Raw genomic sequence first — 141,920 nt, 5'->3', positions numbered from 1 at the left:
TGATTATTGGTTTTTGCTTTAGGAATGATGTTGACAATACCTGTGTTTCTCCTTCTGCTAAACGCAAAGCGTGGGAATAAGATGAACCCTCCGTGTGATCAAATATCAACAGAAAAGTTGTTTGTAAGCCCGAGCAAATTTGGAGAGGAGGTTTTGTTTGTTTAAATATTGGGCTGCCTTTCTGAAGGATTCAGTATTGATTTATTCTCTTTAAAGCTATGAAAATTAATTAAAGATGCGATTTGGATTACGAAATTACTGCGTTTAATTATAACGAAACGAATCAAATCGCAATAAATTATAACCAACCGCCGCTGTGACGTCCAAAAAGTTTATGTTATCTTCTGTACCGTTGGCATGAGATGTGTTCTGCAGTTGAGTAAATTAACCAGGACAGTGTTCTCCCTCTTCAGCTCACCGTGCTGGAACACAGAACATGGACTCAGATACGAGCCGCGTTTCGAGCAGACCCTCATCTCCGGAGGTGGACGACATCTTCCTGGCCACCCTCAAGAAGTCGGTGCACGGCTTCTCCGGCGCCGTGTCCTCCACCCAGAGCGATCATCTGGCGGAGCTCGCCAGCCTGCACGGCCTCTCCGCGGAAGACGAGGAGTCCCTCGCCATCCGGCTGGCCAAGAAGGACCACAAGCTGCTGTCGGAGAACGAGCTGCAGACCATCCGCCTCAAGATCAACAGCCGCGAGAGGAAAAGGATGCACGACCTCAACGTGGCCATGGACGGGCTGCGGGAGGTCATGCCCTACGCGCACGGACCATCGGTGCGCAAGCTCTCCAAAATCGCCACCTTGCTGCTGGCGAGAAACTACATCCTGATGCTGAGCAACTCGCTGGAGGAGATGAAGCGGCTGGTGAGCGAGATCTACGGCAGCGGCGGGCACCACGGCGGCTTCCACCCGGCGGCCTGCGGGACTATGGCACACGCGGGTCCCGTGCCGGGTCACCCGGTCGTTTCCCACGCCGCGCACCCGGCGGTGCACCACCCGCTCCTGCCGCCGGCCGTCTCCACCGCGTCTCTGTCCGCGTCCGGCATCTCCGCCGTCGCTTCCGTCAGACCCCACCACGGACTCCTCAAAGCGCCCGGAGCCGGCGCAGGGCCGCTGGGCAGCAGCTTCCAGCACTGGGGCGTCGGCACCGGGATGCCGTGCCCGTGCAGCATGTGCCAAGTCCCGCCTCCGCACGTGACCGGCATGAGCGCGGTCACCATGCCGAGGCTGGCCAGCGACTCCAAGTGACTCGAGGCTCCAAAGCGGAGACGAACTTTAGATGGGGGGGTTGTTGCTGACTCCCCGTTCTATTACTCCTTTTTTTTATTTATCTCTGTCGCCGATTCCGTTGCGTCGACGGAGCCAGTAAAGAATCCATTTTTATTTTCCCGAATGGGTCTTTGGGGTTTTGTAACTAACTTTAGTGTTTTATGGTAATTAACCTCAACTGTAACAGGTGTGTCTTATTACTGGACGTCTCTGTCGGCCCGGGCACGTGTGTGTCTCTGCAGTTATTTAAAAGATCAAATTGATTTTTGTTTCTGTGGGCCTAGAGGAGGGGGGGTGGGAGGGAGGGAGGGGAGGGGGGGGGGTGTAGAGTGTAAATATGTAGATGGTTTATTCATATATTAGAGTCTTGTTAATGTGCGGGAAGACTCCCCCGCCCCTCACATGTTGCACCTGCTTCATTCTATCCGTCTTATTCAACGCTTGTCTCTTCTTTATTTCCTCCCTGTTATTTTCTGTCCCGACGAGAACAATGGCCACTTGTTTATTTTTTTATTAAAAAAAAAAATGAAAACGATATTTATTTACTTATTTTCGACGGGAATTTCAGATGAATCTCTGATTGTGTTGGGGTTTGAAATGTGAAATAAAGACAATTAATTGAAAAATGAAAAATAACTTGGTTAGCTTGATTTTTTGTTGTTTTGTTTAAAAAAAAAAAATGTTTTCACAATCAAGAGGGTTAGGGGGGGGGGGGGGGTGCACGTATAATTGAGCTTTACAACAGCACTGATTCATCCAGCAGGCCAACACTGAAACACTGAAAAAGTCCGCTTTATCAACACAAAACTCCAAACATTTAACTTAATTGAGTCTTTGTCTAAAAGGAAAATTACATTTTTTCATTTTTTTAACTCAAATGGACTTTTGATACCACAATTAGCCTACAATAATTTACAAGCGTACTCTATTACAACATTGATGTAATACAAATATTATTTTAGTGAGGTAATCAAAATCTTATTTTGAAAGGCTTTATTATTACAATAAGATATGAAACCTATGACATTTCAAAAGCGGCTTAATTTCTGGATAGGGACAATCCAAAGGCTTTTCGTTCAAAATAAAGAAAGAAAGAACATAAACAAAAATCCACCTCATTGGTTCTTATTGAATAAGAATGTTTAATAATTCTAATAATTAAAAATTTAATAGTCATGCATTATTTCCATCTAATATTTGTTGTGTATTTCTTGAATTAAATGAAATGATTGAGTTTGAAACTGCACCTTGTTTTAGATCGTTGACATTCGTATTTCAAAACAGTTTTAGTGAATTGAAATATTTAGATTTTTTGTGCCCTTATGACACAAACTAACTTCTCAGCTTGGACGCAGCAGAACGTTGATCCGCTTCGTTTCAAACCAACCGGTCGTGATGTGCGCGCTCTATGCGTCCCACTGCGCAGCGCATCTGCTGCAAAACCAAAAGATTCATACATTCATTCACAGATATTTATTTTGTAACTTGTGCAACAAGAACCTGAGAAAACGGCATTTAGAATCGCGCAGCTTTGCTCAATAAAATTGCGTTCACTCCCGCCGAAAACGCGCACAAACACGCCAGCGGTGCGTATGGAGGCCGCTGCACTTCAGGAGGCAGCAGCTGCATAGCAGATTGTGCTTGCTGTTACAATGTTTTCCAAAGGCTTTTGAAGATGGAACGATATGAACTAAATCTCTGAATATTCATGCACGCATTTGTTTATTCGTCTCATTACTGGGATTGAATTATTCAAAGTCCTTCAGCGTCTTGTAGGACGTTTCAGAGAGAGAGGGGTCATTTGGTGCAATACGGCAAAAGCAGTTTATTTACAGGGACGAACGTCACCGCATGTGGAAACACCCTTTGCTCCCCAATTCATCTTTCATTCTTTGAGTTTTACTTTCATCACCGCATCTGCACGACGTCTCCTGCAGAAGGACATCCGTATCATTGCGACACATTAAACAGGTCAACCACCACACGAAAAGATCAATTTATATCCACTTTTCTGGGTGTTTCAAGTTGTGTTACAGAAGGTTGAAGAGCAGAAATGCATCAACATTGTGAGGATGGACGAATCAAAATCAGTAGCCAGAAATGTTCACCTTTATTTTTTTCAAAGGCTGAACAGACCAAAGAGTGCAGATACTATTAAAACAATTAAGTATTACGTTTTTTTCTTGATTTGAAAAAGTGTCTTAGCGTCTCTCAGACAGGTGTTTGCTTAATTTGATTTGACAAGTGATGTGGGGTTCACGTGTGTAATAAATGTATCCTTTTGTGGCTCTTCAAGTGTTTTGTCATGTCAGTCCGTGGTATTTGGTAAATAATAACCATGTGTGAATAGAGACTCAAAGGCTTCCCGCTGTCACACAATTAAAATTGTTGAAGAGAGTAAAGAATTTTTCCAATGGACAAAAAAACTCTCACATCTTTTGTCTTGTAAAGTTCACAATCAACATTCATTACTGGCTGGCTTTTAGGTCAACAAATGCTATGTGACGTTAAAAAAAAAATAACAACAGAGGTTTGGACAATTAATTATTGACATGCAAAAGAAACAAAAGTCTCCTCAATGTCGAGTAATTTTAGGTCGTAAACCTCACTTTGTTCAAAAGCAACAGAAAAGATATCAAACCCACTAATTATTCACCAACAATGCTTAGGTCGAAACAGACTGCAGAGCTATTTTTTTTAAGGAGAAACTTTTACCGTTGTTAGTTTTTTCACTGTGCTGAAAGTTTTCAAATGAAAACACCGTCCTATCGGTATCGCTATCAGTGCAATAAGTCAAAGACAAATGACCTGATGTGTTAATGTACAATAAGGGTTTACCGGGACTTTATTCATCAAATGACGTCTTCATCATCATTTATTATAAGACTTTTTCAAAGCAGCCATTTGTGCAAAAAGCACAGAGGTTTTACTAATATCGGTGGCTCTGTTCTCTTCTGACTGACTGAAATGGAGAGGTCTTCAGGGATTTATTTTAAATGAAGTTGACAAGTTGTTGTAGTTTCTTACTGTCATTCAGCATTCACACATCATGGGGATATAAGAAAACATCAATAGAAGATAAAGCTGCTAAGTAATTTGCATCAAATATTTATATTTAATTGATATTTGAATGAATAGTGGAACCCGTTGTCCTCTGGAGAAAAGGGCTCACGATAACCCCTGTGACAGTTCCCCATTTCAATCCATCTGCTGCCAACTGGTTACTAACATGCGTTACCCATCATCCAACCACCCTCCGACAACTGCTGTGTTTGGGTAAACATTCATCAAACACCTTCTTTTTCCTCGTGTGTGTATTTAACACTAGTGCATTTGAAATATATGTGTTGTCTTCTGTTGTTGGAGACATTTTTTAATTTAGTTGATGCAAAGTCACAGCTCTCATGACCGTTTTCTATCATAAACCCAGATAAACACGCTGCTAAAGTTGAAAGAGAATCTGCATCTTTCCAACCTCATCACTCCGGCCAATAGCAGCTGGGCTTCACATCCCACAGACCGGATTTGAATAAACAGCTTCTCATCCACTGTTGGTGGCAGGCTGACTTACCCATTGATGCCGGGAGTGCGCGGTTGATTCGGTGACAGTTTAAATATTCATAACTTTGAACAGAAGGGGAGCATCAGTCGTACACTGCTGCAAACTGGACTTAAACCTTCTTGAAAACACAGCACAGATGCACACCCTTTCGGCTGTGCGCATCGTGTTGTGTTAGCTGAAAGGATTAGAGATCGCTGGGATGCATCAAAGGTGGTGGAAAACCAACCGCAGTCCATGATGTAGCAAAGGAAGAATACAAGAGAGAAGATAAACACACAGAGAAGCTGTCACAGACAAAGGCGGGTGGATTTAACACTTACAAGGCGATCGCTGGAGCTCTGGGGTGAATATGAGCCCTCAGAGGTCACTCTTTCCCATGGGACAGATGTTTACTCCGAATCAGTCTCATCTGCTCATCCTAAACCACTGTGCGTTGTGGTGGACTCTGACACACAGGAGGCGACAGGAGGGAGATGCTCATGTTAGTCTCCCCTGTAGAAGGGCTGAGCCCCTCTTGGACCGAAATCATACTGAACCCACATCCCTAGACATTACAATTAGAAAAAAAGCCCATAATAACATAGCTTTGTATCACTATTATAGACAAACACCTAACGTGGACTTTCTCAGGTAACGTTATGTCACAAGTGTAAAATCAACATTTGCTTTTGGTTTGAAGGTCGCGTGTTTGTTCGAGCCTTCCACCACGAGCCTCGTAACTTGCGATAATGTTTTCTCGATAAACGCCACGTGTGGTACGCACAAATACCTTTGTATTGTACCGAACAGAAAGATTCATTTGTCCAAACTTACAATGGCAACATATTTTCCAGGTGACTGGCAGGATCCTCTTTTCTTTTGATTGATAATGGGTCATTTCTGTTGATCTCAGATGACAGCGTTGGTGATAATGGCTCAGCAATGGATTTGCATGCTGGACTCATGAACCTGCAGCCTTGCCACCAAAGTGTGTAGCGGAGCAGTTCCATCAGAAGCTGCATTTCTTCACATGAGCCTCCTGGCGTGCTTAATCTATTTCAACAAAGTAAAAGTTTCTGGTTTTGATCACACCCAACTTTACCATTTGATATCTCTTTCACGATTAAAAAAACTCAGAGAAGCTGGTACTTCATTCCATTTATACATTCATCAGGACGCTAGATACTTAAGAACTTAACAACACCAGTGCGTGTGTGTCTTCAATAATCTGTGAACAGCAGCAGATGAACTCCTTGATCGGTTGGATCAATGTGTTTAAGTAAAAGCCCAGAGGGACACAGACAGAAGGGAGTGAGAGTAAAGGAAAGCCAGAGAAACAAAGCGAATGAGCAGAAGATCCATTGAGTGTGTTTTTTTGTGGCTGAAGAATCGTCCCCAGTGGCTTTGAAAAGAGGGATAATCCTGTCAAGTAAGCGGACCTTTGGATATTCATGACTGGCCGAGCGGCTCCACTGACTGAAGGAGGACACAGTCAGGATGGGATTAAACATCAAAGTAAATGTGAGGAGTGCAGGACTGAGACAGGAATCAGCCAATGCAGAAACACAGAGGTCTCCGAGGGGTGTGCTGGGGGCCAGTTGGGACCAGTTGCCTGATGGGTGGACAGCACTTTGAATGACTCCCGGATGAGGGCCTTCTAAAGGCTTTTCAGGAGAGTGATATGCTGTGGTGTGTGCACCTGCCCCCCAAGAAACATTGGACCCAGTCACAAAATAAGTTCTCATTAATGTCACCCTTCAGTCTGGATAGCAGCTGATCGATTGGTTCGACAATGCTGCATCTCAGAAAGAAATGGGATTCTCGCAATGTCACCAAGATCACACAGCAAATCCATCTTGCCAGTCTTCTAGTAATGCTACCCCCCCCACCCCCCCGACCCTCTGCCTCCCATCCAACACCAGACTGTTGGCCAGGCCTTCAACCAAACAGTGCACCTCATTAATCCTCTTGAATGAGATCCAATCCCTGCAGACAGGTGCAAAATCTGGTGGAGGGCCTGAAAGACAAGTGTAATGTTGAGGCATCTGCATTCTTCTGGTCAGAAGAACCAGACCCTAACCCTAGCCTTTTCACCATTTTCTTGTCCAATTTGATAAGGGGTATGCAAATCAGGATTGCATGGCAATTTGAGGCAGCAATAACCTATTTTGGTCATTATTTTTTGCAACTACATTTTTTCAAACTGACATTTGGTCAAAGAAATTCAACTTGAAAGGATCCATGGAAGTTAAATGATGTTGTGAAACACACACGTATACACACAGGGTGTTCAACTCGAGGCGAATCTGACATTCTCTGACATCTGACACACGTTTTAGATTAAGAGATTAAACCAATCAGAAGTATTTACACTGAATAATACCACAGGCAAAATCAACTTCTTGTCTTTAACACATTTAAAAAGTCAGTGAGAGGGTAATGGAAAGTACGTAAGGTCAAGGCAACAATGAAATGTAGTTAGGTTCAGCGTGGTCGACTAGCTGGACTCACTCACGTCACATATTGGACACATTACACGTGAATTACGTGACGTCTGTAAAAAATTTGATTTGGACATGCACAGCGGCCTGTTTATGTTTCATCCACCCCTCCCTACTTGCTCTGGATTATCTTGCATGTTAAACTCCGACCATCCAATGACAATTACATTGCAGTTAGTAGAAAGCGTTATCTGACGCAGAGAGGGACTGACCAAGTGAGACTGGGTTGTGGTCTTTGGTGTGACATGCCCGTGTGATCATTTCAGCCTCCACACCAGCCGTGCCACCACGGTGTGTTTTAATGACGACAACCCCAATTTGTCAAGTTAGTGAAGCATGCTATCACGTTGCAGTGCAACATATGTCAGCTCTCTGAGTTTTCACCTCCCCGGGGTCCCCCGCTTCATGAATCAAATTAGCACCACAGTCCACATGGCTGTCATCTCATTTACAAATAAGCAGGACGGAAGTATATCTAAATTATGCTTTCTTGTTTTGATTTTACTGCATCTGCATTTAAGCATTGAATTAATAATGAAGTATTACGCCAGTCACCTGCTATCACACTCTCAGCAGTTAGCGGTCCTCAATAGGGGGCCAGTCATGAGTTGGGGCAACATCTGTGGGAAACCTGCTGCAGTACAACCAGTGGTGGCTGAACAGAAAGCGAGAGCGGCTTCACTCTGGTGCTTCAGCCTGATCTCTCAGGTCTTAGTGGGGATTTAAAGTGCTGTGAGGAGCAGGAGCACAGTGGGAGGCGAATGAGCTGCTGCAGGAGGTAGAACGTGGAGGGATTCTGGCCTGTCTCGAGGGGAGGAAGGGGGGAGTTGTGTCAGTGTGTGTGTGTGTGTGTGTGTGTGTGTGTGAGTGTATAGGCCAACAGATGTGTCCATCAACGCCTGAAAGAATCATCTTACATCGACTTGCATCCATCTGCCAGCCTGGCGTGGCAAGGTTTTTTGAAGTCGGAACAATGTCTTAAAATGCAAAATAACCTTCCTTGTTCGAGAAACATGGGGGGAGAACAGATCTCTTCAACCTTTTAAACTCTGAGAGGGTGCTAACTCTGGTTCTGCAACAAAGCACAGAATATATTAGCAAATATTAGCTGCAAAAGACACCATTAAAAACGAAAACACCTCGCCTTTTAATTTGGTATCACGTGGTTTCCTATGGCGACATATTAGCCAGACAAAACTACGTTCTCTTCTCCAAACAAATTTTGTAAACGTGCCTTGTTTTCACGTATTTTTTCAAAAGTATCATTTCAAAGGCTTAAAATTTGCTGGATGATCAAAGGGTGTTAGAGAGGTTTAAGTTGCACCAAACTGTTTGTAGTTCACCATAAAGGTTCTGGTACAAAGAGTGTGCTCAGTGTGTGGATGGGTTGGTAAAGCATGCTCTGACAACCCCAAAGTTTCCCGCCTTCTGCAAATTTTGCATTCATCTATTGATCCCATTAGCGCCCATCCATTCACGGCGTAGCAAATTAGAAGAATTAGCACCATAGACGTCTTTTCTTCCCAGCAGCATCCTTCTCTCAGCGGCTGCCGGTCAGCTGGGAGGTGTGATCCCTGCAGCGTATCCTGGTTCTGCCTTGTGGTGTCCTCCCAGCCGGCCAAGCATGAAAGGCGTCCAAAGGGAGGCACACGGAGACACCTCCAACCAGGCCACATCCAGAAAGAATCCGGCTGACTCATTGAAACATACAAGATGTATCCTTAAAAATTAGAATGGGAATGCTTTCGGACTTGTGGTAGATGTTGTTGGATTTCTATTTGATCCAATATTTGGAAAATGTATCCCAATCGATCACTCCGTACAGATTGGGATAACCTCTGAAAACCCACCCTTGGCCTTGCACTGCTAATAACCCCCCCCCCCCCCAAAAGAAACCTCTCAACCCGCCCCACTAAACATTTAGAATTGAACTAGGGGAGCTCCTGACCTGAGAAGAAGAAGAGGCTATGTGTTTGACTTGGGAAAAGGATTCCTGTGGAAGTTTAGCGACTGTGAATCCATCATTGTCACGGTTAAATGGGATTGGGGGGTTTTAAGGAGACTTTGTGGGGGACGGGATAACTAACACTTTCCTATTAGCAACCACCCTGCAAATCCCCGGTGGCGTTGTTTCAGAGAGGAACATCTGCTCTGACAATAGACCATCATTGAGTTGGATTGGGTTTGGTGTAATTCCAAATGACTCCAACGAAAAGCATTTTTTTCAGTTGGAAACAAATCTGTGTAAATATTTAGAAAGAAACACAAGTCACAGTAGATTTTTGTGCAATTTAATTTGAAAATAACAACACCTTTGGACCACGCAAAATAAATGCAACCAAACAAGCAAGCAAATCAGCAATGAAGGTCAAGACAGGAAACTGTCAGCGGAGCAATTAGCAACTCAAAATCTGAATGTGGCAAACGTCCATCTGTATTTAAACAACCGTGACCAACTGAGCGTGTGCAGCTATTGAGAGCGAAGCATTTAGGCTCTCTTTCACAAAGGGCCGCGGGCTGAAACCTTACACCCCTCCCACCTTCATTATCCCCGGCACACTATGATCAGCAGCAAATGCCGACTATCCCAGAGCAGCGCTCACAAAGCATGCTGGGAAGGACAAAAGCAGACCTTCAACCGATTGGTTCCACCTTATTAACAGCTTGTAATCTTCTCATGTCTTTGGCCGGGCCTCACAGAGCAGGAGTTAGGGCCAATAGACGAGTGCGTCCTCCGTTCTTGCTTTGATGCCGAGCAGCCTTTTCCCCTCAGAAAGAAAAGTCCCGTTCTGTTATGTTTCCATTGTTGCTGCCGCACCTGTTTGCCCACAGGGACACATGGAGAGACTCAGTCACTGGCAACTGTTAATTTCTCATTAGACTCTCTGGGCGCATTGTAAACAGGAGACAGTTTTTGTATATAAAGCCCGTGGCAGGTGCTCCGCCTCGTTCCAACCTTTCTGTCAAAAACCATGAAAAGAATCAGCATCGCGGTCACAGTTTACAGATCATGAATTAATTTAAGGTCTAATTCGGGCTACAGCGGTGGTTAGATTGTAGTTTTCAAATTGAAAAGGGATCAATTTCAAAACATTCTAACGTTATTTATCTATTACTTATAGCAGAAGTGACAAAAATAAATTAGTAGAATTTCCATTTGCTGTTTTATTTTTCCGTTTTAGTATTTTTCCGTTTTAGAGTCTATGAAGACAATAGGAATAGTTGCTAAGAAGAAAACCTGAAATGCATCCATGCAGGAACAATGCAGTTACCTGCGTGACGCAAGGCTGCATTAACCAGGTGCGAGGCCTCGTGGGCTCCGTATCGTCCTCTCAAGGAACCGCAAGCCAATCGAACTCACGTATTTTGATTTAAATCATGAGCTTTCAAGACACCAGAGACACAGACAGTCACATTAGGGCAAAGAAAATAGCTCTCTAAACGTTGCAATTTGTTGAGCGTCCTTCAGACTGTAACAAAATAAGTCCACACCGTTAAGTGATACACAAAAGGGTCTCCATCAGACACCTGATGTAAATTGACTCCATTAAGTCAAGCAGTCAGCAGCCAGCCTGTGGCTCAACTGTCTCTTTGTATCCGGTGATGTAGGTTTATAATTATGCCCATTTTTACTCAATTAAAGAGCCAGTAGAGGTTGTTTACGTTTTGATCTGTATTCATTTAGACTGTGAATTATTTCGATTTTCCACAATTGTTGCTTTCATTCCAACCCAAGTAAGAAAATATTAACCCAATTTATTGTATAAAACGTACATTTTGGTTTAAATAAATATTTTCATTGTCCTAATGTCAACGTGTCATTGAGGGAGACATTGAACCCCAAGTTGTTCCCTATGAGCAGATCACTGCTTTTAATGATTAAGATGGTTAAATTCTGCGGGTAATATATGAACCTGTCTGTATGTGAAAATGTAGATAATAAATACACTTCACTCATGAATGAATTAAAGCGTATATCGTGTCCTTTTAATGAATGCTTAAAAAAGAACAGATCTCATCAGCATTATTTTCCGTGGTGTCACTTTGGGTGTATTTTTCATCCCGTATTGGGGAATAGACCGACCCAGGAGTTTGGCCGAGGTGTCTTCCTGTCTGTCAGCCCCAGGAAATGGCTCCAAACAGACGAAGCATTTAGCTCCCAGGTGCAGACCCACCATTGGAGGGCCTTGCCCAGATGGATGGTCCTCCTTCCACCATAAAGACACTAGTCTTCTCCTGCCCTGAAGCCACCGGTGCTCCTGCCTTGGTCCAGCCTCATCAAAAGGAGCCTGGAAGCTGGAGGCGGATACGCTGGGCTGCCGCCCCAAATCAAGCTCACTTTTCTTTTCCCTTGTAAGAGGGGGCGAAAAAAAAAAAAAACAGACATGGGGGGGTTGCGCGGGGGTTAGAGAGGGGAAGGGGGAGGCGGAGGGAGGGGGGAGGGTTCTGGTAGACACCAGCTTCTTTCTTTCTCCTCTTTTCTGACTTCTGCATGTGGGGCTCCTTGCAGGTGTCCCGCACCTCCCCCGACCCCCCGCACCAGATCCCAGAACACGAAAACCACCACAGCTTGTTTTCTTTCACTGCTCCGTTTATTACCCCTCATTGTCAGACAGGCACTAGAAATCAAATTGAGCTCACAGGCACGCATGCACACACACACACACACACACACACACACACGTGCACACATTCATCCTGGCTGCCTGCACTCTGTTCCCCTGCAGGTGCGAGGGTCATCCGCCTGGCTCTTTTCATGGGGCCCTCCCTTTCCTGTCCGTCTGCAGCCGTCCATTCAGCTTCAATCGCAGCACCAGCCGGACGCCACCGCGGCGCTGGCGCGGCGGGGGAAGCGCCTCCGCACACATCTTTCACTTGTTGAGCGACAAGCGAGGAGCGGCTGGGGGGGGGGGAAGACAGAGGGTCTTCCTCCCCTGCGTCTCCTTCTGCTTTCATCGTGAACAACTTGCTTTCTGTTTGTGACGCTGCTGTCCTTCCCCTTCTCTCCCCTGCCTTCCTTTTCTCCCGCTCAGACGGGCTTTTACAAGGAGTAGCGCTTGGGGGGGGGGGGGGGGGGGGGGGAGAGGGGGTTCGGGGTGGTTGCAAAGGAGGAGGACGGCCAGGCTCCCCGTGCGACCGAGTGATGCTGAGGTCTTTTTTTTTGTGGCCCATGAATGGCACGTTTGAGGTTTCCAGCCTTGCTCGGTGCCCCGAGCCGGCTTCACCTGTGCTCGGAGTCAATCGGGCTGTTGTCTGGCGGCCTGGAACCGCGCCAGCTCTCCGCCAGCCAATTCTGCTAGCGTGGCCCACTCAGAACCCGGCAAACAATGACCTCCACCTCAAAACCGCCAATTAACTCCCACCGCACAATGAGGCATCCATTCACCGTTTGCCAAAACTGTTCTCTGACACGATTAACAGCCATGCTAATGCCGCTAATACCTGCCCTCCGCCACACAACAACACGCTAATCATTTTAATGGCTTCCAAGTTGTTGCATGGCTGTAGAGGTGCGATCCTTAGAGACCACGGTGCTGTGTTTCTTGTGTTCCCTTTTAATTATCTTCACAAAAAGAAGAAGTAAAACGCAGCGTTGCTCATGTTGTCGGGTGCTACAGCTGTGCCGGAGACAAACGCTATGTTAGCGGAGCGCTACAAAGCATTTTAGATCTGAAAGCACAATACTTTAAAAAAATATTTAGCTAACATTGGTAATTGCTATTTTTGTAATTGTGATTTTGTGTTGGAGTAAACATTGTGATCTTCCGATCACATAAAGCGCTATGGATGCAACATTTAGAACTCATCACAAAGTACGTTTGCACGAATTCAGTAATTTGTGGTCAATCGTTCTCTTCTTTCCTTATATTTTGAAAACTGTACATCATCTAAATGTTCCGTATGATGTTATTAATATCACCAGGAAATGCAATTCTGACAAAACAATTTCAACCTGGAAATTGAAATATTTATATTATATTTTTACTTGAAGAGATCAGATCATTTTCCTTTGAATGCTTTTTGTAATTGCAGCTTGTGATGTGTTTGAATTTGTCCTGTTTTTGTACACAAGACAAATTGTGTACAACTCCTCTAGCCAGATGTTCGGTGGGATAAATAAATATTGGTTCATGTGAGTTTCTCTCTGTCCTTCTGAGATTGAAAAACGTTTTTGTAGTGACATTTTTTCAACACAAGTTCAACACAGACTTAAATGTAAACCCCATGAACAATTGAGTGTTTGAACGTTGCTTCTAGTGCCAGAGTTTCACTTCAAACTACAGGAGATACTGAATAATCCCAAACAAAATGCTTTTCGAATATGTTGCGTTGAATCGTCCCAATTTGCAATGGGTCGATTCAATGGTCGCCTCTTTCCTGCTGTTCATCATTTAGTTGACAAACACAATCAAAGTCACACATGAATATGTATGTTTCCTGAGTCTGGGAGGAGTTGAGCTGAGTTGGGGGGCGTTCAGCTCACTTTTCCTCCGTGTGAGCTGTCGTTTTCAGCAGACGCAGCTGTGGAATTGAGATAAAACTGAGCTGCCACTTTAGGGAAGCTCTCATTCATTCACTTTTGCGGCCACAAACCTCTGAAGCCTCAAGTCAAAAACGCCTGGGGTCTTTTTAACTGTGCTGGATGGCAGCTGTAAGAAGTGCAGCAATCAGGTGGAGGTAATGAGGTTTGGATTTTTTGCAGTTTGCACATTCTTTTTTTTTAAGTATATTTTTTCTGAAACTTGAATCCTTTTTTCACTAAGGAGAGTTGCTTGAGCTACAACCCTGAACATAACACAGCTCTGAACAGACTATGAATGTGCTGTCGAACCCGGTGATCAGGGCCCAGGAGCCGCCCCTACCTCACCGGGTCTCCGGGTCAGTCCAGGACTTCCCCCACCGCCCTGCGGGGTTCAACCTGAGCTCCCGCCTGAACCCCGTGGTGCCCGTGCTCGGCCTCCAGGGCGGCCAAAGACCAACCAAACCTCAGAGGGAGCTGAGCGCCGAGGAGCAGCAGGAGCTCAGGAGGAAGATCAACAGCAGGGAGAGGAAGCGGATGCAGGACCTGAACATCGCCATGGACGCCCTGAGGGAGGTCATGGTGCCTTACGCGTCCTCGCCGTCGTCCGCCTCCTCCCCTCCGACCCACCAGCACGGAGCTCCTCCGGGCCGCAGGCTCTCCAAGATCTCCACCCTTGTTCTGGCCCGGAACTACATCCTCCTCCTGAGTTCATCGCTGCAGGAGATGCGGCGGCTGCTGGGGGAGGTGAGCGTCGGGATGGGGGTGAATGCGGGGCCGGTGCCCCGGCTGCTGCTCACCGGAGGGTGGCCCCTCATATCTGGCCCCAGTCAGCTACTCCTTACCCAGGAGTCGCTCCTCAACTCAGCAGCCTCCTCCTCTTCATCCGCTCCATCGTCGTCTGCTGCCAAATGTCCCCTGCTGTCTCCGGGCCCCATGGAGGCGGCACTGGCTCCTGTGCATTGGGGCTCTGCAGGGGCCTCGGGGGGGCCCCTGTGCCCCTGCGGAGTCTGTAGACTGCCCAGATTCAGCCACTCCACTCCTGCTCCGAGATTCCCAAAGTGACACATTTAAATTTAAGAAAAGACTCATTTTCTTTTATACATGAATTGTTATTTTCTAACTATCTATCTATTGTTTTTTCTTCATAACATTTTGCCCTTTGAGCTTAACCTAATGGATCTACTCTGTATTTAGGAAGCCAGATTCTGTTATAAATAATAGCCTTTGTGGTTCGGAGACAACTTAGCAAGTAATAATCCTCTTGTTTCATAAGCAGAGATCTATTGGTTACTTTAATGATTCTTGTTGAAAGTGTGATCTGTGATGATTGTGTTGATGATGCGTTTGATTGAGGTGAAGCAGCTTGTTGGTTGAAAAGAAGGTCACAACATCAGGGGCCCACAAACGGAATAATAGTTATAATATAATATTGGAAAGCAGTGAAAAGCAGATCTGAGTTCCTGGTTTCCCACATGGACTCATCCTCAGCTGTTTTGTTTATTTCACATTGGGAGATTTCTGTATCAGTGTTTTTTCTGTGCTCTTCTCACTGGTTTAAAATGGCTCGCGTAATAAAAGTCACACTTAATCTGCAGGAAATACTTCAGCTTGCTCTTTGCTTGGTGTAATTAAGCAATCTTTTTTCACATACAATTATGAAGATGAAAAGTGATATAACATCACACTTCTTTCCCAGGAACTACAACCCTGTCATGGAAATGATGCTCGATGATAATTGTTGTTTCCATATTCTGTACATGTCTTCCATGTGCAACATTTCATCGATTAAGTGAAGCTCAAAACATATTTATTTACGTTTCATGAATCCTTTGAAAACAGAAGTCGTTTGGTCGAGGTAATCAAATAGTTAACAGGCCATGTGTTGTCATTGACCATAACCGTGTGCTGTGAATGCACTTTGCAAGTGAATATTTTACTGACATTCAGTGTCAATAATTTTGTAAATTGGCAGATATGTTAATAACGTGTATGTCAATTCAGTCATTATATAAAATGTTCCATTACACCCGTTCTAATTTGTACTATTGCAAAGTCCTTTCTTTATAGTTTGTCAAGATTAAGCCACCGCTTGTTGGCGCCGTCACTGTCATATTGTCCTCATTCGATTGACTATGAGACTTCATAGAGAGATCGATTGACTATGAGCAGGATCGGCTGCTTCAGAGGGTCTTCAGAAAGGATCCACTTCTAGAAACGGTGACGAAATCTTTGCATTCGTTTGGTCTTCTACGTTGACGCTGCCAAAGCGCCGGCGCTTAAAAGCCCCTTCCACCCCTCTGCGCCACCCCAAAATACTGAAACAGTCCTCATCTCCCCCCCCATTCATCACCCCAACAAGCAAAAGATCAAAACCCACCCGTGTAATTACTGCCCCGCGGAAAGGAGGCCTTTTGATTATCAGTCCCCTCTCTCTCCTCTCGTCCTCAAATTCTTGATGTTTCTCTGTTGAGAGGAGCCCGGACGGGTGATTCGGTGCTCCCCATTACGCTCACTCCACAATATGTTCAAACGCCCAGAAAATGTGTCCCGCTGAATGGAGGCTCACTCCTGCGGACTGGCCACCCCAGTGGAACGAAGCGGGCAGCCTCATTCTGGGCGAGAATAAGAGGCGCCGGCAGGAGGGAGGACGTCCTCAGCCGCAACCCGGCCCTTAGAGCGGCCTGCATGAATAATAATAATGGGAATAATCATAATCATAATGCTGATAAAATACTCAAAATAATTGCCATCCCGGAATAAGAGGATTACAGAGGGTGAATATGTGAATGGTGGCGCGTGAAAGGACGGGAATCTATTAGCGTCCGTGAGGACAAAAGAGGAGCTCGATGCCATTAAGTGAGATTAAGCTAAATAAGGCTTGATTTTCTTACAAGGAACAAGGAGCAAGGAGAAGAGGGTGGGAGTGAAGGAGGAGAGGAGGGGGGAGGCAGGGAGGTGTAGCCTGATTCATAGATCAAAGTGAGATGGCCCAACTCCACGTATTTCATTAACATATAGCTGCTTTATCTCTGGAGGGATTAGCTACCTTGCTATTTTCTCCATTCGGCCACCTTTTGCCCAACAACCCATTTCCTCCTGCTCTCAGGATGGTTCAGCTCTTTTTTCTCCCTTTTTTTTTTCTTTTTTTTTCTTGAGTTTGGCTCCTTAATTTCTCCCCCCTCTCGTTCTTTGCCCTTTTCTCTCGGTTCCTCCAAGGGGCTCTCACTTTCTCCAGTTTGGCGGTGTCATTGTGGCGGCGACGCAGGGGTCTGGTCAGTCTTTGTGTTGGCACTTTAACTCATCTCCATTTCATCACCGTTGTTCAATGGGGCGAGGAGGGCTTGTGAGACAATGCGCACACACACACACACACACACACACACACACAGCTCAGCACTGAAGGCTTCTCACTCCTGTAATACGTACAGCGCATCCAAAACAAAAGAGTATTACGAGTTATAAACAGGTGTTTAATGTAAATGAATACTGAGTAAAGCTAAAGCAAACACAAAGACTTTTACCAGATTTCCCCAATAATCAGCTCACTCTTATTCATACTCAGAGCTAGTATTGCTTATTTTGTAAATTATGTTTAGTTAATAAGTTGGCAAGTAGAATCCAGTTGTGGTTTGTTGGGCTCGCCATTGATTTGCCGCTACGTTTATTCATTTATTTTCGGTTTGGTGCTATTTTAGTTGTTTCCTCTTCAATGCAGACCAACAATTTGATACTTTCTCAAAGAGGAAACATCCCAAGTAGGCAGAATAAGAAAGTAGCGAGGACGGGCGTCTCTCTGCAGTTACAGACACGGTACTAAACTGACGCTGTTGAGCAGGAATATTTTGGTATGACTCAAGGTTGTTTATTGGTCATTGTGTGTTTAACTCTGCACAAACTCTTTCTCTCTGGGAGTCATATGGAAATTCATCATTTCAGTTAGGAAATAAATCCCCAACAAAAGAATCTTTTTTTTTTGGCAACAATTTAGTGTGTAAATGATTATGTAAATGGTTCTGCTTGTCGTCTTGAAAAGCCTCTTCACGGAGGGACAAAGTACTTTGCATTACATTACAATGAAACGACTATTCAACCTTATTGCCGGACTGTAACAGACCACCTTAATAGCCAAACCAGCATTTTCAAATCCGCGCGCCTGCTGTACAGTGAGCATGGCACCGTAGGCCGCTGGTTACCATAGCAACTGTACACGCTATAGCGATTCAGCCTGCCACTTCTGGTGAAATTTAACATAACAATGGATTAAACTGGCCACAAAAAAAGGCACTTTCCGTGGTACGATTTTTCTTTATATGTTAACCACATAATCGTGAAGGAGGAACAGCAAATTTCAACCCACCTAAACTTATTTACATTTTTAAGACCTTTTCCGAAACCTTCCCAAGTAGTTTTGTTGCCTAAATGTTTCATGTGAAGTTTACTTTGAAAACACTGTATGCATTTGTTGAGCAGAAATTGACCCACGGGGCCATAATGGCACGAGGAGTAGACTTTTCGTAAGATGCCATGAGGATGCAGGAGGATACGACGCCTGATGTCACTGCGTTAAACTGCCATGGAAATACCTGCAGGCGCCTCCACAAGAAGAACGTGATGTAGATGTTCATAGTGGATAATAATATTAGTTTTTTTATTAAACATAATAACAATATGTGGTTAATTTCCCTAAACTTAGTTACTGTTGTTGATGAACGTAACTCAGATATGTAGAATCGTCTTTTATCCACGTTCATTCTCTTCTGGGCTTTGGAAGCACGTTAACGCACACTGCAGTGTTCTGATGACGAAAACGAATGAACAACGCAAAGAAAGTCAGGACACTTGTTTACTAATGTAACATATGAAAGAAGAAACCGTTTGTGTGTCACGCAGACGTGACATTTACATTTCTATCCATAATCAACTGTAAATAATGATTGTGGGAGGAGCTTTGTTCTAACACTCGATGTGAAGACACAAACATTTGCCAGCTAAAAGTCTTATAAACTTTGTATACATTTGGGGATTTCTGCCCTTGTTGTGTGTATCCACGCAATGACTTTATATTCCAACATGTGTCTCTAATGTGGACGGTTGACATTGTCTCCCACTGTCTCCTACCCTGCAGCCTCTCATCTCAGAGTGTTGTTTGCCTGCGGCCTTTGTCGGGCAGTTTCATTGCACTTAACCAGTCAACGTGGGGAGTCCTTGGCTTAGGAAGTCCTGAGCCATAAATTTCATCTCCACAATGAGCGGAGCAAAGGGGCTGGTCAGGACCCCCATTTACTTTCTAACCCAGCTTTTATTCATTCCCTCCCTAAATAACATCAGGCCCTCCTGTGCCGTCCCACCCCGAAATTCCGGCTCCCCTCTGTCACCCCTTCTTTCTCCTACCGAGCCGATACAACGGGGTTACCGCCGAGCCCGCCGGCCCGCTCATTAAGCATCGTGTTCTCTCCCACCCATCCCTGCCCTCTGTCCTATTCACGCCGCGCTCCTCATTACAACTTTACAGGCCGCCATCAACCGTCACCTCATTACCCCGATCGGCCGGCTAAAGGACGCGCTGGTGTGTGGTCACAGGGGACACTTTGTCTTTGCGAAAATCTGACGTTATCCCTCAGTCGTTTTTAGGAGCCGGGTTTCAGGGGAATTTTAGGGTGGGATTGAATAAAGGAAGATGCAGTCGCCGTATCACCGAGAATGTGTCATCATAACAGAATGCGTCACGGTGCTCATCACATTTTCTCCCAACACACAACAATTTTGGAGATTTAAGGCAATTTAGCACTTAAACACAATGATGAATTTATTTTGTGGCCTCTGGTGCTGAGATCAGAGCAGACGTGTTCAGTATTATTATTATTATTATTATTATTATGGTAACGCACACATACAGATGCACGGCATCGTCATCCACATACATTCTCATGATTATGCACTCATTTGCAATGCAAAGAATAGGAGGTATATCAGATAACTACCTGTCTACCGCACATCCAGATTCAAACGATTTCTAATATAAAATGATCAAATCAGATATCCGAGGCAAAAATAGAATATAAAAGACGGACTTCTATTGGAATACTCCATCTCCACTTTGAACCTGTGAACATGAATCAAGGTGCATCCATGTTCGAAAGAGGTTCTCCACTTGCACACAGTGCACAGGACATTAAAACGTACGCATCCATGTGCCAGAACACATTGAGCACAACACGTGTTGCAGGTGTGCATGTTGTGAGAAAAGAAAAATCTCCGATCATAGAAACCTGACACCACACAGCGGTGACCAGATATAATTATATATATTTGGTGCAGTTTGAAAATGAGTGCAAACGAGGCTCTGGTCTCATCTGAATGTGTGTGTGTGTGTGTGTGTGTGCGCGAGTGTGTGTCGCTCTGGTAATGAACCCCCCGGCCCTCGGTTTGCCCTCTGAACCCCCGGTGGCCTTGGAAGCAGGAATTCCAGTTAACACATCACAGATCTGTTGTCTTTTCTTCTCGGTTTTGTGTTTTCTGCCGCCGCTGCGGCCAAACGGCGGCTGGGTGTGTCGACGAGGCCTGACAGCCACCAGAGCCTCTCCCTCCTCCGTTTTCCTGTCCTCTTTCTTCCCTTCCTTTCTATCGGCCCTGTGTTTGGGCTCCTCTTTCTTGCCTCCTTTTCTGCTTAATTGAGTTGTTTGGCAGGCGGGCTTGTCAGACAGCGGCGTCTATGTGGGGAGTCTGAGGGGCAGGGGGGCACCGGCCATTGTGCTCCCAGAGACGGGTTAGTTTTTCACCGTTAATGCCGCATGAGTGAACATGGCCCAGATTAGGACGAGGGGGAGCGGGAGTGGGATTTAGAAAACATAGTGGGTCTGTTTTTCTTTAATATTTGGTCATTTGGAAGAATATATGTGTCCCTTTCAGTCTTGTCTGGCGGAAATGCATTTATTGGCTTAGAAAAAAAAATGAAAAACTCTGAAAATACAAAGGAAAGTCGTTGTTAACCATGATTTACAAATGAGATGAAACACATTTTCTATACTGAAACGTATCAAAGCTACAAGTTGGATAAAGTGTCATTAGTTTTGAATACAATAAGTCAGCATCAATCAAGGAGCTTCTGCATGAGGAGAAGACAGAGTCCTCTCAGTTTTAAGTGTTGAGCAAACCCATAAATATCTTCTCCACACCAGAGACTAGAGGGGTCTGAAGCAGGCAAACACGGCCTGTGTGTGGGGTCATCAATCATCTGGAGCGGCCGAGAACGATCTTCATTTCACATCTCACGCTTTGTCAGCGCTGAGTATGGAAGTCATTTGGTCCTGTAATTGTATCTTTGATGTGAGACTGAGAAAGTATAAAGTGAATGATGTCATTTATATTTATGCTGTATTATAATTTACAAAGGCCACATTGTATGTTTTGTAAAGAAGTTTCGACTTATAAAAAAGGCTAATTTCAATTCTAATGCTGTTATATGAGATTAATTAAGTACGTCAATTAAGGGAACGAGATCCTCAGTGTGCAGATTGGCTTTTTCTCAGTACTTATTCTACTGCTCGTCATCTGTGCCACACAGTTGGATTATGAAAATGAAATAACTAAGTCAAGCAGATCCACCAGTATCTCCAGAGGCAGCGACCGACCCGAAGCCAGCAGGCCGAGTTCTGCCTCTGACCTGCGGTTGGAGCTCAGGTTGGAGGTGCGCAGCTCCACGGCACGCAGCAGTGGCTTCACCTTCACCTGGCGGCTCCAGCGGGAACCCTCAGCGACACCACGCTGCCGGAGAGCCGGGACTGAGAGCAGAGACTGTTTGACCGTAATAAAGAAACCTTTTAACGGGAACTCTGGAGCTCGGAAACAATCCCGTTTTTGATCCCAGTGGTCACTAAAATCACCACAAAATGAACCTTGAAGTGTATCTAAATATTTAAATGATAATGACTTTTAATGCTTTTAATGCTTTGAATACGTAGCCCAGGTTTCTCTGTCTTCAAATTATTAGTAAAAATGTCACAAAAAAAACACAGATTAGCAGTTTTAAAACATCTGTAAAACCAATTATTAGAATAGTTTATTCTTTCAATTTCATCTATAAATTGAGATCAAATGTATTTATATGTATGTGTATTTGCATTACTCATCATAACATTCACTCCCTGTAAAGACTACAAGTTCCGGCACGACTCTGAAACTAATCTCTGAGACGCCAAAGTACAGCTTCTATTCTATCAGAACGCTTTCTATTGTGTTTTTATTCTTTTATCGTCTTGCTGTGTGTCCGGGTTGGGTTGCCTTTTTTTTTTTTTACTGTAGGAGAAGCGTAGTCTTTTCTCTTCCCTCAGGGTCCATGAACCTGTCCATCTGCTCTCACACACACCACAACAGACAGCCAAGGGTGAAGGGGAGACTCTTTGTTTGTGCGTGTGTGTGTGTGTGTGTGTGCGTGTGTGTGTGTGTGTGTGTTTTAAACATAAGGGTTGGGAATGCAGTCAGTTTACACGGAACAAGGTCTGGACCAGAGCCACTAAACTTCAGCTCCCTCCCAGAGGCGGCCCCGCCTCCCCTTACTTTTAAATCACACACAAACACACCCTGAGGGCTTCTCTGACAGCTATACCCGCCTCCACCCCCCCCCAGCCCTCCAACACACACACCTACACACACTCGTGCCATCACACAGCCGTTCTCTTTCTGCTGACCAGCAGAAACCCTGGACACCTCAACCCAAGGACAGTATGTGTGTGTGTGTGTGTGTGTGTGTGTGTGTGCAGAGGGGTTGCCGGGGGCCGCAGCTCACTCCTCCTCTTCTCCAGCCTGCTGGAATGCCAAAACCAGGCGACGGGGTCAGCGCAGGAGTCACCACACTTCAGAGGAACGAGGAGAGGCCAAGCGGCGCCGTGCATTTTTTATCGCACGGGCACATGGATTTGACCCGTAGAACAATAAACCCAAATGACTCGGCTTTGAAGCCTCGAAAAACAAAAGCTCTGCCGTAAGTTAAAAGGTGGAGAACGTGTGTTGGCTGCGCCGCCTCAGAGGTCAACAGGGAGAACTCGATCGGGATGCAGCCAACATCTTAGAACGGCTGCAGGTTAACGGAATTTCCAACAACTCCGTCACTGAAAGTCTTTAACCACCAGTGATCCACTTAGAACTTTATAGTAAGTATATTATTGAGAATAACGGCCCTTAAATTACAAAAGCTAGTGAGGACTGTGATTTATTTACCTATAGTGAGCGTCGGTCCGTTTACAATAATGCTGAAAACAATTGAGGTGTGGACATAGTAAGAAGACGAATTACTGTCAATCAATTACATTAAGACATTAAGACATCTCAAGCACTGGTTACATTTATTTTATTCTACACGGGATGCTGACTTCACAGGTCAAAGATAAAGAAACTCCAATAAGTTCATGCCGGGTTAACTCCTAAAACTCTTTTTACATTTCTATACTACCTTTATTTCACCGGGACGCTCCAGTGGGATTACGGAGCTCTTTAACAGGAGGCATCGTACCTTTGAATGTTGCGTTTGAGCAACGAAACTACTTGGTAAACGTTATAACATTTCTCTTGAGAGCTGCCTCGTGTTAAAATGTGTATTATAAAGTTTTACGCAGCTCGACCGGTTTTAACTGCTGGATTTAACGGGTCCTGAGGATTGCAGCATGTGTGCGTTTATAAGCGCGTGTGTGTGTGTGTGTGTGTGTGTGTGTTAAGTAGTGTACCCACCATCCTGAGTCCTCTGTTGGGAAGGGCATGGTCCATTCCTCCTGTGTGCAGGTGTCATGGCTGGACCTCTTCATTTGCATACATTTGCATGCTGTCAAACGGAGCCGCCGCTGACAGCTTCCAGAGCCGACTGTCTTCCTGGACCGCGGCCCAATCCTGTCGGCATGGTTACGCGGCACGGTTAAAGGGTGCCGCGGCAGGCTCGCGGCCAGGACCATCATGCTCGCCGAGAGCTTTGGGGAGACGCACGCTGGCGGACGGACTTCAACTCACACCGACGACCTCCAAATGTCACGGAGCGAGGTCATGGAGAACGGGAGGACATGTTTGTTGGCATTCAGTGATACTAAATGAATCCAATCCATTGCGTTTGCAAACTAAACTTAAAAAACATCTTCGTATGTATAAACTGTTATTTCTTGACAAATGTGTAAATTGCGGCATTTCCCGGCTGAAAATGCTGTTATTGATGATCTGATCTGTTGTAAGATGTTTTGCCATTAAGCGCCTGGCTGGTTTACATGATCTCACTTATTCCATCGTGTTTTCATGCTTACGTTAAACCCCTTGCAGAATAATCAGTGGGCTCGCATCCTTTTCCACAATGATGCAGCTCGGGTGGAGAATCGGGTCTGAGGGGAATGGATTGTGTACATATGTTGGCTTCAATGGAGCGCACCCTTGCTAACACTCAGATAAAGTCGTTTTCACTATAGCTTTTAAAAAAATTAAATAATATATTTAATTAAACCAAGCCTCAAAAAACAGACGTAGAATTGAATCTTAATTTCACCAAACAGTTCTCTTCAGCAGCGTAAAAATCAAAATGAAGAGTCAACTTTCTGCTCTCTCTATGTCGAATGAACTGTCCTTTACCCCCCTCCTTCACTGCCCTTCTGCCGGCATCCATCCTGCCTGGCGCAGTTGTGCAGAGACCTTTCAGAATGACTTGTTTGGCCCCAGACTTCTGGACATTCGGTGCCAGGAGACACCGAAGCCAAAGAGTCCAAAACGAGCTGCCTCCTCAGTTCCTGGTGCCCTCTCATCCCTGCCTCCTCGGCGGGTGTTTGTCATCCCCCGCTGGGCCAAACAGACGTGTGTTTACCAGTTTACTGTAGCTGGCCGGGGAGGCTTGTCGGTGCGCAGGCCAGCGCTTTGTCTCTCACACTGTGAAACACAACAGCAGTTAGACTTCTCCCTGACAGCATGCTAATCGTCTGATTTAACTCTCCCATGTTTAATCATGAGGGGAAAGGAAGGGAGAGAGGACCACAGATTATGATAATTGCTTTAAAGTTCTTTTGTGTGTGATCCCATCTGTACACTTTAAGAGTAAGGTGTCACTTTCCACGTGTCTGTTTCTTCTCGGTGCAAACAAAAAGACGGAAGACTGTGAATGTTTTTGACTCTTACAGTTCTCCTCGCAACCTTAAAGTAAATCTGCAGAAATGAAGGTATGAAGTATCCCAATCAATCAAACACATGTGCATGCAGACATGTCAATCACTACAAGGTCAGATTGAGCTATTTTCGGTCCATTCAATGACAATCAAAAGAAGGAGGATGAATCGACTGGCGCCGTTCGACTTGGGCCAACAATGGGGGTCGGACTGGTTGTGCAGCTACGCTGATGCTTGTTATCATTAACATATTGAATATCGTACTTTATAGTTGAATCAGAAACCCAGTGAAAGGGTGGAGACATCTGGCGTCATATGATTGAGTATTTCTAAGAACCCAATTCCAAGTTCCACTTGATTGAAATGTCTCTTTGTTTGATGGTCAACCCTTGAAAACAATGCATGCAGAGAGAGAGGTGGACAGAACTAAACTGTGTGGATGTTGCAATGATGTCACAATGTGCAATAAAGTTCTAGTTCAACGTCATTCTAAAAACGTCACATGGACACGACCAGTCATGTTCTACCACACCAACCTGGAAACAAGGGAATTATCTTATAGGGATAAAAAAGCTATTGCCACAAAGATGGAAGAGCTCTTTTAATAAAACAAATGATAGTTTGGGCAAAGTTTAAATCAGTTGGTTTAGCATTCAGTTATCAGCTGATGGTGTAATGTTCCAGTGTTGGTTTAGCATGTTCAGATGTTTGGTCAGGACCTGTCAAAAGTTGGCACAAAATCTCTCAATTCAGGGTGTCCAATTTGTTGACTAGTCCCGTGTTTACATACAATGTAAAATATGCTGTTCATAATTTTACAAGTCACAACCAGTTGCCAACTCGTCAAATCCCACCGCTCGTAAAAAATGAAGTAAAAAGTAACAACTTGTGTAGAAAGGCCTGAATTCAATTCATTCAAGGTGTCACAGTATGACAGCTTTAGCATTGGAATACTTAAAGAACAAAAAGTATGCAGAATGACCTGTTTTTAGGAGAAGAATTACACTGATATCATTTAATATAATTGGACAAAAAAGTAAGGGTTAAAAATGAAGGTCAGGTTAGGAGATAATATCGTTGCCCTGGTTGGTTGGGAGGCCGCAGCATGAGGGGGAATTATGGTGCTCAGAACATGAGAGATTTACAGACACTACAGTGTGACGGGCCGCCACAACAATCTGCTCCACAAAGACAATGGTGGGACTGTTCAACCACAGACGTACAAGTGTCCCGGCCATCTGTCTGCATGCCCCCACAGTACAAACATTGTGCTGCACACACACTGAAACACGGCTGCCAGCCCCCCCAAAAACACACACAGCATGCTCACTGTCACATGTGTGCTAACTCATACGGGACATCACATGTTTCTATTTTAAATTTCAGTAGGTTTTGTTGTTTGAATATGTCACCTTCACCCTCAACAATGTCTTGATATTTATATAAGTTAAAAAACGTCAAAAGATCAGTGAAAACGAGCCGAGAGGATTAATAGTTAAAACAATAAGTTGAACTCCCTGCATCCCTGTGTTATACTGACACACACACACAGACACACAAACAGGGCTTTGCATCTAAACAGTCTATACGAGTATAGACAAAGGGTGTGTGTGTTTGTGTGTGCGTGCATGTGTGTACCAGCAGAATAAGATCGGGTCACCATACAGTCTTGGTGACAGTTGAGTATTGAAAGGCTGCAGCAGAAGAGAGATGCCTCTGTGTGAGTGGGGTTGTTGTGATTGTGTGTGTGTGTGTGTGTGTGTGTGTGTGTGTGTGTGTGTGTGTGTGTGTGTGTGTGTGTGTGTGTGCGCGTGTGTGTGTGCGTGTGTGAGAAAGAGAACACAGAAAGAGATAAAGAACATATAAAGAGAGTCTGCAGACAGATGACGGATGAAGAAGAAAGAAAGTCTGCAAACAGATTATCTTTCTCTGTCTGAGTCAACACAGCGTGTGTGTGTGTGTGTGTGTGTGTGTGTGTGTGTGTGTGTGTGTGTGTGTGTGTGTGTTTGATTCTGTAAAAAGTAATCTGCAATATTCCCTAAATCAGCAATCATGTCCGTCACAATAGCATGAAGCATAGTATCGTATTCGTATCCGTTGCTACGGTGACTGCATCCCCTTTCTAAACCTTTGTTGTAAACATTCCACAAAACTGGAGCCTGTAACTAAAGATATTACGCTGGGCGAAATGCTGGATAAAAATTCACCAAAATCACGTTATGTATTTATTAACAATTCTGAGAAACCTTATATTATTTCTGCCTCTCATTTTTGGTCTGAAATATAAGCCAAAGTCTGTAGTTCCCTCTGTGTCGCCAGGTCAATCTTCATCATTTATGAAGGGAAACATTCTTTACGTCTTTTGTATTCAAATAATAATTTGAAACAAAAGCACTTGCAGTATACGTTCCCCCGGTCATTTAGAGTGGCCGGGCTGATAATTGTTTGGGTCTTTCCCTTTTAGGACTAACAATTCATCACCACTCGTAACAATCCTGTGCCATCTTTGATTCAGCATGGATTCTCCTACGGGTGGAAATGTGCAAACATATTCAATTCAAATGCTTGACTTGAGCAATCAAACGGATGAGGGAAAAAGGCCCTTTACACCCCACAACATACCTTCTTGGCTTCTGTGGACGTCCACTGACGTCACGCATGCATTCAAATCAGAGTCTTCAAACAGAAACTGTGTTCATGCTCATGTTTAACCAGCGGACAGAGCCTGGTTTTGTTTGCGTGTGTTTTGTCCTCATTCACTGTGTCACACAAAGACAACACAGGCTGGGAGACGAAACACACACCTGCATCCAAAACCCACAGAGGAGACACTCATGTGACGGCCTGAATGGTGTCACTTCTTTCATTCTGTCTCTTTCTTTGCTTTCTTTCTTCATTTCCGTCTTTCTGTGAGCGACTATAATCTGTGTACCATCAGCATACTGTATACAGAGACGTCCCTGTTTGCAGCACGGGAGACAGTTGGCGCGAACAGTGCAAATCACAGTGAGTGCCGTCGGAGTGAAGGAAGCAGAGACACATTCACTGTCTAGCAGATGGCTGCGACGCTGCTGAGGCTGAAAACCTTCTATTCTCACACTCAGACTCTTCGAGGAGCTGCAACTGTTTCAATGCTTGCTTGTTTGAGGCAGAAAAGAAAGAGCCGCTTCGATGGCTGCACATTGACTTTCAGATGAAGGTGGAGGAATAGTTTTTAAATGGACTTTTTGCGCGCTCCTTCGGCGCCTTCTGAAAAATACACCATTCATTAAACATTTAAGCAGTGGTTTGTTTGCTTTCTGCTAACTGAGAAACAAAATCGGTCAAACATATGGAACCAAAAAGCATGAGACCATGTTTCAGAAACTTGGGCCCTGACGTCAAAAGACAAAATCAGGTTAATTTGATCCCCTCGACTTGTAGATGGCAGGTCAGCACTTCTGTACAAGACAGCCGAAAACCTCAGAGAGTCATGTCTGGATATTGTTTCCCAATTAGCCAGAACGCCAATGATTTCTGCAGAGACTGTTGCCAACATCTGAAACAACAGCCAGGGCATTTAGCAATTAGCCGCAGTGTGGCCTGATGGGGGTGGGAGTGTCCTGGCAGAGAGAGAAAACATCGGGGACGGACCTGGAGACGGAGCAGGGTAGAGACGACTAATTTCCCTCAGGAGGACTCCGATATACACACAAGCGCAAACGCATGAATACAAAATGAATACGCACATACAGACATATGCACACAGACTTGCATTCAGCCACAAACACACACACACACACACACACACACACAGCACCTCTTTCCATCTTTGATAAAAGCTCAGGGGAGTTCCGGGTTGTAGCCAGTAGCTGCAAACTGAGTTGCGACCAGTGTGATGTTTTCTCACCGCGCATCTCGTGTCTAATGAGGAGGTGCCGGTCCCACCAGTTAATTTAGGAAAAGACAATCACACCCGGACTTACACTGACATTTATAGGCCATTAGGACATGTCTGAGAGAGCTGTGGGTGTGTTTGTGTGCACGTCAATGATTTGGTGTGTGTGCGTGTTCTGTCAATATTTTTATTGAAACTGTCCAAACAGCTCTGTAGCTAATTTTTCTTGCACACAGATAATGAGCAGACAACATTTTAATTGCATCATGACATTAAATTCAGCTGATTTTGTGTATTTTATAAGGCCTGTAACAGGTACACGTATTTATGGGGGCAGATTTTCCGCTCACACAGATGCAGTAATAGGTGGTGAGTTGTTTTGGATATTCTGATCACATGGTGGATATGAACCCCGGTTAGGCTCATTCTCTCTGGTCAGTTTATTCCCTCTTAGCTCATAACATGTAGCTGTGTAGGTTTTAAAATAATTCAAATTCACAATACTCATAGGACACAATGTGTCCTTATGATTTGCTAAAGGTAAACTCCTCCAATAAAACAGACCAAAATAAACCCTGCAAGTAAATGGGATAAAAAAACATGAAGGCAATGGGTTTTTTGCAAGATTTGCAAACATTTGCAGAAGATATGATAATATGCCATTTGCTTTGGATGAAGCATTCTTCGAAGTTGTCGTATAATTGTGTTGACATATTAGTATTAATAAAACCAGAAAATATCAAGAATAATTTGTCTCCATGTTATCAGGAATAAAGTAATAACACTTTGAATGATGTATAAAAAAGAAACACTTAGAAAGAAACTTAGAGTAGAAAATAACGAAACTGGAAGGTTAGATACATATAAATGCTGCTGAAGTGGAGATTTCTAATTCCTTAAAAAAAACCTAAAGACAAAAGATATGTACTTTAAAGCAACGTACATATTTAAGACACTTTGTGTAAGTAGCTTGAAAGTTCCAGTTTGCTGATTGTCATCATTCATGCTTTTGCTGAATATTACACAAATGTACAGAACACACTAGTGGACACGTTGTCACACATTATAATATGAATTCTGACTCAACAATACGTAGGGATGGGTTTGTATTTTCTGTCCTCCGATGAACCCGTAGCATCTCTTACAGCCAGTCAAAGGTCACCGCACAGTGCCGAGCGGCGTAGAAGCTGTGGCCCGGAGGGTCGCGTGTGATGTAATGCTGCCTGCATCATACTGTACCTCCTCCAGCTGATGACAGTCAGGCCTGTTTCCCTTGCCAGCAGATCCCAGCTGCTATGAGGCAACGTAGTCTGCCAGGCACAATGCGGCGTGTCAGCCCTCAACAATGGAGGACTTGTGCTGCCTGGATGGCATCATTGTAACAGTTTTCTCTTTCTTTCTTTTTCTGCCAGGGGAGACTTTGTGAGTTGTTGTTGTTTGTTGATGTTGTTTTAGCTACATGTCTCTCTGGGTTAGCCAGCTATTAACCCTTGCATTGTTGGATGGGAGACAATGGATGCAGTGAGTGGTGATGCCTGCGGCTCCTATGCAGACTGGATGTGGGTCATGGGAAGACATAAGGGGTACGGTGGTGCCGTGGGATCGCAGTGAATCTATACTTTTAGGTTTTAAGGACTCGAAACCAGGTCAGACTGCGTTGCAAACCTAGAAGTTTTTGACACGTGGCTTTTAAAAGAAGAAATAAACTAATCTTCTCACAAAAATGAACCTTGATTTGGATTTTCATCCCCTGAACTAAAACTTTTTTTTCATACGATTTATTTTTGGGGAAAATATTTTATTTTGAAAAACCACCAGATTCTTTCTTACGTGCGCTTGTGCCTCTTGACACATTTCCCAAGTCACCCAAGAGTCTTTTTGCCGTCCGCAGCGACTACCACTAGACTAGATGTCTCTCTCTCTCTCTCTCTCTCTCTAAATATATATATATATATATATATATATATATATATATATATATATATATATATATATATATACATGTATATGTATATATATATGTATGTATAGCGGTTCCCTGGTGTAGAGTTAAGAATCGAGTCATGAGCGTTAGGTTAAGGTCAGGGTTAAAGTAAAGTCACGCTGCTTGGATTATGGGGACAATCTATACCAAAATAAATCTCTGAAAATATCAAGGACAGGAGTATTATATTCAATACTACTTTCATTTGTTCGAGAATGTAATGTAATTTCTTCATAATTGCCACCTTTTACATTTTACATTGTGTAAAGCAGAACTATGCTGACTTTGGTTCATTGTTTGCACAATAGCAAATATTTGTTTTTTCCAAGATGGCGTCTGCCAAATGCCCCTCTTAAATACAGTCTGAGGTCAGTGGCCTTAAGGATTCTCTTCGGTTTTGGACTTGTGGCGACGGCATGCTAGTTTCCACTTGTTGAATGGGTAGTGACTTTTCAAAATAAAAGTCGATCTTGACAGGAAGTGTCTGTTTGTGCACAAACATCAGCGTCCTTGGCAAAAGTTCAATGACTGTTTGACCCAGCCAAGCTGCCTCTCGCACGTCACCTGAGACCATTGCTGTGACCCCATAATAACGCCGCGGGGGGGTCGAGGGGCCTCGGACCGAGCATCGGTATTTGACTGGTCGACATATCGGGTCTCCACCACGAGCCAAACCTGTGAAGACCCGTAAACAGGAGCCCTTCTTCTTGTTGTCACAAAGTAACTCCTGCTCCTCTGCTCCCCCCCCCCCTCACCCTCCTCCTCCTCCTCCTTCTCCTCCCCTAATGTAGAGTTAAAGTAATAATCCCCCCCTCCTCCCTCACCCCTCCATCTCACTACGTCCCCCTGAGCTTTGCCCGTCCTCATTAGCGGGTATTTTTCCCATGTTTGTTAATTGTGTCCCGCTTTCCGCGCCACCTGCCCCTCCCTCACCCTTCTCTCTTCCTTCTCCCACCCTTCCACCACCGCCCCCCCCCCCCCCCCCCCCCCTTCTCTCCTTATCTCTCTCCCTCTCCCCTGCTCATCTGTGCTCTCTAACAGCCACTAATTGTCATCATAAGGATGCGTCCGCTGTCACAACTGGAGAACAGACTGCAGACCGACAGTGTGCAGGCTGGCTGCTCTGGCCCCTGGAGGCCTCTGCACCGGTGCCTGGGGGGCCCGGAGGACCTTGGCAGGCAGCAAACCTCCCTCTGCAAGTGTAGCTAATGAAGACAGGATTAGAATTCTCTACCTGGCTGAGGAGGGAAGGCAGTGAGCTCAGCAGACTGGGAATTCACTGTAAATGAGAGGGAGGATAGAAAGGAGGCTGCTTCACGAGCGGACAATGGATAGAATAACATGCTGTGGATGACGACCTGTCTCGAGGATCTTATCACTTAAATTATTCTTGAAAATGAAAAACAATCAGAATGTCCAGTCAGCAGGACCTAAATCAATTTTTATATTAAATATCATGATGTTATGTATGTGTGTAGGTCTGAAAGATTATTTTTTAATTCAAGCATTAGAAAAGCTTTGGAAAATGTTGTTTTGGCTGAGGGGACTGAGCAGCTACGAGGTACTTCCATTTAAAAAATAGTTCATTGTAGTTTGAGCAAAGTTAATCAACTTTGCACAGAAGAGGTTTCTTTACTCTCCAGACTGGTGTTTGTGTTGCTGCATTCATGTTTGTGTCTCCATCTGCAGCCAAGCATGTGTCTCCATACATGCACATGTTAGTGTGTGCGTTCGTGTCCGTGTGCCAGTGGGAATTTGTGCTTTGCGGCATGTGTGCCCTCAGCATGGGGCCATGGCGGCCCCGTGCCGGCCAGCTGGAGGCTCAATCTGTTGAGGGGGCGCGCTGCTCAGTGGTGGGAGGTCGGCCGGACCCACAACGACGCCCCGACCATTTGCCCCGGCCTCCCCTTCTGACCGGGACGTGCAGCTTGGCAGGCCCAGCCAGGGACTGACAGCACCGCACAACCCAATCCACAAGAGTCCAGGAGGAGGAGGAGGAAGGAGGAGGGTGGGGATGTGGATATGGACGTGGTGGCAACTTTGGGGAGGGAGGGAGGAAGGGAGGGGGAGACTGCTCACAGCGAGGCAGCGAAGACAGCAGCGGAGCAAAGTCCAGGCACACTGCCAACTGCAGACAAAACAGTGGAGCGGGCCGACGAAGGAGGGAGGGGAAGAGCAAAAGGGGAGAGAAGGAGATAGCAAGAGAAAGGGTCTACATTTGGAGAGAGATACAGGGAAAAAAAGATTGAGGAAAGATGTGGGATTGGATATGAATTAATTTTTTTTGTGAATTTGAAAGACCTCCATGTATTATATTGTCACGGTTTAGAGTGCATAAGAAAATTATGGCTGATGTATTTGATGCCATTCACATGCTCACATGTCTGCTCAGTTGTTGCAGTACGTTTTGGGTTCAAGCCATCGCTTACATAAAGAAACAGAATTGTGAAAACTTGAAACTGCCTTTTACCATATGACCTGGGGACCGGGGTCCGGGGTCCGGGGCATTACATGTGATGCACAATACGGCATGAAGTAGTTTAGAGCAGCAAACAGGAAATCAGTAAGTGGGTGTGGTTTGTGGAGGCATGAAGATTCCGGTTGCGGTCTCAGACAATCCTTCGTCGTACGGCAGCAGTACACAAAAATATAAATTCTGGACTCTTTTTTTGGGAGACCCTCTGGAGGGAAATTGGGCAGCTAAACTGGCAAACGCCTGACCGTCAGGTTCGACCACGTGGAGGCTCTAATCAATTGAATATTTTTGTTTCTAAATAACAGCGGGACCACACTTAGTTTTGTTTCAGTTATTGTTATAGAATGAACCACTTTTGGTTCTATTTGAAGATTTGAATCATCTCCAATCTTGTCTTCCTGTCCAAGGTGGTAGAAGGTAGTTGCTTCTCAACTTCAAGACCACTTTAGCTTGGTTGAAAAATTTCAGTCAGGATTCCATTCAGCTCACAGTGTGGAAACAGCTTTGCTCAGAGTGACGAAGGACCTGCTGATAACAGCTGATGCTGGATCACCCTCACTCCTCATCCTCCTGGAACTTACTGCACACTATCCTGCTGCAGCGCCTGCACATCACCATTGGACCATCAGAGTCAGCACTCAAGGGGTTTCAGTCCTACCTTTGTGGCAAAACTGAATATGTTTCATTGGGAAGTCCAGACTGCTCCCTGTCTCCTGTGGTGTTCCGCAAGGGTCGGTCCTCGGCCCCATACTCTTTATCATTTACAGTACATGCTCCCCCTCGGTCGTGTCTTCAGCAAACATGGAATGTCCTTCCATTGTTATGCTGACGACACACAGGTCTACGTCAAGACTGCCCCAAGCCCCTCTGCAGCCATGCCATGTCTCACTGCCTCGAAATGAAGGCATGGATGAACAACAACTTTGTCCAGCTAAACCGAAGCCCTGTTGGCACTCCATACCAGGTTCAGTCATCCTGGATAACACATCTCACTCTTAACAGTCAGGTCCTACCCCTCTCCTCCACAGTTACCAATCTGGTAGATTTTCCACTTGATCTTTTCTGACCACATCAAAAACCTCCATCTCAAAAACTCTGCCCCACTTTGACCCCGTCAGATGCAGAGAATCTCGTCCACATCTTTATCTTCTCAAGACTGGACTATTGTAAGTCACTTTTTACTGGAATCACTGGCAAGAATATCTACAATAAACTACATCCAAAACACCGCGGCCAGGATCCAGATGACAGTCCGCACGTCACACCCATCCTACACGCACTACACTGGCTCCCTGTCTCATTCTACTACCCACCCATGGATGCATAAATGGACATGCGCCTCTCTATCTGCAAGAACTACTTACTCCCCAAACCTGCAAGCAGCTCGGTCCTCCGGGTCTCCACTAAGCTTCGCACCATGGGTGAAATCGCCTTTTGCTCGGCAGCGCCTCGCCAACTAACAGTCTCCCTGACCAAGTTCAGCACAATCAGAGAGATATGCATGTAATCCATATGGATCACAAAATATTGATGAAGAAAACATTCTACACCTCTTTGAAAGGTCACAACTCAAATACAACTGGCTCAATGGGCCTTTCACCTTAACTTTATCAACATGCTTTGGTTGTGTCGGTACGTGTGTTTAGTTTCTTTCTTTACCAGACTGGTCCACTGCGCTCTCTGACAGTTTGATACAGGGCACCGGGGTTACATCTCAGGGAGTGTTTTTAGCGGTCACCAGTCTACAGAGGAGACGCTAGCTGGCACCATCTGGTCATGATATCCAACGTTTATCTGGCACAGTCTTGGCCAATGTCCATACCTGCTTGTACTGCACACACACACACACACACACACACACACACTTACCGGGGGTCAAGCTACCCTAAACGACAGGCTGAGAGCAGATGTCCGTCAACCCTCCCAGTCCAGTTAATTAAGCAGAATTACAAACAGCAAGGACACACATGCATACTGTACACACACACACACAAGCTTCCAGAGCTGTAGATGCAGATGGATAATCCAACGTCTGGTCATCCTTAATGCAGAACTTAAGAGAAGAGGTGTCCACAAAGTCAGTAACTGTGTGTTTGTGTGTGAGGCGGGGAGGTGCATTGTGTGTGTTTGCGTTTGTTTGATTTTTTTTTATTTGATGTTTCATCATTTGAAACACAGACGAGATTTGTCAGGTCCCTTATGTCCTCTGAAATACTCTCTTATAAAAGTAAACAGAACAAACACACACACACACACACGGATGAAGGACAAATTTCATTTATGGAGTAAAACGTGTGAAAGGAAATGGTCAAACAACCCCTTGTTTCATATTTAATTTGATACATTCAATAACATTTGACACAATATTTGCACGGAGACAAGCTATTCTCTCATTAACTGTGTGTGTTGTTGGGCTGGTCGCCTCTGCGGTCGACTGTGGCATCATATCAGTGCCGATGAAGAGCCTCAGTGTTTCTCCCTCCATTGTCATCCCAGCAGCCGGTGGGGTGAAGTAAAGGATTGTGCGATCCAATGAAGCGTGCTGTAACCAGAGACTTCAGCCCCGGACATGAAGCTGACATCACCCCATTGCCTCAGTTTAAAGCTGCGTGATGCACAGCAGGTTACTGCGGGACGGGAGGGAGAGCCCCCGAAATCAGTGCAAAGTCATGTGGATCAACTGCATCATCTGTTTAGCAGGCCTTGTTCTGCAGGAAGGCATTCTCTGCACCCAAAACAGGGCCTCACACCAAACCACAGAAGGTTTATCGGACATTCCTAATCAGACTTAAGTTGCAAAAAAAGAGGATCGACGGCTCTGAGGCTTCATTTACTTTGGACTTGACCCTCTAAAGATTTGACTTTAATCAAGTGCTTTGGCTCTGGAAAATCCTAAAATAATATTCATATATTATTAAATGTGAATTTTAAGACAGCAGCAGGCAGTCGTGCAGAGCCACTGAACTGGAATATTTATTATAAATACTTTTTTTTTTTCCAGAAAGCGGTTTCCATTCAGAGACCTGGAATTATTAACTGTCAACCTTGTGTATCTTAAACTCAAAAACACATTTCATCAAGACACACTGAGATGTGTGGGTTTGAACAAGGATCTTCCTGCACAATGAGAAAATATTGGTTGCTCTGGTTAATGAGACACAATTCACCAGAAAGAGAAGCAAGTTTCTGGTCCGTGGAGGGGGGGCAGTCAGAGGTCATATAAGGAGAACTGACACTATCTACATTGATTGTTGTTTACTCGACTCTCCTCCTCAGCGGAACAAGATGATGTCACACCTGCACAGAAAACAAGAGACTGCAGACCGACGCGTCCCCGGTGAGGAATCCGGCTGCCTCATCAAGTGGAGCTCTTGTTCCCTCTACTGGTGGAAAGAGAGAACTTGTGCTCATTCTGGCATTTCTTACGAAATACAGGACACAACATTTAACAATAAGAATATTCTAATAACAATAATCTTGTTGAAACGTCATGCAGTGAAAGAGGACGTGGTGGGATTTGAAAGGAAGCGGTCACTTGATGCTCTGACATCTTCCCACATGTGTTTAAGAGTGATTTATTATGAAGATGCAAAGGCCTCGATTCACATTGTAAACATATCAGGAGATCAATCCTACCCATAAACCCTTCACATGACGGGATGTATCCTTGGGAAAAATATGGGACTAACATAAAAATGACATTTGAAATGTTATCATTTGTGATGAGAAATGTCTCCCCAGAGAGAATGTCAAAATGAGTTTGAATGCTCTCCGTCAACTCTCCTGATGCGTGGGCTTCCTGCTGCGAAAATGACTGTAATTCCTTATTGCAGAACAGAACCATTTTGGATGTAAGATGCCATTCATGAACAGCAGTCAAGTTTCAAAGCACTTTCGCCAGATTATAGTTTGAGAGTTTAAAAGCATACGACTGAAATTCTGAAGACAGAAAATAACAGCTTGGATTCTTATTTCCCTCTTACCTTGCACTCAAGGATGCAAGCTGTCAACTGTTCAAACCCAAGATGTCTTGATTCTAAGGCTCCATTATTACATTACTCCACACGTATACGCTCCTCGTGCAAAAATGTCAGCTTGATCAAAAATCTACTCCTGCGGGCTGAAAGCTCATCGACTGAGCCTGTAATGGTGGGTCTCGCTGATTTTAGGGCCTTAAAACCCTCACCCCATTAATATTGACAATCACATTCATTTGGACCCATTTCCAAAGTCAGCACACCTCCGTGAAGTCAGGAAACCCTTCAGGGGTTTGAAGTCTTGCTCGAGATCAGTCGTGTATTTTCTGTTAAGTAAAGTTGCAAGTCATCATAAAAGTGGGGACCAAGTCACAGTGATTCCAAAGCCAATATCTGTTTGTTTCTGTGTAATGATGCATTAGAGACTATTTCAATGGAATGTTTAAAATCTGCAGGTTGAGTGCAAGAATGCATATAACATACCTGAGAGAGGGCCGGTGGGGGGGGGGGGGGGGGGGGGGGGGCAGTGGTCTGGTCCAGCAGAGACCAGAGAGGCCTGTAAAAGTAGGATGGCAGGAGAAATCAATGACATTATATTTGGCATGCCCCAGAATGCTCTGCACCTCACACGGCTCAAACCGGCCTCCAGGAAAGCGAGTGAGTCAGAATCACTGAGATTAAAAAAAGCTTCCCTTTCACCAAAATAATCTATTTGAAACCCTTAAAAGAAAATAATCAGGCAGCTGTTTGATCAGCATCAGGTTCCGTTGTGAACTGAGTTGTGTCACACTTTGAAAGATTTAGGCGTGAGTTTCTTTTGCATCTGTAAAGTTGTTGTAATGTACTAAGTGTTATTATTCAGGTGTTCTGTTATTTATGTGAACCATGTGAATAAATGGATTCATCAAAAAAAAAGAAAGAAAATCATTGTATTGCATTTCGCCTCCACTCCCCGATGAGATGATGGAAAGAGCCTTTGTTGAAAGTCATAAAATATTCAGCGTTACAAAAAAAAATGTTTTGAAGCACAATGAGACTACAGCAGAGAGGAGGAGCAGGAGAAAGCTCAAGTTTAGTTATGGAGACAAATGAAGCTGCATGCAGAATGTGATTGATAAAAGTAATTATACGGGTCATTGGCCTACATTAACCTGGACATCATTTGCTGAGGACCAAAACTGAGGAAATACTTCATTATATTAACAATCATTTTTTGGGCAATTAGGTTTTAATATGGTGAAATTTGTTAAGAGTGTGTGTGTGCAAGATAAAACTGCAACAATCATTGACTTTGATTTGATAATATCTCTTTGGGACCAAAAGGAAATGACGATACCGACAGTCTGAGTAAACGATGAAGGTAATTATGACGTGTTTGGGCAAAAAATCTATTCACTAAAAAAATATTGGATTTTGACTTGCCTGTAAATTTTGTTTTCAGACCAAAATTCATTTTTAGCAACAAATTTGAACAAAGTATAACTTCAAACTCTTTATTAAACGTTGTATTCTGTGAAAGTTAATGAAAAAGAAACGTGACCCAACTTCAGCTCAACAGCTTTGACCGAAGTCTGTTGTTATTCAGGCCAGTAGAGGGCTCCCCTGTAAACAGAGAGGACTGACTGACCTCCACGCTGGACACATATTATCATCATGAGAGAGGAGCTCCACTCATGACATCATCATGCAATTTGCATGCTGTTGACAAAAGTCCTTATTTTCAGAGCAGACATTTTTGGTGTTTGTATGAGCATGTCAGAATGTGGAGTATTGGCTGACGGGTGAAGAGGTCATTTCTCAGTTCACTGTGAGGTCAGTCGTGATCGTAAGACGGTTTAAAGTTCCCATGCAAAGCAGAATTTGAAGCACGGTTTATCAAGTTGGGATATAAAAAAGGAAAAAATTCCTTGGAGTCAGCAGGACATTCTGCTGCAATTGTTGGAAGAACAATTTAGGAAGAACTCAGGGCGTCTTACTGGGACCACCCACAAAAGACCGAATTGGTCACAGTCCTTTATCCAAACTATGTACAAAAGGCATTCACATCTTTTTGAGCAGTTACATTTTTAATTACAGTGTGTAGTAAATACATCAGTCAAAACTGCAGAGAATACTATTTTAAGTTGAATTTGAATTTAGAATTTAGACACAATTTCATATTCATACATTCTGACATACGACTAACTACGCATGAGGACAAATCAAATCACTATATCACATTTGCAACGTAAAAATAAAAGATCCTGAAACCGAATCTTAGATAAGATCATCTATTTTTTCTACTTTACTGTATTTCATCATTTTGACTTTAAAACCTCCTCCTACTTTTGAAGGTTTAAAGACAAGAATCAAGACCCCGTGTAGTCAGTGAGAGAGAGACCGCGAGGCTCCTTTCACTTTTGTTCTTCCTCTCTCGATAGAACATCCTTTTTAACAGAACGCACGGAAGCAGCGCGCGCGCGAGGGAGAGAGAGAGAGAGGGAGGGAGAGAGAGAGAGAGAGAGAGAGAGAGAGAGAGACGCCCTGCCTCCCCACGAGAGAAGGAAGACGGAGAAGGACACCGCTGCACTAAAGCAGGACCTCCGCACTGCTTCACCTCCCACCTGATGGTGCGGAGGGCCGTGGACACGCGCGGCGAGAATCCGGCGGAGCGGCGCGTGCGTGTGAGGTAAAGCGCGTCCGCGCGGTCCGATGAGCGGCCACGGTGGACTCTTTGCGTCGCGTGTGTTTGTGCGTGTTTGTTCTGTTCACAGCGGCGTCGACAACTTGCGCGTGATTAACGGGCTGTCGGTCCGACACGCAGCTGTACGGTGGGTTTGTTTGTGACGTCACAGCCGGGGGGGGGAAGCGTGATCTCATCGTTGAGGAAGAACGCACCTGTTGAGCCCGAGCAGAGACGGATCACAGGGAACTTAATACTTAATACGCGGGGCTCAATGCAAATGTGAAACAGGAAAAGACCCAGTTTATCGCTATAGTGAAAAACTCCTTTGCACATACATGTATTGATTTACGATTTGGCTGACGTGGAACACATTATTGAATACGGTGTTTAATCTCTCGAATATTAGAGTCATTGATGTCTTATTGTCACCCAATGGCGCGTTTCGATGTGTGGAGCAATTCAAGTCTTCAGGAAGAGGGAGTTTCAGATCGTGGTCAAACCGTTGCGTTACTTCGGGGCCCATCACGTGATGCCATTGGGTCCACACCCGCTTCCCATTGACCTGCTTGGGGCAAGAGACCTCTGCCAATCAGTGAGCGACTTTAGTCATTAGGTAAATTATCTTTCTCGTGCTAACCGTTGAGTCGGCCCAGCTAAAATAATTGAAGTGGAAAAATGCACTAAATTCTTAAGTTATTTTTCCTTGCTCCGTTCATGTGACCAAGACCAAGACCTGGACCGACTGCGGGGGGTACAGGGTCAGCGGGGTCGCGAGGTTCAGGTAGCGAGCTCGCTCTTTGGGCAACATCTCTTGGAGATGAATAAGGCATAGTTCATATTTTATTGAAATGCTTTAGATGGACTAGAGGATGAATTCCATTAGGGCTAGCCCCCCCCCCTCTCCGTTTTCAGTGTTTATGCTAAGCTAAGCTAACCAGCTTCAGACTCCAGCATCATATTCTCACCACAGAGAGGAGAGTGCTATCAATCTCAATCAAACCCCCCATGTCCTCGTTCTAGGCAGTTACCGTTTCTTAATTGAAAACAGTGTATCCATCCTCCTTGGTAGTACTTGTACATTGTCTTCACTGGTTGCTTAGCAACATCCTTCGGCAAATTTAGATGCGGTTAAGTAACCAGGTTACAGTCGGCATTCTTTATTAAGCTTTTCTCATAAATGTCATGTGTCGTGAACAAGAAGCCAGGGTTTCCATAAATAGTGGAGGAGTGTAACAGAGACCTCATTCTTCCATCTAGATGTGTCCTGCAGAAAGCCTTTTTCTTCATGGAATAGAGCTTTCTCATTGGCTGTTTAGTGTGTGCATGGGCCCTGCTGCAGAATAAAAAAAAACTCAATGGAAACAAACACAAAGTAGCATTTAGAAGTCAACTGTTTTTCTTCCAGTGAACTCCTTTGTTAAAATTGCCTTTTAACTGCGTCGGTTCGGAGAGCTCTGTAAATACCACAAGTAATGCCAAGAACGACTCGACGGCTCGGCGTCGTCTTTAGTGCCCCCGGCTCAAACGGCTCATTGTCCAAGTCACTGTCCGCATATCGCCATCCGCCGGCTACGTGTTCAACACATGTCGTCTACATGTTGCAGGCTATCGCGCGGCCGAGTGTCTCTCTGACTCCTGTCGTCACCAGGCTACTGATTACAGTGAGGCTTTGTTTCTGCTCACTTCCGTCAAGTGTGAAATTACCGTTTAAACCGGACAGATTCCGTTCAGCGGGTCATTGAGTTTGAATGCAGAGCACTATTTTAGTCTTTACCATTCCCGTGATCTTCAAAGGTTTATTTTATCTTTCCTCCACTTTAACAAAAAGTATGCTGTTGGAAATGGTGTTGACAGACATTACCTAATGCTAGAAATTGCTCACAGCTAATTAAACAGTGGCGAGGAAGGTGTGACAGCATATCAAATTAGAAAATGACTTCCTTAAACATGTAACTAATTTCTCCAACATCGGGATTGATTTTGGAAGGAACTTTTCAACGAGATTTCTGTTTACCTTGCATTATTTTCCTTTTTAGTACAAAATGACGTAGTGGTATTAATGTGGCTTAGTGAGCTTTTGTCAGTTTGGGCGGATTATAACAAAAGCTTTTAATCGACTGACTTGAAGAAGCAACATGGATTTTGACATTTGAGAGGGTGGAATATCCACCTTTCAAGTGAGTCTTATTTAATACTTTAGATTGATCAGAATTAAATCAAATTAATGTCAAGAACAGTGGTGGGACGACTGGCGCATGAGAAGATTAAAAAGGGATTTTCATGAAACAAAACATTAATACTTTGCTCTAAGTTATGGTATCCCTGACAACAAACCCTGCCTCTTGAAATTAGCGAAGACCTGCAGACTTTTAGCAGCCAGCACCCTCAATTATGGAACGTTTCCAATGGCCATTTGTGGAACTCGGCGATTCCATTTTCCAGCGGCTGCCGTTTGGCCTTGCCCTGTGGCTGAACCTTGACCTCAGGTAACCCCTCCCACCTGCACACTGCGGGCTCGCTCGTGGCCACATGGCTTCTCTCTCTCTCTCTCTCTCCCTCCTGTGCATGTCCTGACATACCAAGAAACACCAGGGGAGGGAGGAGACAAATAAACCTCAAACAGGAAAAACCAGAGCGCACCAGAGACGGGTAGACACACAGAGGGAGGTTGTGCGAGTTGTAGAAGGGCTGAAGGCACGAGGAAGGAAAAGCGAATTTCATGCCACGGTTGCAGTTTAGGATCGATGCTCAAATTCTTAAGCGAAGCGAGATAGAAACTGCGAGGAGGGAAGACTGTAGCTTTCGTTAAAAAAAGATGGAGGCGGCCTCCATCATCAGAGGAGGGGTGAGACACGGCGTCGTGTCTGTAAAAGAAACCTGCTGTCAGTTCCTCTTTCGACTCACTGCTTTTCCCTCTCTCTGATTTGTGATTGAGCAGCTCCACGAAATCCCGGAGAGCAAGGCGGAGCGCTGACAGCCACGGACCGAGCCGCTGAAGAGGTGAGCCATTAGCTGACTCAACCTTTCCCGCACTCGTCTCCTTGTCAGAATAACGCCTTGAGGCCTGCAGGGGGGAGGACAGCCAGCGGTAATGATCGCCTGATGCAACGCTTTCAGAAACTCCGTTCCTCTGTGTGAGGAAACACCACGAGCTGTAACAAAACCAGAGGCGTCACCTGCTGCAGCTGCGCCTAAGGGTCAGGATCGGGGGGGGGGGGGTCACCGGAGGAGCATGGGATGCGGGGAGCCGAGCCGCGAGCCGTCCCCCGGAGTCCAGGCGCCCTGGAACAAATGAGTAGCGGCGGATTTCCCAGCTTGCTCCAGGGCCGGCGTTTCTACTGCCGGGAATGGGCCCTGGACAAGCTGCGGCGCAGCCTGGACAGCCGCTCGGTGCCGGGGCAGCCCCCGGGGCTGCTGGTGACGGGGGGCCCCGGCGCCGGGAAGAGCGCCTTGTGCGCAGAGGTGGTGTGGCCCACCTCCAAGGGAGGGCTGGCGGCGGGGCTGGCGCCGCGCTGCCTGGCCTTCCACTTCTGCCAGCGGGAGGACCAGAGGAGTTCTTCGCTGTGGAGGTTCGTCCTGGGCCTGGTGGAGCAGCTGAGGGCCTCGCCTCTCCTCCATCCTGCGTACAAAGAGATCCTCAGCAGCCCTCCCATGACCTCTTGTTTGGAGCCAGCCGCCTGTCAGAGAGACCCCGACGACACCTTCAAGAGGTTTGAATTCTTTCGTATTCTTTGCAATGTAACAGTCACACGCAAGAGGTGTGATCTTTATCAGAAAAGGTGCGAGGGGAAAGTTCAAGGCCGCTAAATGAAAGGGAAAGCGTTAACATGCCTGAAACCCGGAATGCATGTGTGCGCTTGTTTTGAAGAGCGCGGCTCGTTCCCGGCCCGACGAACGCGATGCACGTGTGATATCGCGTTCTGTAAATGGTGATAGTCGAGTAAAGGCGGGAGCGGCTGAACGAGGGTTACATCCGACACAAGTCAGCAGGCCGCCAAGCGCTTTTATTGGTGAAAACAACAAGGTGAAAACCTGCGTCACAAGTCCATGTTTTTATGTTTGGTAAACCGAGTGTTTTTCCTCCAGTTGTTTTGACTCAAAACATCAAATGTCTGGAGTCATTGTGGAACGTGAACTTGATTTGTTCAACAGATTAAAGGAGCCATATTGTGGCAGTTTGCCACACGGTGATGTGTGAGTGAGAGCACGGTCGCCCTGCCGTCAGAGGGTTGGCGGTTCGATCACCCGCGTGTCCTTGGGCAGGAACCTTAAACCCCGACATCGCTCCTGTACCTGTGACTACTGCGTGTGTGTGTGTGTGTGTTGCTGATGGGCAGGTGGGACGGTGCATGGTAGCTGTCACACACACCGTCATCAGTGTGTGTGACAAAGTGAATGATCACTTTGAGCAGAACTACATAAGCGCTACACAAGTGCAGTCCATCGTTGGTGTTCTCTGTGGTCCGAGCGGACGGGGAAATGTCTGTGTCCAATCTGTCATTTCAGACAGAAAACTGTGACATTAAGTTGGACTCTGTCAGTCATTGAAAAGCAAAAGTGTGCTTAGTAGCAGAGAAGCGATGAGGCTAGCTGATGATGTGATGACGGCTCTCCCCACGTTCGCTCCGCAAGGCTTTGCAAAGAAGCGCAACAACAAGTCCATCTCCCTCCCCGATTCTCAGGGTAACGTGTGTCACTATTGCACAACGTTTAACCCCCATTTAAATCCTCCTGAACTGACTGCAGCCGCGTCTCTGGAGCCCAGCCGGATAGGCGTCGTTGCCACGCTGGGACCGGCCCGTCCACCGGTGGCGAGACCAAGTGTCAATTCTGATATGTTACAATTCCACTGCAACTTGTGAAGACTATTTTGGAATTATCAGCACTCATTGCAATATTGCCGTGCCTGTAACACAACAAGCTGATACAAGTCAAAATCGTTGCGTTCGCTCCGAGACAAAAAAAAGGAATTTAGGCTCAAACCCGGTGGCAGCTCATGTTGTGAGGAGGAGATCCGTGAAAGCTTTAAAGCTGCGACCCAAGCGAGGCGTTTTCTACAGGTGTTTGTAAATGTAAAAAGCCGTTCGGCCATCACAAGAGAGGCCTCTGCAGCCACAGGAAAATCGGCGGCAGCAGCTATTCTTCTTCGTCTTATATTTATTCCTCCTCATAATGTGGCCCATTCACGGCCCTCACAATGGGGCCCCACTGTGAATGGACGCTACGCTGTTATTTACGACACCACTTCCCTTTTCAGCGAAGAAGGGGGGGAAAAAAAATGGAACAAAGGGGTGAAAAATGCCTCCAGTACCCCAGTGACCGTCTCAGCGGCGGTCTGCGAGGTCACCCGCCCCTCCGGGACGTCTCGCTCTCTTTTTTTTTTCCACCCCCTCGCCGCGTGTTTGCTCTGCAGTGAGTCGGGGCCCTTTTGCGCTCCTCCTGCGTTTGCCGGCCCCCGGTGTGTGAAGGACCGGGACGGATTCCTCGCTGCCCTCGGACTGGCTCGCAGCCAGGCGCCGTTTGTGTTCAGAGCGCCGATGAGAGAGAGAGAGAGAGAGAGGGGCTGCGGGCGAAAACGTGCCTCGTGAGAACAGCCGTTGCAACGCGGGGCTCGAGGGTGCACTTCTTGCCCTCGGCCCTTTTCATGTGGTGCCAACGCTCTCTGCTCGAAACCGTTTGACCTAACTCGCTCGTTCGCGTGACAGTTTCACACCTGTCGTTAACGCGGGGGGGAAATAAATCAAATGCCATGTTGCCGTCTCTGGTTCAGGGTTCACACTGTTGTATTACAGACACACACAGAGGAAAGGCTTTAGCTCCGGGACCGTTAAAGTGCCGCGGTCTGAGAATCATGAAACATTCTAAAAGTATTACGAGTAAAATGGCTGATTGCACAAGAGCAATGCTGTAGTCCGTCAACGTGGAGACAATTTGAGATAGATTGACCATTAGCATAGAAGCTATCAGCCATAGGGAGAGTTTGCTGCTGCTGGTTTACAGTGAGAACCGGGAGGAAAGTGGGATTTGTTACAATTCTGCATCAGCCCAAATGTTTCTTCTTTTTGCCAGAATATTTGATTTATTGATAAAAAAAAAAAAGAAAATGTGGTCCATAAAGAAATGTATTTAAATGTACTTTGTTACATTCTACCACTGCTACGTGACCAAACCCCTCATGTGAACCATGTGACTCATTCATTCTACACAAGTCTTGGTTTAGTGTCACAGAGCCCTCTGATTACTGTTGGCGCAGACAGCTCCTGGACTGCATAAGGCATAAATAATAATGAACAGGTAGCAACGTGATGAAAAGGGATTTTGTGTTGTGATGTTGTTGAGGGAATAGTTGCCATGCGGTTTCTACCCTCGCTAACTTTTAATGAGGGGCTGCCAAAAGACACAAAGTAGGACACAATGCACTGCTTTCTAAACTACTTTTCTGTCTCTGACACATACGTTACCGTGGTTACTGGATTCACACATTACATATTTAGGTTTATTAATTTAATGTACTATTATTTATTTTTTATATATTGTGCACACATATATATATATATACACACACACACACATTTCCCTTTCTGAAATGAATAAAGTAACTATCTATATCCATCTATTTGTTATATGGTTTGAGAGTTTCTCATTCCTATTATCATACGCTATTATCCTTTGCTTCAAAAATACAAACTGTTGGACTTCTGTTTCAGTTCTGAACAAGTAATATTTTCTTTCAGCATTTCTTTAACGCACTATTGGTAGTCTGTAATATTGATTTCTCTACCTGAGGCTCCTCCGGTCACATACTATACACAAGGTTTAATTTGAAATGTAATAAGACGACGTCAGGTAACAGTGCCGTGTTTAACTTTGTAGTTCGACAGCCAGTCGGATCATCCTTGATAATCCAGTGAGAAAGTAAACAACCATAAACTGCAGACATGCAGACTATCAGGCCTGAGAAAGTGCTCAACCAGGCAGAGAACAGGACCAGGAATCTTACTAACCAGGTTCAACCAACATCCTGGAAACCTGGGTTGTTTGTGAAACGCTAACCTCCGCTAGCTGAATTAAAGAGGGTCAAAGGTCGCCCACCGTCTCGTGTCCAGGACCATGTTGGCAGAATGAAGCGGAAAGCCTTAACCAGCATTAAAAGATCATTAACGTTTCGTTCCTCCACAGCCCTGAGCGTGCGCCCGGTTAGGGAGCGGCGCCGTAATCGCATGACTAAAGCAAACAGAGGTATCATAGGCCTGTTGTAACTCCGATGTAGCCGTCACCTAAGGGCAAGGCTTCCGTCCGCTTTCATTTGCAGCATATGCTACAAGATAAAAGTCAAGGTAACGTGTTAAGGTAATGAGAAGACTCCTCAGACTCGTGAGTTTTTTTTTAAAGTATGTAAATAGGGTTCCAGTGGCTTTTTATGTTGCTTTTAAAGATCCAGGATCCCCCTGCGAGGCCGGGGTCATCGCTAAAGACACATCAAGTAATATATACACACATTAGGACGTTGTCTTTACCATCTGGAGATCGAACATCTCCGACCAAAGTCCAAGTCATTACTATTCATGTAGGTCTTTGAATTTCTCCTAAATTAGTTGAGTTGAGCCGAAGTAATTCAAAATTGGACAAAACTAATTTTAATTCATCGTATACATGCTTATCAGGATAAAAGCTGATGATACAAACCTCTTAAGTTAAGATATTTGTATTTTACTGTTAGGACCAGGATATGGACATGTTGAATCAGAACGCGTTGATGTAGTAATACACAATTGCGTGGATGTTGCTCAAACACGAAGTCTTATGGTTGGGAGTGACTCATTTCTGTGATGTTGGAATTCTAAGCCCCACTCCCTCTCAAATATGTTCATCTCGAGAAGGATACTTTGAGCTCACCATGATTGGTGGATGACCCTGCTTTAAATAACCCAACTTCTCAGGCTCCTGATTGATTCAAACGCCAAGATTGGAAACACCACTCCATTTGCTTTTGGTCTTAACAAACAACATTTTATTTCTTTTGCACAGTTAAAAAAAACAACCTGACTGGACCTTCTGGCCTAAAATATAGACTTTAACAATAATGACAGCACACGCACAAGAGTGCACCCTGTGTTTGTTGCAGGATGATTGGCTGCGTGACCCATTCGTACCAGACTGCTGTCACAGGTTAATCACTGTTTGTCACCTGTGAAACCCGACCCGCCTTCTGTACAGACCGGCTCACCCCAACACAGAATTAAACCAGACCTTGTGGAAAATGTAGTGTTAAATGGGTTTTCTGATATGGAAGTAAATCTGTGTCATCGGATTTTGAAAGAAAAAGGTGATTGAATTTTTTGCAGTTGAATATTTATGCATTACAATCATGTATCTGAATGTTTTTCAACATTAAAATATTCAACTGCAAAAAATTCAACCACAAAAATTCAACCGCAAAAAATTCAACCGAACTGAATCTCCATTGTATAAATGTCAGAATTCTGACATTTATACAATGGAGATTCAGTATTTTGCTTGATTTACACTGATATGTATTTGTTTTTGTTTGTAACACATTTTTCTATAACTTCTAAAAGACCGGTCCCAACATTTTTTTACAAACTTATTTTCTTTTGATCAGTCTAGAAAAAAAAAAATCTAAAGCATGAATTTTAAATTCTTAACAGTTAATTTTCTGGTCAATGGTTCTAAAGGTAGTCAGTAATGCAGTAGCTACTGTTTAGCCCACTTTAAACACAGGTCTGGCAGTGCTTGGCTCTGTTTGGACGGGCTGAACATGGGTTCCTGTAATAGCTGGTATTACCGTACAGTTCTCAAAGCAGCAGCATCACAGTAGTGTTTGTCTTTGGCTCAGGAATGTTTGTTCAGACAGTTATCATCTGGAATCATACAGGATTCCTTCTTCCCTCATAAAACCTTCACTTTCATTATGTGGTGTTCATGCTCCAACAACGCTGTACAGCAATCTTCACCGTTGGCGAATTTGATTCTCACATAAATCAACCGTTAGTTTGAACTAGCTCTGGGACTGAAGGGTTTTAACAGACGTTTAGGTGAGTAGAAATTAAATCTAAGCTCAGGCATGTTCTGTTGATGGGTTTTTAAGGGTCTGGAAAGTATAGTTGGTGGAAGTACTTCAAAAAGGAAGGTGCAGAGTTCAAGTGTGATAAGATTGTGTGTTTATAACCTGTGTACACACACATTAAGCCACGTGCGTGTGTGGAGCGGGACGTTTCAGGCGGTCCGTGTACGTGAGTCACCAGCAGATCACGGCAGGGTGCGGACGCTGACTGAATTCCCTCAATGCCTTATATCAGAACCCAGACGTTAAAATCTCTTTGCGTCGTCTGCTGCCATCTTTGTCTGAGTGACATCTCAAGTTATTTACTCTACGCCCTTTTTGGGGATAATTGATTCCCTACAAAACAGGTGTCTACGTGGTGATTTCAGTGCCACTGACATTTAATCTCTTCCCTTGTGTCTTGGCCCTTTCTCACATGTCCTTAGAGCAGTGTTGGGACCCCTGTTGGACCTCCCTCCTCCTGCCCAGACTCTGATGCTGTTGGTGGACTCCCTTGACGTGGGGTACGGGGCAGGCGAGGGGAGTGGGAGGAGCTGCTCCATTGCTCATCTTCTGGCCGCAAATCAACACCTGCTGCCCAGCTGGCTGCTCCTGGTCTGCTCCGTCCGCCGCCAAAACAAGACTGTGTGCAAGATGTTCTCAGGTATGAAGAAAGATGAACCTGTCTTACTGGACTTTGCACGTATTATTATGTAAATGATAGTCTTTGTCGGGCAAATTACCTCGTGCATGTGTGTGGTGGACATTGGGCAGCAATGATTGGACATTGAAAGCGCAGACTGACACTAATTGAGTCGTCTCAATGACAGTGGATTACATACAGTAAACAAACAATCATTTAAAAAAATGACCACCATGGCCAATGGTGAATATAACAAAGAATTTGAGATGAAACAAAACGGCATCTCTGTCTGCGTTTCAGGCTTTCGTAGGATCCCCCTCGATGATCTTCGCAAACCCCCACCAGTCCGTGACGTGCAGCAGTACATCCTTTGTCGGCTGGATGAAGACGCAGCACTTCGCCGCCAGCTCACTCCTGACACGGCCGACATGCTGAATCTGCTGCACATTAAGAGCGGCGGCTGCTTTCTCTTCCTCGAGCGCGTGTTGGATGGTGTGGCAGGTGCACTGGTGGGTCTAAGGGAGATCCGGGACATCCCCGGGACTCTGAACGGCCTCTACCTGTGGCTGTGCCAGAGACTGTTCCCCCGGGGGCTCTTTGTCTTTGTCAGGCCTCTCCTCAACGTCCTCTTGGCTGCCGCGAGGCCCCTCACCCCTCAGCAGCTTTTCACGGCAACATGGACACGTGACACCTCACTCAGCACGCAGGACTTCCAGAACAATCTCCGAACACTCACGCCTCTCCTGATCGACGGCCCTGGGGGAACCAAACTACTTTTTCATGCCAGCTTTGCGGAGTGGCTGACGGACGTTAAGTATTGCACACAGAAGTACCTGTGCAGCAGAACAGAGGGTCATAGTATGCTTGCCATGGCTCTGACTTTGCAGGGACCCCACCTGGACGTTGAGGACACTTGCCAGCTTGCCACATATTTAGTTTCGTCAGGTCACCACAAAGATAACCCCTCATTATTGGCCCTGTGGATGCTATTGGCAGGTGTACCGGCTTTAACTCCTCGTGGAAGGATTTCCCTCACCACATCCAAAACCCGGCCTCCTGTTCTAGTCAGTCAGGAAGTACTTCAGCTGCTAAGGAGTACTGGGCTCACCTCTGAAGGCTGTGTTTCAGATGGAGACCTAGGTGTTGGAGTACATTGTACAGGTGAAGAAGGAAGTAGTTTTAGACATGTATTTGAAACGGACGTGTCTCTAAAGAAGCTTCTAGGCTGTGGGGTCTCTGTTAATCCGCCTGGTTCAACCGATGATCATTTCTTACTTTCCAGTGTGGCCCGCGAGGGTTCCGCAAATGTAGCCAAACTTCTCCTGTCACGCGGATGTGATCCACTGGTCAGTGACCAACAGGGTCAAACGCCGCTCACTCTGGCTTCCAGGCAGGGGGATGTGAAAGTGCTGTCTGTGCTCTTGGACTGGTCCAAGAGCCAGGGGCCGGAAACTGCCGCGCGGATGATGGAGCATGTCGACAACGAAGGCTGGACAGCGCTGCGCTCTGCAGCTTGGGGAGGACACAGCGAGGCCGTCCGCCTTCTACTGGACGCAGGAGCAGATGTGGACGGATGTGATGCTGAGGGTCGGACTGCCCTCAGAGCCGCCGCTTGGGGAGGTCATGAGGAAATCGTCCTGACCTTGCTGGACTATGGTGCACAGGTCGACAAAGCCGACAGCATGGGCCGCACGCCGATCATTGCTGCTGCGTATATGGGACATTGCGAAGTGGTGGAGATATTACTGGACCACAAAGCATTAGTTAACTTAGCTGATGGAGATGGCCGCACTGCTCTGTCAGTCTCGGCCCTCTGCGTTCCAACAGCAGCTGGGGTCAAAGGTTATGGTGAGGTAGCAAGTCTGTTACTGGAGCGGGGAGCAGATCCAGGACACAGAGACCATGATGGAATGACACCATTGCTTCTTGCAGCCTACGAGGGGCATGATGACATAGTTGAGCTTCTGTTAGAAGCCGGTGCCGATGTTGATGAGACTGCTGGCCCTAATGGCAATGTCCCTGCAGCAGCGGCTGTTACTCCCCTTCTCGCAGCTGCAGCAATGGGCAACATGAAGACTGTTTCCCGGCTGCTTTTCTGGGGAGCGGCTGTGGACGCCATTGATTGTGAAGGCAGAACGGCACTCTGCCTGGCAGCAGCAAGGGGCAGCGTTGAAGTCGTCCGAGCCCTACTGGACCGTGGTCTGGACGAGAACCACAAGGACGACCTTGGTTGGACTCCACTGCACGCTGCGGCTTGTGAAGGCCATCGGAGTGTGTGCGCATCTTTGACGGAGCAAGGCAGCATGGCACGTGTCGGAGAGATGGACATTGAAGGACGCACCCCTCTCATACTGGCCGCCCAGGAAGGTCACTGGAGTACCGTCAGGTTGTTGTTGGACAGACGTTCTAGCATTGATCACAGGGCGTACGATGGACATTCTGCCTTGAGTGCCGCCCTCCTGGAGGGGCATGCTGAGGTTGCCGAACTGCTCATGAGGCGAGGGGCTGATACAGATGTCCGGGACGCAGAGGGAAGGCCTCTGCTCTACCTGCTGGTGTTGGAGGATCGCCTTGAAATGGCCAACCTTATCATAGAGAAAGGAGGGGTGCCCTTGGAGTCCCGAGACTCTGAGGGCCGTACAGCACTTCATGTGGCTTCCTGGCAGGGATGTCTGGAGATGGTAGACCTGCTGCTAAAGAATGGGGCCAACCCCAATGCGCAGGACACAGAGGGGAGACCACCAATCCATTCAGTGGCATGGACAGGACATGTTGAAGTAGGACATCGTCTCCTTGAAACCATTGGTGTCGTTATAGACCTGCCATGTCACCAGCGGGCAACAGCTCTTGGCATTTCGGCCCAGGTGGGACACGCAAACATTGTTGCATTGCTTCTGGAAAGAGGTGCAAACCCCAATCACATGGATAAATATGGCCGTAGTCCAGTAAAAGTGGCTAGGAAACATGGGCATTTTAACATTGTCAGACTCTTGGAGAGCTACGGAGCTAAGCCATACATGGGCCAGTTGTCTAGTTCTAGTACAGTCTCACCTTCGAAACCCAACAAGATCCTCTCACCAGGTATCTTTGAGAGTAATGGAGGTGAAGGGACAGCTGCGACCTCCTCCTCTTCTGTGTCTTCTCCCGGCTCCACTGCCGAACGATTCCACTCCATGCAGAGCTCCCAAACTTCATCCACCTGCCACTCGATGGCTACGGTTCAGACAGTTCCAGCTGACAGCCTCAGTTTTATCCAGCAAATCCAACAGCACTCACTTCCCCGCAGTCGTAGCCGCCCCTCCACCTTGCCCCCGCCAGGGAGCTCGGGCATTGGCAGCCTCCATGGAAGCAGTCAGAGGCATCCCAAAGGCAGCCCTCCTTCCACTGTTTGCACAGTCGCCGCCATGGTGCACAACAGCAAACTGCCTCAGAAAGGCTTGTCGTCTGGGCTTGAATATCACGACAAAATAAACAAACAAAACTCTAACTTAATCAAAGCCGACAGGACCACTCACACTGGCGGCAAATGGAACACAGTGATGGCTTCTCTTGGGATAATGCCAGGACAAGACAGCCCTGCAGTAGATGCTAACAGAGAAAGTCCTCCTCTGGGGTACCCATACAGACTACAGAGCCCACTTCAAAGGGAGGCTTGGGATTCTCTACCCCAGAAGGACATTGTGTCACCCGCTTGCTACAATTTCAGCCCCGCCCCACCTGGTAGTGCCTTGTCCCAGGATGTTATGGTTGGCATGACAACCACAGACCCGCAACTCAATCTGAAACAGGCCATCAAACTACAATTTGAAGGGCCCACCAGTGCAGCCTTATACAAGAGAGAGACGCCCCTTTGACTGGATTGACATCAACATATTGGGATTTAGTCATATAATAAAAAATATGTATATATTTGCAAATCAATTAACAATGTCGCAGTGTGGTTTACCAAAACCTAAATAGTCTCTGGCAGTGCTAAAATTTAAGTTGCAATGACAAAATCTTGTCTCTGTTTTAGGTAAAGTTGGACATTTTTGCAGTTCAAAGATGAGGCAGTTTTTAGTGTGTACAATGACTGTCTGGGTTCAGCAGGGAGGAAGTGATCGCTCTCCCCTTCTGAAAATTGGAGGAAGAGCTAACTGAGTGACATCAAAGCTTACATTCCGGCCTTTCCGTCGCTTGTTGAATGTGTTGAGCAGGGCTCTGACAAGATCATGTTTATTCATATAAAGTCTATGGACAGTAGAACTACGTCAAAAGTTTGGGTTAAGATTTAAACCATTTATTTTCTAGTAAATATCTCCTTTAAGAAGTAAACTACTTCTTTCGAGCTTTAGGTTCATGCCGTCATCTTTTTTGAAGTATTTGATATTTACTATAAACTGGCCTTGACTCTGACGACCAAAAACAGTTTGCAGAAAGGCAAAACTACCAAAGCTGACCCAGTGGGGGGTTTATGATACAAACCATTACAGACATCCAAGTGTACTGCACAGTGTGTCTGTCTGTGAGCAGGCAGGAAGGAGTGAAATTTGGACCATAAAAGCTGGGGGCGGTTTGTGTGAGTTTTTTTCATTCCAAACTTGTACATTCTCACAGAACAATTTCTACTTCTTTATCATTTTTGTATTGGTTGATATTTAATTGCAGTCATTCATTCATTAAAGTGGCGAGCAGTGCCATAAAACCTGTCCACCTCTTCCACGTCTGCTTATTTGTGAATATTTGATGCACTCTGCAACTAAATGTCAAAAAAAAAAGATTCCGATGTAGTAGCAACATGCAGAGATGAAAACCTGGCAGAGGGCTGTTGATGGCCATGTGCGAGTTGTAAACCAAGCACTTCTAGACAGTTATGAAACCCGAGAAAGGAGGACTCTGTGGACCTGTTTTTGTAAAATGTTGTCTGTGAAACTCTTATTTGGACCATTGGAGCCACATATCAGAACGGCCTCTGTGTGTGCTGTTTGCTGCCGATATAAGCTTTTTTGTTGACACTTAACTTGACGGAAGGTCTGAAGCTTGAACAATTTTATTTAATGATTCTTGCGTCGGACCAAGGGAAACCACTTCGAGCCCCGAAGCATTGTGTCGTGAGTGTGTTGATCTTCAGAAAACAAGAGTTTTGTAGCTCAAACTTGTATTGATCTCCCTTCAATTAATTAGAATACCTCATAATTCCAGTCATGTTATTCATATCTTCTGACTCAGAGTTACTTTCTTTATACAGAATTGCTTTGCTAGATTCTTCATTCTCAGGAAGACTGACAAAGAGCTATAGGAAAGCTACATATAATGGGGACTTTCCATCTCTATACTGAAGTACACATGCAGACACAGACGTATGTTTAGGCGGTAGACTATTTTTAACCATGTCAGTGAAGACTGAGTGCTACACATCAAAAGTTTCAAAAGGCTCTTTCTACATTTATTACATTTTGAAGACCTCAGTTCCGTAGTGTTGGTAAATGTCAGCTTGCTGTGGCAGGAAGGCACTTTGAAATCACAGACAATAGTGAAGAAACATTACATTGTGCATCCAGCAGAGTGTACTGCACTTTATTTTGGTTGCCCATTCGGCCCCGTCACCAAGGTGACTGGACAGGGACACGCAGGGTGCTCTTTGCTACATGTTTGGATGCGTAGGCCTCAGACAGGGTGTGCTGACAGATGTGTTGCTGCTCTAATAAGGACAGGCTGGAAAGGCAGGCAGGAGCCTTCAACCACCCTTTACTAGAAACATCAGCCGACACACAGCTCAAGCGTTAAGTCAACATGAATGAATACATTGAGCACAAGATCATGATGTCCTTGTATAAATTCGTTCATCTATAATTAAAATAGCAGGCTGCTAACATACTGAGCGAGTGATGCATTTATTTGCAGTATTTGATTTGGTTTAAAGAAAGCAAGTAATTCTTGCAGGATTGAAAATGTATGAATATCATATTTGTATCAAGATTTTCTTGAAGCATCCGGACTATTAACTTTAAAGAATATACTTTGCCTATGGGAGGGGGTCACATAGGCTTAATGGTGAGCTGGGAGAAAAGGGGTTAGCTGACTGAGGAACAGGAAGTCTGGATGGTCCACCAGCTGGCTGTAGGAAACAAGAAGGCTGGCTGACTGGAGAACAATGGACCAACAGGAAGGTTCCTCAGCTCGGAAACAGCTGATAAGGAAAGAAGTGAACCTGATGACTGCGGAAGATCATTTTCCTGATAAAATGAGGGGTGATTAAATGTTTTTTTCTCAAAATTGCTTTGATAACAAAATGTCATATTTGATGAATAAATTAGTAAATATTATCTGATTTAATTTGGGTTAATCCATCTTTAATCCTTGATGTTTTGAATGTACACATTTTAAAATGACAGTCTAGACACGTGTTTACCTCTTTTTATGCTTCCACTGCTTATCCCGTCTTCAACGTCCCATTGCAACGACTTGTGAGTAATTCCCTTGGGCAAAGTCAGCATTTAATGGTGACTTGGAACCAAAGCTAAACCAGGGAAATATCAGACAACATTCAACATACTTGTTCTAATGTTGTGGTCATAGAATTCATCGGGGCAGTACATTTTCTAGGGGATAAATATGATGACATGTTAATCTCTCTTCATTCATTGAACAACATAGAAAATAACTTTGTTTCAGTTTTTGAGAATTAAATTTCAGATCAGTTGTAATCTGTAAACAGCTGCCAAATATGTAATGGAGTAAAAAGTACTAAATATCCTCTAAACGGTAGCAGAATAAAGTAGTAGTCAATAATGGTCCCTGGTGTGCTATAAACGGATATATTTCACAGAAAATAATTTTGACTTGCAGCCTAGCTTCACTGCTGATGATTCAGCTCACCCTGTACTTACTGGCATCGACATGTTAAATACAGAATCCATCAAACGTTGTTGGTGGATGTATTACAGTCACTGCTGGTGAAAGAAGGGAGTGGGAGGACTGGAAAAGGCCACTGAGATCTGCTGCTTCTCAATTGTACAACTGAACAATTGTAGCTTTTGACGGAGTCGCTGAAGCAAATAGTCACAAGATTCTGTAAAAATATCACAACCATTATCTTGCTACACAGAAAAAAAAATACTGAATATGAATTGGACTTTGTTGAATTTATTGAATCCATACACTGTGAATATTTCGATTTTTCAATGCTTTGCTTTTCAATGCAGAATATTAAGAAAGACAGCAAACACAGACATTATTCACACTATGATTTAACTCTAATCTATAGACAGTTTTCTGAGAGAAATTAGCATATCTCTTGGACCCTGAACCACTGAGAGCAGCAAAACTAAACCAAACCACAAACATCTCTTCACACTCTCTAATCCTGGGTCACTTTGTACTGGTAGATCTTAACGCAATGGTGCATGCTGTCGGACACAGCTAGTTGGCCCTTAGGTAGCAATGCCAGTCCACGGGGACTACTCAGGCCTTGGGTCACTATCAGCCACCCCACTCCCTGTGCTGGGTATAACAGGACTCTGTGCTGCTCCGCCCAGTCTGCTACCAGCACGTTACCATCTGTATCTATAGCGATGCCCCAGGGACAGGCAAGCACTGGTCCCATACCAGCACATATGCCTAAAACTCTCACCGTGTTCCAGCCTGGCTCCAGCACTTTAATGCAAGGCACACGGCCTGTTTCGTTACCCCTTTCGGACACAGCTACCATGCCTGAGCTTGTGCAAGCCGCCACTAAGTAAGGTCGGTGAAATCCAGTCACCACGGTGCGCTCTAGACGGGAGCCTGTTTTAGGGTCAAGCTTCAGGGCAATGAGGCTACCTTTTCGGATATCGGCTATCAAGAACTCATCCAGCCTGGTTACGGTCACGCCCCTGGGAGCCTCAAGATCATCTTTTGCAGAGCCCAACCCCGACCCACCAAATGTCTGGAGTAGGCGACCATGCCGGCTGAAGACAAGTAGGGCACGCTCTGCTGCACAGCTAAGCGCAATCAAACCCTTGGTATTGACCGCAATGTCAAAGTAGTTCCGACATCTTCTTGCAGAGCCATCACAAGTTGGGGAGGTCACTTGCTGGAGAACGTTGCCCCGTAGGTCAGTCACCTGTTTCAAAGTTATATTCAGATTTAAACACTGCCAAATTAATTCACTATAGTAGACACACTGTATGTTGTATGTGTCTGAAAGAACACTTACCTGAACACGTGCATTTCCACAGTCCACTATATAGAGTAGACCCTGTGGTGTGGCATGGATACCACTTGGCAGCGTAAGGTCAGCTCTACCAGAACCCTGCTTCCCAAACTGCCTAAGCAGATGGACTCCTCTGGGGTTTAATCCTGTCAAGGACGAGTCTCCGTCCTCCTCCAACTCCACCAGGGTTGGCTCTCCTACATCTCCTCTTCCTCTCTTCAGGTCTTGAGAGAATCGATCAATGACAGAGGTGGATAAAGACCTAGCCATCAGGGGTGTATTTGAGCAAGTCACCGTTGTTTTTGTCTGAGGCTGGTGCAGAACATCGTGACTTTGACGTGTAGGGTGGGTCCGGGTCTGACCCACGTCAGAGACCCTCGGTCCCCTAGACCGAGTTGGGGACATTGAGCTTGACATGGAGTTGAAGTTGTTGCACGTCACGGTCCACTCTTCGAGGTGCTCATCAGTCCTGCCACTGATCATCGGGCGAGTCTTGTGTGTCAAGTCCACTGCAGACTTTGATAGACGGCAATTATAGTTCAAGGAGCCTCTGTTGGTGCTGTAATCGTGAGGTGGGCTGACAATGAAGGTATAGCTGGAGTCAAGGCTGTCTGTTGGGGATGGTGCTCGGCCATAGTCCCCATGGGGTTCGAGAGACTGTTCATCAGACAACTGGCTTACTCGGGAGTGAGGTCGACCCCCTGAAGTGAGGTCTAGGCAGCTTTGACTGGTCAGAGGCTCTCTTGAAGTCATCGTGGGAGATCTTAGGTCACTGTTTCTGTACATCAAATGTCTAACATTGGACTCTTGACTCACTTTTCCTATACTTCTAACCTGGCTGTCCAAACTCAAGCAGTGACTCAGCTTAGTATTCTCCGCTCTGGGGGACGGCTTTCTACCAGACACCACAGTTAGCGTTTTCCTCTGACTCATGGGAGAGTAGTGTTTACCATTACCATTTATCTTGTAGACCTGCTCCAAGTCTTCAGCGTCCATGTTTTTAAGTATCTTAGGGACACTTAAATATATGTCCTCGCCTTGTGGCTGAAAAGACGCTGACTCCATCTCGTCATCATGGGATGACTCCAAGTCAGACTGCTCACCCTTGGGAACCCAGGGACATGCAATTTCTGGGGAGTGGTTTTGTTCCCCCTCCGATTCCAAGTCGCTCCGAGTAGAAAGACTGATTTTCCTGACAACCCTGCCTGTTGGTGAGGTCAACCGCTGTCCAAGGGGGCTTTTTTCTCGTCTAGCACCTTGAGGGGTTGTGTCTTCGCGCTTCATCTCCTGTGAATGGAGCGCACACAGCTGCCCCTGTGGCCCGCAACCTCCGGCGTTGAGGCAGAGGCTTTGTTCTTGCACTCGGATATCTCCAAAGTGGACAGCATTAGGTTGGGAGCTGGGTTTAAAATTCACTTTTTTCAGGGAAACTGACACTTCCCAGGGCTGTAGGAACTCTGCAATATCTTTCAGCAGCTGTTTTTGCCCACCATCCTCTAGACATGCCTGTCGACCCACCTCCTGAATCCGCCGCTCAAGTTGAGCCAGCGTACAGAGCCGTTGGTCCAACAGTGACTGGCTCACCCGGGCTGCTGCCATGTTCTCCCTCTGGAGCTGTTCCAGATGCTGCTGAGTGTCCCGGTGGTCTTGCTCCACCCTTTCCAGCAAGCGCCGCTCTTCTCTGCGGGCTCCCAGGATGGCCCGCTCCACACCCCGCTTCACGGTGTCCGTCTGGGTTGCATGAAGCTCTTGTAGGCGACGCAGCTCTGCGTCTGCCTGTGCGAGGTCCCGCCGGGCCTGAGTCGCCCAGCATGGAGGGGACTGAGACGGGAAGGCGAGGGGAGGACCGTCGGACGGATGATCAGGACTGGGGCTGTGGGTCGGGATAGGGAAGGAGGAATTGCTACCCGAAGGAGTCCCCACAAACATCGTGATGGATTAATGGATGCCTCTTTACTTATTTTCAGTTTGAGTTTCTGCAGTAAGAGAAATAAAGGGAAAGGAAAGAGACATAAACATAAACAACAAAGTATAGCAAACGCCTCAACAACAGTATAGTAGGTAGTTCAAAACATGAAGAGTGACGTTAAGGTAAACATGAATTGATGGTACCACACGTTCGGTTTTTGAGCAGCCATAACTTCAACAAGCAAATGCATTCTTCTAAAACGGTGTGACCTCAACATGACGCACTGCAAATTACTCTATAAATTAAGTAGGCAGAAAGTCAGCAGAACTGTTAAAATCCATTGAAAAGAGAATTACTTTTTATTAACAGCTTACCCGGTATGGCTGTGGGGTCCATAAAGGTACACAGTGTGGTTACCTGCAGTTGTACAGCTCAATTTCAAGGCTTTGGACTATTTTACTTCCAAAACATGTCTTCTTTCAGACAAGTTAAAAGAAAGCATCTGAAATTTCCATTTGCTTCAATGGATTTCTTTTAAATTATCTACATATTAGCGTTAGATTATCTTTTATTTGGATAGTTAAACATGTGCCAGGCGCACCGGTTAGATCTTTCATAAGAGCCCTTTGTTTGCTGCCCGAGTGAACCGATGCTCATGAAAAGGTGATGAAGCGAAGATGAGAGTCTGTGGGCACGGAGGACTAACACCGAAGAAGAGGGAAGTTTTTCAGAGAAATGCATTAGCATTTGAAATGAAGGCAGACCGCCAGAAGCGTCGACAGTGAGGGCGAGAGTGGGAGGCAGAGAGACAACACAACAATACTTCTCAGCTCCCCGGCACTGCAAACACACCCCTGCTTTGATATTTTATTCATGGGCCGGAGAAACAAAAAAGTGAAGTCGACAAACGGCAGCGGAAGATGTGTGTCCTCGGTGTAACGTATGGTGATAACAGCAGGGAGAGCCATCGTGTAATAAACGCAAAGGAGCGTTCTTACTGGGAGGGCATTGGGAGGTTAATGGCCCCTGGCTCGGTTTTCATGAATAGAAATGGTGCCATTGCGTTAGTTATGGTTCATTACATGGTTATGGGTTTTACTCAAGCACAATGAGTAGTTTCAACAGAAGAACAAGTTGCTATTAGTGAGAACCAAACATATTGTAATTTCTAAACTTCAAAAGAAAATAAACAGTAATCACTAGTGATCGTGGAGGCGGTGAGTTCTATTGTTGTCATTGTGTAAAGAAAGATAATTAGTAGGGTACACTGCTAATTCTTTATTCTTTATTATGCAGACAATAAACAAAACATGTAACATTACTTAAGTTATAATAAAGTGCACAGTTTTGGAAATAAATCAACATCAATGTTTCCTATAATGAGTCTGCAGCTGTACAGTACGAGGACAGAAGTACCCTGCGGTTATTTTACTCAAATTCACTGGTTACTCAATATGTTTCATGATTTTCAGTTTTTCTTTTGATGGGGTTGCAAACAGAACTGCGTGAGTCGAGATGCGTGTCCGGCTGTGTGGCTTCCTTACAGTTGGTGGAGAGTGCGTAAGGGTTTTGGTGCACTCGTTTGGCGGTTTTTACACATTCACCCACTTTTTCATCCAACTAGTTCCTGTTTTGTACTATTCAGTAGATCTGAGCTATTGTCATTCTTGCAAAAAATCCATCCGGCACTTTGGTCGGTGTGTTTTCATTATGACCAAATTCAGAAGCTACATCTTTGCCAGCGACTTAGTGAAGTCATTTGTGCTGGACAGATGAGTGACAGGTGCATTTGAGGACCCGCGCAAGTCCCCTTTCTTTGTGCCAGCAGCCAGGTTTCCACTCACATTACCAAAGTGCATTATAGATGAGGCGAGTCCAGTTGCTCATCTCGTGAGCGCTGCAGAACAACCGGGTCATGATAGGAAAACATCGACGAGCAAACTAGAGCTGTTAGTACACGCGCGTCTTAAGACAATTCCACTGATCTGTGGAAGTACTCAATAAACTGTTCAAATTTAATTAAAAAAAGAATAACAGAAATAATTACAAACAAGCAGAAAATGCATTGTAATGCATTCTATGCACTCTAATACAATACTCTATCATTAGAATCATTTTTATTCTCATTTTATGAAATGAATTTAATGAAAGACAAGGGCATGGTTGAGTCTTACCTCCGGTCAGCGCTGCCTGGGCTCCATGGCGTGCTCTTCTTGGCTCCTCCCCCACTGCTACCATTAACCTGTGGCCAGCCCTCGTTGGCTGTTGCCAGGAGACCACCAAGCCGCATCTAGTCCTCTCTGGTGAGTGCTCCTCCACAGTTGACATTTCTCTTGGTCTTCAAGCGGTGTACTTTAAAGTTTACTCGGAATCCTGCTGCGGCGATTTATGAGCATCGCTTTGAATGTGGAGAGTCACGGCGGGGGGAGCGGATTTACTGTTAACCCAAATGCTCCTATGAGCCTCACAAGCATTTACTTTATCTGTTAATCCACAGTTTATCTTCTGCATTGGTGGATTTTTTTGTCGACGAAAAAATCCACCAAATGGTGAAAGAGGCACATCGTTGGTTTGCAGACTGATGTCTCCCCATATCTGCAAAACCTAAAGACTGTTGGGCCTCAAAGAGGACCAGCAAGTCTTCATGTAGGAGAGGCTGGAATTAAATTAACTGAATGATAATCATTTTTATTGAGAAATTATTTTAGCTGGCCCTGCCTCGCCTGCAACGTACAATTATGTTTTACATAACATGACTGATAATAATATTTACCTCTGGGGCGTAGTGGAGTCAATAATATTAACGGCCCGTGAAGTGTGAGCTTCTAATTCACGCTCACAGATAACTGACGTTGGTACAGTTGCACCTTTGATGTGGGGAAAGTGGTTTGCTCTGATTGGGGGACACGACGGCGTCTCCGCACGTGGAAACCCTCCTTTGAGACTCCCGTGTGCAGCGGGTTGGCTTGCATGAACTCGTCTCTGCACAGGGGGAATGAGAAATAGGACGAGGCGACAAAGAAAGGACACGGGACACGCGCCATGTTGCTAGGCAAAGAATTTATAAATTAATAGAAACATTCCCTTTGTAGTGTTCTTCCGACAGCTTTTCGCCCACATTGTATTTTTGTTCTTTGTTTTTCTAATGATTTCAAAATATAGAAAAATATTTCTGACAACATTCATCAGTACAGTATTTTTAGCATGATGTTCATTCTGTCCGGGTGGCTTTTTCCACATACCTCGGCATTTTAGACCCATCTCTTCCCTTTTCTCTTTTTACAGTATTTACACATCTTTCAGCAGGAGGGGGGGGGGGCAGGGGGGGCAGCGGGGGGGGCAGGGGGGGCAGCGGGGGACACCAGAGCTTATCTTGCATAGATCACAGGGTAGAAATCCATCAGGGAATTAGAGTTGAAACTTTTTAAAGAAACGGGAGAAGTGAGAGAATACGGTACATTCTGTGATTAAGGACAATTCACTTAAAACATCCCAAAAAAATATATATATATTTTCAAAACGTGTGTAAGATGCGTTAAGGAAACCGTATAACATATTGTCCCTTTTTGGAGTGATGAGCACACACGCTGTGAGCCTGGTTGGCGAGATGGAAGCACCAATCTGTTGGAGATTGAAGAGCGGGAGCAACGTTAGCCGCTGTGAGTCCCGAGCATCTCATTCTAGATGGAACTCATTGACGGATCCTCTGTAGTGTTCAAGTGTCTGAAACAGACATTTTCTGAAGCTTAGCGTTGCGTTTGCCACTCATCGACCCCTTTTCTCAGTTACCATGATGACCGTTGGGGAGCCCAGGGGGCAACGAGGGACATCAAACACCGCAGCGAGACAACAGCTCCCCGATGTGAAGACAAACAAACATTTAAGCGTCTCGGATTTGGCAGCATTTCGTGGTGAGCCAGCAGATTGTTACCAGCTGAAACGTCTCCTGTGACCAACGTGAAAGTGTCCCCAGCTACAGCCTTACGTCCACGATGGACGTGTCATTCATGCAGTAATCTACTGCCCCCCCCTCATTTGGGCAGGAAGAATAACTCCTGAAGGGAAACATGAAGCCTTGGAGTCCCGGTTTTGAAATGACACCTTATTTAAAAAAAAGTCAGGTTACGTTCTTAAAAATGAAATAAGAGTTGTTTTGATTTTAGGGTTACTGATGTCCAAAGACCTGTGAGAGCACAACCTCATCCTCCTTCAACATCTTCTCTGTATCCAACTTTCTCTGTTTCACCTTGTCGTCATTTCTAGAAAGCACCACAAAATCACACACAACCTCCTGAAGACGCTTCGCCGCGCTGCGACCGAACGAGGAAAAAGACTCCAACGGACCCGTTTGTAGAAATAGTCAAAAAAACAACACAATCTTTGAGTGTTGAACGCAGAGGAACCCGCTGAGACGTAAACTACACGAAGGGCGCGAGGGACGGATGGCAGTGAGTCGATCCTCATTGAAACAAACGATTTACTTGACTTTGAATTGGTCCGTGATGTCATCACTCGGGGAGGGGGGGGGGGGGGGGGGGCAGATTGGTAATAAAGCGCCAGACGACCTTTTCTCGCTCCGTTGTCGGGTCGGTTTGCGGAGTGCCCGTGTTGGAGAGTATGAATATTAGAAAAAGTAACCGGACCAAGCGAGAGGTATAAATTAACTCCTTTAAAAAGGCGTCGGACCAACTTCAAAAACACCGTCATCCAGTTGAAAAATAGCAAAGTTACCCGTTTTTTTCTTTAACTGTTCAGTGCTCAGCACACAAACCAAAGGGACCGGACTCGCTGGCTATGAACGCGGCCTTCGTTCGTGCAGGGACCCCACCGGGTGATACCAAAAGCTTCTAGAAAAGAAGCAGCGGCAAACATTTTAAAAAACATGATGCGGCATTTCGTCTCAAAGACGAGGAGCGTGCAGGACGAAAATCATAAAAGACACGACGTGGCGAGTGTTTTCAAACATGCACGTTCATACTTGGTACCTAACAGTGGAATTACACCGAGAGAAAAGGGGCGTTAGTGTTAAAATAGCAGCATGTGGTGTTGCAGGATGGAACACGTTGGCCTGTCTCATCCAACAGAGACAATACGTGGACGCGAACTAAAGACGGGACAACCGAGGTGGCTTCTTACAAGCTCCAACAAAGACCTGCCTTAAAAGTCAGAGAAAGCCTCGTGACCTTTTTCAAATGTCAGTTTGAAAATGGAAATCATGCCAACGGTCCGGAGATGAAAATAAAAATAAAAATTCCCTTCCCGCCGTATGTATTTTCTCGCAGACCCTCGGGTCTTTGAATAAAAAAAAGAAAGAAGATATGACACATAAAAGGTACCCAGCGTGCAAAGCCTTCCCGAATCCCTCGGCCTCCTTCATGGCACCAGGTGAATGGCTGACGGCCCGGAGAGACGCAGTCAACCTTTGTTCCTATGGAGAGAGACTTCAAATAAAACGCGCTCCGGTACGATGCCGATCGGTCTAGAAAAAGGTGCAGATGTAAAAGACAAACAAAATATATTTTTTAAAAATGTAAAAAAATGGTTTTCATTACCCCAAAGTCTTTTTTTTCCAGTTATTTTGTCCACAGGACAGGACGTGGCTCTTTTTTTCCCTCATCGCCTTCAGAATAAAAGCGGACACTTCCTCCCTAATGGATCCCTTTACGGTTGATTGATGTGTCGACGCATTCAAGGTTGTTTTTTTTTCCCCCTCTAACCTTTTTTTAGTCCGCACTGTTTTCCCCTTTCAACACGGAGACACTAGCACCGACGCGTGTTTCCTGTATATGTACAAGCTCCCTAATCTCGAGCGTTTACTGAGATCGTCTGTATAGAATTTAAATATAATACAAGATATGCACAACAGCGTTCAGTTTACAGCTGAGGGAAATTCTTCCAGTCTTGCAGGCGTCCTATAGTGATCAGAATCCTGCCTTTAGAGTCCCGATGCTCCGGCCCGCGGCTGGATTCCAAGCGTCCCTCCCTCCTCTCATTCCTCGGCCTCCTGGCTGTGGGGGAAAGGCAGCGTGACGGCGTGCTCTTGAGCCAGGGCGGCCAGCTCCTTGAGGAACTCGCAGAAGATGACGGCGCAGTAGACGGCGTTCTTCACCCGCAGCGCCTCCGCCTGCTTCTCCAGGCCCGAGGCCCCCCCGGCCCCGCCGCCCTTGAAGAAGGCGCTGTGCAGCGATTGGCTGCCGTCCCGCACGTGCGCGAGGGCCAGCTGGGCGGCGTTGCGGGCCCGGGTCGGGCTGTTGGTGTGGCGGAGGATCAGGTCCCCGAGGGACGGCTTGCGGCTCTTCACTGGAACGAGAGGAATGGGAACAGAGTGGGAGGGGCAGTCTGAGCCCAAGGTCCACCTCCCGGGTTCTGATGGAATCTATACTTCTTTTATATTAATCTAACGAGTGTCAAATCTGACTTGCCATCATAGAAACAGCGTAATGAATGTCGATTTATTAGACAAACCTTATTTTCCAATCTTCTTGAGTCAACCAACCTGCCGGTCTGAAGTGAACCCAGCCAAGTCTCCCTCTGCCCGACACACACACACACACACCCACCTAATGAATCGGAGCGCCGCAGGGTGGGAACAACCGCGGGCGAGTCGGCCCAGTCCACTTTGCCTCGGGCCACCAGGTACTGCTGGGCTTTCCTCAGCATGGCGGGAAAGTCCTCATGAGAGGCCGCGAAGGCCTCGATGCGGTTCTTCACAGAACCTAGAACCTGCGGCGGGGAAAAAGGCTTCAGATGTCAGATCACTGACTGAAATGCTTCGTTAGTCACCCATTTACACAAATAAGAGTATGAATAGAGAAACTACACAAATGCATTGTGGGCCGGACGCTTTTGGATCACAAGCGCGCACAGAAGTGAGGTGGGCAGGAAGTGGACCACCAGCGCCCACTAACAGGAGACTGGTTGTTGACTCACGGTGTTGCTGGGTTTTTTTCCTACCTGGATCAGCGACTTGACGCTGGGCTGGAAGACCATGTTGGTGTTGAGCAGGAAGGAGCGCAGGAGGGGCTGAGGGTAGCAGGCCAGCTGGGCCACGATGCCCGTGAGCAGGATGTTGACGTACAGCGAGTTCTGCAGCATGTTCTCCAGCTTGGCAAACAGAACCACCATGAACGGACCTGCACAGGGACACAACTTTAGCCACACAATACCGATGGGAAGTAAAGTTTGTAGGGGTTAAATGTGCGCTGCTGAGCAGAAAACTGATCTAAAGATGTTCTCCAAGTGCTGTTGACGGCACGGAGCTGCTGCGCGGAGGGATAAAACTGCTTGTGCCCCCCCCCCACGCCACCACACCCAACCTACTTCCTATTTAAGAGAGCGACGCGGGAGAACAGTGCATTCACACTGAGTCACGCTAACATTAGCGGCTAACGCTACTCACAACTGGCCCCCGAACTCCTCTGGCTCACTACAGCCAGGTTCATGCAGCTGTATTGATCAGGACAATTAAGGATCATTTCCACAGAAAAACAAAAGAAATGATGATTTAGGCATCAGTTACAAAGTTACAATGGTGGATCTATTGTTGCTGTTTGAATCATCTCAGCTGATCAAATAAATAATAAATCAAATAAACACAAATGCTGCCAGACGGCGCAACGGAGAGAAATATACATTTTCATCTTACCTGTGTACGGCTGAGACGCGGGCTGACTCAGCGATCTGGCGGGACTGCAGGGCGCGACCGCGACGCCGTCCCCCTTTGCGTCCCCCGTGGGCTTCGCCTGTGGGTCAGGGGCCGGCGGCTGCTCGGAGGACAGGCGCTCCTTGGCGGTCTCCTCCTGCTGCCCGGCCGCCCGGCTGCGCTCCCTCACGCGGTCCTCCAGCTCCCTCAGCTCCTGTGTGAAGGCCTCGATGCTGATGCCCTGACCGTTGGGGTCTGCGGGGGTCTGCGCCTCCTCCGGCGCCTGCTCCAACAGCTCCCGGATCAGACTCTCCATGGACTGCTGCGTCAGGTCGGCCTCCGGGAGGTCGGGGGAGTTGAGGCGCGGGTGGCCGGCGTCGCCGGCCTGCGGCTGGCCGACGGGGCTCGGCGGGGAACTCGGATCGGGGCGGGGCGACTCGCCGTCGGTGAAGAGAGACTGCGGGGGGGGGCTGACGAGGGACCCGTTTTGATTGGCGTTTTCGTCCAAGTACTGCGGCTCCCCCAGGTCCCTCTTCACCTTCTTCACCTCCAGCCCTCTGTCCCGACTGTCCGAGCCGCCGTCCTCCCGCCCCGCCGTTCCGTTGTAAACGGCGACGGCAGAGGCGGGGTTGTGAGGCGCCGGGGACAAGGCGGCGTGGGAGGCCGCTAAAGGAGCGTCCGGGGACGAGGAGGGAGGGGCCGGGACGAGGCGGGGCACGGCGGGCTTGGGCAGCACCTCCTCCCTCTGCAGGCTGCGCTTCTTGGAGCGCGGCGTCAGGCTGATGCAGCTGTTCTTGCCGATGGTGACGTCCCACTCGCCGCTGTCCCGCTCGGAGCTGCTCCACTCGGAGCGCGCGGCCGCCACCACGGCCGCCCTCTGCTGCGCCGGGGGGGGGGCGGCGCCGCCGCTGCTGCTGCTGCTTCCCCCTGGCTGGAGGGAGAAGTGCTCGGGGAACATAGCCATGGTGGGGTTGGAGGCGGGGGGAGGCGGGGGCGGAGGGGCGGCGCTCGGCGAAGGGTCCTCGCCGTCGTAGGGGGCCGACCAGTCGCGGCAGGCCCAGGAGCAGATCTCGATGCCCCGGCGGGAGTCTTTGAGGTACTCCAAGTAACCCGAGTCCCAGTCCAGACACTCGGCGTGGGCCTGCTGCTGGTGCATGGGGCTGTCGGGGGACAGGGGGCGGGAGGCCGCGGCGCCCGACTGCTCCGCGGGGGTGGAGGGAGCTCCTGCCCCGGGTCCGCCTCCGCTGCTCTGCTGGCGCATGAAGAAGCCCAGGCGGGACGGGGTGCTGGGCCTGGGCGGCGCTGGGGACTCTGTGCTGGGACTGTTCACTACCAGGGGGGGGTGAAAGCACACGGGGTCAGGGAGTAAAACCTTTCTCCCGATTTGATATCACCAATATGTATAAAAAAAGCCAGAAAAAGCTGCAAATAAGTGTTTAATGCAACCAGCCCCGGTCCCGCTGCTGCCCACCTTTGCCCCAGAAGGGGCCGTCCTCGTCCCGCTCAGCATTCAGCCGGCAGCACTCTGGGATCAGCGACAGGAACTTGTCGGCCGACCTTCCGTACAGGTCCGTCTCCCTGATGGCACGGCGCTGACTCAGCATGACGTGAGTACAGGGCAGTAGATACCTGGGGAGCAAACCGTGGGTAAGGATTCCGACAGCAGCAGCTATTTCACCTTTAACAAGAGCTACCGAGGAGGCAAAGATCACAGAGGGCTGGTAGAAAAGGGCTTAAAAGTCTGGACATCTGTAAGTGATGATGGACAGAAAAACAAAACTACCTTCCGGTTCATTTTTCTAACAAAGTGTGTTGCTCTGCTGGGAGATTGTGTTTCATATGACCTCCATTAATAAAGACAGAGGCTGTCCTTAGGAAGACGAGGGTGGAGAGGGAGAAGTACTTCAAGCTAAAGAAACAATGCCTGAGACACGCGGATGTGCAGATGTGGCCAGATGTGCAGACGAACCTGAGAACGAGCTGCAGCATTACGTCTTCGCAGTTCAGGGACAGAAGGGTCCGGAAGAGGCCCAAGGACACCATGCAGAGCTGCAGGAGACACGGCAACCTCGGCTTTATCAATCACAGTGTGACAGATTTCACTGGTCCAGGTGTGTTCTAGTAACAGATCCCGTGTTTACTGGTGAAAGATCATCCACTTTTCACTGCGGATCGATTTACTGACGGCAAACGATGGAAGAGGCGGAGACTCGATGGTGATCGCCCTCCAGATACTTCTACATTCTGCGTGAGACGCTCTGGATCGATCCCTGCTCTCGGCCCACGCACCGCCCGCACAGCAGAGTTCACATAAAGGCCTTCACACACACACACACACACACACGTATAATTATACCCGTGAATTGCTGCTGATGCGCGTGAGCAGCGTGTCGAGGATGGTGTCGTTGTCGTGGCGATGCAGCAGGATGAAGCGCAGGAAGGTTTTGAGGAGGGACGTCTCAGACACGCTGCGCAGGAAGAGGTCCAGGTAGGCGGTGCTGGCGATCATCTCGTCCACCGACGACTGCGAAAAAAAGGAGCTCACAGGTCGAGTCGAAGCCGCAGAAGAGGTCAGCGCGGCTACAGAGAAGACAAACGCCCCCCCCCTCCGGCCCCCCGTTCTGCCTACCTTGTGCAGGGCGGGGCCCATGACGGGCACCAGGAAGCCGTTGTGGAGGTAGTCCAGGAGCTGGGAGCGGACCAGCGGGTGAGCGACCTGCACCACGGCGTTGCAGAACTCCAGCGAGTTCATGAAGAGCACGAGCGAGGACACGCCCATCCAGTCCTCCCGCCGCAGGGCGTGCCAGTCGTCCCCGTGCACCTCCATCTTCCGGGGCAGAGAGGAGTAGAGAGCGCTGAGGCCCGTCGCCAGCACCTGAGAGGAGACGAGAAGAGGCGGAGTCAGAAGGTCTGATTCGGGCACTGCCAGGGGGAGATGGAGAGCGCCCCCCCACCCCCCTCCCCCCCAAAGAGCAGAGCTCCACCTCATGTAACTCGGTGTCATGGAGGCATCAGGAGAACCAGAACCTGCTGCAGGAAAAGGACAGGCGGTTGTTTCCTAAATGAATGAACGGGCGACTAAATGAATGTTTCTCTCAGAAGCTCGAACAATGAAGACATTGATTAAGAAAAACAACCGTAACAGCGAGCTGAAAAACTGCGTTGATTGATTATTTCATTTGTAAGCTAATCTTGACAAAGAAAGGCCCATTAGGCTTTTGTACAGAGTAATCGTCCCCGAGTCTCTGACATCGTCTAGACTAAACAACAGGGGATGCGAGCAGCAGATTACGGGTGTTTAGTGTAATAGTCCCATAATACTTGGCAGCGTTCTCGTGTGTCTCAAACACACTGTTGTGTTTTCATCACACAGCTAACGACCCAACAGGTATGCACAACAGCTCGCTAACCTGCTGCAGTCTGGAGGAAGGAGCGTAATGCCGCCCCTATAGAAGATGGAAAAATCCCCTAGAGCCCTCATAGAACTTTCTGTTTGGACAACAGCTGATGACATTGATGAAACTGCGTGTTTTTAAATCTGGACCACCTGCGCTGGTCCTTCAGAGCCCGTAAGTAGGTCAGACTGAAGCCGCCGGAAGGAGCGCAATCCAGAGAATAGCTGAGCCGGCTTGCTTTGAAAAAAAAAAAAAAAAAAACCAGAGGAAATGAGAACGGCAGCTTTTATACGGTGCACAATGCGGCTCAGACCTGAGGTCTTGCCTGACTAGATGTAGGACGACGGCGTGGTGTGGGCTCAAGAGGCACTCTGGAAATCCTGCAGGTTGTTACGTGCTTATTGTGTGGAAATACATTTAGGCTGCAACGAGACATAAAATGGCTCTTTAGCGGCACCTATTGGCGGCTTGTAGAAACTACAACAACACAGGTGGACACTGATCATCTACACACTGGGATGTACGAGTTAGCACACCGCACGGGTTTCAGTTTCGTCTAAATGTAAAAGCTAGTTCATCAAAGTGATCAATAAGTAATAAAACACCATTTGGGGTTTTATCCGCGGCGAGCCGCCGTGTTCCTTCGTGTGGTTTCAGCTGAATTCTTGGATGAGCTCTTGGTGGTTTGGACCCTGCGGATCAGGGCAAAGCAGCAGCAGCAGTCTGAGGTCTTAGTGGCCCAGAAGCGCTCTGCAGGAAGCCGTCCAAGTTGAGGCAGAGCGATCAGATGTAGATCAGGATTAACGTTCTGCAAAGTCACATCCTTCCCCCTCCACTATCGCACACCATCACTGCTGATCTCACACACACACACACGACTCTAAGCTGTCCTCAACCATCACATCATTGAGGAGCAGGTCATGTTCATATGCATGGTCCATCACATTAAATAATGTAGCTTGATACTGTTAATTCAGCACAAGTAAAAGTGCAATCCAACAGTTTTTGAAGCAAAAGCAGAAAGAAAAGTTTCTCTTTCAGAAAGGAGCTTAGTGAGATTCACTGCGTGGGTGCAAAGGTTTTCATAAACTGTCAAACCGAACCGAAACCTACTTAGTGAGGTATTCACAACTGAAAAGAATATTTAATCAACTTAAATTGGAGATCTTTTACATTTACTTTTTGTGTAATGACTCATTTTTGTCCTAAATTATACAATACATGATAACATACTAGGAAATGGACAACAACCTGAAACCTCGTTTTCTGTGGCTTTAACTTCCCATTCAGAGAAGAATCGCTGACATGTGGATGTGAACCTCGGCCCTGTAGCAGTTTACATCCATCTGTCCAAAATGTCATCGATCATTTAATCAAAGATACATTTGTGTTAAATGAGGGTCGCACTGACCTCATGTCATCCTTAAGGTGATCTCTTGTGTCTCAGGTTTACAGAGATGCCCTACAGGCGTTTTCCAGTGGTCATTCGGCTAGTGGGACCGACAGAAGTCTAATGTTAGAACGTATACAACCAATGAGAGGATAATAATTAGAGGATTGTTAGTTTTTTCCCACCGGACTCACTAGAAATATTACGCCTTGAACGAGGCTAATCACACCCGCTCTAAAGCCACGGCGACGCCAATGAAAAGCACCGTGTTTCTGGCTCCCACCGATTAGTATCCGACCCCCATCTCTCATCTACAATACTCGGACATCCAGAGAAATCACAAACTAGTGAGTGAGCACGCCAACTTCAGCAGCGGCTCCAAACACGCTAATCGAACAAAGAAAGCAACGTTATGCAAAGTCATCCAACCTGCGCGTGCCGCCACCTGCAGCGAGCACACGGGAACCTCGACATCGCGTTCACGAGGACGGACCGGACCCCCCCCCCCCCGACATGAGGGGGAAACACACTACCAAACACACAACGTAACTGCCAGGACAAGGTTTGGTTGAGCCCAACATCCCGCCCGACGCCAGAGAGGAAGCAGAACCTGCGTCCCCGTGCGCCACGGACACGACAGACACAGGTAGATAAAAAGAATCACCACAGTTGGCCACGTCTGAACAGCTTTTGGGAAGCGCCACGACTCACCGGGCAGAAGTAGGAGTTCTCGGCGATGTAGCGCGCCACCGACTCGTTGCTGGCCGAGGCCGCCATGACCAGCAGCAGCGCGTCGCGGGCCTGCTGCCCGATGGCTCCGTCCCGGTGGATGAACGGCACCAGCAGCGAGAAGATGAGCAGATTGGTGGAGCCCTGCTGGGCCGGCGCCGCCCGAAACAACATCTCCAGAACCACCGGCTGGCGGGCCACGGACACGCAGACCTGGAGGGGGAGGGGGGGGGGGGGGGGGGGATTCACAATTCTTACCAGAACTACCAAACGATCGGCGCCCTCTGCAGACCCGTGCGCAGGCTGCTGGCCGTACCTGGTTGAGCAGCAGCACCAGGCTGTTCTCCAGGGCGGCGGGACAACCCAGGTCCGGGTCGGCGCACGCTCCCAGCAGCCTCAGCAGCGGGTGGAGGATGGCGGTGTGCTGCAGCAGCGGCTGATGCGACTGGCCGATGAGCATCTCGAACAGCTTGAGCAGCGCCCCCTGGCTGTCCGGGTCCAGGCCGCGGCGCAGGTGCCACTGCACCAGGCGCTCCAGGATGTTCTCCGTGACCACCAGCTCCAGGATGGGGCCCATGGGCGCCACGACGCCGCCGATGCCAGCGCCGCCCTCGGGGGTCTCGGCGGGCCGCTCCTCCGCCAGCAGACACAGCATCTGGTCGGTGTGGTTCCTCACGGCCGTCAGGTCGTCGCTGGAGGACGACGGCTCCTGCTGCTCCAACACCCAAGACAGCTGGGCAAAAAGGGGCGGAGTTTAAGTGCAACGCTTGGTATTAGTTCAAAGAGTGGCGTTGACGTTAGAGTGGACAGCAGGACCAAAGGGTTTGTGTACGTGTGCGTGCGTGTCCACATATGGATGAATCCCTCTCAAACCATTGTGTAATATACTGAAACGAGTTGACCGATGTTACAAACGCAATTAAGTGTGAACCTCAACGGTTATTTTATCAAGATGGAAAACTTACGAAGATGACATTCAGAAAATGTTGCGAAACTATGAATGTTTCGCAACGCTCGCCGTCGGGTGACTTCGGCAGCGGATCACAAAAAAGGGGTGTTTTGGCAATTGAACAAGTATCGCCCAGACGTGTGATGTTGCCTTTGAGCTCTAAAGGATGCAGCCGGGGTTCAGGCACGAGCCAGTCCGCCTGCTAAAGGCCGCCTGGCAGACCCCGCTCGTCGGCACGGCAACAACCAGCTGGATGCGCCAACGTGCACACTCACATCTACTGCCGCACATAATCATTCAGTAAAAGGACAAAGGGGAGAATTCTGACTCCACCAAGAAGTGAGCGTTTACTTTTTAACAGGGATGAGTAACCTTGGTTTTTAACAGAAAACTGTTTTATTACTGATTTAATCTCTTTGGAAAGGACCGGACTTTTTACTCCGTTTTCAGTTATGTGTCCATGTGGCCCCCGTCCCATCAGCCAAAATCCTCTTTAGAAGTTTGCTCTACTTGTTCCTTACTAGCATCTACATCACTGGATCATCTACATACCAAAGGAAACGGAAAGAAATACAGAAGGTTCTGGCTTTGGACCAGAAAGAGGAAGAGCACGATACACAAATCCAACAGAACACGTTAAACACCAGATGTGCGTCTCACCTGTCTCCAGTGGTTCTCAAACACCATGAGGCAGGTCTCCGGGTCGGCGGTGCAGGGGCCGGAGGGGGCGGCGCTGCGGCCGGCCCGGCTTCCGGGGCCCCGCGGGTTCAACCTGCTCAGCCAGCTCATGCTGGCAGCCGGCGACAGGCGGGTCGCACGCTGCCACAACAGCACTCACCGGCGAGGAATCAAGAGGGGGAGGAGGCGGGAGGGGGGGGGGGGGGGGGGGGTCGGCGTGGGAGGGGAGGGCGGTCTTCTGCAAGAGGAGCTGTCACTGCCAGTCGGCGTGCAGGAAGAAGAGCCCGCTGCTTTAGATTGGGTGTGACCCCGTCCGCCCCGTGGACCCCGTCATCCGGTCTGGAGCCAGCACCACCCCATAGCCAGTGAGGGGGAGGGGGGGGGGGGACTCAGCGCTGGGGAGACAGTCACAAAACACAACCGGTCACGTATTTGAACGCTCCCGTAGCGGGTGCGTGTGTGTGTTGCAGGAACACGGGCCCGTGCTTGTGTTTGGGCAGTGAGGCTCGACCCAAAGCCGCTTTGTCCCGGAGGTCCGGGAAGATGGACACGCTGCTCCAGCGACCACGTTGGAAAAGCTCCATTAAATATCTGCCGGATGTGGCGATTCATTGTGAGTGAACTCTCAGCATGAGCAGATGTGGGTGGATCCTGAGTGGCTTTGATGGCTTTTTTTTTTGATGAACGAACATCGGAGACCAACCGAAAGCCTTTTTCCTTTGAAATAAACATCAAGCGAAACGTTTATTATGAAAGTTCGATTTCCCTGAAATTCATTCTGTTCCAGCTGGTGGAGCGTGACAGCTGCCTCATAAAGGTCATCCCTCATCTGACAGGTCGTCGCCGTTAACAAAGTGTCGACAAATCAACCTTCTTTTGAATCCCGGTAACAGAACGTGGACTAAAGTCTCTTGACTTGAACTTAGGTCAGACCCGAGCAGCACATCTCATGACTCCCCTAAACCAATAAAAGGGACTTCATGGGATTCATTATAGAGCCGCTGTACCAGAAATACACAACCAGCAGTGAAGGAGAGCAGGTAGAATGGAACCGCCACGCTTCCCCTAATGATTCACCGGCTGCCAGCAGTTAATCATATAATGTCGTGTTGCTCACAGAACATGTTTCTCTTTAAATTGACCAAATGAGTTCATGCGCAGACCCGATGCCGTTTGATCTACAGGTGTATGCCGGACTTTAGAACACAACACCCTAACCCGCACACGGAAGAATATGCATTTTATTTGCGTGTCACAGACCATAAAAGACGGCCATAAAAAGAGTTCAAAGTTTGTCTCTAGATTCCACTGAAGGGAGAGTTTGTGGAAGGTCGGCCATTCTACAGCTCCGCTTGTCATGTTCTCACACCTCAATGTCTGACAGTGAACCTAAACTCCCGTGGACATTCAGACCGAAGCAAAGCGCGGCCGGGGGGGGGTGAAAGTCTGTCTCACTGTAAAACACACCTGCTTACAGGGGGAACTGTCCAGTGGTGTACGAGCAGAGCTCCAAGGTCATTGCACCGTCCCCTTTGCTTTGCTCCACTTGGTGCTTGCGGCCTCAGACATGAACAGACTCCCTTTCACCGGATACATTATCGAGAAGTCCTCGGCACCGCTGGTCCGGACCACAAACACCACGTTGCTCCCTGCGCGCCGCCTGTAACGCGTTCATTCATTTCCCACGATGCCTCCACCAACAAACGTGCATCTCTCTGCTGCAAACGGACGGCCACAGAGAGACTTTCTGGCTACTTGCTTCTTCCTTCAGGGAGATTTCCAGTGATCGGCCTCAAGTCGAGACAGAATCATTGTGTGTTAGGCGTGTCTCTAAAAGAGAGACTTGCAGTGACGTAAACCAAGTGAGGCGGAAAATACTTCTTACTCATCACATCTCAAAATTAAAAAAGAAGAATGAAAGAAACTAAACCGTCTATTGCCTTGTTTCACCTCTAATGAATAACCCACATTATTCACAAGTCCTGACCCTGCTGACAGATTCCTTGTAGAGCTCAGTTCAGGAGTGGGATTAACATTTTGTTTTCTTGTGTTCCAACAAAAACCGGATTGGCATTCAATGCCCGAAAAAGGCTCCAACCAGAGAAAATGCCCACCGTGCCAGCATATGTATGCATATGCCTTTGATTGACACACTAGGATCAAGTTTTACTGGTGGACCGAGTGCTTTGGAGCCGTGCCCTGCTGCTGATCCGCGGCTCGCTCGCTCGCCCGCCCCGGTGACGTCGGCGCACCTCGCTCTTCACCATCACCCGGCTTGGACGACCTTGCCCTTTGATCCGATCGCTCGATAAACCTCCCCCTAAATGGCACGTTGTCAATCACCCTGCGCCAGATCGCACGTCGGTCAACCGCAACAGCCTCGCGCTCGAGAAAACAACGATTCACATCGCGCTTCGATCGCGGCGAGAGCTAACGCGACATCGGCAACGTTTCTGCAGCAGATAACTAGCTAGCGTGCAAGTGTCCGCCGTGTGCGTTACGTGCGCGAAACGCCCCGTCGAAACGCCCGTGCGCGTCGATGGCGGCAGTCAAACAGTGACTCACCTGTGGTATTTGTGTGACTCTCCCCAGTTGTGTTGCGCTCGTGATTTCCACAGATACCCGCTAACTTAGCCGGTGGCTAGTTAGTTAGCTAGCGCTGGTGGGTTGCTAACGAATTCCACAATGTCAGCGCAGCCAACCGCGCACCGGAGCGGGAGTAACCGGGAGAAGACTGTCGACTTAGACCCCAGCGAGCCGGAGGAGCTAACGCGGTGACCACTCCCTCGTTCGGGCTGCTGTGCATCCTGTTACAGGCAGATAAACATCCCATCCGATGGCTCCTCAAGCACTCGTCCCCTTTGCCGCAGCCATCTTAATTTGGCTCCTCCCACACGACTTCTGACTCACGCCCTCGGCGAGGCCGCGCCTCTGCGCGTGTCCATGCACGTGCACACGGCATCTCAAGCGTCACAATTAAGGAGAGTTCTGCGACCCATTTCCACGCCGTCGCTGATAATAAGTGTGCGTTGAGTGTTTTATCGGGGATGGGAGAGCAGCCTGACGTCCGGGGGGCCGAGGACCGTCCCACACAATGACAATATTTCAAACTTAAATCGCTCCAAATCAAGGCAGAATAGGCCAAACGCTCCACACGCTGGATTCTAAATTTCCACTAGTACATCTCAGTAATGTCTTTTATTGGATCCCTTAAATAATCCCCTTAACCTGGCGGATTACTATGAATACCTCAAATGCAGCATGTGGAAATTCTTCACATTTTCTTTTGCCGGACAGTAGCAGAGACACAGTGCTGGCGATGACTAAACCAGACCAGGGATTAAAACAGTCGTAAACCCAAACTGAGATAATACATCATGGACGGATGCAAATAAAACATTCTTGTTATTTCCAAAAGTGTTGTCAGCAAAACAGAAGTTGTATTCTGTTGGGTATGGAATGGGTTAATGAAGCAAGAAGAAAATTGTCACTAAATGAATTAGCTTTACTCTTGAACAATTCATGATAATAAACCATCAACCCAAATGAAAAGAGAAAAAAGGAAGGAAAATTGAATGAAAGATGCCGTTTCTGTTAAGCGTTTGATCTAAACTCTCACGTGCAAGTTAATCCTTTTCCTTTTATTAATTTTACATTAAAAGAGACAAAGATTGACAGGCCAATACAAATACAATAATAATACACATGAAATGAATGAAACAAAAACATTGCCTCTCTTAGTCTTACGTTTCCTCTTTTAATGTGGGAGACATGTTGTGCGCTCGGTGGTTTGGGCTCTACACGCTCCCGTTATCGTTAGTTGTCTCTAGCAGCCTCTGGGATGCGCAGAGGAAGGCCTCTCTGGCTTTCTGGGGGGAAGAAGGAATCCCCTGAGGACACCTGACATCTGTTGTGGTTTCCTTCCATGGAGACCTGCATCAGCAGCCAGTCCTCAGCACCTGGTGTGTTGTCGGGTGAACCACGTCGCTCTGCCTCGTGCAAGAAAACAAGGTTGCATGAGTTGTCGTTCGAGAAAGGGGAACGCTCGTGCCGGAGGAAACAAGAGCAAAGGCCGTGCTCCCTTTAAGGAATGTTTTAGTCTGAGGATACACGTCGGACAATGAAGCAAAGCGCTGATGTTGGCATTCAAGGTAACCAATGGCAGAGGCTGCTGCGGGGGCAACAGGGGAAGAAAGTGACCGAGGAAGGACACGATGGAGTCAAGAGTGAAGAGAAAGGCAAGACCAAGCTGAAATGGAAAGTCAAGTAAGTTATTAATTCATCATTATAATTAGTTTGAGGACTTCTATTAATATTACCATTAATTTTATTCATATTTACTCAGACTTCAGAAGTTGAAAACTTTAAACAAACGTTTTCTTGAATCACAAGTTGTAGGAAGTGTTATGTTTAAATATGCAAATGAGGCATCATCTACTAATAACCTTTGGCTGCAATCAGCCGACACAAATGGACAACGTATTTATTTATGGGTCGAACCCATAAATGGCCCGACCTCTGGGACTCTGTCTGTGACCTCTATGTGACTCATAGACCCTCACGTCGAGCCGACATCATCATAACTGATCCTCGTCTGCCTCCCCTTCTTTCCATCAGCTTGAACGAGTGGGTGGTTGATCCGGCAGAACACTTTTACTACGTCTGGCTGCAGGTCATGATCTTTCCCATCGTCTACAACTGGGTCATCATCATTCTGAGGTACAAACATGGGGGACATCAAGTATTAATCACACATCCAAGCACGTAACCCGCAATCATTCGACACCTTTAATGGGCTATGCTTTCTCAGGACATGCTTCACTACGATTGCAATGAGCTACCTGCCTGTGTGGCTCACACTGGACTATCTGGCTGACATCATGTATCTGGTCGACATGATCATCACGGTCCACACAGGTGAATATTCTTCATAATCATTTTCTTTGGTTTTGATTGAGACTTTGCCACATGAGAAGTGTGGAAAGAACTGAAATTGGATTTTTAGTTTATCAGTACCGTCAGGCCCAGTTTGTATCGGGTCTGCATGAGGGAAGGGAGACACGGGGGTAACAGAAGCAGGACTAACAGGGATGGACCGTCACACCCGGCTGCAGTCAAATGAGACGGTTTCTCAAGCGTCTCTCACAGGGTTTCTAAAGGGTCTTGAGACATCAGAAGATCAGAAAGGTTGAAAAGTCTTAAATATGTGAATCTTTTCCACCCCAGTATTCATGATGTGAAAGCAGTAGGCCTGTAACTCCTAAGTTAGATGGATTTAATATCTTAATAAGTAACTTGACGTGCACTCTGGGCCAAGGTAAACCTTGTTCTTTCCTCCACAGGTTACTTGGATCAGGGCATCCTGATCAAGGACGTCACTCAGCTGAGGAAACGCTACCTGCGCTCTAAAAGCTCCTTAAGTGACCTGGTTTCCCTGCTGCCCACCGACTTCCTCTACTTTGTCTTTGGCATCCAAGCCCCGCTGGTCAGGATTAACCGTCTTCTCCGTATCCCACGACTCAACGAGGCCCTGGATCGCATGGAGACGAGAACGTCCTACCCAAACACCTTCCGCATCTCCAAGCTCATGATCTACATCTTTGTGCTGATCCACTGGAACGCCTGTCTCTACTTTGCCCTGTCCAGCTACATCGGCTTCGGAAGTGATCGCTGGGTGTACCCCAACGTGACCACGCCCGAGTTCGCCTCCATGCGGCGTCAGTACTTCTACTGCTTCTGGTTCTCAGCCCAGATTTTCACCACGGTGGGAGACACCCCGCTTCCAAATAGGGAAGAAGAGTACTTGTTTATGATAGCAGACCTGCTCATTGCCGTGTTGGTGTTTGCATCGATTGTCGGCAACGTTGGAAATGTCATCACAAGCCTAAGGGACCGCGACAACGTCTTCTTCCCGGACCATGAGCTGGTAAGTGGGAGCAAGTCAGTTCCTGAAAAGAATTTATACAATCTTTGAACCTATTGGCTGTTAGTCTTACTTAGTCTTAGTCAAGTGGCTATATTTCGGCTGCTTGTTAAGTCCGGTCAGCAACTTGTGAAGCGAGACTGTCGGAGGTGATCCGGTGCCTTGCTCTCCACTCAAACTGTTATATTGCCTTTACTCACAGTGGATGTTCGGTCATCGCCCCCCCAGCACTTGCAGATGGTGTAATGTTTCAAAGTGAATGTAATTTGTTGTAAGTGTAGAGGAAACAAGACGCTTCTCCTCCTCAGGTCAAGGCCTATCTGCGTAGCCACCACATCAGCAAGGAGCTCCGCCAGCGCATCGACAGCTGGTACCAGCATCTTCACATCAACAAAAAGATCATGCGAGAGAATGAAATCCTGCAGCAGCTGCCGGTACACCTGAGGACAGAGATCGCTGTCAGCGTCCACCTGCCCACGCTCTCCAAAGTCACCATCTTCCAAAGCTGTGAGAAGAGTCTGCTGGCAGAGCTGGTGCTCAAACTGACGCCACAGGTCAGGGGGGGGGGGACCCGCGACTCCAGGGTCCATCGAAGGAATCGGAAATGCTTCCAGGAAAACGAAAGCTCAAGGATTGAGCGGTTTCTCGTGTCTTGTGTCTCGCAGGTGTTCAGTCCGGGCGAGTACGTCTGCAGGAAAGGAGACGTGGGCCATGAAATGTACATCATCAGAGAGGGTAAACTTGCAGTTGTAGCAGATGATGGGGTCACAGAGTTTGCTGTGCTGAGTGAATCCAATTTCTTTGGGGAAATTAGCATCCTCAATATCAAAGGTAAGTCAAGTGTCGAGTACTTTTCCCATAACAGCATTCATCGATAATAAGTGATGGAGAACGGGCAAATTCATGGCTCAAATTAAAGTATTTCTGCAGAAAAAAACAACTCTCAGACTATAGTTTAATGGAATAGAAACATGTGAAACAATACCTGACTAAATGCTTTAAACAGACTGGTTTGGTGCCATAAGAGGGAGCTCCTTTCACTGGTGTGTTTCCTTTTAGGTAATAAGTCAGGCAATCGCCGCACCGCCAACATCCGCAGCATTGGCTACTCTGACCTGTTCAGCTTGTCCAAAGAAGACCTGACGGAGGTGTTGTCCGAGTTCCCTGCGGCCAAACGTCACCTGGAGGAGAAAGGCAGACAGATCCTCACAAAGATGGGCATGTTGGAGGAGAGTGGAGAGCACGTGGATGAGGAGGCAGATAAACTGGAAAACAAGATAGGCAGCCTAGAGAGCAAGCTGGAAATCCTGCAAACAAAACTAGCTCGACTTATGTCGGAATTAGAGTCGAGCCACCGCAAGATGCAGGCCAGGGTGGAGCAGCTGGAGTGGGAAGTGGCAGCCATGGAGCTGCAGCTGCCTGCTGTTGACGAAGGAGAAAGAGGAAAGGGGAGAGGTGAGGGGGTGGGATGGGGGGAGGTGGGATGGGAGCGGGAAGAGGCAGAGGGGCAGGCGGATGAGGGTTTGGATGGAGAGGTGGAAAAACAGAGACAGGGAGAAGATGGGCACGTGACCAAAGAGGGAGATGGAGAGAGCACTAAAGAGGATGTGAGGACGGTGGTGGGAGATAAATGTGGGCTAAAAGAGCCGGACGATGGGGAGATTGACCGAGGGAGAAACAGAGAGGAAGGAGATGACAAAGCTGGGAAAGGAGATGGTCCTGACATTGGACACAAAGATGAGAAAGAGACATGTGGGAAGAGAGAATCTGAAGAGAGAGAAGGTTGAAGAAGGCCTCAGAAAATGTAGAGATGGAGAAACTTTTTTCACTTTACAGAAAGATAAAGTGAAAGTGAAAAAAACAACAACTAAGTGATCCGTAAAAGTGGATATCTTAATAAAATACTGAAAAGCTTTTCAGACAGACTCTTTCCACAGTACAACTTTAAACCCCTAGATGGCAGCATTGTGTCCCCAAGGTAGAAGTCCATGTCCATCATCCAAAATGAAAATTGTTATTCATTTGATTATTATCGTTCACTATTTTGTTATTATTTAAAAATCCCCAAAAGATAATAGGGCTTTTAGACCATCTTGAGTACAAAACATTTGTCTTAAAGTGACTGATTTATAAATAATTGCAGGGACCTTTTGGATTTTACAGCTATACATTGTTTTCAAGAAACAATTTTCATTCTGCAAATAAAACTATATGCATTTGTTTATAACATGAGTCCCAGAATAGAAACCCACAGGGTTATTTTCTCATACTTGTCTTAATTATGTTGCACGAAAATACACAGATACATTACAGTCAACATTGAAACAGCTCCTCTTTAACTTTTGAAGGGACAATCTGTGACCAACTCACAATTAAATAACTAGCCCCCCTTACAAAAAAAGAGAACCTCCAGGCACAGTAATAACTCCATTTCATGAAGCACGGTAACATAACATTGTTAAGCAGTCAGTCTTCTACATTATTACTACTTTAACCTGATCTCCTCATTCATAATTATCTCCAACATGTCTTATCTGATAAATATCTGTTCATATGTGTTGGATTAAAAATAGAATGAATTTAATGAATAATTTGAAATGTTTATATACACACACACACACACACACACACACACACACACACACACACACACACACACACACACATATACATTTAAAATATTATTTTCATTTTGAAATTTTATTTGCCTTATTGCAGTCAGATACATTTAAATCCTGGAGATAATAAAGTTTATCATGATGCGTATTGTTATTTTGTATCACCTACTCTACATACATTTCACTGTTCTCTATAATATTTAAATAGTATTTAGGTGGAGGCTTCAAATAAGCCCAACCTGCTCACTGCCTCTTCCTGCACTGTGTCTTTTGTAATCTTTGCTACGTTTGTGTATATTAAATTGTGCAAATAAATAAAATTGAAAAGTGAAAACGTACCTTAATTAACTTCACATTCCGCCATTGAGAACCTTGTTGTAATGAGGATTTCTGTACTTGTACCCATCAAAGCGCCTGTAATGGGGAGCAGAAAAATCCCGGGCTGCTCCTTTAATGACGCGCAGGCTACGTACTTCCCGGAAGTGCAGCTGTGACACAGGCCCCATCGATTCAACACAACTGCATACATAAGCAATTGCTAATAATAAAGCTCGGTTTGTACATAATTTCCATGGAGTACCACCGCTAACACACATGGAGTGTCAAGAGGAAAAGCCGATCATCTATACTATGGAAAACAAGCCGATTGTGACATGTGAGTGTTCTTTAAAAGCAGACGTTCAGTCTTATTTCCTCTGGTCTTGACAGTCAGCCTGCTAGCTATAATCAATAGCTCGCTAAGCCGAGCTAAGCTAGCTGGTGCACACATTCACCCGCTTTGAGACACTGCGTGTTGTCTTAACAAAGTGCTGTCTAATGTCTACCTGTCCGGGCTTTTATAGTCCCTTTACTTGCACACAGCGACGCTGTCTGTGGCGAATGTTCACCCGGGAAACGGCACCTCTCTCCCGGCTAGCTTGTAGCTACTTTGACGAACAGGCCTGGCTAACGAGATAACGTCATAGCTAGTTGCTGCGGCTATCACCTTGTTCCCTGATGGACAGCCACAGTTCCCACCGTCAGCAGCTCGGACAGCATTCGCCACATGACACTTGACCGGTGAGGTCAGCTTGCCATTCATAAATCCCCTGGAATCCTCGTGGAAGCTTCTTGCAGGGGTTATTTTTAGGAGCCGGCTCTGGTAGTGGCTGCCAGCCTCGTCTCACGCCGCGGGCTGCTCCGGTGTCGGTCCGGGTACCGACCTGTCGGCCCCGCAGTGTCTCCCAGGTGTGTCCCCGGTGTGTGCGGTTTGCATTGATGATGGATTCCGACACGACGCGGTCAGTCAGGGTTGCAGGTTAATCCGCACATTCCCTGGATAGTCGTGTCATCACAGTGTGCAGCAATGCAGGATTCAGTCCGTCTCAGTGGGAAAGCTGCCTTCTCCAGCACACACACTCGAGGTGCTTTCTTGTGCAGGGAATCTGTTTTGGGATTTCAGAGGAGGAAGGTTCCTTTTTTTTTTTTGTAAAGCTGGCCAACATGCAGAAATGCAAAGTATGTGTAAAGAAATGAGTATAATTCAGCAATGGTCCCTGGAAGAGTTCACGTAAAACCGATGCATCTGACAGTTGCATGTCAGGACATCTCTTGATTTAAATCACCTTTTAGATCGTACATGTCACTCACAGGTGTGGTTTGAGAAATGAGCACCTGCCCAAACACACATCGATATGCTTATAAAACAGGTTTTAAGCCTGTGACGCTCTTCTCTGTCCGCTTGTACGGCTCCTGGTTCATCCTGCCGGGAGGATGAGCGTGTCGCACCTCCACTCCTACCTGACACTTTGCGCGTGACCCGCTGCGCTCACGGGGATTACATGTCAGGTGTCTGCACTGCAGGCCTGCATTTGATAAAAAGCCTTTGTGCGCATTAAGTTTGTTCGGTGCGACACTGGGGAGAGTCGGCCTGTAACACAAACTAAATGCACACGGACACATTAACGACGTATCACTCGGGATCACGCGGCTCAGAGAAAAGGCTGCAGGACGATTGCACATGCAAAGCACTTCACTTGTTAGTCCTGTTTTTGTTCTCATGGGGTATTTTATTAAAAGGACCTTCATACGTGATGAGGCTCATTTCCGGTGTGACTGAAACGATCACCTTGTGTGTCACGTATTAGATTAGATTAGACGGATTTTGACATTGAAGTCACTTTGTTGTTGAGCCGGGGGATTGTACCGCTGGCGGGGGGCCGCGTCACCAACTCGGCGAGGATTTGTAGGCCGGACCTGCTACTGGGACTTAACCTCTACGCCTCCATCTCATAGTCCTAGTCTCATTTTGAAAGTGCAGCCTCCCAAAACAAACTATATTAACAAATTAAGATCGATATTAAATAGATGGATACATAGATACTTATTGTATTGATCTTGCAAGGGGAAATATAGTAAAACTCTCCTAGATCTTATGCGTACGTATTTGTGTGTCTGGAAAACCCGTGATTCCACAAGCGGGCGGACGCGTCTGTCCGGCCCAGCAGTCCGTCCCGGCTGTCTGTCCCATCTTTGATGCCGACTCATATGGAGTGCAGATATATTCAGACGCACGGGATGAGGAGCCCTTTGAACAACGGAGCATGCAAACATGCTTTAGAGCACATCAGCAAGGGCTGAACTGCATCCTTATTGTTCTATTGGTGCATCCTCTGTGCACGGATACGGCGGCGATGGAATAAGGGCGCAAACCGTGTTGGTCCGTCCAGCCTCACAGTTTAAACATTGAGCACCTTGAAGCGGAGCGACGGCAGGAAGCAAATGTCAGACAGAGCTACATGCGCCGATTTTATAACCTCGTTGTTCAGTTGTGAGTGGAATGTTCCCACTGGATGTCATTGGGTGCCGCCGTTACAATTAGCTCATTAGTGTGTGACATCCTGTTGGTTGGGTTTCTATGCTCGGGCGTAAAAGAGTAGGAGTGTGATGTGTAGGAGAATAACTACTATGACAGGGGTCTCAAACTCGCGGCCCGCGGGCCAATTGCGGCCCTCGGGACGATATTTTGTGGCCCCATCCTTAATATGAAAGAGTAATGTTAGTGCGGCCCGCAAGTTTTATACTGTAACCCCACTGTCAGCTGCTGTGTGGGACATGTTATGATGTTCTGGTTTCCTACTGTGTGCTTGTCCAGTGAACGTGGCATGCATGTGACTGACATGGGGGGCGGGTCGTGTGTGTCGGCCGAGGTGCAGAGAGCAGGAGGGTGAAATTCAGTTTCCTGCCCTCTTTCGCGCAGGTGATCATGTGACTAACCGTTAGCATCGCTCGTTTAATAAAGTTTTCCTTTACGACTCACACTAACAACACATGAATCATCTGACGTCACTGACGAGCGTCTCCGTCCATCACTACGCAGCTTCGATTCACGTGACTTCACGTTTGGCTATAAAGGTATTCCACGGTCACATGACCTTAGGTCTCCCCCGCTGAGTTAGAGGACTAGTGTTGTAGTCTCATTCGGACCGATCCCCCAGGGTGGGGTTCAATGTCTGCTTTTGAAAGTGAGTGTTAAGTTGTGTTATTGTCGACCATGCCGTTCGGACGCTAGTCTGGCCCGCGTTCGGTTGAAGTGGGCTGCATCTGGCCCGCAGCTGATTTGAGTTTGAGACCCCTGACTATGAGGACATCCAGTTCTTCACCAAGTTTGTTGAGTGTGAGGAAGTCGGTACAGTGGTGGAATGTGAGGAGAGTAAAGAAAAAGATCTCCGCTCTTCATTTAGTTCTTAAATGTTCTCATTTAAGTACGTTAAGTATTTGTTTGTTCGTATGTACCATTTTCATGGCATTCTGCTACTATTCACTGTGTTTCATGGGCTGCGTGTTTGTATTTGTATTTACATTCGTATGGTTGCTAATAATGAGTTTTTGCCCGAATGTCTCCATGTCCCTTTACGGTGAAACCTTGAGTATTAGGAATGTGGAGCAGTTGTGTTTTATTAGAGTGTTTGTGTCTGTCCTAACTGGAATGCGCTCTGTCTCTCGTCCCAGGTGCTGGAGACCAGGGCTTGTTTACGTCTCTCTACACCTCATTGGCCCAGCAGCTCCCCAGGGAGCCGATGGAGTGGAGGAGGTGAGTGCACGCCGGGAAAAACATAGAAATGCATGTTCTTGTAAAGCTTTAGAGAATTTTTAGAGGATTTTAAGATCATTTATAAGTCACAATAAGATGACAATAAACTGTGTTTTGACTTTTTGAACTAAGCTTCTCATCCAGTGACGCATGTAGGAGTGGGCGTTCCACTCGGGTTGTCCATACGTGTGGGGAGGACAAGTAATATCCATCATCATGCGATCGCTGACCGCGCAGAGCTCTGCTTTCTGCTCCATGCAGGACGTACGGCCGCGCACCAAAAATGATCCACCTCGAGGCTAATTTCGTCCAGTTTAAAGAGGAGCTCCTCCCCAAGGAGGGCAACAAGGCTCTCCTCACCTTCCCCTTCCTCCACATCTACTGGACCGACTGCTGTGTGAGTAGCTTCAAACACACACAAACACACACACACACTCCACGACCTCAATCATCTCGTCTCTCTGCAGTTCATTCCCCGCGCCTGGGACACATTCAGCGTTGTGCAGACTGCCCGGATACCCGGGAGTCCCTTTAGATTAACGTCAGTGGTTGGTTTCACGCTCGTCTCCGTCGAGTTATCTGACGGGAACATGAAAAGGCGTCGCGGAGAACGCTTTCATTGTGCGATATGTTCCGGTACGTTCCCGTACAAACGGATCCCTCAGGGGGGGCGGCAGGGCTTCTCTGTAGAGTTTTAGTCTTCGTGTGTCCTGGAGGACAGGAGGTGCGTCCTTGTCTGCGTTCTGAGGACAGGGGAGCCGCTTCCTGGCGTCGTCGCTGGGCAAAGACATCCGTCAGCATTCACTCAGCGAGGGTTCAAAATATGCAAACCGACTCGGATCAAGATCATTTTGGCGTAACTTCATGTCAGTGGAAGGTGGACAGATGTCTTTCCACAAGGAGATGAAGCCAGACAGATGGAGGAGGGGAGTGGGGGGGGGGGGGGGGGTGTTATGTCTCTGTTCCATCCGTAATAGACACTGATCTAAATGATTGCATATCCATCACTAACCCAATTGTCGACATGTAATGTAAATAATGGTTAAGGAGGATTTGACTACTGTTTACATTAAAGACCACACCCATTGCTGATTAATCCTCTTTGTAATTACAAATCATCCAAATGTAATCAACCTTTCATATTTATTCATTGAACTAACAACTGCGCTTTAGGAAAAGCAGATGGGAGAAGGACAAGAAGGGAAGCAGGAACTGCTGACTGAGCAGACTGAGCGCGTGACTCCTTACGTTTCCTCAGGACGAGGCCTCCGGCGTGGGGACACGCCACACAGAGATGTGTGTGTGCAGGCGGGACACGGGGGCAGGCACAAAGGAAGCAAGTGGACGACTTTTAGTCTCATCCAAAGGAATGAAATCCAGAACCTTAAAACAGACTTCCTCATTAATCCTACCAACTGTGACGTAACGTCCGCTCCCGATAAAGAGTGTGACACGTCCCCCCGCCATTAGACACAGGCCGTGGTGAACAGCCACATCGTCTCTTTACATCTCGCCTCCGCTCAGCCGATCGGCAACGGGCGGCCGCCTCGAGTGGCAGTCAGTCGCTGAGTGAGTCCCTGAGCAGCTGGTACTCCTCAGGGAATGTGAACTGGCAACATTCCTCTGGTCGTCTCTCTCCGTCTTCACGTGGGTCTAAAGTGGAAGTAACATTTCCAGGAATTGATATCTGATGTTCTTTACATTTCTTCTTCCCTCATCCAACATGTTCTTACATCATGCCGAGTTTTAGACATGAAGCAATCTGAGTGAGATTTATAATGTTCGGCGCCCCCCGCCCGCTATAAGAAAGGGTACATTTTAAAACGTCCCATGTCCTCATTTTCACGTGCTCGTAGGACACGGAGGCGTATAAGAGCACGGTGAAGGAGGACATGACGCGCTGGCACAACAGCTTGCGCGCTCACAGCTCAGCGGACTGGGTTATCATCGTCGTGGAGACCAACGATACCAAGAAGAAGAACAAGACCAACATCCTGCCTCGGTCCTCCATCGTGGACAAAATCCGCAGCGATTTCTGCAACAAGCAGAACGACCGGTGAGAACATGGCTCCCCTGTAAACAACAACAACATAAAAATACGACCAGAGGAAACCACGTTGGTCAAGCCGCCCTTCTCGGTATGTGATGACTGTCGCCCCTCCCCAAGGTGCGTGGTGCTGTCCGATCCCCTGAAGGACTCGTCTCGGTCTCAGGAGTCCTGGAACGCCCTCCTGCTCAAGCTGCGGACCCTCCTCCTCATGTCCTTCACCAAGAACCTGGGGCGCTTCGAAGACGACATGCGCACGCTCCGGGAGAAGCGCACGCAGCCCGGCTGGAGCTTCTGTGAATACTTCATGGTCCAGGTACGGGCAAATGAAAGCACAGGTGTACGGACGGGAGAGATGTAAATGTAAATATCGATTATTTACACAAAACCAACACACAGCGTGTGTGTGCATCAATTCCTGTGAGGATAAATATCAGCTACTTGTATTATTATTGTTACTTATTGCGTGTGTGTGCGTGCGTGCAGGAGGAGCTGGCGTTTGTTTTTGAGATGCTGCAGCAGTTTGAAGACGCCTTGGTCCAGTACGATGAGCTGGACGCTCTCTTTACCCAATATGTCCTTAACTTCGGAGCGGGCGGTGAGCTACCAGCGCCTGATGGCTGACCTCGAAGCGGCCTTCTGCAGTGAAACCTGTGCATGCGCCCACTGAGCATTGCAGTTTGGGCCTGACGAGTCTGCTCTCCGTCCACAGACACAGCCAACTGGCTGGGATCGTTCTGCGCCCCGGTGCGCAGCTGGAGCGGCCTGCTGCTGCGGCGGCCCATCGACATGGAGAAGAGGGACGGGATCCAGCGCGGGGAGGCCAGCCTGTTGGATCTGAGGAGCTACCTCTTCTCCCGCCAGTGCACTTTACTCATCTTCCTCCTGAGGCCCTGGGAGGTCACCCAGAGGGCGCTGGAGCTGCTGCACAACTGTGTGCAGGAGCTCCGCCTGCTGGAGGTAAGCACACCCCCGATGGGGACGGGCGTTCACGTACTTTGCGTAGGTTGAGTAACGAAATGCGATTGCGAGGGTTTAGAAAAGTGAATTCCTATTTAGACCTCAGTAGAATCCTCATTATCGATACTGAGAACCTCACATTGTACGTCGGCCTCGCCGTTCAGGTGTCGGTGCTGGAGGGGGCGCTGGACTGCTGGGTGTTCCTCAGCTGCTTGGAGGTTCTGCACAGGATCGAAGGCTGTTGTGATCCGGCCCAGTTAGCTGCAAACTGCTCCCACACTGTCGGGCTGTGGGCTTACGCCACAGACAAGGTAACTAAACAGATTCTATCCCTGTTACTTTGGGAGCAGACAGTCCGTATGTGGCAAGACACATTACAAGCGTGTTTGGGTCTAATCCTCCAGTCTCTTCTCCTCCCCCCACAGCTGAAGTCCCTGGGGGAACTCTGTGGCCTGGTGTCAGAGAAGGGACCCACGTCAGAGGACCTGAACAGGACTGTGGATCTGCTGGCCGGACTGGGGGACGAGAGGCCAGAGACTGGTGGGTGTTTTGACTCGGCCGGGAAATGAGACGAGTCCAATTCTCGTTTGATTTTCCGCTTTTGACAATGTTGATTGGCCCCCCATCAGCTGTTTCTGACCGTCTCTTCAGCCTGATCGAACTGTCAATCAAGCCTTTTGGTTTCTTTTAGTTTGTTGCTTCTGTCTAGTTTAATACAGTTGAGTCTTCAATACAGCATGATGCCCATTGAGTAAATCATGAAGGTTAATAGTAACATTTTGCATTTGGTTCCCAAATAGAAAGGTGGCGACAAAATTCAAAATGTTGGTCCACAACCTCACTCACACCTTGAAGCGATGCCTCGGTCCTTCTCTCTCAGGGTTGGAAAGTACCTTCAATCAAGACGATAAATAACTGCCTTTTCTTTACTTTCCTCCACAGTCAGCAGTTTGCAGAGCCCTTACAAAAAGCTGAAGGAAGCCTTGTCTTCTGTGGAAGCTTTCGAAAGACACTACCTGGTAAGTGGGGGTGTGATTCAGCAGGAAGAACACGAAGCAGGAATTCTTGTCTCAAAACGCAATTTAAAATTTATAAAAATAGCCGGGCTTAAAAAGCATGACGTAATCTCCTGCAGACATTTGCGTAAACAGTTGTTTATCTTGCCCCCCCCCCCCTCCTCTTGCATCAGGAACTCTCCCATGCTGCCATGGAGATGTACCGGGCCATCGGCCGGCTGAGGTCTGCCAGACTTGTGGGGAAAAGCCTCGCCGAGTTCTACATGTAAGGAGCAGCTGATTGGGCCTCTTCTCCAGGACTGATGATCAGTCGCTGCTGGTAGACAGCCACACGCTGAATGAGGAGGTCTAATCAGTCAATGAAAACACGGGTGTATGATGGAAGCAAAGGACATTTAAAATACATTTGAAGCCATGAGAGAGAAAGAAAAGCAGCACGGTGCGACAGAAAACATGGTTTGATAAATTGTCTGTTAATCGTGGAAATAGAAGTTTCTGCATTGTTCCCAAATTCCGTTTTAATATTTAAAGTAAATTTACTTGAAAATGTAATCACCCTTTTAACTGGAAAAGTAAAGTGATATGCACTTATCTCACAGATAAAAATACATCCTTCTGTGAAAAAACTTGTGTGTGTGTACCAGGAGGAAGGGGGACCCTGAGCGGGCTGAGGCCTTCTTACAGGAAGCCGTGAAGTCGTACACGTCGGAGGGATGGAGCCTCCCGGTCACTCACACCAGGAAACAGATCGCTGAGTGTCAGAAGCTGCTGGGCAGAACTGAAGAGTATCCTTCCCAAACCGTGAATCGGCCACTTAGCGGCCAGGTGTGTCAACTTTACAGCCGTGCGGGCGGAAACGCAGTGAGAGGAATGAACCCTCGTTACGAAGATGCCTAAGTAGCCGTAGGTGTGTGTGTAGTGTTTTTGCTTTTCCTTCACAAGCCGCCACAGCTACTTGCAAACCAGCGCCCTGCTGGCTGGAGACGGGAATCTGACCACGGAGGAGAGGAAGCACTTCTGTCAAGAAATCCTCACCTTTGCTGCCAAGTCCAATGATCAGTGTAAGTGATGAGCGTTTATTTCAAGGGCTCATTAAGTTTTCTGTGCCCCCCCTTCATCCCACCACTCAAAAAATATACATCAGGCGTCATTTAACTCACAACTATAGTAAAAACATTGAGTGTTTCTCTTCAGCCCACAAGGTGACCCTCAGCATGGCCGTCTTCTCGCAGCTCACGCGGCTACAGTTCCGTCCGGCCACGGCGTCGGTGCACTCCGGGGCCGTCCTGGAGGCGGAGCTCACCCTGCGCTGTCTGATGCCCGTGTCGGTGCGCATCCAGCAGCTGGCCGTCAGCATCCACTTCGACCTGGAGCGCGCCGGCACCAACGGGCGGTCCAAAGGAGCCTCGAGAGCGACCAACCCGGGGACGGTGGAGTTCAGCCAGGCCGACCCGTCGGCGGGCCCCGCCTCCTCCGTGGCGGCGGCCGGCCCCCCTCTGGAGCTGGACGAGATCCAGGACCGGAGTCCCTCGGACAATTCCCTCAACTCCACGGGAGTGGTGTGCAAAAACACTCACCTGGTGATGCGTCGCCACGACACCGGCTCGCCGCCGGACACGGCCAACTGCGTCAGCCCGCCGGCCCTCACCGTGAAGGACGGAGCGCAGATGCTGAAGGTGCAGGATGTGACGTTGGAGCCCGGGAACAACAGCATCACATTCACCGCGCCGGTAAGGGACACTCGTTGATCGGGAAGGAGATTCTGTGGCTGCTTTTGCTGGTCTCTCTTTAATAAAACGTCTCGTGAGCTCCTGTTCCCTAACTTGGTCCCTCTGTCTCCTCTGCAGAGTGGACAGCCGGGCACTTACACGCTGCGCCAGCTGTACGCCACCGTGGGTCAGGTGCAGTTTGTGCTGCCTCATATCTACCCGTCGGTCCAGTATGAGGTCTATTCCCAGGAGCCCCAGCTCACCGTGGAGCCCCTCTCAGGTCTGAGGGGTATTTATTTTGATAATTAGATCACTCTGATGTTATGATAGTGATTTAGAGTTGTTTTATTTAAGTCCGAGAACAAGTACTGCAGCTTCTTCAGTGTTACAAATACAAATTTAATCTAATCTAAATACAAATTTAAAAAATGAATTTTTGACTTAATCCATTTTGTGAAAAACATGAACGTTGACTAAAATAGGGCATTCCCCATGATCACCCCCCCCCCCCCCCCCTCCCAAAAAAATGTCCACTCCTAAAGTAAAATGATTCAAGCATTTGGTTTTAGTGTTTTTCCCTGAGTCCTTTCATGTCTTTGTCAATGTCGGCTTGAGAGAAGAAATATGGGTTTTCAATAGTTCGCTACATCCTTTGCAAACACACATAGCATATGGTGCATTTCATACAGCTTAGTAATATTTAAGTTACCTTTTGTGCTCAGCCTTTCATTTGCAGTAATTACTTTTATTTATGATGAAGAAATAAGTAAGCTCACACTTTTTTGATGGATTCCAACAGTTAAGAACACCCATGTTTTATGTTTACCTTTCTGGCAGACATTATTCCAAACTAACGTCAGCTGCATCCGGGTTGCAGCTGAGCAAGGCTCGCATGTTCTTGTTCTACATTTAAGTTCCCTGTTATATGCTTCTACAAAAAGAAAATGGTCCAAATTTCCTAAATTCCTGAGCTTCACTTCCCATGTACATTTCGCAGAGTTTAAAATAGTTCTCACTCAGGTGGCACCGCCTGCAAAAGCTGCACGGGTGGAACAATGAGATGTTTTTAGCCACATTATGTTTGTTGCTTTCAAATCTGGCACCAGCGTCCACCTGGACTCAAGACAAATGATTAGAATGTTACGGTCAAAGGTCACTGACCTCAGACATTCAACCAAAAAGCTGCATTCTTTGTTATTTAAATAAGAATAAAACATTGTGTCGCCATTCACATTCTTCCCTACTCTGTGGTGGAGGAAGTTCAGTTAACATTTCCCCTGCGTGTGTGTGGTTTGCTTTCAGAGCCTCTGTTGGCCGGCCTGCCCCAGACGGTGAAGTTCACTCTGCTGACGGGTCACTACGCTGTGAAGAAGGGCGACGCTCTGCAGCTCAGCAACACGGACACCATGCCCATCCTGCCCTCCGCCAGCTGCCCCGCCCGCATCACCAGCCCCGCCGCAGGTCAGTGCACCCGTTGAGAAAAGGACAACATTTTGGGGGGGGTTTCCTTCAGCGCGAACCTCACATTTGGGAACCTGTGTTGCTCAGAGCTGGTGGGGGAGAGCGCCCTGTCCATCCAGTCGTCTGAGAAGGTGACCAGCATCAGCCTGCCCGCCACGCCGCCGTACCACACGCTGGAGTTCCACCTGGAGGTGCTGTGCATCATCCCGCACGGGCCCGACCGGCCCGCCAACGAGAGGCTGACCAACGGGGAGGTCCGCCACCGGCCGCGTAGCTACAGCCACCCGGACACGCCCATGACCGCCATCGACCAGAGGGTGAGATCCGTTACATGTGACAGCCATGAGCTAACGCCTTGGACACTGTCTATAGAATATAAACAATGCCCAAGTTTTAACATAAATGAAGCAATCCTTTAAGGTCTTATGTCATAGTGAAGTGACTATTTTTAGGGTTTGTGGGCTCAGATGTTAAATTATAAACCGTTTTATGCAGTAAACGAAGAATTGCTTATTAGATAAAGTCTTTATTTAATGACTTGCAGTCCTTGTAATTGTGCCATCCGGCTGTTCGGTCGCGCCACTCAAAGAGCTTTGGTAACGTTTTGCTGGCGTCTGTCCGCAGATGTCCATCGACTGTCCGTGGTCCATCTACTCCACGCTGCTCGCCCTCACCTTCTACATCCCCTTCAAGACCAAACACTCTGTGCTTTCTGCTGGTAACCGGTGAGCCTCCGTTGCCATTCAAGTACCGTTTTGTGTTGTTGAACCAACAAACGGCGTTTGCTCTTTTGTGTGAAATCTTCGGCTGACCATAACCTGTAGTTGACTCACAAGCTGTTCACCCCACAGGAAGTACATCCAGGTTTGCCTGCAGAACGTGTCTGATGTGAACTTCACGCTGGCAGAAATGCAGCTGACGGAGAAGCAGCACGAATTGCTGGAGCTGCAGTCGCTCAACACTAAGACTCAACAGGTACGGTGTAGACAAAAACAACCACATGTAGATAGATATTCCAGAGTTTTTCCCCTCCATGGTTTCAGCTTTCCACCTTTTAAGGAGGCGGCTGCCCTTGATTCAAAAGTTGCTGTAATTAGCAAAGCCTCATTTGTGTGCAGAAACGCCGATTGTGTTTACGAGCCCTGAGCGCCTTTGGCTGGGCTGAGGGACGGAGCCCCGGTGTGTAGTTTAAAACGATCAACTACACAAGCCACTAACTCTCTGCCGTGGCGCGTGTCTGTGTAGCTCTTGTGCAGCAAGCACAGCTTATTCTGCCTGTGGGAGGTGAGGTGGAAGGACGACCCGCCCTCCTGCCTCCAGTGCGTCTTCTCCGCCAACTTCTCGCCGCCCAAGCAGGACGTCTCCACCTTCAAACCCTTCCACTACCAGTTCCAGCTGGAGAGAGTCTCTGTAAGTCCCTTTAAAAACCGTCTGAATGTTTGTCCCCGAGAGCCTCACTGTGGCTGTTATAAAACATATAAAGCCCTTTCTGTCCCACATTTTGTCATTTTCTAGAGTATGCAAGAACCCCGTGTTTGCTTACTGTGTATTTATTTTGCCGCCAGACGTTGTACAGCGTGAGGGCTGAGATCTTGCCCCCTGCCGGCGAGCAGCACTGCCGCTGTGGTTTACTGTCCGGCCTGGAGGTGTGCATCACGCGGCTGACCGAGGCGACCGAGGGAGAGGCGGCGGAGGACAGCAAGACCGACGCCGACGGGCCGAAGAGCACCAAACTCATGTATGAGGGTATGTGGGCTTTGTTATAGAAAAAGATGGATAACAGCCGAGGTGAGTGGGTATCACAGTGACAAAACGGTAACGTCCAAAAAAAAGAAAACAATATGAGAGAGGTAAGATATTTATTTGTTGCAGACAAAATTGAAGGTTAAAAGTATTTAAGTCAACTGTAGACACAGCTGAGGCTCATGCAGAGCGTTTAGCATTTTGTCACAGTGACCGATAACTAAACTAAATAAGAAGATTGATCTCTTTGTGGATTGTAGATTGTATCTATAAAAATACATTAATATTTTGACTGTTTGTAGGTTCACCAACTTTAAAACAGGCTGATCAGCAGTGTGTGTGTGTGTGTGTGTGTGTGTGTGTGTGTGTTCTGTCCACAGTGGCCGACAGCAGCAGTAACTGGGCGGTGTGTGGGAGGAGCTCGGGGATGGTGTCGATGCCCATGGCGGCCGACGCCGCCCACAAAGTGCGGATCGAGGTGATGCCCCTGTTCGCGGGACACCTGCCCTTCCCCAAGATCAAAGTGCTGAAGTACCTGCCTCACACGGCGGCCGTGGCCATCCAACCCGACCCCGGTAAGCCGCCGAATGCCAGGGAAAGAACCCGTAATCGGCCATCTCAACGCATAGCCGCTACTTCACATACAAGTCGAGGAATTCTGCAAAAGCTTCCTGACATTGAGTTGCTCCTCGTCCGGCCGTCTCGTATCTGTCCAACGAGAGAAATTATTATTAAACTATAATTAAAATCTGTATTTTGGGTTCATACAGCTGATAAAACAACTCCATTAATGCAGCGACAACACGCCGTTTAGTTCCCCGGGATAATGAATAAATAAAAAATGATTTCTTTCAGTGTTAATGGCGAAAATAACTGGATCAGTGACTGCCGTTGAGATAAGCCCCTCCCCCTCCGCAGCGCGTCCATACTGATCATGTAAATGACTACGGATGGTCCCACGCGACGTCCTCGTTCAGGACAAACCGCGGCGGTCCTCTCCAATCCTTCTGCTCACTGACTGCGTCTCGTTTGTGTCCTCAGACAGCTGCGTGGAGAACGACAGCCTGTCCCTGCTGGACAAGGCGCTGGACGACCAGGGGGACACGGCGAGCATCCGCAGCCGCGGCAGCGTCCACTCAGTGGGCAGCGGCGACCAGCAGCCGCAGAGGGGCGTGGCCATGCCGCGCCTGGAGCCCTTCGACGCCGGGCAGGTGTTCAACCACAGCCACACGCAGCAGGTCCTGGTGCTGCCCGCCACCGACGACCACATCATGGAGGTCAACGCCACATGACCCCCGTCGAGCGCGTGCCCGCCCCCCTCCTCGTAGAGGCGAACCTGGGCCCCGGGTGGACTCTGCTGAGCTCATTTGGCTCGGGGCCGGATTGATTCCAGGGGGCCGTGTCGAAGACCACCGCGGGTTGCCGGCATGGACCCCCAAGCTGTCCCCCCCCTCCCCCCCAAGCATGAAACGTTCACTGGAGACATGCGGACTGGACTCGGAGAAGAGCCCACGACATCCGCTAATGACATTTAAATAAAGATTTTTTCTTCGCCATACTTTGTACATAGCTCATTGGATGGATTTATTATAAATATATACTTATATATGTGTGTATATATATAAATATATATATGCATATATATATGGACTGATCAAACTGAAGAATAGCAGGCCCGATTGTCCCGAGACGCAACAGCCCCCCCCCCGCCGGCGTGTCCAGCTGTGGCCCTGCTGAAGCAGTCTCCGCTTTTCATTTCAGATGTTTGGCCTCTACGGTCCCGTTCCAGCACAGAAGTACCAAAACCAGCGAGGCGGGTTAACAGACTCCAACGCTCACTGATCCATAATCGTCATGGACTCTTTTGATCTGCAGACCCGAGCGTGAACTGTTCCCTCCGGTGTTTGTTTGCTCGGCTCCGATATGGTGCAACGGCGTCTTGTGGAATTGAGCGACCGCGAGCAGCGTTTTGTGTTTTCTCTCACTTAATGTACTTTTGGTGCTTGCTGGTGCATTAATCAATAACAAGATTGATTATTCGGTGCTCGTTGGTGATTGAGTCAAAAAACAACTGCCAATGAGAACTCAATTCAGCAAAAGAAATTGTAGTTCCAGAAGAATTCTTGAAACACGAGTTAGCGGTTTAAATCTGGATAACTAATTAGAACATCTAAAGAGCATTGCTCCCCATCAGGGGCAGCGAACATCAGCTTCCAGCGTAGACGATCAATCTTTGCACCAGCAGGGCAGCAACGTCTTTTGTGATTATGGACACACCTCCAACAACACATTGAAGAACTTTTATTTATTTTGACTTCTGTCCTCTAACTGAAATGCAAACATTGTGAAATGGGAAACCGCTGCTGTCTTCAGCGCTTCAGACTGAGGCGTGCGTGCGTGCGTGCGTGCGTGCGTGTGTGTGTGTGTGTGTATTACTGTCTTACACTCATCATTGGATTGTTCATATACAGTGTGTGTATGTTTATTTGGTGAGTGTGCATCAATTCCTGTGAGTGGACAAGTCAACTACTGCTCCCCCCCCCCCCCACACACACACACACAGTGTAACTACAGCCGCCTGCTCTTCTATGATCACTGTACATACTGATTTGTAAATATTTAATTCAAATCCAAATCATCTGATTGCCAACTATATTAAAAATCATTGGAACTGACCTGATGTTTGGTGCTTTAATAATCGCGTGGTAGCACGAAGGTGATCCGGCTGCAGGGGGGTTTGTTAAAGATGTCCCACTCACACACACGTGAACCTGTGGCTTTTATTATATACAATATTGTTATCATAAAAACTATGACGTCCCTTTTCCCACTTAATGAGTGACCAGTTGTATGGACACACTTTTTTACTATTTTCACAGAGTAGCATTAGTATAATTAATCACTGCTTTATATACACCATAATACCAATACACACACACACAGATTTACAATGAGGAACCTAAACGTGCTGTCAGCAGTAATGCTTTAACACCCCACTACACTTATTAGTATAGTAGTAGTATTCAGTGGTATCTGCAACAGTGTCATTATTCATGCCATCAATGGAGGGTGCTAGAGGCTTTTGCTATTTACTTATTTTCTTTATTAGTGTTGAGAAGGTCACTCGCACTACATCGGTTCGGATGATGACATTTTTCTAATACAATAGTTGCTGTTGCACAACAGAATTATTGCTCTAATCGGCTAAATGTATTTGATTTTTTTTTTCATTTAGGTAAAAAAAAGTTTGATTTAGTTGCAGAAACCCTTCAAAGTTCGTCAGCACGTGACGTCATCTACTCAACTTTGCAATTGACGGCAAGTGGTGACTAAAGTGGGCCACGTGGCACCGTGAATAAGGTCTGTTAACACCTGTCTGTTAAGCGTGACAGAATATAACTTTTGTTTTAGTTTCTTAAAAATTTTTGGTCGGCCACGTAAATTAATACTAAATACCATGACAGCGACGAGCATCTGTTGAAAACAATCAAACTACTAATCGGGTCCTTCGAAAAGTCATTCGGGGACATATTATGGACATATCAAAATAAGTCCGCGTGTTCCATAATTGAAATATTAGCCGAAAAGATTAAAATGCCAGCTGGGGTTTTTTGTTGCGGACATCCGAGGACATGACCCGAGAGCGTCACCTTATCTGGCGCACAACGGGGGGCCTCGGCGCTTCAATCAAACGCCCCTCCTCTCTGTGGGGGGAGAGAGATATTACAGGTGAGCAGCCCGACACGGCCGAAGTAGGCCGCAAACAGCCATGAGGCCGACCGAGACTCCTCTGGCGCTGCTCGCGGCCGCGTGTCTCCTCGGCACGTGCGCTCTCCCCCGCGCGGAGGAGACGAGGAGCCGGGAGCGGCTCTTCCTCGGCTCCATGGGGCTCTCCGAGCGGCCTCGGCCCGCGGCGAACCGGCTGCCCCGGCGTGACGTCCCCTCCGAGATCTGGAGGATGTTCCGGAGGTCCGAGAGCAACCGCGCCCGGGAGAGCGACCCCTGCACGGTGTCCGAGTACGGGGTGCGCGGCAACATCATCCGCTACGTGCAAGACCAAGGTAGGTGGAGACCCTGCTGCTCCAAGCTTGATCTGGTGCATTCCTGCTCCTAAATGATGCACACTTCATCTTTATCTAATACATGCGGCCTTATTGGACGCAATCAGTTTGCCTGTTCACATTTTAGAAATCCTCACGTGTCCTTTCTTCTACACCACAACAAGTCTCTGAAAGACTGCATCCAGTACGCCAGACACATGTTTAAATACTAACGCAAAGCGAATATGACCCTGCGGTACTCTAATGTAGGTATATTCATTTTTTACGTACATTTTTGGTGAAAACTGTAGTGGATTGCAGGTTTTGTCTGCACAATCAACCCGGATTGCAGTCCAAAAGCGTTCATGTAGAGAACGGCTGACGACCTGGTAGTTCACTTGTTCATACAGTAAATTACTAGTTTAAATAAATAATAAGGGGATCAGTTTAAAAGAAAATCCCTTGTGGAGTGTTGATTTATAATTCTCATGTACCTCCATTTTTAAAGAGTTGGTTTCACAGAGAAAACGCACTATTTAATCAAAATGTTCAAAGTTGACTTCACGTTTGTTGTCAACAAAGTTGCAGCCTTGTGCTTAACTCGTGCTTTGTTCCTCTGGGATTAGAAAGATAACTCGGCTCCCCGCTGATGTTTCTGCAGGCGCGCTGGTATCTGGCTGGAGCGGCAGCTGTCCGGCCTGCCTGGAGAAGCCGCTTTACTTCAACTTGTCCGTCCTGCAGCCCGTGGAGCTGCTGTCTCTGGCTCAGCTGGAGATCAAGTTCCACTGGAAGCTCCTGCAGGGGCCCCGGGCCCTCAGCATGACTCTGTACAAAGTGATCCGGGCCACGCTGAGGGGAGCCGACCCCAAGGCCAGCCGCAGGCTCGTGCTGTCTCAGTCGGTCCCCGTGCATCCCGAACCCACCTCCGTCACCATGGACCTCACCCCGCTGGCGGAGAGCTGGCGCAAACCGGGACGCAACTACGGCCTGCTGCTGGAGCTGCTGCCCCTGGCCGGCGATGCGGGGGAGGAGCTGCTGCCCTTCCGCCCCGGGAACGCCCTCCCGTTGGAGCCGGCCTTCACCCTGCCGCTGATCCGGGCCTCGCTGGTGGCCGTGTCCCTCAACCCCCACCAGTGTCGCTCCCGGCAGCGGCGGAGCGCCGTCCACCTCCCCGTGACGCCCAGCAACGTGTGCCGGGCCCGCCGCCTCTACATCGACTTCAAGGACGTGGGCTGGCAGGACTGGATCATCGCGCCTCAGGGCTACTTGGCCAACTACTGCCACGGCGAGTGCCCGTTCCCGCTGAGCGAGAGCCTCAACGGCACCAACCACGCCATCCTGCAGACCCTGGTGCACTCCCTGGACCCGCACGTCACGCCGCAGCCGTGCTGCGTGCCCGTCCGCCTCTCGCCCATCTCCATGCTCTACTACGACAACAACGACAACGTGGTGCTTCGCCACTACCAGGACATGGTGGTGGACGAGTGCGGGTGTCGGTGACGTTGGTCGGACGTTTTCTGACCAGCGAATATTCGTCGGTTCCATTTTTTTTTTTTTTTTTCTTAGTTTTTTTTCATAAGAATTTAAATGTGAGTAACTTGTATTCTGATATTTGAAAGAATTTAACATAAATAAACAATAAAGCTAAACTGGATGCTCCGTTACTGATTATGGTGGAGCTTTGCTAATCGACACTGCAGACTCCTGCGTTTAGGCCAGGTTGTCCTTTCCTATCCTGCTGGAACATCATCAAAGTTTTCACTTCAGATTATACAATAGGTGCGCATTTTCTAAATCAATCAACAAATTCAACAAAAACATGATTTCTAGATCGCTGCCTCTGTAAAACTGAGTAACTCTCCTCCTCCCCTCGCTGTGTGTGTGCTGCTCTGGATGTGAGGCTTTAAAACCATCAAGGCTGTTTAAATCTCTCATGTGAGAAGCTGAGTGACGCGCTGTATTATTTCTCTTCTAATTCGAAAGCACCGTTCTGATCTTTAATACAGGCCCAAGTTTTGGACTGTGGATCCCGTCCCATCGTCAGGCGTTCAGAGGGCCTCGTCTGCCCGTCGGCCCCTGGTTTCACTGACTGAGACGTGCTCTTTTATCACCAAAGCAGAAATGAACTCTTATCTCACCTCCCTGCAAGATAACACCTCCCTCACGGAGCCAGACAGACAACTGGGGTTGCCGTGGCGACGGCCGGTCGCCACGGCAACTGGGCTTGGCTGACGGGTTGTAGTAATTAGTGAGGGAGAGAGAAATGGAGTTTGGGGAATGAATGAGGGGCGAGGAAGCGACCCGGTGAGTAGTTTTGGTTCCCAGTGGGAACGTTAGGGGAACCTGATCAGTTGTAATAATGTATATTATACCCGTGTTCATGAAACACTTAATACAACATTTACATGGTAAACTTGTGGTGAAAATCCAAAGTTAATCCAGTTAAAGCAACATTAGTACAATATTCTCTATTTATTGAAAGGCCTGTTTACGTAACAAAGGTACAACATGTGTAGCACAAGCCGTCAAGAACCAATGTGTTGCCAGTCTGTGCTAAATATCCACATTTCATGTGGCTCCCTGTCGCACACAGGCTCACTGGCATCCCTCTGGAGACCTTTGCAGGGAAGCAACAAGGGTTCTGCTTCTCAGGAGGTGTGGTGGGACAGAGGGTGATGGAGCGCATCTATTCAGACATACGGTGTGAGAAGAACAACGTCAACATACACGAGTGTGAACGCGACGGTGACCATATGTCCCCTTTCAAAGACCTGTTCCATAAAAGCACTTAAGTATTTGATATAGTTCCCTCTGCCCGTTTTCTCAGTCATTCTGTCCTCTTATTGTGCTTTCAAGTGCAAGACAGCCGAGCTGAAACGGAAGATGAATGAGGGGGAGACGGGAAGCGGAAGAAGCCTCAAGCTGTTCAGCAGCACTTTGCTGTCAAAGACAAAGTCCTTTCCCCTTCGGCCTCTGAGGATCTGCAACAGACGCTCTCTCTCAAACAGGCAGCCTCACGAGTGTCTTCCCACTGTCTGTCTGTGTCTCTCCCAAATTAACCGTCACCCAGTTACAGACGAGGTCACAGAGTCAAATTCTATTTAAGCTTTACATTAGTGGCAAAGCCCGCGGACCCGTTGAGCTCCCTGAGCGCCCGCTGGCTCCGGGACGAGGGGCACACGTCTGCTTTGAGCCCACGGCAGAACGACTCCATGGTCCAACGATTCGGGTCCCGACTGCCGGATGGATTGAGATATGCAACGGGTTAACCGTGTTCCCCAGAGGATGAATCCTAGTGATCTCCTGCTCCACATCATACATTCATGTCCCCCTGAGGATGAAGTGTCCTTTCGTGACCTCCCACAACCACTTCACTGTCCATCTAAAGAATCCGGCTACATTTTTATTTTCTCCACTACTTTATGAAGATCTGCTCAATGAATTCTCATCAGCCACAGCTGCACATTATGTTTATTGGGATACGTTGTTGTGCTAACATGCTGAAGATGGAGAATAAGTAAAAACATCTGTTAAATATCAGCATGTTGGTATTCAGTTCACATCTTACACACACTCACACTCATTTTCAGCCTTTGGTGGATGTGGGAACAAGCTGATGAACCAGTATGACGAACTACATGTGGTTTTTCCTGCATGTACTCAGTCAATGAGTAATGAATAATCAATTCCTGTTTGAAATGGAGTCTCCGGAGCCAGTGTGACTTCCATCCATCCGTAGTCATGTCTTTAGTCCCTCTGTCCCTCTCGTCAAGGGAAGGGACATCTTAACACAGACCCCGCCAGAGACTCCCTGGTTGTGGACACGGCATTTAATAATGCAGCCACACAAACAGATAAAAAGGAAATGAAGGAAAGAAACCAGAAAACAATGCCGGAAACTAACCTGGTTTAGTCAAGCGCTGCACACACAAATTGAATTCTGAGATACTTCCACGGTTAATATGTTACTTTGTGCACATTTTAACGTCTACGGCAGAACACGTTGAGCTATACTTTGCATAAAAAGATTAAAAGCCAAATAAGTTATGTATGCGCTTAGACATGATATGACAAGTTTATTTTGAAATACCAAAAAGCAGAAGGAAGCAGTGAGGTTCAACTCCGCCTGCAGCACGATGCTGCTTCCACATTGTAACACTGACCAACAATTACAGGACGCAAAGAATCTGTATTTTGTTCCCATGACAACCATAAGGGGGCAATGTGGCTTCAGCCCAGAGCGCGGAGCTGACTGCTGCTTGTGTGTGTAGTTCTCAAGGCTACGTTTGTGTTTTCTCATCATTTTAATAAGCGGCAAGTGTGTCAATAAAACATTTAAGTCGAAGTCAAACCTCATATTTGTTCTAATGACCAATGGTGTCGGTGCAATGAGAATATAACAAGGCGCCATCGTTTCCCAATTGACTGACAAAAGATACTTATATTGATGAACATCATGATTTGTGTTTGCTGATTCTGTGTGTATTCACATGTCAACCAGTTTTCAAATGACATAATAATAATAATATAATAACAGCTTATATGAAAAGAAAAAGCACATTTTCCCTTTCAAACAGTAAGTGACCTGTAACAAAAACACATTTTCCATACAAACTTGATCTCTTAACATTTTAATATATCACAAACAGACACATCTCAAAGGCCTGCAAACTCAATGCAGCCGTAAGCTGCTAAACAGACAGATATTTCCAAGGAGCTTAGAGGAGCGCGAATGTCAAACTTACACAGTGACCTTCAACACGACTCCAAATGAATACATATTTCAAAGAGTTCAAAGGATCCAAAAGTTAACACCTGCAAACAACCAATCAGGTGATTGGACTTTTTGATCGGCCTGTTTTGGCGCGTGCTGTTGTGTTTGTTTATGGGCCCGTGACAGCACGCAACATCATTAGAACCCCTACCGGAGATCGACCAAATGAATGGATTACTTATTGAGTGATAACAATATTTGTCAGGTTCCCAAACCCCGATTTAAGAAACGCCACGTCAGTGCTAGAGCAGCCGTGCAGCTGACAGTTTCCATTAGATGTTACAGCAGCCTTAATACCAGTAGATCATCACACGAGAGGCAAAGATGACAGCGAGGCACTTATTCTCTTTCAAACACGCCGACTCCTCGTCCCATTGACCTCCGTAGTGAGTACAGTAATGCCCCTCATGATATCACAAGCACTCTGACTAATGTTCTACACCACACACACTCTTCTTGGCTCCCATATTTCTAATCCCTTTACAGTGTGGGTCACACCAGCATGCATTTGGCACACACACACTCTTGTCACCTAATCGATGATAATGGAATCACTGTGTATCCTGCCTGGTAACACGAGCCTTTGTGTCATTAACATGCCAACCTAAACTTTTGGTCGCACATGTTTGCATGTAGGGACATGAAGGGCGCGATCACGCAGATGCAGTAGACCATTACAGCGTGGACCTTCTCAAAAGTTCTTTTATTTCATTTCTAGTGCTCCAGAACTCTATATTTTTATACGAACAAGGAATCAAAAGACTGTGAGTAGTGGAAAAGGTGTCACTGCATTTCCACTAGCACAGACAATTTATTTCATCACTCTCATTTTCGGTTGTAGCATGAACACTACGTTCATCAGGAGCTGCTGGAGACCAGAAGAGAAGCATCGGGTGAACAGAGACACAGAATGGATGTGCGAGTACGGATTATACAGGAGAAAGTGTTATCCAGACCCATTGGTCTGTGGACTGCTGTCATGAAGCCTTGAGTACGGCAATTTCGGCATCATGTTCTTGGAATACTGCCAGCGCCATCTTCGCCTTTTGGCCGCCAATGAACAGACGTTCCAATATTTGGATATTTGGACTACGCAGGAGGTGATGTAGAAACGCTGCATAGGGTTCTGGTAGTGGATGTGACCTGTCAGTCACAATAATCCCCCCCCCCTAAAGCATACTGCCCGTTATAGTTTTTTTGATTCTAAATGGATCATAATTTACTAAATGACCATCATGGTGTATTGAAGACCCGACACTAGATATTGAGACCATAAAGTCATTTCTACGATGTTTACCAGATAATTATTTGTAAGACTTCCACACAATCAAACTCAGCCGCCCCCTGCTGGTCAGTGTACAGAATGCACATTTGAACACAGTTCCACGTGAGCATTTCTTGGCCCAATGGGGGGTTGCAGCCGGTGTGTACGATGGCATCTGTTTCCCAGCTATAACGCGAGTAGCTTTGTCTGTAAGTCCAGTATTCAACAGATTGAAAATGGCATTTAAATAGATTTGAATTTAGATTCCAAGCCAATGTTTGTTCAGGTCAAAGGTTTGTGTAGGATTTCATTGAACAGTTCAGGAAGTCTTTGGAAAACTACAGCTGTTTTGGTATTCCCATTGGACCTTTCACAAAGTGGAAGGTATAAGAATAAATGGATGAAATCCTTTTATCCTTTTAATCCTTGTATTGATCGGTCGAGCCATTCATAACAGTGACATTTGCTAGCTGTGTCAAGTAATGTTAATGGTATCTCCACAACCTGAGGAAATCCTACATTCACACACCAACTGCTTCTACATAGAGTTCATCAATAGAAAATAAACAGGAGCCGAATGGATGTTCCCTTTGAAATCAACATGGCATGAAGGTAAGATCGGCGGCCATTTTGATGTGTACTGCTGCTATTGAAATTGATGTATTGAGCTTCCAACTCTTAACTACCTCACTAATGAAGTTGGCGCCATAACAACTATTTGCGCCCTCGTCAAATTACAACAGAAAAACATTTCAATGTCTACTCTCATTCTGTTTCTATTGGCTCATCTGTGGGGAATATTAAGATACCTATTTAAACCCTTTTCATATTAAACTATCTTGACACTGGCAAGTTGTTTGGGCAGTGGGGGAGCAGGTGGGAGGGGGCAGTGTGAAAAGTGAAGGAGCTATCTTACCAGTGGTGTTGTGCAAAAGGAAGACGTCCGCCTGCTGCACATCCACAGCACACTTCAGCAAATGCACACATTGGTCTTCTTGGGTCACAAATGTTTGACCTGGACCAAACCAGGCCCTTGGAAATGCTTCCCGAACCCGACATGCATTGATTAACATAACAAAGAAAGGGACCTGGCAGCAGTTTGAAGATCAATAAATGATCATCTATGCAGACTGGATCCCATCTGAACTAATTAGATTGAAGACCTCCTGCACACCTCCTGCTTCCACTACTCTGTTTAAGTGGAGGTCGTCAGAGAGGAGGTACGGCCGGGCCGCTGTGCTCCTGAGTTCTCCTCCACCACTCTGCTGCGTCATGGTCTCCATTGGTGCTTTGTGCTGGTTCGTTAGTTATTACCGTCTCAGCTGTAAATCATTTATTTTATTGAATGATTACTTTTTGTTTCACAGATCACATGTGTGACCCTTCCTCCTCCTTTGTCCGAGCCATCGACCACTGGAAGAGTCGATCCTCGTTCGTATGTGAGCCACCAACACATGTCCATTTTCCCTCTACACGCATACAGCTTTTAAAGAGCACATTACGTTGATAGTTCTTCTACACGTTAATGTGGCTGTCTGGCATGTTCACTAACCCCCGAAAGTATTTTAATGATTCCTTTAATAAAGTAATACTAAAAAATGAAGGGCGGCATGGTGGTGTGGTGGTTAGCTCTGTCGCCTCACAGCAAGAAGGTCCTGGGTTCCACTCCACCCAGTGGCCTTTCTGTGTGGAGTCTGCATGTTCTCCCCGTGTCTGCGTGGGTTCTCTCCGGGTTCTCCGGCTTCCTCCCACAGTCCAAAGACATGCTCTGGGGATCAGGTTGATTAGTGACTCTAAATTGCCCGTAGGTGTGTGAATGGTTGGCTGTCTCTGTGTAGCCCTGCGATTGGCTGGCGACCAATCCAGGGTGAACCCCGTCTATCGCCTGAAGTTGGCGGGGATGGACTCCAGCCCCCCGTGACCCTGTGTGCAGGCTAAGAGGTTTGACGATGGATGGATAATAAAAATGACTCATTTGGCAGTTCCGGGTTTTGCCGACATCATCAGACCAAGTGGGAGTGTCCCTTACCTCGTCTTGGCCTCCCCCCCAACACATCAAGCCCAATTCTGTGCATCGCGTTCCAGGCTCAGAAGGCACAAGAAGAAAATGGATTACAGGATTTAGCCTGGGAAACCCTGTAATCCATCCGTTGTCCACTGTGTGTGCACGCACGGACGGAACCCCCCCGTGCGCAGAGATATGTGGATGATTGTAAACGGGCGGGGGTGCCGGTACCAGACAATGGGGAAACATAACCATGTAGACCATGTCCCCGGCTAGAAATGGGAAAAAGATGCAGGTTTGCACAGAAACATCCTGTTGAACCCTAAATGGTGAAGCTTGTTGGGGAGCCGGTTCTGGTTCTGGGTGTGACTCTGGTTCAAAGCGATGTGGGTGTAGAGTGCATCGGACAGACAGTGACGTGCGGCGAGGGGACGTGCAGAGACTTTAATACCCAGTGCGTCTTCCCCCCTGTACAGTATCTGAGCAGGAAACACAAATTCAGCGATATTGACTATAAAAATCAATGGAATGATTGGAATCACGGCTCATTAGCATTAAGACCTCAAACGGGAGCAGGGCTGCTTTAGACGGGCTTAAAAGGGAGCCGTTAATAATGATCCTTGTGGTATTTGGGCCAAAGTATGTTTTATGTTTTGTGGTGAACAGGCATAATAGGGCTCCTTTAAAACTATATATTGGCTTTACAAAAGTAAGCAAGGGACCTATAAAGCCGGTTGCTATACCCATATATAATTGTATAATCTTGGTTTCTAGGGAAGAGTGTGGACCTCCTGAACACTGAGCATCCATGCAAGCACAAATATGTCCTTCTGATTGGCACTGTGTCCCAAAAGTCTTTTCTCTCTTCAATTTTCAATTAAATGTTGTTGTATCAATTGTACAGCCCAAAATAGCAAATGACTGACTTGCCTCAGAGGGCTTTACAGTCTGTACACATGCGACGTCCTCAGATCGGCACAGGAAAAACTCCCCCAAAAATAAAAAGCCCTTCAATGGGGAAAGAAGGGAAGAAACCTCAGGGGGAACGTCAGAGGAGGATCCTCCCCCGGGACGGACGGACCACAATGGATGTCATGTGTACAGAATCAACAATGTGAAAAATCCAATTCCTACTACAGAAATGAATTTGGAAATATCAAGCTGGTTTAAACTATGAAGGATTAGCTTGTCCATAATCACACTGGTGATTTGGATCATTAATTAATACGGTCTGTGCGGTACTTTTCTTCCGAAAGTTAAAACGGTGACTTTAATACTGACACATTTGATGGGGCGTGTAAACGGGATACGAAAATGGGATTTTTTTCATTGTTATTGCGCTCTCTTTAACAGTTTCCCCCATTCCTCGGTAAATGTTGCTCCGGGCAGCTCTGTGAATGGGTCTTGAGAGGAAAAACTCTTAGCCAAGAACTTTTCGGTGCCATTTAGAAGAACTCCTGGTGGTGAAATAAAAAATAATCTGTGAAACACGGCCCCTGGATGTCAGCGTGAGCTGTGGCCGGCGGTGTCCTGTAATGAGGTGACAGCAGGTTGCACCAACACACACTTTAACACCTCACCTGGATACACACACCGACACACGTGATAGAGGTGACATCATTACCCCTGACCCTACAGCGATGTGTGTGTGTGTGTGTATTTAATTACAGAGCATACGGCTGAGCTGCTCCGCGCTGATGCAGTTCAATACACTCGCATTCATTCTTACACAAATATGATTTTAACGAGCATCTGATGACGGTCCCGGCGGTGAGGAAGGCCTCTGTTTGGTGACGTGGCTCCACAGCAGGAAGTGCACCGTCCGCCTTGACCTCCATCCATAAAACAGCTCGGGGAGGAATTGGCTCGGTTGATGTCCCGTCGCTAGAGTTCGTAGTGCCGGACGAGGTCAGGAAGTTTTTTTCTGTGCAAAAGTGCACACATTTCACAGTTGCGTGTTAATACCAACAATTCAGAATTTTTACTGACAATGGCGCCACCGAACTGACGACATATAATAAAAAATAATTTAAGCTGAAGCAAAATAATTCCGCATGAGATGATCTAACAATTTGGTTAAAAAGCAAACAGCACAACTCCAAACACGCAGACTTTATTCCACTTCATACAGTGGCTTGATTAAAACACGTGAATGACAGAGACGAAACAACCAGATCGCGCTGCCTTGTGTTGACCATTCAATCACGAGGAGAACAGCCGAGGTCCATAATACTCAGTAAGTGTTCAATCCAGTTCTACGGGTCACTTGCTCATCGTGGTCATGTTGCCCCACACCGATGTGGACGTGAGAAGAGCTTTCCATAATGCTCATATTCACTCCCTTTTAAACGACATTGAGATGGACGTTACAACAGGAGATAACAGTCAGGTTTCCATTCTAATCCTGAGCAAATTAAAAGATGGACCTACTTTTATGTGAAGATTAGGGTGTGTATGCCTCTAAATAAACCCTTGTTGATCCTCCTTTTTGGTCTCGCTACCATTCTCAACAAAACTAACAAGCTCATGTGTGCTTTTAACCTTGAGAAGGGTTCGGCCCGTCTGCAATCCCATTTAAGAGGATAAAGAATTTGCATTGATTATATTACATTTTTACAGAGGGGGGGGCATGACGTAATGAGAAGAGCGGTCCAAACTCAGATAGGGTGGTTGAAACATACCATTCACGTTTCATTTATCCTTTTTATAACACGTTTACGTGGATGAATCTACGTGCGCATTGACTACATCCGAGTCACATTCTTCATGTATCTCATGAAGTTTGTGTCTCATTTGAGTTTTTATTGGAACAAAGCGAGAATAATCACACACTCACACACACACACACACACACACACACACTCACACACACACACACACACACACACACACACACACACACACACACACACACACGTCTGAATGAGGCTCCGGTCTCTCTGAGTCTGAGGCGATGAAGAGTAGAACCTCTGCAGATCTTCACATGCACACACAGCAACACCCCAAACTAGAGACAACCCACATAGAAGACGGTAAGTATGTATAGAAGTGTTGAACTTTGCGTATCGTGTGTGTGTGTGTGTGTGTGTGTGTGTGTGCGCTCCCTGATGAACATGCCGGGATGCTCAGACCAGCATGAGTAAGCACCCAGTCGGATTTACAGCATATTGATTAAATTAGCATTCGTTTCACAACCTGAATATTAACTCATCCAACACACACACACACACACACACACACACACACACACACACACACACACACACACACACACACACACACACACACACACACACACACACACACACACATAAGCACGTGGTGGCCGCACTCACAAAGAAGTGATTAATTTCTCCTCAGAGGAAAGAAATTGACTCGATAGAAAAAAAAGAAGGTCTGGTCTGCAGGTCAGTGAAAAATGGCACCAGGCGATGATCACCTGTCCGCTGCCCGAGGAAGAGGAAGAGGAAGAGAAAGAGGTTATTTCAACCTTTTTATTCCCACAGGGGATATTGACCTACAGAACCCCCCGCCCCCCCCCTCCCCTATCACCACATGTGTGCAGGTGGCTTCCCAGTCTTCTGCGTGGAAGCACGCGGTGAGGCCCGGCGCCCTGACTCGTGTTCACGGGAGCAGCAGGAAACGTCTTTCCATCCACTTCATTTGTCGTAGAAACACAACCAATTAGACGGACACATCTATGAAGTACTAAGTGGGCCTATTTCCCTTATTCCCCCTTTGGAAGAATAGCTCACATCGATGTAAATGACTCCTTCACCAGCCCTGAAGATACGTTTCATGAGCGTGACTCAATAACATTGAGCAGGTAAACAGTCCAAAGAGGAAGGAAGGAGTGAACGACGCCATGACTACACATACGATATTATGTGTTCAAAAAACACAAAAAAGGGAACATTAAACCTCTTATCTGTATATGATTCAAAGCCGTCCTGCCACCAGGGAGAAATATCGACACTCTTTCTGCAATTAACGGGCTCGATGCTCACGTTTCTGCTTTCAGAGCGAGCGACGTAATCCAACGTGTTAGTGGGAGAAATGTGGTGTGATGAGTATTAAAAAGAAGGAGGGATGGTGGATGGGTCAAAGGAGCCAGTCTGTCAAACCAAATCTATTTGGATGTAACCGTGGTGACGGGGGAAGCATGAAGACCAGCAGAGACCCACACGGGGGGCGGAAGGTGGCAGCTGTTTGTGTCCTGCGCGAAACGAGAAGAGTCAACATTGAATTATTTCAATTAACAATCCATTATATTTATCGTAGTGGGGAAGTTACATTTGAATACATTCTAATTGACAAACCTTTTCCTATCAGGCCACCGTTTCAATTCTATTGGTAAAGCTTAACGAACGATATCGCACATCCAAGCTGCACCTCAATGCGGACTGAGCACCTTCAGTGCTGCACGGGTGGGACTGATAATCTCGCTCCATCCGCATGCACAGCGGGCGGAGAACCTTTTTCTCACTTACGTTTCTGCAGGATTGGACTTTTCTCAAGGCAGCAGAAAAAGTTCTATGTGGAAACCAGTTATCCCGGGCCCATCTGCTGCTCCTGGGCCGGCTTGAAGCAAATAATCAGAATGAACGCGATTGTTTGTGAAACCTGTGAAGCCATATGCGCGCCAGAAGCCGAGGCTTTCAGAGAGCAGCTTTCACCCGCGGAGGGCGGAATTAATCGCATGTCTCGCAATGGTTCAGCACTCGTGTGTCTGAGCTGGTAGACTGAAATCACTTTGTCTACCACCCTGTTGTACTCGTATTGAGATTTAGTCTCTCCAGTCTGCTGGCTCTTTGCCGGCGGGGCCTCGGAGGTGAGGACGCGTGTCCATGCTGAATGTGATACACGGGTCAGAGTTAAGCGCCAACTGAGTGGTACGATTTGGGCACAGATTTGGTGCAGGTGACATGAATTGCTGAAAAATACGGATTCTTATGGTTGTTTTACCATTGAGGTCCCTTCGGTTCGTTCCAACCTCCGACTGCATAAAACATGGTCTTCCATTGTTCTCTTTCAGTCCCGCCCCCAGTCCTGAGACGGCGGATGCAATGCCAGCAATGCACGCGTCTGCAGGAGCTGCAGTCGTTGTACTGAGCGAAGGGTTCACGCACCTAAGCCCCGCCCTCGGCTGCCAGCGGCTCCTCGCGGGATGCTGATTGGTCCGTGCGCTGACTCACCTGACCCAAATGCGTTGCTTGAAACCCAACAAGATGGATGGTCCCGTGATGCCGTTTGTGACGCAGTGACTTTCCTGACGTGGCGAGAATCCAGCCTGCCGGTGAAGGTCGGCGGAGGACTTGATGGGGAAGTGAATGCAGCCTTTCTGCTGTTAGTGGCTGATGAAATGCTCCTAACTGCTTCATTAAGACGTATGATATTTTCCCACCACGTTGCAGGCCAACTAGAAAAGAAGAGTTTGCTGTAGTGGTAAATTTATTAGTAGTCGTTTGAATATTTGTTTGCAGGGAACATGAATTAACTTTGATCTAAATACATTTTGTCTGCTATCTAAGGATTTATCCTAATGGATCAAAATGACACGTTGAACATACAAGGCAATTCCTTTTTTTACGTTGCATCTCATGTGCATGTTGAGATGAAACTGAATCTCTTCCTCCTCCGTGCACAGCTCTCCTCGCCACTGTAAGATGTGCTGTGATGCACTTATCACCATGGCGATCACTCAGAGACGGACCCTCTCTGGACAATGTCGAGCTTCTCTCCCTCTCTGTAGATTTGATTCTAGTCTTGAGAGCTGAAGCAGAAGGACGACTCTTAAGCGCCTGAACTGGAATACGAAGTCAAAGCCAAGGGCAGGATTTTCTGTCTCGGGAGGAGGAACAAGGCGAATGCTGAATGACAGAGCTTACATGAAAACACCGGCTCAGGAGCTTTGTGTTGCCAAAACGCGCTTTTAATAGAGGAGCATTATTCAAACAAGAGAGAGCCCAGCTGCAACATCCCAACCTTTACAAATTAATTAAAGCCAAACGCTGGAGGCAGGTAGTGACATGAGCTTATCCATTGTGGAGACTTCACTCGTACCAGAACAAAGAGCAGAAACCAGTAATGAACACAAAACCCAGCCAAGCTAAATCCGGCTGCGGTTAATGTGAGCAACCTCCAAGACTTTGGTGTGTGCTTTCTTTTTGGACAAGAGCTTGACTGGGCTTTTTGTGCGTCTATGTGGCTTTTGGGTGAGAAACAAAGAATTCAGATTTTTTTTTTGTTAGATTCCTTTCCTGTTGCAGTTTTAATGAGAAAGTTGAATCCGGGTTTTCATGTGAGGTTTAACTACGCCATCAAACGTTTTTTCTTTAACAAGCTCGACGGCCTCCGCAATTCACTTACTGATGGGAAAAATGCAACTCAGCAGTGTTTTTATTTGGACTGGCGCGTAGAAACTGAAGCCTGAAGACGTTTGTGCGTCTGTAACTTCACAGTCCAGGCTCCTGTGACATCATGAAATCACTCCTTCTGTCTCAGAATGAGCCACACGTTGAAGCGCCGTATCAGTGAACTGTTTTTATGCCATCCCATCTTTCAAAAGTGTCACCTACCTGTATAGTGGGCCTCAGTCCTGCTCTTCCCATCCATCCAGCAGATGCCCTGCAGCTCTCCCACCTGCCCCTGTCGCCTGCCCCTCACGTCCTCCTGCTCATTTGTTTTCACTTTCATGCCTCTGCCCTGCAGTGGATAACCGGCCCATTGCACACATCCCCCTCCATGGTCACTGTTGCTTATGTTTTTGCTTCCCAGCCTTCTAAAGGGGATCTCTTTTGTCTTGTGTTACCGGTTGCCTGGAACAGCTCACCTGCGGCGCTGCTTTTATTTGGACTACTCGGACTGCCGTTCTGCGTCCAGCCTGTAACCCTGTTCCCTCACCACATCGCCGTGTGCACATTTGCATGCTGCGTATTCTTCTGCCTTAGAGCCGTCAGTCAGGTTGGAGGGGTTAAGCTCAGATGCACGTCTTGTTTTGGCAACAGTGGCTACTTCATTCGGGGTGAGATGATATGCAGGTGCTTGAGGTCAGGGGTCAATCGGACGTCCCGCCGGGGCTGTGAGGCGAGCGGCAGCTAGCGTTTGTCCAGCTTGTTTCTATAGGTTATCAGCTATAGAGGCCGATACCATTCTTGTGCTGTCTGGAGAGCTTCCATATAGCCTCCGTTTTTTTTCTGCACAAATGTGATATTTTTTCTTGCTTTGATTAGTTCAGCTCCTTTTTTTATAGTCTGCTGTAATCGGGCATAATCAAATTAATTGAATGTCTATTAACTGCGATAATAGAGCTGAGGGTCGGGGTTAAAACATCTGCGAGCGTGTTCTTGTAGCTCGGGGAGAACAGAGATGGAGACAGAGATTGAAAGAGAGGGGAGAATGAGAAGGAAATAAGGTCCAGTGCGTCCTAGAATAGAAAACGAAAATCCATTTATCCTGAGAGGCCTGTGGGGCTGGAAGGTAGCAGGAGTCCACTGTTACTCTGCACACACACGCACGCACACACACACACACACACACCACAAAAAAACTCTCATCCTACTGGATGAAATGAATTCTTTCCTCTTTTTTCCCCCTTTTACCTTTTTGCTTCAGTCAGCGCAGACACAATAACTCAAACCTGGACCCAAATCCCATCACACACACACACACACACACACACACACACACACACACACACACATGCACACACACAGAGTCATTCACCTGGTCACCTGCCTGAGGGGTTGTGATGCTGTTCCACTCTTTGCAGGGGTCTCTGTTTCCTCTCTGGCCGGCCACAGAGAATAGGAGACCATCAATAATCCTGCTGGGAGGAAAGTGGAGGAGAGGAGAGAGGAGAAGAGAGAGGAGACCGGGAGAGAAAGGGAGAGAAAGAAAGCTAATATAGTGAAGAAGAAAGGAGAATAGGAAGCAAGACAAGGAGGAGATTAAAAACAAGGTAGAAAGAGGTACAAACAGGAAGAAGAGGCGAGGGGGGAGATGGGAGGATAAGAGGGACATTTTAAGAAAAAGGAAGATACATCACTAGATGCTGAGAAGATTAGCGGGAATAAGAGTAAATAGAGGCAGAGAATTAAAAAGATAAAAGGAAGGGAAACAAGGATGTAAGAGAGAGAATTAAAGGAGGGAGGAGTGCAGGAGGAGGAAAAGGGGACAAAGAAAATAAGACAGTAAACAGTCTGAGGGGAGTGTAGAGAAGAAAAAAGGATGGAGAAGGAGAGGAAATTAAAAACGAGTAGAGGAAATTAAAAGAGGGAGAGGCAGGAGAAGAGACTTAAGTGCCACCGTAATCCAAAAACTAAGTCTTAACCCCGGAGCAGACGATTAAAGAAACGAGCAGAGGACAAAATGTTCTCACTTTCCTAACAGTGTCCTTAATGTCATGGCATAAAAGTCAAGCTGGTCCTCACAAAGGAAGACACACAAGAGTGCGCACACACACACACACACACACACACACACACACACACATACTGGGATGAATGAGGAGACAGAAGTTGAATACCAGCTGTTCTCAACCCTCTTCTTCATCAACCCGCATGCTGAGTTGATCCTCCCGCCTCCCATTTCACCTCAAATCCATACTTTACTCTCGCCCAAACTAAATCTTTTTCCTCGTCTCCCATCTTTTTTTTTCCAATCCACCTGTCCTCCCGTCCCCGTCTATTTCCTCCTCCTCTAATCCGCCAACCTTCAAACAACCCCTAAACCCACCGCCAAAGTCCAGAAATACCTCCTCCGCCCCGCGAAGAGAGAGAGTGGGCGACCAGACTGCGTTCCACAGGCGGAACCAACATCCCGTCGACCATCAACCTCCCAAAGCACAGAAAACTAAAGAGCACAAAAGCATGCAGAGGAACTCTAGTAGGAAACTCTGAAATCATGCAGTATTTAACATAAGAACGGACATTTAGCCAGTAAAATAAAAGCAAAACGCTTCATCGAGCTCTTCATGTCGTCTGTGAAACTTTAAATCTGCATGTGAAAGCACCTCGCTGCCGTTGTGGTCGGCTGTTGCTGTCTGACTGCAGACAATGATGGTCGGTGTGCGCGATTAACTTGATCCCCTCGATCACATTTATCGGCCCGGCATGTGTCAAAGCACCTTTGGGCCAAACGTTTATAGCTGAGCCCACAGTTTCTCTCCACCACGCGCCAACACAGCGTGGCCGCAGCCTGAGACCGATCATTTCACTTCTTCTGTCGTCCCTTCTGGCCTTCGCTTCTGATGGAAATCCTCAAGAAGGGCACTTTGGAAGTAACTACCCGTCTGTGAGGACAGATATGAAAACTTTCCACGCGCGCGTGGCTCTGCCGGCCGCTCATGCGGACTAATGCTGCGTCTCGGTGTTCTTCAACACTTGCAACAAGGGCGGCAAATAGCGCTGGAGGACCCGGCTGGAGTTTGACATTAAAGAAGAGAAGAAGAAGCAGTGAAATGCTACACAGCAGCTGCGTTGGATTGCTGACAACACTACTGTGTCTAATTCAAGCACAAGTCGGTGTACAGACATCAAGTCTATCAGACTTACTTACTTACAGACTCAATGATGTTGCGCTTTGACGTTGTGTGCTATTATTTTGTCCACATTGAGGAGGATCGATGACCGATCAATACGGAGCCCGGAAGATCCCCCGTGTCGTCGCATCATCACGGGACACAGTCTTACTTTAAAGACTGTCACGTGGTTTAAATACACAAATGCCAGTTCCCTCGATCCCCGATGAGGTTGATGATTTTCCTTTCAGTAATCGTCTTCTGTCAAACTAAAGCGTTGTTTGTAACCTTTTTTCAGGGTTAAGCAATGTGTATATCTATATATCTATATATATATATATATATATATATATATATATATATATATATATATATATATATATATATATATATATATATAAATATACTTATTTATACATATATATATATATATATATATATATATATATATATATACTTATTTATACACCATGTCTATTCCCTCTATTGATCTTTCACGCGTTATTCCATCATTATATTTTTCACTGTATTGTTGCTATTGTTCATTTGCATGTTTTGTCTTTCTTGCCGTTATCTTTGCACATTTTATTTTTTTTCCAATAAAATATTTTTCAAAAGTGCGTGAGATCCCTGACCTGCATCTCTTTATTCTGTGTTTTAACCGGCGAGCCAACTCGCTCCTCTGATTAACTGATGACTACTTGTTAATTAAAAATGAATTGTCTAATCAACTATCGTATTTGAGGCCCCTCAGAAGTGCAATAACAGGAACCACATGAGAACACGGCTATTATCAGCTTCATCAGGGCCTCCATGCAAGGGCTGGGGCAAATAGGTGAGGACAGGCCCACATCCATCTCTGGACCTCTAGGGGCTAGTAATATTTACTGTTTCGGGGTCCCAAGTGAGCTGTTTCTGGGGGGGGGGACCTGAAGTTCTAACAATACCCCAACCCCAATATAACGCTCCATGAGTGTGATGGAAGGAGATTCTTATTGGTGACTAACGCTGGGGGTGAATTTGGCTTGGGACCCAAAGGAGGGCGGCAAAGTGCTGGAGCGAGACTGCAAATAAATCTCCCTTTTGGTGATGAATGGTAATGACCTCTTCAAAATGGCTGAAGCTGTCCCCTTTTATCATGCAGCTAAACTACAGCGCCGGCGCCATCATCTCCAACGGGAGTGACGGGGACGTAGAGGTTCTCATCTTTTTAGACATGCGCACTCACACCGGCGAGAAAAAAGACCGGGCAATGAGAGGAATAAAAACCAACTATATATATATATGGGCCATTTGTCTTATTGCCAGTTAATATTAGATAGTGTTTTTTTTTATTATCAACCATAAAACAAAGACTGGGTCTGGATTAGCGAGAGGGAGACGGACCGCATTGGGGCCACTACATCCAGGAACCTACTGACACATTGGAGACGGGGAGGAATTAGGTCAGGACTGAATGTAGAAGGTAATAGATGGCTACAGCGGAGATTTATGTGCGACACCCTCTCCCTGGAGAGAACTGGAGAGGGAGACACAGAGGGAGAGAAAGAGAGATGGGAGGTTGGTATTGGAACTAAATCAGACTGTCAGTTGGTGCTGAATTCTTCCTGAGGCGACGAAGGGAGGAGGGGGGGAGGGAGGGGATGGGGAGCAGAGCGACGGGGGAGAGAACTGGGACATGGAGGGGGGAGAAGAACGACGGTGGAGGAAGCAAAGATGCTGAAAGAGCGATCCGGGTGGAGGAGTTACAGGGCCGACAAGCACAGCCAGAGACACAACGCAGCAGAGACCAGGAAGCTCTTAGATGATGTAACACTTTGAGCGGCAAGGGAGGAGGAAGAAGATGGGTGGAGGTGTGTGTGGGGGGGGTGGGGGGGGGGGGGGGCGCAGTTATTTCAGGTGTCCGGGAGAAAAAGTCCCATTCATTACCTCCAAAGACAATGTTAGGTGACTGACGGTTGGAGAACTGTCAAGGCTTTCATGAAAAAGTGACTCTTGGTTGAATCACCAGGGCAAAAGATGGATAACTGTGGAAGCTGTAGAAAAAACAATATCCTTTTGATAAAATCAAATAATTCAATTTAAAGTGACAACTGCGATCCTTTGAGGTGAAACTCCCCAAACAAAGAGTTTTACATTTTTCTGCGTGCACCGATACAATCGCCAGTAAATATTAGTCTCAACAATAGAAAAACTGTTCAGTCCATTTTCAGATTCTGCGTCATTTTTGGATAAATGCAAACATATCATCATACAACAGCTCCTGCGACATCTCACGAAAAATTACTTGTAGTCTTTTGGGCGTTTCCCACAAAAAGGCAGCAACAATCGTCAATTTCCACTTGTAACATCTGTTCAAGATGCATTTTTGTCTTCAATACAAAACAACAACCGATCTCCAATCAGGTGATGATCCAACAGTCAGCGTTTGATTCTTCAGGAGGACACAAGACATTTATTTTTATAGCAATCAGACGTGGGTGTTATTAATATCAGTAATCATGTAGTAGTAATACAAACCCACAGTAGTAGGTTAGTAGCAGTTGCTGCTCCCAATAGCTGCTTGTAAACACGTCTTGCATATAAGCGTTTTTCACTGGCATCTAATTGGTTCATTGTGCATGCAGCCACAAAACCCCAAATGCTGACATTATTTCGATTTCTAAAAGCTTTAGGGATCTGCTTTTATAATGGATTCTACCCCAGTTAAATGTGTATTGACCATTTTCCAAATTCTGAGTGTCAATGATAGAACATGAATGCATCTGGCGTGGAGCATGACAAAATGTAAGTGGATCAATTCAGGTCAAGGTCTCCCATGTAAAACCACTCAAGTATTGATTGGCTCCCAATCAGCCCATATATGTAATCCAATACGCTGCAACTCATCCATCATGTGCAGGTGGGCGTCGTCCTATCTGAATGCAGGAAACGTAATGTTCTAACTTCACCGATGCTCCACTCACGGCCTTTTTGTTGATTTCAAACCAGCAACGACCTTCTATCCTTTAACACCAAGTGTCAGTCACCAATGACAGATTGGAGGGCAGAGCGACTGATGCCAATCAAAGAATCCGGTCGTGTCAGTCACAGCTATCCATCAAATCCTCCCTTTATCCGATGGTAAGTGATGGACCCGAGAGGCAACAGAAAAAAGGACGGCAAGGTTTTGGTGCCTCGGTGTGAAAAGGGACCTTTTAGAAAGCAATCTTACAGAATACAAAACTACAGACGGGTCTTTGATACACCAACAGACACACAAAGCCAAGAAGAAGAGGTCATTTAGTCCTCTTTGCAGTGTGTTGCACACACACACACACACACACACACACACACACACACACACACACACACACACACACACTAATCAGTGTTACGCTTGCTGCCAGTGACCCTTATTGAAGGCTGTGTTAATGATGACTTAAACAAACAGTGTGTCTTATAGTCAATAGCGCTAAACAGCCACGAGTCACATCGCACATTACAATTAGGGTGGAAATATTACAACTGCTGCTAATGCGCACGTTCTCATTATGTGTGTGTGTGTGCTAACGACGTTATTGAAATTGTCATTAATGTGGGTGATGACTCAACACTCGGAGAGCAATTGGGCTTATGAAAGGCTCATTGCTTCCCATATTTCAGCCTTAAGCAATATAAATGTTTATGTGTTTTCTCATTGACAAGTCCATTTGAAGCAGCTTCCAAAGACCTGGCAGGCCATTACTAATCCTCCGGAGCAGCCGGGCCGCCACCCATACACCCAGGTAATGCTCCCGAGTTGTGCTTTTTGGCTAAAATAAGTGCACTTCAGTCTGTGTCGTGCACACTCACGTGCGCGTGGCCTCGTCACAACATCATTTACATCAACACGTCGCTGCTTTGTGGAAGACTTTCGGAAAACCATTTCTCTGTATCTACTTTGCTCGTTCAGTGGCATTTTTTAGCTGACTTGATTCCCTTATTAACATGTTCCCCTGTTTCTACGTCCCCTTGATCAACCCTGCAGTGTTTAAGAACCAGTCAGAAGAAACTAAACCCAGAGAAGGACATTATCTGCGATTGTATGCTGCCTTAGGTATTTTCTGAAGAAGCCCTGACAAAAAACATCAAAGGTACTCAAGTATCGGCATACAGCATTTGAAACAACCTGTGGACCCGTTTACCCGATGAGATGAATTTAGGTGGTGCCCCCCCGCCTACGCTCCTCCCTCATGAGCCGCCAGTCAACTGTTTCTTTGCGTTCCAGTCAGAGAGAAACAATCGTACTAATAAGGAGAGAGCTGCAACATTATAGGGAAGGACTGTGTCACTGTGCTATTGGTCAAAAGACACGATCAATGACTGAAATACAAATGCAGGCAGGAATGTGTACATTTCATGACTGAACTTAAGGAGCAGGAGTACAATTCAAATTCAGCCAGGTCCAGTTATAGAAAACGTCCTCCAGGAAGGGCTTTTGTCTGCGGCTATGGAAACCACTTTGGCGCTAACGTCACTAAGCAGTGAATTCATATGTGAGGATTCTAATCACATTGGGCTCTGGGGTTTCATTTTTCATTTTGGATTTGAGTCGGTTCGCTCAAAAGATTTATCTCTTTAGTGGCGCTTCACAGTGTCCCTTTTAGTAATCGCCACGGTCTCTGAACACGTGAGGGGGACCACATCTCTTGTCCGTCCAATCAAGGAGCTGCTGTCCACATGTTTCTTTGTGGAACTACGGACTATTTGATCTGCGCCTCACTCTCTCCTGTGTGTGTGTGAATATTCCTCAAGCTGGGAGGTTTTTGGGGTCGGTTGTAGGTTGAGGGTCCGGATACAGCGGCGTCCGGTTGGTTGGTGAACACCTGCACTGGAGCTTCGTGTTGGTTTTATTTGCCCAAACGTTGTCCCGTGTGTGTTATCTCTGCTTCCAACACCCCACGTTGCAGCAGCGTCAGTGTGCAGCGCTTGAGCAAGTCGTAGTTGAAAAACTCAATTGCAACCTGTGATTCCAGCAGTGATGTCATGGTAAAGTTATTCAGCGAGCTGTGTGAAATTATTCTGAGTGACTGGGACATTTTCTCCTGAACAGAAACTTTTCTTGTTATTTTTGAACGAGTTGATATTCTAACAAACACAATTCCACTTGGCTCCGTTGTGTCTGAGGAGTCTCAGAGACGGTTATCTGCAAAGCTTAAACTGCAAATGAAAGTGACAACTGGACACCGCTGAGGCTATAAGGAGGACAATATGCTTATGCTTCTAAAGGAAATCCTCACATCTGTGTGTGTGTGTGTGGATGTGATAAAGATGCTGAGCTGGAATGGTCTCAGTGTGTACTCTGCCTCCATTATCTTTTATTTGTAGGCTGATAGCGTCCCTTGGCAGGGAATAAACGGGCTGTAAATTAGAAATGTGTTTGACCGTGGCTATGTGGGAATTGAGATGTGCACTAAACACTCACATAAATATGCAGGTGAGGAGCACAAATTCAGGGAAGCGCTCTCTTGTTTTCTTTTATTGTGAAAATCGAGAAAAGAAAAAAAAAAACCTAAAACAATGCGCCCGACGCCTCCATTAGCTGTGCGGAATGAGAACACAAACCCCTACTGTGTGAATATGCACATTAGAGAATCAGCCATGGCGAGCTTCACTCCTCGACGCATTTGAATATGCAAATGTTTTCCCGGCACAAAAAGCCTTGACAAGCTGTTATTACAGGATTCCTGTGGGTGCAGACACAACAGCCTGAATATAGATGACGGGAGCCCCGAAGAAGAGAGGGGGGAGCCGGCCTCGCTGCCGGGGAGGTGCGCGTTGGCCCGTTGGCCGGCGTGTGGCCGCGGGTTTGGTCGTAGCAATGCCAGCGGGGCGTTTCTGTGAGACGTGCTGCTTCCTGCCGCTTCTGCGGGGCTTCATCAAAACATCAAAACAGTCATGGGAACGAATTCGGATCACGACTCTCTACAAAAGTCCAAGTCGAGTCTCCTGGGCCGCTGCGCCTCAACAGCTGTGGGCGTTTCAGTAAATATCAGGAATCAGATCTACATTATTACAATTAAGGGTATAAAGGGATTAAGAGGAATAAAAAGACAATAAAGCACAATGAACTGTTTCATATAGAAGCCCAAACTAAAGTCGACCAACCTTCCTTATTAGCATTTCCTTCTCTTTTCTCTGCGAACGTGTGACCAGATGATGAACGTGGTTATTTCAGATGTTAGAAGAAATGTGAGCTAGTCTAGATTTTATCTCTTCTTCGTGACATTTCATGACGCAGCACCTTCGTCGGGCCAATCGGTGTCGTCCTCCAGGGATGCAACACAAACTGTGCGTTGACGATTGTGCTTGTTTAAAGATCATTTAGGTTTCAAAGAGCGACTACAAACAAGCCCACAATGCTGTTTTGTAGTTGCGTCCACACCCGCTGTGCGCGTCCAAGAGGTCTTCACAGACCAGATCGGTTTAAGCACATTTAAGTCTTGTTGCATGTTGGTACTCATAGTAAGGCAGAACAATATGTGTAGTACATTTTTTAAACCGTCTTTAGGCATGAATTTCTGCTGTAGACTCCAGTCTTTCAACCTTACGTGTCGACTGCACCCGAGCATCCTTACCAAGCTGTGGCAAGAAGGTCCGACAGCAAGTGAAGGTCAGATGCTAATTTGGAAGAAGAAGCAACAATGAGAGAAGGGAAATGAATACACCTCCAATTTCCTGGTCATTTCGTAAAGGTCAGGGGGAAATGTTAAAAATCTACAGGGAATGAGAAACTGCAAACTGCACTGGTAGAAAAAATATACTAAATCTGTGAATGTGGTAATATGCCAAAGATCAAAGTTCTTTTGTTTAACTGTTGGCAGTTGCTCCAAAATGTTCTTTGAAACTTTTTTTACAAGGTTGAATTAATAAAGATCCACACGAATCTAATCACCAGATGACTTCTTAGATCCATTGGAATCAATTCAATGTCCTGTGACATTGAACAGGTTAGAGAGTTTCATCCACAGTCCACAAACTTGAAACCAGGCCTTTTTTCAGGCCAATATTTTTTTTGCACACCCAATAGAATGGGACTATTATCAATTTCATCCGTCAAGCCTGTGTTAGTGGCGCCGTAGCATGTGGACGTGGCTACGTGGCTTCTGTGTAAAGAGCATCTATGCTCATAGCAGAAATGATGAGTGCCACTTAGCATTGATAGTACTCTCATCAGAAATACACACGGCTTCACTGAAGACGCATTCACATTGTGTGAGAGTGCTGAAAGCTAAAATAATTTAATAACAATAAAAGCCCATAAGCATTCAACGGCATTGGTGAAAAACCTTTCCAGTCTTGTTGCTCGCAGGCACACTGACTAATCAAGCCTCCGAGAAAAGATATTCATCGATTATTATCTGGTGCAAAGATGTTGTGCAACGCGTTTGGAATCCAGGAGGTGAGAGAGCTACAGGTGGAGGCGGCGCTTTGCAGCGCATCGAAGGAAAGACGCTCCACCGCTCCACCTCTCAAGGTCGTCTTTTGATATATTGCTGGTTGCTCGGGTCTCGGGGGTCTTCCATATTAATGCCAAGCATTATATTAATGGGGCCATCAGGGAACCCTCTGCACTGCAGGTGTCCACCCCCATCAACCTCGACGGCGTTCAGCATCGCGAGGACGGCCCTGCTCACGCCTCACGCCGACACTAAGGCATCCTATCAGGACCAAGTACAGCTCATGTGACCACTAGTTATCACTTTCACTTCCCTCGACTTCCAATGACGTCCTGAGACCGTAGGACCAAGAACCGCCTCTTCACGGACAGATTACAGGGTTTAAAGGGGTTTTATTTGTGGTTGTAAACCAATACAACAGATTATAGTCACAATTTGTATAAATGAATGAGTCTCACAGCCACAGGAAAGAAGCTGTTTTCATATTAAACACAGCTTTACCTGTATTGTTGGCGTAAATACATTACATTTTTTCAATGAAAAATAAGGGTTTGAATCGAAATAGATATAGAAACATATTTGCAGTGGCTCAGACATTCACGGGGAACACACATATGACCTGACCTCTGAAGAGGGAAACCGCCAAATGTCAAGTAACAATAAAAGGAGAACGAGACAATATGCCACACACAATAAAAGCCATATGAATAGGCTGCTGCTTTTCTTTTCTACAGGCCCAAAAGGTCAAGAACCACTCAATGTATGTTCCTAGATGTCAGAATAGGCTTACATTTAAAGCACATTGCAAAAAACAGCCACTGTATCCACAAATTGATGCTACACACACAAACCTGCATGGAGACACACACACACACACACACACACACACACACACACACACACACACACACACAAACACACACACAGGCCCATTCAGCTGGTTAAATGTCATTACGGCTGACAGTGCGAGTGGGCAGAAGGGCAGTCAGTCATTTACTGAAGGGTGCTCACTCTGAAGTGCGTGATGGCTGTTAAAGGACTTCATATCGCCATCGGTCCGGCTCCACAAACAGAGGGCTTCTGGGAAACACAACACACTGCACTGTTGGTTTTCATGTCAGGAAAGTTGTTTAACGGGTTGAGATGTGTGAACTTTATTTCATTGAGACAAAGAAGAGACACACAATAATGCGGGTGCAATTGAAAGAGAGTTCTTTCCTCTGCATTCTGGCGTTCCATAAACACCTTCTGGATTTTAGGAATTGCTTTTGGGATTGTTTTGGCTGAACATTGACCATGTCTGCGACGTTCATCAATACGAAGCAGCTGGAGTCGACCGATCGCAGCGACGCGTGCGGCAGACGGATCAGGAGCTTCAACATAACCAAACACACAAGATTGGATTCGCGTACCTCGTTATCTCGCTGGACCACCCGTGGACGCGCGGAAGGACGAATGTAAGATGGTAAAAAGTGATCTGAGCATTTACACTTTTCATATTTGAGACTTATTCAATTTCAGTAAATAGATAAAAAGAATCCCCTGATGGTAACTAACTATAGCTCAAAAGATTATAACAAACAAATCAAAATGACTGCAAATAACGTGTGTCAATCAACTTCCCAAAACTGAAGAAAACGGATTAATCCAAAGATAAATGTACTTTTGCTTTTAGAACATTCCCCTCATTTCCCTCCTTATTTCTATGAATGATAAGTCTTGTCACGTAGTTTGCTCGAGGCCCATCGTGTTCCGAACACATTGTGGAATTGGACAGCCGTGAGACACGTGGACACCTCAATGCAGCCGCACTTTAATTCTACTGCTGAGAGACATCAAATTTAACAAAACCTTGAATGGAACAAATTAGTCACATCGCTTGCCCCTTTTCTTTCACCTGCGCCGATAATGAAAGAGTTCACCTCCATCTTTAACTCATTTAACCTCCGTCTGACCGCCGTGGGTTGTGCAGAATTGAAAAGTGTGTCTGTTAAAGGGCGGCCTGCATAATGCATCTCAGTGAAATTCCTCTGGGGATGGTTTAATGGCAGCAAACAAAACACAATAAAGGGGGGGAAACACCACTTTCCTCCATCAGCGCTGCGTCCACGCCTCCCTAATTGGATCCCGACGTCACGGACAAACTTTCCCAACTCCTCTGTTGCGCCTGAAGCCAAATCAAAAAGTTCCACATCATTAGCAGCTGAAGGTTGCTATGCTGTTAACGAGAAGTCCAATTAGCCTTTGCTAAAACACACAGAGCTGGAAGGAGAAACTCAGAGGAATTGTTTCCTTCCTGTGTAAAGTGTGTTGACCCATTGCCACGGAGAAACACAAACAGAGAACTAGAACGGGAGTAAAGCGCAGCAGGAAGGTCCGACCGGCGGCCGTTCTCACGTGCAGCGCTGCCATCGCCCCGGGTTGCAACATCCCGAGCTAACAGGGCTTGCGTGTTGCGTAGCCACTCGTGCCGCTGCCGTTAGATGAGAGTGAGACGGTGGTCTGTTGGCGTCGGGCAGCCGACTGCAGGTGGTGGTTACTTTATGCAAAGATCTTGAAAGATTTGATTGGCTTACTGGGAAGAATGTCTCCGTCCATGTACGACAGCATCCTGACACAAAACGCAAAATTCATTAATAGAGTCAACCTTTACCAACAGCATTATTACCTTTGAAAATGTCATTCAATCACATAAGCAACAAGAAGGTGAGAACATTGAAGGAAGCGTACAAAAACAAATAGATTAAGTTATTTCCTTATAGAAATGTGACTTAATCTTATAGATTAAGTCACATTTCCAGTCTGCTTGTTGACTCGTCTTTCTTAAAGTGCCTGACAAAGTCTGCCTGTAACCGGCAATGAAAGATAAAAGTGCATCATGTACAAGGCAAAAGGTCAACGTTTCCCTGTGCTCTGTGTGCACATTGTATTTTCCATGTGTTTGCGTTGAGGCGGTCATCACTCATTGGTAAACATCACATCAGCCAGACCAATGAAAACAGCCTCAGCAGGGTGTAAATAATAAAAGCTGGAGGGCACAGAGGGATCCGGGTGTCCCCACTGTGCCCCCGGCCGGCGCTCCACACACCTTCACCACAAAGCTGTCACACAAACGACTCTCGGGCATCAAGGAATACTTTAGTTGATATTAGAGACTGGAGGCGGCGTGAGAATGGGATTGAGAGGGCTGCATCGCGACTTCTGCCCGGGGCTTTTCTGCTTGCCTCATGTTGCGACGGCTCACGCGTCACGGGAGACAAATGGCTGTGCTCCCGCGTGGACGCCTCCTCGGACACGCGCTCCGGTGCAAACTCGAGCGGGTGCCAAAGCGGCCCCATCCCATTCTGAATCCCAAAATGCTGCTAGTTTTAACCGGAGGGCGGGAGCTACACTTCCGGGACGACCTTTTCATCGGCTGTGACTTTGGGTGCAGCTCAGAGACTGAGCAAATCGACTGAGCAAATAGAAGTTGGCCGCTACATCAGTGCTCTGAATGTTGAATAGAGGGCCAACTAGAATTTATAGGCGCGGTCAATAACGGCAGGGTCAAGGTTGGCAATCTAAAACGCCGTGTTCTCGGGCCTGTGCAGAGGTCTATTAGAGTAGAAAAGGAATCAGAGCGATAAAGCAACGTTATTTTACACCGTGTCAGCGAGAGCCGCAGGCAAATTAAAGGGAAGGAAAGAGGAGCGCCCTAAAAATGTTTTAGGGGCTCTTTTCTTCGTTCTTTTTCGAATGAATCTCTTCCATACTGCCTCTTTTTTCTTCTTCTTTTAATCAACTCCCGCTCGCGTTCCCCCAAACTCTCCGTTCATCAGGCCCCCATCTCGCCTCTCCGCGCCTTATTTATCTCCCTCTCCTCTCCGAAGGCTCGTCTGAAGCACAGCTACCTCTCCGGGGGACTGCAGACCTCTCTGTCTCCATCAGCATCTCCCCTGCTGCATCCTCCTCTGTCCTGTCTTTCTTCTCAGAGTTGTCCAATCAGCAGATAGAGGGAGCTGGGGGGGGGTTCATGAGTGACAAGAGGACCGCTGCACAAGGTGTACAAAATTTGTCACGGCAATGAAAAATAGCAGCGACTTAAAGAACCGGATGACAGCACATTTGCAGCAACGTGTACATTTGTTACCTATAGTGTTGATGTCTTATAGCCTACTTCAGGAAACGTTGTTTGCTTAATTCACACGTGGGAAAAAACACAGAGGATGTGCAACAGTGTAAGTTACAAGTTACAAGACGGGATGAATCAAGCTTTCATATAACCTCTGTTGAAGGATGTAAGTTGTGTGCTGGGCAGTGTGATTAAAGGCCCTGCACACTCAAGGTGCCTCATTCCACCTCTTCTCTGTGCTGTGTGCGTGTATACAGGCACTGCTTGATCCACACTTTATTTGTACCCACTAACTCCGCCGGCTTTGTTGCACCCGGGTACTTGGATGACTTGAATAGTACAAGGAAAAGTGCAAAATGCAATTGACAATCAATTATTGATTGCATTTTTTTCGACGGATTAATGGTCAAATCATTTACAACTTGTCCACCATGGAGATGAGTATTAGAGCAGTAATAGTCTGCATTTTTGTCTGGAGAAGATACGAAGATAGAGAGATTGATAACTGTAACCAGTTACCAAATAACAGGCTGACATATTTTCACATCAATTTCCATTCAGAAAGGGTTTTCCTATATGATTTGTTATTTGAATCAAATAGAGGCAAATACACGTTTTTAGGTGGATGGATAACCATCTACAGCGCGCGCTTACATGTGTACCTTTTCTAGTTCCCAGTCAAAGTGGACTTTTGTTTTCTCACATAGAGACACAGACAGCGGTTTGCTTGCTTATAGTTCTGTGTTCCTCAACGGCACAGAAGAATTAAATATATTGGGCTTTGTCTTGACACACAACCCTTGTTAGTAGTAGTAGATCAATCTAGGGTCACATTGTGTTGCCATGGAAGATGTTAAACATACAGTGTGTAAACCCACTATATGAGTGAATGAATTGGCCAGGATCTATTGCATTTTGGAACACTTTTCTACTATTATAACAGTTTAATAACACATTATCAAGGCTATTACTGGGATTAGGGTTTTATCTTGAAATCCTAAAGTGGTCAGACTTTGTATCAAGCCGTGCACATTTGACGTGGACGGCTGCTCGTATCTGGTCCTTGTCATTGCAGGATGATAGAGATGGCAAATAAAGAAGCCTGTGTGGAGATATAAACCAACAGCCTGCCAGAAAGCAGAGAAAAAAGAAAAAACAGTGTCCGGGGAAACGCTTTCATCAAGTCTTGCTCATAAAAGGCGGTTTACGACCATCTGGGGCTTTGACCAAGGCTGAGGTGTGTTCCTGTGCAGACGGGTGTCTGCGTGTGGCCGTGATCATAACTCACCCAGACGACAGAAGAAGTGAGAAGGGAAGCTGGTAAAAACACATATAAGGGTTTCAGCACCTGCATAGATTTTCACATAGTGACCAATGTGTCGTGTAAAATCAAAGAAGATTTGTTAGCGCGTCAACACACTCGCACAAACAACATACACACATACATTCTTGTACTTTTTCCAAAATGTGCGAAGTTATTCTTTGAGCTGAAAAACGGCTTGCTTTAAAGCATAAAGTATATTAAATATTTAAAATGATGGCCGCCTTTCCTTCAGGACACACATTCAACATCTTGACAAGTAAATCATCTTGAAAAAATGGGGTTTCATGTTATTCTTGAGCAAGTAGGTAGACATTTCTTGAGTTTATATTATAAGGTGGTCTTTGTTTATTTATGGAGTTGAGAGTTTCAGTATATGGGATGCTGGCATATCTCTTCCTCATCAATAGATTCATCTGACACAGTCGATGAAAATACAGATGGTGGAATAAGCAGCCTAGCGAGCCAACTATGGTTTTCTTATAAGCGAATTGATCACAAAAAGCAGTTCTAGTTTTTCTCTATTTCCAAAACATGAGTAAAAGAGAATTAACCTGCTGAGATTGTTGTCACGAATGACACATCCTCGTCGCACATCACTGCGGTTCCCTGGATAACCTTTCTATTTTTAATCAAACAATCCTCCAAAGCACACAGGATGAGCTAAAGTTCACCTCCCAATGTTCCTGATGTGTATACTTACACGTGTTTGTGGAAAGTGGATGTTATTGGCAATGCATTTATTACGTGAAAAGTGAAATATGTTTTCATCCTGAAATACAATCATGGAATAGTTATTTTTTTCAATGGGATTTTTTCCAGTTTGCAGTTTTTGCAGTAACTGGAAGTTTCATCGTTTTTATCACACCTTTATCTATTTTGACTTATCTGCTAGCTTTTAAACCAATCTCACAGCATGTGGTGTGAAAGCGAGGTGGGGAGACGCATCATGCGCCGCCAGTACCTCGCAGCTGGTAGTTTGTTTCTTTTTCTGACACTGAATACAAAATGTAATCCAGCCCCAAGCCTTTTCGTAATCCTCTTTTTGTATTTTCTCCCTAAACCCAAATACAGGATGTGTTTATTGTATTTTATTTAATTCAGAATTTGAATTTGTTTCCATATTAGCGTCAATTTAGGACCTGCAGAAATAACCTCTGGGATGCACATTTTAGTCTGGGAATCACTGAGACCAGGAGCGTATTCCAGAAAAGAGTTAAGAGACGCTCTAAACATCATTCCAATCAGCGTGAAACAACCACGCGTCAACTCGTAACAGTGAAGAATGAAGAGTGAGAATAAAAGCGTATTGAAGCAGACGATTACTTGGGGGATTTTCACCAGTTTACAGTTACAACATATATATATATATATATATATATATATATATATATATAAAAGAAGGTAGATGAGCAGTACAAATGCAGCCTGCAGTAGCTCAGCCTACACAATAAGCCATCTCCCGTCCATCTTTTTTTTTTTCTTCTTTTTTAAACGCAAATCAGAGCAACCACATCTGCATCTCACCTGACTAAACAAGCTGGAATTGACAAAGATAACCGCACAGGAGGAGTGTAAGATGAGATGGGAACAGCACTTCTGCTCGTGCTGAATAAATAACCGTGGGGTTTAGACACACGCTGAGGGGCAAAGAGATCCGATCCCTGGGTGAAAACCAGCTGACATCCTGACACAGTTTTGTTAATTATTCCCCAAAAAACAGCAATGACACACATGAAGCCGGCTATTGAACAAATCTTTCACTCACAACGGGGCTTTCTGATGGGAGACCACGTTACATCTTGATACATGATACGACTTGACAAGATCAGAATTCCCTGGAGAAGTTTCATCGCCGGCGTTTGATAATTCAAAGTGAAAGTGTACTTTTCAAAGTACACACGCCGAGTGGAGAGCAGATGCAGCCAGGCACTCGACTGGGGAGAGCTTTGAAATGTTGCTGTCCGTGGTGCTGAAGAGTCATTCCAACCTAACCTCAGTTTGGAGAAGGTTATATACTGAAACACACTGGCGGACAAAATAGGTTATTAATACATGTTGAGGAATTCCCTCTAATTTGTTTGTTTAGCAATTGTAATGGAAACCTTTTCTATCTCGTAAACTGTCGAATAAGCAGCTCGTCCAGTACTCTGTAGCATTGAGCCATTAAACCCTCTGTCACGTCCGGGCAGAACACAGGACCCAGTCGCAGGGTTTTTATTTGTAAGACTGGATCTCTCCAAGGCAGAGAAACAAATACGAGCTGTAAAAATGATCAACCAAAAGTCGCTCCACCCTAAAAGGAAAACAAAAAGGCTTTTAACTTTATCAGAATACCGGGTAAGCACTCTTTGGACGGAGGCAACGTCACTTAACAAAAAACACGCCTTAAAACCGGAGGCACTACGAAAGATTATCAAAACAAAATTCACAAAGAATACTTCCTATATGTATTTGCTTACAGTGCATCCGGAAAGTATTCACAGCGCTTCACCTTTTCCACATTTTGTTATGTTACAGCCTTATTCCAAAATGGATTAAAGTGATTTTGCAAATCTGTTAAAAATAAACAACGAAAACATCAACTAAACAAGTATTCACAGCCTTTGCCATGACACTCAAAAATTAGCTCAGGTGCATCCTGTTTCCACTGATCATCCTTGAGATGTTTCTACAACTTGATTGGAGTCCACCTGTGCTAAATTCAGTTGATTGGACATGATTGAGAAAGGCACACGCTGTCTATGTAAGGTATCACAGTTGTCCAAGGAATTATCTGTAGACCTCTGAAACAGAATTGTATCCAGGCACAGATCTGGCGAAGGGTACAGAAAGATTTCTGCAGCATTGAAAGCCCCAATGAGCACAGTGGCCTCCATCATCCAGAAATGGAAGAAGTTTGGAACCACCAGGACTCTTCCTAGAGTTGGCCGCCCAGCCAGACTGAGCGATCGGGGGAGAAGGGCCTTAGTCAGGGAGGTGACCAGGAACCCGATGCTCACTCTGACAGAGCTCCAGCGTTGTTCTATGAAGAGAGGAGAATCTTCCAGAAGGACAACCATCTCTGCAGCACTCCACAAATCAAGCCTGTTTGGTAGAGTGGCCAGACTGAAGCCACTCCTCAGTAAAAAGCACATGACAGCCCGCTTGGAGTTTGCAAATAATCACCTGAAGGACTCTCAGACCATGAGAAACAAAATCTGGTCTGATGAAACAAAGATTGGACTCTTTGGCCTGAATGCCAAGCGTCATGTCTGGAGGAAACCAGGCACTGCTCATCACCTGGCCAATACCATCCCTACAGTGAAGCATGGTGGTGGCAGCATCATGCTGTGGGGATGTTTTCCAGCGGGAGGAACTGGGAGACTCGTCAGGATTGAGGAAAAGATGAATGCAGCAATGTACAGAGACATCCTGGATGAAAACATGCTCCAAAGCGCTCTGCACCTCAGACTGGGGCGACGGTTCATCTTCCAACAGGACAACGACCCGAAGCACACAGCCAAGATAACAAAGGAGTGGCTTCGGGACAACTCTGTGAATGTCCTTGAGTGGCCCAGCCAGAGCCCTGACTTGAACCTGATTGAACATCTCTGGAGAGATCTGAAAATGGCTGTGCACCGACGCTCCCCATCCAACCTGATGGAAATTGAGAGGTTTTGCAAAGAAGAATAGGAGAAGCTGCCCAGAAATAGGTGTGCCACGCTTGCGGAATCATACCCAAGAAGACTTGAGGCTGTAATTGCTGCCAAAGGTGCTTCAACAAAGTATTGAACAAAGGCTGTGAATACTTATGTACATGTGATGTTTTCGTTGTTTATTTTTAACAGATTTGCAAAAATTTGCAAAAAACTGTTTTCACTTTGTCATTATGGGTTGTTGTGTGTAGAATGTTGAAGAAAATAAGGAATTTAATCCATTTTGGAATAAGGCTGTAACATTACAAAATGTGGAAAAAGTGACGCGCTGTGAATACTTTCTGGATGCACTGTATTTTTTAAGGCTTACTTGCAAAAAAGCATCATGGTAGGGGTTAAAGAAAGGACAACATAACCATGTTTTTTTTAAGCGACTGGTATTCGTACATTACGTATGAACACAAGTTACGTAATATAATAAGTCAAAGTTGACTTGCATGGAGTCCCACTGGGCAAATACAGAGGCCCACTGTGTCTGTTTGAGCCATTCGACCTCCCTCCAGCACTCAGCGGTGTGCGGAGTCACTACTGAATACAACATCGGCTCCTCTCACCGATGCATCTAACAACCCGGCTTTACCCTCTAGCTTGAGTTTTGGACATTTTTTAGATACCATAGTGTCTTTACAGGGAGTTGGATTTAAGGTGGTTAGGTCGCATTTGATATTAATTTTGAACTGCACAGATGCGTTATAGGTGTCCGGTTATTATCACTGACCATTTTAAGTTACATGCCAGCCTCCACCCAATCAGAAATGAGTATTTTCAGCCATAAACAATTCAGACATAATCCAGTCATTGGCCACATGACATATTATGCATTTATGACACTGTCATGACACATAAAAAATCTAGTTTGGTTGTTGCGTGAGGAAAACATCTTGTCTAATATTCCACTTTGTTCATGAGCTGTTGTTGTCATTGTACACTTGTTAGCTTACACTGTGTTCATCAAAAGCCACATTGGTTCCAACAGCTGTTTGCTTGAGACCGTTTCAAAACAATAAAGTAAAACCCAAACAATGCAAAGCTTAAAGATGCTAAATGTGGAAAGTTCTCCATTATCATGTATTTGAAAGCACAGCCTCAAAGGGACTGGAGGCTCTTTGTCCTGTTTATGTTGTTTGTATCAAAATTGTATTGTATTGATAAGTGAAGCTTTTCCATTTTTCCCTTGGTGGGTTTCAAGAAAAAGTACTTTTTCAACATGGCCACAGGAATAAGAGCAAAATGCATTTCAATATTCAAGGTAAGAATAATAATAATGTTGTAAACCAGCAAAACCAAAAAATGTACTTATCTTCAATGATGACTGTTGGCGTGCAAGTAGAGGACCACGCACAGACACCAGACACCAGCTGCTGGTGTACCCAGCAGCGAGCAGCATCAATGCTAAGAAGCTATGCAATGAAGTGCAGTAATGAAGTGCGTAATGTCTGTGCATGGACGAGAGTTTCTGCTACACAGATAAACTGTACAGTACTCAGCAAGAGCCTTATTCTGATTCTAATTTGAAATGTATTTAATTTGACTACCTCCCCTCCCCCCCCCACACACACACACCAGGTGGTTGTGCTGCTGAATGTCACTTTGCAGCCCTGCATGCTGACCCAGATAAAGCCTCTGAGAAAAAAGTGTCCCGCACCCTCAGACTGAAGCCATGTTTCGGTTTTAATTAGAAGGGAGAACTTTATCTCCCTCTCAACGCGTCTCCCCCTCGCTCTGTTCCCCTCAGCCACCTGGCCAAGGCTGCAGCAGAATGTAAATTGGGTTCTGGGCTTTAATTGGATACTGTACATGCTGGGAAGGACCTACACACATCTACACGCACACACACACACACACACACACACACATAATCACAGGGACCTGCTGTCTCATATCGAAAGGTTGAACTGGAGGATACTGACAGAAGATCGCTGTACAAGGAAAGCTCTGCAAAGGCAAGCAAAATGTTTCTGATGTTTCAGTGTACCTGGACGTCTTCCACCTCCATAGTGGACCGTTTGCATTTGTTAAAAGAGGAAGTCAGCTGAAATAATGAAGGATGGCACGCATTGAATAATTTCCTTTTTAGAAGCAACTTCATGCTGCATTTTTAGGGGAAACCAATCATTTCTAATAAAGTCACTAACATTTCCCAGCACGTCCAAAACATATTAACACAGTTGCCAGGCAACCAGATTCTATCACAGGAAAATGTGTGGCACTTAACTCCACGTAAAACTGTAAAAATGTTGTCAATACACTTACACACAAATAAATGAGTTGCAACCTTGTAATTAGTGAGCTTAAGTGTGCTAAGTGTGCCAAACCAAACCAACCGGCTGCTGACTCCCGCTTCATATTCACCACGCACACATAATAACCGCATTGATCTGCCATTTTTATAATTCTGGGAAGAAACCAATGAACCTGTTTTTAAAAATGTTTAAAGAGACAGTTCATCCAGAAACAGCAGGTGAGCAGCAGGTATTTTTTTGCTTTCCGTCTCTCCGTACGGGCATCGGCTCATGGGTGAGAGGCCACACAGCCGAGGGCCACATAGTCCCACTAGATTGGTAGAATAATTATTTGGCATGATATTTAGTTCTCTATTAATCTACATTGAGGTTATCTAAAGCCCGCTCTCACAAACAGGTATTTTTCACAGCAACCATAATAACTCGTAATTTGAATGAATTCGTTGTGGCCTTTTCCCATTTAGGCGGCCGTGGTACTGTGCATGTTGGCTAACTGGAATGACATATGAAACAAAACAGGGTTATAATTAACGTCAGCAATTATGCTGCCGGCTGGTCTCAAAGGGGCCTTTTGACATATGAATGACACAACAATGGACAACGTAATTTTGCGTGTAGTAGGTTTGGTTTCTGTGTGTCACTTTATGTAGTCTGCTATACAAACACGTTCAGCCTAACATGCTGCGTGATGTTTGACGGTTCTCCCAAAGTTGTTTTTTTTTTCTTAAAGGACGATTACTTATTATTCTGTTACGTTGTTTCCACACTTAGTAAAGTTTAGGTACAACATCATCCAACTAAGTGTTTTTTCTTAGTGGTAACATTAGTAAAAATGTCAGCCAGAACCGTTTCAATATTTCAATATAACAGGCTTGGCTGCTAGAACCAGAATATTGGGGTATTGACCAGAGATTTGTATAGAGTGAAAAAACACAGGAGGACAAAATGTGGCTGTGATAAGACACACAAACGTTTGTCCCTGGCTTCGGGGAAACGAGACGTTTCTTGGGCTGAGAATCAGCTTCAGTTAGCAACCAGCTCTCCAGCCAGCTTTGGGCCAATGCCCTCCGGAGTCTTTGGCTGATTCTGACTCGTCATTCATCGGGAGTCTGGCACCAGATCCAGAACACGGTTTGGACAGTTGGGCTACTTTGGTAAAATGCCAATGCAGCACCTTTCCAAAAAATGCTGCAGTGTCCCTTTAAGATTCAAGAATAAAGGAAAAAAAATAAAAAATTCAAAGCGGTCCAACTGTCCTTCAAAATGACAATATCAAGTACTCGTGTGTTTGCGTGCAATTCTTATTTTGGGACCTCCAACTTGCAAAGAGCCAAATGCCTCTGTGAATTTGGAAGTTGACAGTGACAAACTGTTGTTTATTCTGCAATTGTGGGTGCTGTGTGTGGGTGCTGTGTGTGTTTGGGTGTGTGTTTGCTCTACCTTCTCTTACACACACACACACACACACACCTACACACACACACATGCACAACCACCCACTGGGAGAAGCTTCAAAGCGTGGCATCGCTGTCGGCTGTATTGCTTTGTGTTTCATGTGTCCTCTATTTTTCTACCCGCCACTCTCCCCCCTCCCCTCCCCCCCTCTTCCCCCATTCTTTATTAATGGCCCAGATGTGGCGGTGGCACACGGGGAGCTCATTACACCGGAGACGACACAAAGCAGTTGTTTCCATATTCAAGCATTTTGGGAGGAGGCGCTTTCATGTAACGTGTAACCAAACCAGTGTCGAGCTTCTGAAAACTAACAATGTTGCTTGTTCGACAGTTTCCGCTGCGTGTTTGATTAGTGAGGGGAAGGAAGAGGAGGAGGAAGAGGAAGTAAGAGGAGGTGCGTTCATGCATTATGTAACTTCATTTAGCCGTAGCTTCTACAAGGGTGACTGGGAGGAGGGAAAAGAGGAGGTGGGCAAGGGAGGCATGGGGAGACAGGCATAGAGCAGGGAGGGGGGGGGGGGCATATGGAGTATAAGTTGGTGATAATTGGAGTAAGGAAAGGATGCTTGAAAAAAAAAAAGGGAGGAGAAGACAAGTTTAGGACGAGGTGAGAAAGAGAAAAAAATGATGGAGTAAAGAGGGTGGAGCAAGAGGTGGGGGGGGGGGGGGGGGGTGAGGATATGGATGAGGAGACGCAGTGGGGGAAGGGGTAATGCGAGTAGGGGGCTGAAGAGGAGGGAGGACAAGAATTAGGAGGAAGAGACGGAAGAAGACAGGAGTGGAAAAAATAAGCATGGGCAGGAGAAAGAGGAGGGGCATAAGAGAAAAGAATAGGGAAGTGGGAGGAGCAAGAGGAGGGGCATACGATAAAAGAGAGGGGGAGGGAGGGGTGATGGCCAAACATAAGAGCCAGGCATTGCAGGAGAAAGAATAGTTGAGGGAGGGTGATATGTTGATGGGCACTGAGGCCAAAGAGGACAGTAAGAAGAGATCAAGGAGGAGAAAAGAAAGAGGGATGAGGAGAGAGAAATGTGCTTGAGAGGGTAAGAAAAGAAGAGCAAGGGGACGAGGGAAGAGGAGGGAGTGTGGCCAAGGAACAGAGAATAGAGAGAGAGGAAGTGTGGGACGACGTGAGGAAGAGGAGGAGGAGGTGAAGGAGAGGAGGTGAGGGAGAAGAGGGTGGTGGGCGTCGGGAGTCAGAGTCACTTTCGTCACAACGATTGCGTCGCGTTGATTGGAGGTGTGAACGCAGCAAAATCTGACAAATCTCTCTCACAAGCCGAGGCAAAAAACGACTGTGTGTGTGTGCGTTTGTCTGTGCGTGTGTGAGCGTGTGTGCGTTAAACTGTAGCGTTTCCATCAAACCGTCTTGTTTGGGTTTGTGTCTCCAGCACTGTGTGGTCCACGTCCCCAGAGACACGGAGCCCGAGTGGATAACAGTAAAACACCCACACAAAAAGATCTCACTCCGCACCGACCAAATCATGTCGTTGAGAGAGCTAAATGAAAAGGAATGAACTATTATTATTTAGAACTATTTATGTTGAACTTCAACAATAATGTGGGGATTTTAAAGTAGGTTTGTTAGTAATGGATTTAAACAACTTTTTAGCATTAAACAGCCCATGAAATGTACGTGAGACCTCCAGCAGAGAAACCTTATTACTGCTCATTTTGAAACGCTTGCATGTCGTCTTTTCAAAATAAACTTCCATCTTCACAGGCAACTAATGCGATAGGTGACGGTTCTCTGTTTAGCAGGTTCTGTCTTGCATGATTTTACTCACCACATTAAGGGACACAAAACGCTAAAGCGTTCCAGGGAAAATGTCCTGAAGGACCCAAAGAGCTCAATAGAAACATTGTCGTGACTGATTTCATGGGTTAGCTTGAGAATCGGATCAGATCGAATGCCAATTGTCACCATCCAACATACTGGGGAATTTCACCTCGTTAAAGTCACAATCTTTAAGATTCCAACCGACACACGTGGTTACCGTGGTAACTGAGAGAGCCAGTTGAAAACTAAAGCGGCAGCTGCTTAGTCAGGAATACAACAGGAGAGCAGCTGGTGTTTCTGTTTACCGACGCATGTTGTTTTAATAAGGAAGTCTGCAAATAGTCGGCCTTTTACCCATCACGCCACGAGCAACGGCGAGCTCACTTCATGCTCCCCACGCCTGCCGCAGTACTTTCCCACCCAGCAGCAGGACACAGTGAAGGAAGAGTTGGGGCGCTCGCCCTGCAGATGGAGCTCCGCGGGGTTTTTCCCCCGACTGATCCCTCATGTACTGAATCCTCCAGAACTGATCCGTGCCAGAGAAGTGACCGACGTGTCCGTCCCTTGTTCACACGCTGGCTGTTGGTTCTACACTTTGTGACAAACACACTACTACAGAACATGAATGCAAACGGAAACGTTTGATTTTATGCAAATCTGTAGGTTAGATAAAAGTGCACGTTAAACTTTGTGATGTAAGGTTACATACGATGTGTGCAGGCACGTGTCCGCGACCGGCCTCGGTTCAGTCCTGCACAGTTACCGTCTACTTTCCTTTTGTTCTGCGCCGTTATGTTTCCACATACAGATTTAGGCCGATGAACATGTGTCCCAACATGCACGCGCCTGCCGATGTGTAACAGACGGCCGAGCAGACCCGCTTGTTTGTTCAATCTGTGGCTCAGCCGCTTCGAATCAAATCTCATGTGATTAGCTCTGTCATGTGCTCAAGTTTACTGTGTGTCTGTGTGTGTGTGTAGCTTGTTGTGGTCCGGCTCATGTCTGTCTGAGCGTGTGGTCTGTAGGAATAGTGTTGACTCTGAGTCAGGTGGCTTTGAGCAGATGTTCCCAAAACACCTGCTCCCGTTTCCTCATTAAGGGCAAATGTTGGACAGTGTTGTATACAACGTTGTATATATACAGTGTTGTATACAGCGTTGTATACAGTGTTATATACAGCGTCCAACTTGTTACAAATCAAAAACAAGACAAAGGCTTCTCCCAAATGAACAGGACACATGTTTACATAAATGAAGCCTAGGAAGACAAGGGTAGATTACACGATTACATGATGTTTTTGAATACAGTACCAGTCAAAGGTTTGGACACACCTTCTCATTCAATTCAACCCTTTGCCTGGTACTGTAAGATGTTTGACTTCATTTCTTTCTCCAATTAAACTGATTTATTAAAGAAAAAATCCAGAACGAGGTGTAACAGCCGCCCCGTAACACCTTACGCCACCAGTCCCAGCGAAGCTGAGGTTTTGGGGAAATACTAGGGCTGTAACGATTCATTCACTGAATCGATTAATCAATTTATATTCCTGCGATCCAACTGAATCGATCTGTGCTCCGCAAATCGGCATTCCGGACGACATGTATCGATTACAAATCGATTGAAATGGTACTTAATCGATTGTATCGATACTTGGAAACTGCACATTGGATTTAAGTACAGAAACGGTATGGATGTGTGTTTGTTTGTTTGTTTTTTGGCACTTTAGACACGTTAAACGTTACTGGATTCAGTCTGCCTGTCTGTGACGTCATCAGAAACTCGGAACAACAACAAAACACAGCGTGGAGGAGACGACTGCGAGCGAGACATTTACAAACCAACTTATCGATCCAGCGCGTGGACACATTTTGGCTTTTGCAAACACGGAGTTCTAAATAAGTCGGTCACTGTTTGTAGAATATGTAGAAGCCAAATAAAAAAACACGGAAACACCACAAATCTTTCCGGCCATCTACTAAGGCGCCGTGGGATTAAACAACGCCGACAGTCAGGACCTCCAGCAGCGTCACCGCTGCAGCAGCAGCAGGTAACTCCAGCTCTGCAGACACCTCAGGCCTCGCCAGCACCAAACCCAACATCACAGTAACAAGTTTATCTGTAAAGACATGCGACCCTACAATGTGGTTGAAAATCCGGGGTTCTGTGCATTGATCCAAACATTATGTAATTATTGTGTAATGTTTACATTGAAAATGGCACTTGATTC

At 46.7% G+C, this 141,920-nt stretch overlaps 8 protein-coding genes and 1 long non-coding RNA gene across 13 annotated transcripts in view; 6 read left to right on the top strand and 3 right to left on the bottom strand.

The window, feature by feature from the left end:
• Positions 1-1,906, top strand: part of olig2 (oligodendrocyte lineage transcription factor 2) — a 2,054-nt gene extending 148 nt beyond the window's left edge. Inside the window, exon 2 of the mRNA XM_040202449.2 lies at positions 414-1,906. Within this exon, the coding sequence (XP_040058383.1) occupies positions 437-1,252 (816 nt within the window). The 5' untranslated portion in view covers positions 414-436 and the 3' untranslated portion in view covers positions 1,253-1,906. The remainder of the gene's footprint in view (positions 1-413) is intronic.
• Positions 1,907-13,814: 11,908 nt separating this feature from the next.
• Positions 13,815-15,869, top strand: olig1 (oligodendrocyte transcription factor 1). Its single transcript, XM_040202529.2, has one exon. It carries the CDS (start codon positions 14,130-14,132, stop codon positions 14,898-14,900), a length of 771 nt encoding a protein of 256 aa, XP_040058463.1. The 5' UTR covers positions 13,815-14,129; the 3' UTR covers positions 14,901-15,869.
• Positions 15,870-39,771: 23,902 nt separating this feature from the next.
• ankrd50l (ankyrin repeat domain 50-like) lies at positions 39,772-54,335 on the top strand. Of its 3 annotated transcripts, none has more exons than XM_040200759.2 (5): positions 39,772-39,943; positions 42,879-42,940; positions 43,058-43,650; positions 49,451-49,668; positions 49,948-54,335. In XM_040200759.2, the coding sequence occupies exons 3-5, from the start codon at positions 43,178-43,180 to the stop codon at positions 53,499-53,501; spliced, it is 4,245 nt and encodes a 1,414-aa protein (XP_040056693.2). In that variant the 5' UTR covers positions 39,772-39,943; positions 42,879-42,940; positions 43,058-43,177; the 3' UTR covers positions 53,502-54,335. The 3 variants fall into 3 exon arrangements, with proteins under 3 accessions (XP_040056693.2, XP_040056691.2, XP_040056694.2); XM_040200760.2 differs by lacking the exon at positions 39,772-39,943 and adding an exon at positions 42,592-42,785; XM_040200757.2 differs by lacking the exon at positions 39,772-39,943 and adding an exon at positions 42,582-42,785 and having other exon boundaries at positions 42,879-43,650.
• A 2,417-nt stretch (positions 54,336-56,752) lies between these two features.
• LOC120833570 (uncharacterized) lies at positions 56,753-59,855 on the bottom strand. Its single transcript, XM_040200766.2, has 2 exons — positions 57,824-59,855; positions 56,753-57,730 (listed from the first exon to the last, which is right to left on the bottom strand). Exons 1-2 carry the CDS (start codon positions 59,747-59,749, stop codon positions 56,987-56,989), a joined length of 2,670 nt encoding a protein of 889 aa, XP_040056700.2. The 5' UTR covers positions 59,750-59,855; the 3' UTR covers positions 56,753-56,986.
• A 2,919-nt stretch (positions 59,856-62,774) lies between these two features.
• fhip1b (FHF complex subunit HOOK interacting protein 1B) lies at positions 62,775-77,510 on the bottom strand. Of its 2 annotated transcripts, XR_013453120.1 has the most exons (13): positions 77,078-77,510; positions 74,495-74,907; positions 73,202-73,618; positions 72,868-73,098; positions 70,001-70,246; positions 69,728-69,895; positions 69,341-69,420; positions 68,843-69,000; positions 67,375-68,700; positions 66,684-66,862; positions 66,290-66,452; positions 65,282-66,029; positions 62,775-65,157 (listed from the first exon to the last, which is right to left on the bottom strand). XR_013453120.1 is itself a non-coding variant. In XM_040200765.2 (12 exons), the coding sequence occupies exons 2-12, from the start codon at positions 74,621-74,623 to the stop codon at positions 65,719-65,721; spliced, it is 3,408 nt and encodes a 1,135-aa protein (XP_040056699.2). In that variant the 5' UTR covers positions 74,624-74,907; positions 77,078-77,510; the 3' UTR covers positions 62,775-65,718. The 2 variants fall into 2 exon arrangements, 1 of the variants encoding a protein (XP_040056699.2); XM_040200765.2 differs by having other exon boundaries at positions 62,775-66,029.
• An 895-nt stretch (positions 77,511-78,405) lies between these two features.
• Positions 78,406-82,312, top strand: cnga4 (cyclic nucleotide gated channel subunit alpha 4). Its single transcript, XM_040202172.2, has 7 exons — positions 78,406-78,778; positions 79,130-79,231; positions 79,323-79,429; positions 79,855-80,438; positions 80,744-80,989; positions 81,101-81,266; positions 81,495-82,312. Exons 1-7 carry the CDS (start codon positions 78,633-78,635, stop codon positions 82,220-82,222), a joined length of 2,079 nt encoding a protein of 692 aa, XP_040058106.2. The 5' UTR covers positions 78,406-78,632; the 3' UTR covers positions 82,223-82,312.
• On the bottom strand, positions 80,985-84,132 carry LOC144388854 (uncharacterized). Its single transcript, XR_013453121.1, has 4 exons — positions 84,039-84,132; positions 83,393-83,467; positions 81,551-81,616; positions 80,985-81,123 (listed from the first exon to the last, which is right to left on the bottom strand). It is a non-coding gene; the product is annotated as an uncharacterized LOC144388854 (long non-coding RNA).
• On the top strand, positions 83,411-98,736 carry trappc10 (trafficking protein particle complex subunit 10). 2 transcript variants are annotated; one of them, XM_040200764.2, is made up of 23 exons: positions 83,411-83,708; positions 87,044-87,125; positions 87,387-87,522; positions 88,982-89,181; positions 89,293-89,488; positions 89,659-89,770; positions 89,885-90,132; positions 90,297-90,443; positions 90,558-90,672; positions 91,075-91,151; positions 91,322-91,413; positions 91,793-91,933; positions 92,100-92,209; positions 92,343-92,878; positions 92,996-93,137; positions 94,160-94,318; positions 94,406-94,635; positions 94,943-95,043; positions 95,170-95,293; positions 95,564-95,728; positions 95,884-96,064; positions 96,442-96,636; positions 97,103-98,736. In XM_040200764.2, exons 1-23 carry the CDS (start codon positions 83,648-83,650, stop codon positions 97,351-97,353), a joined length of 3,801 nt encoding a protein of 1,266 aa, XP_040056698.1. In that variant the 5' UTR covers positions 83,411-83,647; the 3' UTR covers positions 97,354-98,736. The 2 variants fall into 2 exon arrangements, with proteins under 2 accessions (XP_040056698.1, XP_077947523.1); XM_078091397.1 differs by having other exon boundaries at positions 92,996-93,146.
• Positions 98,737-99,183: 447 nt separating this feature from the next.
• Positions 99,184-101,750, top strand: gdf3 (growth differentiation factor 3). Its single transcript, XM_040200587.2, has 2 exons — positions 99,184-100,122; positions 100,763-101,750. Exons 1-2 carry the CDS (start codon positions 99,831-99,833, stop codon positions 101,599-101,601), a joined length of 1,131 nt encoding a protein of 376 aa, XP_040056521.1. The 5' UTR covers positions 99,184-99,830; the 3' UTR covers positions 101,602-101,750.
• Positions 101,751-141,920: the final 40,170 nt, after the last annotated feature.

This window comes from Gasterosteus aculeatus, chromosome 16 (assembly GCF_964276395.1).
Source record: "Gasterosteus aculeatus chromosome 16, fGasAcu3.hap1.1, whole genome shotgun sequence".
Taxonomy (NCBI): Eukaryota; Metazoa; Chordata; class Actinopteri; order Perciformes; family Gasterosteidae; genus Gasterosteus; species Gasterosteus aculeatus.
The sequence above is the reverse complement of the archived record's forward strand: the minus strand, read 5'-3'. Positions and strand labels throughout refer to the sequence as shown.

What these genes read in the sequence shown, in the direction of transcription:
- olig1 (XM_040202529.2), top strand. Translation starts at nt 14,130, where the DNA reads ATGAATGTGCTGTCGAACCCGGTGATCAGGGCCCAGGAGCCGCCCCTA.
- ankrd50l (XM_040200759.2), top strand. Translation starts at nt 43,178, where the DNA reads ATGCGGGGAGCCGAGCCGCGAGCCGTCCCCCGGAGTCCAGGCGCCCTG. An exon ending in CCCGACGACACCTTCAAGAG is followed by an intron (nt 43,651 to 49,450) that starts GTTTGAATTCTT and finishes ACATGTCCTTAG; the next exon opens with AGCAGTGTTGGGACCCCTGT. An exon ending in TGTGTGCAAGATGTTCTCAG is followed by an intron (nt 49,669 to 49,947) that starts GTATGAAGAAAG and finishes TCTGCGTTTCAG; the next exon opens with GCTTTCGTAGGATCCCCCTC.
- LOC120833570 (XM_040200766.2), bottom strand. Translation starts at nt 59,749, where the DNA reads ATGTTTGTGGGGACTCCTTCGGGTAGCAATTCCTCCTTCCCTATCCCG. An exon ending in GTGGAAATGCACGTGTTCAG is followed by an intron (nt 57,731 to 57,823) that starts GTAAGTGTTCTT and finishes ACTTTGAAACAG; the next exon opens with GTGACTGACCTACGGGGCAA.
- fhip1b (XM_040200765.2), bottom strand. Translation starts at nt 74,623, where the DNA reads ATGAGCTGGCTGAGCAGGTTGAACCCGCGGGGCCCCGGAAGCCGGGCC. An exon ending in TGGGCCCCGCCCTGCACAAG is followed by an intron (nt 69,896 to 70,000) that starts GTAGGCAGAACG and finishes TTTTTTTCGCAG; the next exon opens with TCGTCGGTGGACGAGATGAT. An exon ending in GCATCAGCAGCAATTCACGG is followed by an intron (nt 69,421 to 69,727) that starts GTATAATTATAC and finishes TGTCTCCTGCAG; the next exon opens with CTCTGCATGGTGTCCTTGGG.
- cnga4 (XM_040202172.2), top strand. Translation starts at nt 78,633, where the DNA reads ATGAAGCAAAGCGCTGATGTTGGCATTCAAGGTAACCAATGGCAGAGG. An exon ending in TGGGTCATCATCATTCTGAG is followed by an intron (nt 79,232 to 79,322) that starts GTACAAACATGG and finishes ATGCTTTCTCAG; the next exon opens with GACATGCTTCACTACGATTG. An exon ending in TCTTCCCGGACCATGAGCTG is followed by an intron (nt 80,439 to 80,743) that starts GTAAGTGGGAGC and finishes TCTCCTCCTCAG; the next exon opens with GTCAAGGCCTATCTGCGTAG.
- trappc10 (XM_078091397.1), top strand. Translation starts at nt 83,648, where the DNA reads ATGGAGTGTCAAGAGGAAAAGCCGATCATCTATACTATGGAAAACAAG. An exon ending in AGCCTCGCCGAGTTCTACAT is followed by an intron (nt 91,414 to 91,792) that starts GTAAGGAGCAGC and finishes TGTGTGTACCAG; the next exon opens with GAGGAAGGGGGACCCTGAGC. An exon ending in TCAACACTAAGACTCAACAG is followed by an intron (nt 95,294 to 95,563) that starts GTACGGTGTAGA and finishes GTGTCTGTGTAG; the next exon opens with CTCTTGTGCAGCAAGCACAG.
- gdf3 (XM_040200587.2), top strand. Translation starts at nt 99,831, where the DNA reads ATGAGGCCGACCGAGACTCCTCTGGCGCTGCTCGCGGCCGCGTGTCTC. An exon ending in CCGCTACGTGCAAGACCAAG is followed by an intron (nt 100,123 to 100,762) that starts GTAGGTGGAGAC and finishes ATGTTTCTGCAG; the next exon opens with GCGCGCTGGTATCTGGCTGG.